General features: G+C 45.0%; 6 protein-coding genes and 1 long non-coding RNA gene across 9 annotated transcripts in view; 3 read left to right on the top strand and 4 right to left on the bottom strand.

The window, feature by feature from the left end:
* Positions 1-3,352: 3,352 nt before the first annotated feature.
* On the bottom strand, positions 3,353-118,626 carry LOC309365361. The gene is made up of 2 exons (XR_014166053.1): positions 118,243-118,626; positions 3,353-3,879 (listed from the first exon to the last, which is right to left on the bottom strand). It is a non-coding gene; the product is annotated as an uncharacterized lncRNA (long non-coding RNA).
* Positions 9,061-12,108, bottom strand: LOC309364922 (vomeronasal type-2 receptor 26-like). Its single transcript, XM_081902936.1, has 3 exons — positions 11,522-12,108; positions 10,952-11,078; positions 9,061-10,064 (listed from the first exon to the last, which is right to left on the bottom strand). Exons 1-3 carry the CDS (start codon positions 11,774-11,776, stop codon positions 9,154-9,156), a joined length of 1,293 nt encoding a protein of 430 aa, XP_081759062.1. The 5' UTR covers positions 11,777-12,108; the 3' UTR covers positions 9,061-9,153.
* On the bottom strand, positions 20,521-30,147 carry LOC309364777 (uncharacterized protein). Its single transcript, XM_081902676.1, has 3 exons — positions 30,077-30,147; positions 26,755-26,928; positions 20,521-22,206 (listed from the first exon to the last, which is right to left on the bottom strand). Exons 2-3 carry the CDS (start codon positions 26,885-26,887, stop codon positions 20,804-20,806), a joined length of 1,536 nt encoding a protein of 511 aa, XP_081758802.1. The 5' UTR covers positions 26,888-26,928; positions 30,077-30,147; the 3' UTR covers positions 20,521-20,803.
* On the top strand, positions 37,291-39,864 carry LOC309361445 (vomeronasal type-2 receptor 26-like; the record flags this gene model as incomplete). Its single annotated transcript, XM_081896442.1, has 3 exons — positions 37,291-37,476; positions 37,888-38,014; positions 38,786-39,864. The coding sequence occupies 3 exons, from the start codon at positions 37,291-37,293 to the stop codon at positions 39,694-39,696; spliced, it is 1,224 nt and encodes a 407-aa protein (XP_081752568.1). The 3' UTR covers positions 39,697-39,864.
* On the top strand, positions 44,980-80,449 carry LOC309364689 (uncharacterized protein). The gene is made up of 3 exons (XM_081902460.1): positions 44,980-45,069; positions 52,211-52,384; positions 78,623-80,449. Exons 2-3 carry the CDS (start codon positions 52,252-52,254, stop codon positions 80,191-80,193), a joined length of 1,704 nt encoding a protein of 567 aa, XP_081758586.1. The 5' UTR covers positions 44,980-45,069; positions 52,211-52,251; the 3' UTR covers positions 80,194-80,449.
* On the top strand, positions 93,711-99,280 carry LOC309361452 (vomeronasal type-2 receptor 26-like; the record flags this gene model as incomplete). Its single annotated transcript, XM_081896456.1, has 4 exons — positions 93,711-93,717; positions 95,302-95,513; positions 96,330-96,456; positions 96,952-99,280. 4 exons carry the CDS (start codon positions 93,711-93,713, stop codon positions 97,860-97,862), a joined length of 1,257 nt encoding a protein of 418 aa, XP_081752582.1. The 3' UTR covers positions 97,863-99,280.
* Positions 118,627-130,858: 12,232 nt separating the features above from the next.
* Positions 130,859-143,238, bottom strand: part of LOC309364457 (uncharacterized protein) — a 19,915-nt gene continuing 7,535 nt past the window's right edge. For 2 of the 3 annotated variants that reach the window (XM_081901775.1, XM_081901777.1), the window contains exons 2-6: positions 140,084-140,543; positions 138,460-138,586; positions 137,367-137,437; positions 136,633-136,759; positions 130,859-134,677 (exon numbers count right to left, since the gene is read on the bottom strand). In XM_081901775.1, coding sequence (XP_081757901.1) covers positions 133,224-134,677; positions 136,633-136,759; positions 137,367-137,437; positions 138,460-138,586; positions 140,084-140,543 — 2,239 coding nt within the window. In that variant the 3' untranslated portion in view covers positions 130,859-133,223. The remainder of the gene's footprint in view (positions 134,678-136,632; positions 136,760-137,366; positions 137,438-138,459; positions 138,587-140,083; positions 140,544-143,238) is intronic. The other variant, XM_081901776.1, reaches the window with a different exon arrangement.

Raw genomic sequence — 143,238 nt, forward strand, 5'->3', positions numbered from 1 at the left:
CGCATGCTCCAGGACTCCTTTTTGGGAAGATGCTGCCTCTCCTGCCCTTCTTAGCTGCTGCGCGAAATCCTCTGCCGTGGTGAGACTTTTAAAGAAGGAAGTGCACTGGGCATTTACATTAAACTAATTAAAGTTTAATGGGACAGGTTCCTCTCTCGACACCGTGCCTTCTCCGCGGGGGAGACGAAGTCACGCAGCCCCAAGCTGCATAGGCTCCTCCGATGACTTGGGTGTGGCCGTGGACCTGCTAGGAAGGACTGGCGCCAGGAGCCAGGAGTGCTGGCGGTCCCGGGCCTGGCGACGGTCCTCCAACTGATCGTCTATCTGCAGGCTCCGCTGTATGAGGGCGTCCAGCGTGGTGGGATGATCCATCGTGGCCAACTGGTCCAGTATCTCATCTGACAGTCCCTCAAGATACTGGTCCCGAAGTGCAGAGTCATTCCAAGACAAGTCTTGTGCCAACAACCGAAATTCTGTGGCGTAGGCGGCGGCTGTGGACTTGTCCTGTCTCAACTGACGAATTGCCCGATTGGCTTGGCTCCCCTTCAGAGGGTTGCCAAACACAGTCTCTAAGTGGTTACAAAACCCCACATAGTCTGTTAGCAAAGGAGAGTCTTGCTGGAGCAGCGGCAATGCCCACTTGGCTGCCTGGTCCTTCAACAAACTAATCAAAAAGTGCACCTTGGTGAGGTTGTCAGGGAAGTTCCTGGCTCGCCCCTGAATATACAACTTGGCCTGAGCAAGGAACATGGGGAAGCTGGCTGGGGCCCCATCAAATTTCTCTGGCAAGGCCACTGGGTACTTGCCAGAAGCCGGGGCGTCAGCCACAGGAGCCGGTAAGGCGTCCAACCGCTGCTGAAGCGCCATAACCGCATTGCTTAGCTGCTGAACGGTGTGAGTCAAGGCCTGGTTCTCCTGGGCCAATGCCACCAGCGTAGCTGCTTGGTTGGCCATGGCTTCTGGCTCTTACAGAACACACCCCAACGAAGAGGGAGTGCGGGTGTGGCGGGAGCAAACTGTGCTGGTCCCGGGGGGAAGGTTACCGTTGGCGTAGTCAAAGTCCGGTCCTGGGTCACTACCCTGGAAACAGTTCACAAGGAGCGGGGCGAGGTCCGAAGCAGGAAGCCGGGCGGGGACAGGAACACTGGAGGGTCAGGTCTGGGTCCGGGCAGGAACAGGTACTCAACAACGACGTTGCTCCCACAACCTGGGACCGGGCTGACTGGCCTTTATCTTCTCTGAGGCCAGGGGCGGTCCCGGCCCCCAGGAGCCCCGCCTCTCCTGGCCTTAAGGTGAGCACTCCTCCTGGGAGAAACCAGTTCCCTTCGCCTCTCTGCCCTAAGCCTCTGCAGTTCAGGAGAGGCTGAAGGGTTACTGGGCCCAGGGGGAGACTCACCTGTAGGCACTGAGTCCTCAACCACCTCTGGAGCCAGAGTGGATTCACCTGGTGCCTGCTCCTGAGGATCCGGCACAGGTGCAGGCTCCTCAGAATCAAGGCCTCCCCCAGTTCAGCCGGCCCTGGAGGCGGGGACTCCTGTGCAGGCTGGGATTCCTCCGGTTCACTCTCTGAATCGGATTCCCAGGCCATCACACCGAGGGATCGGGTGTTTATCCACAGACAACTTTCCGGGTCATGTAGCCAACAGGACGAAACCGCTTCTGGCGCAACGGGACACTGTGATGGAAGCCAGAGCTTGGGACTTGGGACACAATATACAAATGGCAGATTGGAAGAGGTTATGGAAAACAGATTTGAAATTTATGGCACGTTGTTCACTGACATAAAATTATATGAAAATGATGTACTGGTGGTATTTGGCTCCAAATAAAATGAGTTCAAATACCTGCTGGTAATGTAAAGAAAAAGAAGGTACTTTTATCATATGTGGTGGATGTGTAAATTCATCAGCAAATCTCTTTGGAGGTCTACCTTGCGTGGCTCTTTCAGACCTGCGAATTAGTCATAAGTCTTCAACACTCTCTTCTTTCTTAGGAGAAAAGTGGCCTATAGTGAACAGTGGTTCTTCCAATTCTCCATCAAAGCCTTCAGAGGGTCGCATAGAGGCTGTAGCACTCTTGAAATCCTCTGAATCATAAGATTCAGAATCAGAACCTTCATTAGTGGGTGTGGGCCTTTGCTGTTGTTTATCCTCAGTCTCTTCACTGTCATCAGGATAACATTGGAAAATTCCCACATTCTCCCCCCACTTGGCTATAAAGTAACTAAAAAATTATGGGAGATGATATATAATGAATTGGAAAAAATGTTTAAAATAACTTTTGTTTAAAAAACCAGAAGTCTTCTTATTAGGAATTATAGGTACCGACATACCAAAGGACCAGAAAAACTCCTCAGGACCGCACCCCATGACTTCATATAGATTTTAAATAGTGTATAGATCTTAAATAGCAGTGGGGAGAGAACAGTACCTTCCAGCACCCCATAGCACAAATGCCGGGGTGGGGGTGAGGAGCAGTCATTGAGTGCTATTTTCTGGATATGACATTGAAGATATGAACAGAACCACTGTAATATGGTGCCTCTGACACCCATCTCACTAAGTCAGTTCAGGAGGATACCATGATTGACGGCATCAAAAATGGCAACCCAAATGATCACAACATGTCAGGGAATAATCTAAAGACGAGGACTGGGGAATGCATTCTATGGCAGACCTGTTTCCTCTCCGATGGAGAGATGGAGGGGAAAAGTCACCCCACCTTGTCCACAGCGTGATCAGAAGCAAAGAGAGGGACAGGAGTTGCCCAGGTACGAGATAATGACAAGGGAACCCGAAGGGAGGGGGCAGCTAGTTGAGATGTCACTTGAGAGTGTAGGGAACCCCCCTCACCACAGACTCGGAGGTCTGAACATATCAGAGAGCAAAGAAGTCAGAGGGAGGGAGGAACTTCCCATTGGCACCTAAAATGCTACGGAAGTCGGAAGGAGGATTTAGAGCAGCCAACTGCCCCCCTTGCGGAGAGCTGTGTATTTCTGCTTGCAACATTGTGCTGTAATAAAAGGACTATAAATAGATCAACTGCTTGTTAATTCTTATCTGTGATGTTACCAAAGGAAGAAGAGAACTCTCCACACCTGACACATCACCACTCTTCCCCCTTCCCCTTTCCTTTACTTCTCATGAAAACTCAAGGGATTTGTCCAAAGTTCTCCTTTGGGTCCACTAAAATGGATCCCATTTTTGAGAGGAACGTGAGGTGACATCCTGCTTCTGATTCAGTCAATGAATAATTCAACCAAACAATAATGCTCTCCACCTGATTCAAGGCTTCTCCAGACACCCTGCTGATTCACCATTCATCCTGATTTACTTGTTTATGTGTGGCTCTAAATAATAATAATAATAAATTTTATTTATACCCTGCCCTCCCCAGCCAAGGCCGGGCTCAGGGCAGCTAACAAGCAATAATAAAAACAAGTTGAATGAATACAACTTAAAAACAAGATTAAAATACAACATTAAAACATTAAAATGCAGCCTCACCACAGGAGAAAGGAAAAAGAAAGAAGGGGAGGGAATCTAATTGACTCCAAGCCAAAGGCCAGGTGGAACAACTCTGTCTTACGGGCCTTGCGGAAAGAAATCAGATCCTGCAGGGCCCTGGTCTCACCAGGCCGGAGCCAGTGTTGAAAAAGCCCTGGCTCTAGTTGAGGCTAATCTAACTTCCTTAGGGCCCGGGACCTCTAGGGTGTTGCTATTTATGGACTTTAAGGTCCTCCATGGGCCATACCGGGAGAGGCGGTCCTATAGGTACGAGGGTCCTAGGCCATGAAGGTCTTTAAAGGTCAAAACCAGCATCTGAAATCTGACCTTGTACTCCACCGAGAACCAGTGCAGCTGTGGGAAGAGGAATAACCTGTTTGCTCCTTCTTGAAGATGCTGAAGCTGATTTGGAAATGGTATATAGGTGCAATTTACTCTGAACAAAAGGCAAAGTTAATTGTTAACAACGAGGTTACAGAGGAATTTAAGATAGAAAAAGGAACACGGCAAGGTTGCCCAATTTCCCCATTGCTCTTTATTTAGGTCCTGGAGGTTCTGCTAAATATGATCAGAAGGGACCAGTTGGTTAAAGGTATACAAGTCGGAGCCAAACAGTATAAATTGAGAGCATTTGCAGATGACTTAGTATTGACATCACAGGAGCCAGAATCTAGTACTAAAAGAGTTTTGGAACTGATTCAAGATTTTGGTCAGGTTGCAGGATTTAAATTGAACAAACTAAAAACAAAGGTTTTAGAGAAAAACTTAACAGTGACTGAAAAAGAGAGGTTTCAGAATGAGACAGGTTTAACAGTGGTTAAGAAAGTGAAATACCTGGGGCAGGGCAAAAAGCCCAGAATAAAATTTAAAATATTAACAGATGCAAAGGAAAGAGGGGGATTTGCCCTGCCAGACCTTAAACTTTATTATGAATCAGCTGCTTTTTGCTGGCTGAGAGAATGGCTGCTTCTTGAAAACACTGATGTGTTGGATCTAGACGGCTTCAATAATGTATTTGGCTGGCATGCATATCTGTGGTACGATAAGGTAAAAGCACATAAAGCGTTCAAAAATCATATTGTTAGAAAAGCACTGTTTAATGTTTGGATAAGATATAAGGATTTGTTAGAAAAGAAAACCCCAAGATGGTTGTCACCAATGGAAGCGAAGGCACAGAAAAAACTCAATATGGAGGCCAAATGGCCGAAATATTGGGAAATTCTGGAACAAGATGGAGACAGAATAAAACTGCAGAGTTTTGAAAAATTGAAAAACAAAGTGCGAGATTGGCTCCATTATTACCAAATAATGGAGGCATACAATTTGGACAAAAAAGTTGGCTTAAAGGTGGAGAAATCAAAATTGGAAATAGAATTGTTAGATTCAAAAATTAAGAATTTGTCAAGAATGTATAACTTGCTATTGAAATGGAACACACAGGATGAAATGGTGAAATCAGCTATGATTAAATGGTCACAAGATGTTGGACATAACATAATGATGGCTGACTGGGAACAGTTATGGACCACAGGAATGAAATTCACGGCATGTAATGCCTTAAGAGAAAATTTAATGAAAATGATTTATAGGTGGTACATGACACCAGTCAAGCTTGCAAAAATTTACCATTTGCCTGAAAATAAATGTTGGAAATGTAACGAGACTGAAGGTACATTCTTTCACCTTTGGTGGAGATGCCCAAGGATTAAGACATTCTGGGAGATGATTTATAACGAAATGAAAAAGGTATTTAAATATACCTTCCTGAAGAAACCAGAGGCCTTTCTCCTGGGCATGGTCGGCCAATTGGTGCCAAAGAAGGATAGAACTCTTTTTATGTATGCAAAAACAGCAGCAAGAATACATATAGCGAGGTATTGGAAGACACAAGATTTAAACACCCGGGAAGAATGGCAGATGAAGTTGATGGACTATATGGAACTGGCGGAAATGACTGGCAGAATCCGAGACCAGGGAGAAGAGTTGGTGGAAGAAGACTGGAAAAAGTTTAAAGATTATTTACAGAAATATTGTAAAATTAATGAATGTTAGAAAAATGTGGGAATGAAGTTATATGTCTTTAGTAGAAATGTTATAAGGAATTAAGTATAAATAGATTATTAGAGTATTAGAGTATTAAAAGAAAAAATAAGGTTAGAATATGTTTAGATAATTATAGGATAGAAAACAGAGGAAGATGGAAAGGAATTGCTGAAACAATTAACAGAAGTGGAATACAAAAAGGGAGGTGTGAGGAGGTCGCTGAAATAAGTGAATGAAGGATAGGATGATGAAACTGTATGATGTGTTTTAAACTGTTTTTATTTTGTGGTCTTAGTCTAATGTGTTAGTGTTGTGTGGTGTTTTTGTATTGTATTGTATTGTCTATTTTGTTTTGTAGTGTTTAAATTGTTGGAAAAGTAATAAATATTATTTTTTAAAAAAACAAATCTTTTGTGATAATTCAGATGGTTCAGTTAGTGGAGAATGTGTCTGGTTAGGGGGAAGACGGCCTTGGGGATGTGGAGAACCAAGCATGTCAGCGTGATCTCAGGACTGCAATACCTCAAGGACCGCCTCTTCCCATATAAACCTACCTGGACCCTGAGATCATCTTCTGAGGCCCTTCTTCGTGTGCCTCCTCCTCGAGAGGTCCGTAGGGTGGCAACACAAGAATAGGGCCTTCTCTGCAGTGGCTCCCTGTCTGTGGAATGCTCTTGCCAGGGAAGTTCGCCTGGCGCCTTCATTATACACCTTTAGGCACCGGGCAAAAACCTTCCCCTTTAACCAGGCCTTTGGTTGACCTGACTGACATCCTATACCCTTTTAAAATGTGGCTCCTTTCAGGGGGGTTGGGTGTTATTGGGTTGTTGTTTTTATTCTGGTTATATATGTTGTGATCTTTTCTGTGAACTCCCCTGAAACCTCTATGTATACAACGGTAAATATACCCCATAACTTCTTCTTCTTCTTCTTCTTCTTCTTCTTCTTCTTCTTCTTCTTCTTCTTCTTCTTCTTCTTCTTATTATTATTATTAATAATAATAATAATAATAATCTTGTAAAGGGAGTAGGTTTCATGAGTTCACAGTGTTCAGATGTAGGTACTCTATGTAGAGCGTATATATATTTGCATACATCCTAAAATAATATATTGGTCCTGACCCCAACGAAGATGCATTGCTATTTACAATCCAAGCTGACCTTTCCACCCTATGCTGGCCCACGTCAAAACAGGGCAGCTGCTTCTCTGTGTTCTTGCAAACATGTTTTCTCCAGCTCTGCATCTGCTCCTCAAGCCACAGAGAGACTCCAGAAGGTTGCCAGGGCAATGCTTCCCCGCCTCATAAATATTCTTATTTTTCCCGGGGATTTCTCCAGAGATTCATAATTTCTCGCACTGAGTCTGAAAGGTTTGGTGCATAAAATATCCCGTCTTGTCAATTCCCTAAACAGCTGCAGATGGTGAGAGGGATAGAGCAAAAAGCCTACATCACAAATGAAAAGAGCTAAACATTTTTGTGGGCTTCATGCTCTCTATAAGCATGATCTGTTGTATGTCCCCACAGCCATCTATGGGTCCCAGACACACAAGGGGCCTGAACACAAGGACCATAAAGTTCCCGCACCACTTTTATTGCGCGACGCACCCTGATTGCTTCTTGGCGTCTGGAGTATGGATGGCTCCCGCCTCCCGTGATTCTCCAATACATTTTTCGGAAGTTCCAGACAGCTGTAAAAGTTCTAAACAGTTCCATAAAGTTTTTAAAAGTGCTAATACTTATGAGTAGTAATGTTACAGATACAGTGATTCCAACTTTACATTTCGGGGTGACCTTTTTTCACAATTAGTCCCCTTTTCAGTATTTCTAAGCAAAAGTTCATCCCATTATAATACAGGGAGTGGGGTTTGTTTGTTAATTTGTTTTTGAGGTCAAAAAGTTATAACTCTAGTGCATATTCTATTTTTCTTGGTTATATGCAGCAACAAGAACAGCTCCCACTCTTCTTCCTGGCTAGCCCTCCCTTCCCTATTTTGCTCTCCTTTGGCCTAACTGCAGCAAAGGTCATTTTCTTTGCTTTCTGGTCCACCTAAGCAGCAGTTGCCCAGGCTGCCCAGAACTGCCTTGTCTTTCACTCTTTTATCTACCCCGCTCCCCAAGCAACAAGCCTTCACCCTTCCCTTTCCTCTTCTTCCTCCTCCTCCTCTGTTTCATTGTCATTCGCTTTCCCACAACACTCCCACCGCTGGAGAGACCTGTCAGGAATAAGCATGGGTGAATGGGCGAATGGTACCAATGGAAACTGAATTGTAAGAAAGTTACATGGGGAAAAAAATAAGAGAGACATTGCACACTTTTGTAAATCATCAAATTTTTAATAAACAACCACCAAAACATTCCCACCACTGTGGAAATGTCTGCCTGGAGCTCCCACCTCCATAATACACTCCCTTCTTACTACATTCAGTGGAAACATTCGAGGATTCTTCTCAGGAAGTGAAATGAAACATGGGCGGGGGGGAATTTAATTATTTGGGGGGGGGGGTTAGAGATGACAGTTGAGCAGGTATGATTCTGGCCAAATGTGGACCTAGGTCCTTGTGTATATGGTCTGAAGGAGCAAAATGTTAACAACACCTTGCTGAGGCTGAAGAGAATAAGCAGAGGCGTAAATATAGGACAAGTGGCTTATTACACCAGAAGCTTAACATGAGTCAACATGAGTGTGATGCAGCAACTTTTTAATATATTAAATAATAATATTGATGACCCTCCCTCACTGTAAGGTCCCTGCATGGCTCACAACATATTAAAATACAGCATTGATTTTTATACAGTTAGGGGGAAAAGATAACAAATTTTAACTCTAATAAAAATAATGTTGAAATCTTAGTCTGCTTCAACAGAAGTAGTGTCCAGATCAAGGGAAGTAATAGTCCCACTCTATTCTGCCTTGGTCAGACCACACCTGGAATACGGTGTCCAGTTCTGGGCACCATAAATTAAGGAAGAGATTGATGAGTTGGCAGGTATGGGGTGGAGAGTGACCAAGATGACCAAGGGCCAGGGAGGAACGGGGGAGACCACCTCTCCATCCTGACCCTCCCAGGGAGGAGGAAGAGGAAGAAGACAGTATAGATTTACAACAGGGGTTTGAGGGAAGTCACAGCTCAGAGGCAGATGAGGGGGAAAGTTGGGAAATCATGGGAGAACCAGAGCAACATCTGGCTGACACGTCATTAGAAACCATTCTAGACCCACCATCTCCCAGAACCCAGCGAGCCTTAAAAGTAGGAGAGCAAAGAGCTCAAAGACAGAGGGTACTTAGCAGCACCTGCAGAGGAGGTGATGATGAATGAGGAAGTGAGAGAGCCGGGGGCTGGAGATTCACTTGGAAAAATAACAGGAGTGACAGTGGACATCCTTGTTCTGCTCCAAGAATTTTGGAACAAAATTTTGGTAATGTGAATTCCCTGTGATTTATATCTTCCAAAGGATTAACAAATTTTCAGCCAAATTTCATAACTATTTCCATTAAGTTGGTTTGTTCTACATGATCAAACGAGGGTAATGATTTTTTAAATAGAAACATTATTTTTCAAGAACATCACTTCTCTACCTTCCTGAAAAATAATATTTTAAGAATCAAATGCTATCTTTTGTTTTTGCTGTCAGGTGCTCCTTTGTGTTCAGATCAGGTCTCAGCAAAATAATGTAGCATTTGGGAATAAAGATGCAGCCCAGGAGCCCAGCACTGGAGGCCAAGATGGAGAAAACCTGAACGGCTACCATGTATTTCCCTTTGGTGCTCAGGTAGGTGGGCACAAAGGACACCCAAACACTGCAGAAGACCAGCATGCTGAAGGTGATCAGCTTGGCTTCATTGAAGGCCCCAGGCAGCTTCCTGGCTAGGAAAGCCACCGTGAAGCAGATGGCCGCCAAGAAGCCCATGTAGCCCAGGGCACCATAGAACATGGCCACAGACCCTTCGTTGCATTGCAGGATGATCTCCCCAGGCTGGGAGTGCATGTCAGAGTCTGGGAATGGTGGCGAGATCCCCAGCCAGATCATGCAGATGACAACTTGGACACAGGAACAGGAAATGACAATGGAGTTGGCCAGACTCTTCCCCAGCCATCTCCTCACTGTGTTCCCTGGCTTGGTGGCCAGGAAGGCCAGAACCACAGTGATGGTTTTTGCCAAGACAGAAGAAACAGCAACAGAGAAGATGATGCTGAAGGCTGTTTGTCGGAGAAGGCAGGTCCCTTTCCTTGGCCTCCCAATGAACAGGAAGGAGGACAAAAAGGAAAGCAGGAGGGAGACCAGGAGGATGTAGGAGAGGTCCCGGTTGTTGGCTTTGACTATGGGAGTTTCATTGTATTTAATAAAGATTCCTAAATCACAGCTTGTGGCTAAGGACCCCAGTAGGGCAAGGGAAAGTAGGACAACCCCCAGAGATTCTTCGTAGGCTAGGAAGGTGATATGCTTGAACACACATTGATCTCGGTCCTTGTTTGGATGCTGATTTTCTGGGCATTTTTGGCAATGGTCTGCATCTGCGAGAGAGAGAGAGAGAGAAATGTCAACTACTCTGGATTCAGCCAATCCCTGAGCAGTATCTAGCCTCTTGGGAGAGATTCAGTTGTAGACCAAGTCAGTCTGAGACAGCCACAGATCACTGCAGGTATTTAATTAGCTCTACCCCAAAGAAATTTGGAATGGATTCCAGGGCTAGAGATCCCCAGCTTGGCCTCTGGCAGGTTGGGCTGCTTGGAGCCCCTATACCAGGAGGATCAGGGGTCTGTGCAGAAGTCTAATATCTACCCTAGGTCCATAACAATCTCCCTCCTTAAGGACCCTGGGACAGTTAAGTCTAGTCAAAGGCAACTATGGGGTGCAGCATTCATCTTGCTTCAGGCCAAGGGAGCTGGTGTTTGTCCACAGACAGCTTCCTGGGTCATGTGGCCAGCATGACTAAACCGCTTCTGGTGCAAAGGGGCACCATGACGAATGCCAGAGCGCACGGAAACACCCTTTACCTTCCCGCTGCAGTGACACCTATCCATCTACTTGCACTGGTGTGCTTTCAAACTGCTAGGATGGAAGAAGCTGAGACAGAGAAACGGGACCTCAGCCCGTCGCGTGGTTTCAAACTGCTGCCCTTCCGATCAGCAAGACCAAGGTTTGTGGTTTAGACCTCCCTCCTTCACATTTGATCATATTTATATATATATGATGTTGATGATGATGATGATGATACATTTTAGAACAATATCATAAACTATAATCATAAAAAGAGATTGATGATGATGATTTGAACCACCCAGTTCTCTCCCACACATGAAGCATACCAGCCTTATCCTGCCCAGAAATGGTTTGGAGAGATTCCTGACGGAACCCTTCTCTCTTCCCCAAGGCCAGCCTTTCCCTTGGAGTCACCCACCTTCCTGAGCGGAGATGGTCCCTTCTGCACAGGGAAGACATTCATAACAGCAAATAGGCTTCCCTTCCTGAATCACCTTGACGGATCCAGGGCGACAGCTTTCCACACACCTGGAAGTAGGAAGGGTCTAGGCACAAAGACGAAGAGCGTCCATGAGAATTGTTCTTTGAGGCATAGTATGTTGTCATCTGCTGTAGCATCTAGACTATAGCTTGAAACTAAGTATTTCCCACCACTGTCCATTACATGAATGATTCATGATTTAATTCAGAAAAAACAAAGGACCTCCATTAAATAAAGTTCTGTATATGGCCCTTGAGCTATTCACTACTAATAAAATTCATGTAGCAACCAAAAAGCATGGAACCCCCTTTCCCCATTCACACAGTTTAGCAGGAAGCCTGCTTTGGCACCCAGCTGAGCAGAGGAGCTGTAGGAACTATCTGGAACAAGAGCCCAGTGCTGGAGTTGGCAGGCAAGTGAGGGCAGCAGCCCACAGAACAGGGAGCACTTATTAGAGCTCACAGAAAAGAGAGCAAAATGACAGGCATCATTCCCACTCCCCGTCACCTGATTGAGCCACTTGGGCCACACAATGGCCTCCTGGTCGATGGTGCACTTCAGGTCTGGGGATCCCTGTCTGTCGATACTCCCAAACTTCACTCTGAGGACGGATTTATTGGGGAACACCACCCAGTTCACAATGTCCAAGTCGGCTGCCAGCTCCCCGTTCTCATCCAAATACACTCTGTCCATGGAAGAATTGTAGAACTGGGTGCTTCCTAGGAAAGGGTGGAGCTGGAACAGAAGCAAAGATGAGAGCATTTAGAATAAAGGGAAGCAGAGGCCCCTGTTTTGCTAGCCCAGAAATGGAAAGTCAGCGAGGTCCCAGCTAAAGAGGATTGGCAGCTTAAGTGGACAGAATATGCAGAAATTGGAGATTTAACATGCAGAAGAAGAGAGCAAGAAGAAGATACATTGAAAGAAGAGTGGAAAGCATTTATTGAGTACAGGGAAAACAACTGTATGCAGCTGAAAACGGTGGCAGCATTAAGATAAATTCAACCACGTAAATAATGTTTGATGGATGTAAAAGTAGAAAACTGATTTGAATGGTTATAGCAAAATATGCAGGGATGTAAAATGAACCATGGAAAGAGAAGAAGGGAAGTCATTGGATATTTGTAAAATGTTTATTTGGAATTGTTCGATTGAAAATTTAATTAATATTAAATAATAATAATAATAATAATAATAATAATAATAATAATAATGGAAGCATACTGACAATCCACTTCCCCTTTGCTTAGAGCTGGTTGCAAACTCAAATAGTAATGGAGAGATCTTGTCACTTTTGGTTCATACTGTTTTCTCTCTCACACACAAACCCCAATCTTAAATTCAGTTCTCCACATTTCTGAAGCATTTTTAAAATAATAATAATAATAGAAACTCATCAGAATTTTTCAGCATTTCTGTGTCATTTTCGCCTAGTAAGCATGTTTTTTGAAGGATGCTCCCCCCTTGGATTGTTTCAGAAAGAGTGAATTAGGTTCGTTTTTCCATTCAAGGCAAACTGAATGAAATCTCCAATATGGGCTTCAGCAGGGAAAGGCAGGAGCTCGATGGAGGGAGCAGAGAGCCAGAGCAGAGTCAAGCAGGTGTCAAAGGAATAGAGACTAGAGACAGCCTGATCAATGTCATCTCCCCTGCCAAAAATAATTCCAACTTGCGGGGAAAGGAGAATTGGGCACATGATGGGAGCAGTTGCTCGGGGGGCTGTTCAATGAGGCAAGAATAAGAATAGCAAACAGAAATGAAAAATGTATATGTATTAAGGAAGGTTTAAAATGGAAAATGGGTAATGTGTTTTTCTAAAGGGCTCCGGGCTCTTGCTGAGATTAAGATTAACTAACTGGTTTAACATGTGAGTGTTGTAACCTTAGATCATGTGATGAAGGTATTGGATTGCAATATCTCCTTTTTGACGGGAGTTGCCTTTTTGTCTTTGGCTCCAAAACTCGAAAGAGTCAATATGTAAAGGAAGCTGTCCAGAAGGTAAAGCAAACAGCCTGGAGGCTGAAAGGCAGGAGAAAGAGAGAGATGGAGAGAGAGAGAGAGAGAGAGAGAGAGAGAGAGAGAGAGAGAGAGAGAGAGTGAGTTCCTGAACCTGTGCTGGACAGAATGATGTTCTCATTCTGTTATGAAGAGTTTGTGAGTAAAGAGTGAATAATATTTCTATGCGCCTGGACAATAATTCATTTCCAAAAGGAAACGAATGCTTCCCGTTCTTATGCTTCGAATAGTTTCAAACTGCACAATATTCAATATCTGCAACACTACAATTCATTGTCATGCTCAGTTGAGATGTCTATGAAGGGAAAGAAAATACCTGCCATGGCTGTAGCCTTTGAAGTCCCATTCTCTCCGTTCCCCTCTGCTTAGATCTAGATGAATATGCAGCATTTAAGGCACGAGCCACGGCTTGCAGAGTGTTGTAGATCCTGTAGCTGTCTAGAGAGAGGATTCTTTCCAGATCATCTTGGGGAAGCCTCTCCAGCTTCTCTCTCTCTCTGCATCTTGTCCGGCCTTTCACTGAGAATGCATGCTTTGAATAGAAACAATTAAAAGCATCCTCCCAAAACTTCTTAATATCAAAGAAAAAGGGTAGAAAATCACCGTATTTTGCCCCTTTACTTGTCTCAGTGAAGAAGGAAAATATACCATGGATGTGTTGGAAAGATATGTCATTATACATCAGCTCCAGGGCGACATCCCACAAAACTGTTGTGATGAAGATTTTCCCAAAAATGGATTTCATCAATATGTCAAAAAACAGTTGTATAAATTGTAGTCCATTTAAGAAAAAAGACATTTCCCCATAGTAAACAAATACATGCACTTGCCTCCACTTGCGGAATGGAAGACGAGGAATGTATACTCCATTTGTATTCGGTCCTGGGATGCTTTGTGAGATGACAACACAGACACCGCTCTTGATGAGCACGGGTGTCAAGCTCTTCAGGAACCTCTCTCCATTGTTGGTGTCTGGTGCAAGGAGGCCAATCAAGGTCCATCGGAAGTGCTGGAGCAGCTTGACAATCCCTGGGTACAGGGCTTCTTCTTTGGGGACCATCCGGTAGAAAAAAGGGAAATGCCTCTTATCATTCAGAGCATGAGAGACAAAAGCATAAGTGACCTGGGAAGAGAAGGAAGATTTGGATCTTGTTTGATTTCAGATCATAGCCTAAATATTTCTAAGCCCAACATGAGATTGGGAAGGTCTTAGGAAGGAGGAAGGTCTATTGCAAGGACCCTTTGGTGGGAACAGTGATTTCCTTGAAAGTTGTGGCAGCCGTAAAGAAGGCAAATTTGATGCTAGGGATCAACAGGAGGGTAGTTGAAAATAAGACTGCCAATATCATAATGCTATTATACGTCTCTCCATTCCTACCTGTGGGATTTTATAGATGTCCAACACGTTTGAAATCTGGATGGAGTTTTGAGAGTCGGACCCTTCGAGAACAGCCAGTAAGTTAGTCTGTTTCCCACAGCTGTAGTTTGGAAAGTTCAGCTGCCCAATGGACAGCATGTCTAGCAAAGCATCATAGGTCACCCTTCCATCAAAAAAGTTCTCATGGATGCTGTAGCCCAGGGTGATGTTGGGTAACAGCTTTTGATTCTGGTTGATCGCTTGAATGGCATACAAGAAGGAGAGGAGCTGCCAGTACTTTGTGGGTCCTTTCCTGGGGGGAGAAATTATATACATGCCAACACTGTCCAAGTGATATTTCTGTTCTACCTCTAATATTCAGCGCTACCTCTCTTTCAAAAAAAATCCTGCAGAAACAGACCCAAGGCTCATCTGTTCCAGCATTCTCAAGGCGGCCAACCAGATGCACATGCAAAACTGAGAAGCACAAGAACTCTTCCCCTACTTGAGATTCTCAGTTACTGGTACCCAGAGGCATAGTGCCTGTGACAGGGAATGGAGAACATAGCCATTGTGACTGGTAGCCGCTGAAAGCCTAATCACCCCCAAATTTATCTGCCATTGGGATCTTCTTATGTTCTTAAAGGCAGGTACCAGATCATAAGAAAGGCCCCAGAAAGTAACTGGAGATGAGTTGGATCTCATGGAAATGGTAGCAAGTGGAACACCAGGAACTCCATCCCCACAAAAGGTCTTACCAATAAAAGCTGGTGGAAGGACATTGGCTAAAGATATGACGATGAAACAGAGTGTTTGTGGCAGAGATGACCCCACTGATGAGGTGGTCTCCTGGCCTGAAATAATTAGGTGAATCTATCTCATCCCTTTCCAAAGACAAGAGGCATTTTGTCTTCAGTTTCCCACAGTCCCCATAAGGCAGTAGAAGCAGTAGAATGAGGACCATCTTTTTCCTCCCAGGAATGAGCACCTCCCTTACAAAGAATTAGAAGTCTTTTGTTGTGGTCCTTGCAAGATGCAGTAACTTTCTTCTCACTAACAGAGCCCTACAGAGGGGTCACATCTGAAGTGGAGAGAAGTCAAGCCAAGCTCATTCTGGTGCAGTTATCATCTGTCCTAAATCTCAGCCCCCCCAAGTTTTGGGTGGCTCAGGAGGCATATATCTGCCAGACCTTTCTGCCTCAGATCCATAACATCACGTTTAGTGGACTCAAATGTGATCTTTGGAAGCAAAAAACCACACACACTATCATTTTGATAATTATATGGAAAAGAAGTACCACCTCTGCAAGTTCCTAAACACTTTATGCAGCTCCACCTGCAACTGCAGGGCTGAAGAAAAACATGTTTGCGAAAACTCCAAGATCTACCTCCAAACTGTGAGATGCAAATGCCAAAGATTGGTGGAAAATACCAAGATTAAGAGTTAGAAGTTACCTGAACTACCATACGTGACCATACGTCAGCAGATTTTTTTGTAGGTTTCTTGTTTTGTTTTTGTTCTTGTTGTTATTATGTACTTTTTGATCTTATCCTTTATTTTTATGCTGTGAACCACCCTAAGATCATCGGGTGAAGGGTGGTGTACAAATTTAATAAAGAAACAGACAAACCAACACTTGGAATTCCAAAAAAGCATTCAACAAGGTGCCTCCTGGGTAAGCCTAGTAGACATGGAATAAGAGAAGAGGTCCTCTGGTGGGATCAGGAATGGAAGTTGCAGGAAGCCGAAAATTGGTTTAAGTGGATAGTCCTCCAAATGGGGGGGGGGGGTGCCAGATGTTCTTGACCAAAATCTCGCAAGGACAATTTGGCCACATCGTTTTGCACCAACTAGAGATTCTGCACCAGACCCAAGGGCAGCCCCAGAAAGAGTGCATTGCAGTAGTCCAGCTCCATGTTTTCCATTACTCCAGTGGTCAGGCTATTCCTGTTCACAAACAGCCATAGAGGACACATGGGACTCTAGTGACAAAGGTGTATCCAAGGGTACCCCCAAACTATGCACTTGCTCCTTTAGAAGTGGGAATCATCCAAAGAGCCTACAAATTGTGTGCCAAGCTCCTGTGTTCCTGTCACTCCCTAAGTGATGAAAACCAGACAACAGCATAACATTGGGTCCAAATGAGTCACAAATCTGTTGATTACAGATGTGAATGGTTTGGCATTGGCATTGTGTATAGCCACTTATTCCACCCCAGTCCATCTACTGGGGGTGCATCTAAGGGTAATCCACACCTGCCCCCCATGACCTACATCAAGTAGGGGTTACCACCGAGGGGTCCCTGTTGGAGGAGTGCTATGGCCCTAGCCCCCGCCTGGGCATCCGGGCTGAAACAACTCCTCACAGATCCCTTTAACAGCATATCCTTAACCAAGAAGGGGCGGACAGAGGCTGTAACCTCCCCTCCAGCCAAAACTAAGGCTTCCCCAATGCCTGACCTCACAAAGTTGTGGGGATTGCTATGAGGAAGGTGAAAATCAAATGGCCTGGGCCAAGTTGCGAAATGGAAAAAATTCTGCCAGGTGTTAGATTTCTGTTTATGCCACAGTTTTGGGAGTCACAAGACTCTGTTTACATTCCAGACTTTTGGAAGTCTCACGGGAGACGGATGGCAGACCAAGTAACTGGGAAGCTCAGAAAGCAAGAACATTGTAAGCAGGTTAAAACATTAGCAGGATTTTAACCACACTTGTAAATTAATGGAAAGTATGGAGAATTTGGAAAGACAAAATTTGGACAGTCTTGATATGCAGGTGTAAATATTACCACTAGGACCCATAGAAGGGATGGGGGAAAGTCAGGAGATTCAGCGTAATTTCGGCATTTGAATCTTGTATTGCTTTTTGTTGTATGTTTCTTAATGTTTTAAAATAAAATATATATATTTTAAAAACAACAACAACATCAAACTGCTAGGTTGGCAGGAGCTGGGACAGAGCAATGGGAGTTTGCCACTGTTGCACGGATTTGAACCGCCAACCTTCCAACCAGCAAGCCCAAGAAGCTCAGTAGGTCACAGTGCCACCCATGTCCCTAGAGCTATGTGTTATCGGCATACTATTATAGTTAATAATAATAATAATAATAATAATAATAATAATAATAATTATTTGTACCCAGCCCTCAGAGCTGGACCTCAGTGTGGAGGTGGAGACGCTCCTTCAGGTATACTGGGCCGAGCCCATTTAGGGCTTTAAAGGTCAACACCAATACTTTGAATTGTGCTCAGAAACGTACTGGAAGCCAATGTAGGTCTTTCAAGACCGGTGCTATGTGGCCTCGGCAGCCGCTCCCAGTCACCAGTCTAGCTGCCGCATTCTGGATTAGTTGTAGTTTCTGGGTCACCTTTAAAGGTAGCCCCACGTACAGCACAGTGCAGTAGTCCAAACAAGAGATAACCAGAGCATGCACCACTCTGTGGACACAGTCCGCGGGCAGGTAGGGTCTCAGCCTGCATACCAGATGCAGCTGGTAGGCACTGCCCTGGACACAGAATAAACCTGCACCTCCATGGACAGCTGTGAGTCCAAAATGACTCCTGGACTGCGCAGTTACCTCATTCAGGACCAGAGAGTCCTCCACACCAGCCCACCCCCTGTCCCGCAAGAACAGTACGTCTATCTTGTCAGCATTCAACCTCAATCCATTAGCCGCCATCCATCCTCCAACTGCCTGGTGGCCCCTTGCTCCAAAACTCCTCAGGACCACACCCCATGACTTCATATAGATTTTATATAGCGTATAGATCTTAAATAGTGCTGGGGAGAGAATAATACCTTCCAGCACCCCATAGCACAAATGCCGGTGTGGGGGTGAGGAGCAGTCATCAAGCGCTTCTTTCTGGACATGACATTGAAGATATGGACAGAACCACTGTAATATGGTGCCTCTGACACCCATCTCACTAAGTCAGTTCTAAGTCAGGAGGATACCATGATTGACGGCAAAATTTAAAAAAGGGCAACCCAAATGATCTCAACATGTCAGGGAATAGTCTAAGGACGAGGACTGGGGAATGCATTCTATGGCAGACCAGCTTCCCTCCGATGGAGAGATGGAGGGGAAAAGTCACCCCCCACCTTGTCCATGTTAGTTTCTGTTTGTTGCCACTGTGCAGTGCTTGGGAGTCACAAGACTCTGTCTTGCATTCCAGAGATTCCATACTGTTGGAAGTCTCACCGAAGATGGGAGACGGATGTGATGTTTACTGGTTTCCTGTTCCTTTGTTGTTCAGTTGCTCTCTGCTTTCACAGAGAGAGCATGTATATTTCTTTTCTGTCTTCGTAGTTAGAAATAAAACGTTCTTTGCAATGTAGCACATACTATCTCGGCTCCTTCCCTGCGTGCTGGATACTCTGCGTAATGGGGTAATGTGCTTGGAGCCTCATCAAAGGCTCAGATCGTTAATCACAGACTCGACCGGAAGAGTTGCTTGGTCAAATGCAAGTCCGACAGTCCACAGCATGTTCAGAAGCAGAGAGAGAGAGAGAGAGAGACAGGAGCTGAACAGCTGAGGGAGGAGTTGCCCAGGTACGAGATAATGACAAGGGAACCCAAAGGGAGGGGGCAGCTAGTTGAGATGTCACTTGAGAGTGTGGGGAACCCCCCTCACCACAGACTCGGAGGTCTGAACATATCAGAGAGCAAAGAAGTCAGTGGGAGGGAGGAACTTCCCATTGGCACCTAAAATGCTATGGAAGTCGGAAGGAGGATTTAGAGCAGCCAACTGCCCCCCTTGCGGAGAGCTGTGTATTTCTGCTTGCAACATGATGCTGTAATAAAAGGACTTCTTATCTGTGATGTTACCAAAGGGAGAGGAGAACTCTCCACGCCTGACACAACATCACTCTTCCCACTTCCCCTTCCCTTTACTTCTCATGAAAACTCAAGGGATTTGCCCAAAGTTCTCCTCTGAGTCCACTAAAATGGACCCCATCTTTGAGAGGAATGTGAGGTGACATCCTGCTTCTGATTCAGTCAATGAATAATTCAAGCAAACAATAAAGCTCTCCACCTGATTCAAGGCTTCTCCAGAAACCCTGCTGATTCAGCATTCATCCTGATTTACTTGATTATGTGGTGCTCTTTAACAACAACAACAACAACAACAATTAATTTTATTTATACCCTGCCCTCCCCAGCCAGGGCAGCTAACAAGCAATAACAAAAACAAGTTGAATGAATACAACTTAAAAACAAGATTAAAATACAACATTGAAACGTTAAAATGCAGCCTCATCACAGGAGAAAAGAAAAAGAAAGTCAAATTGACTCAAAGCCAAAGGTCAGGCAGAACAACTCTGTCTCACAGGCCCTGCGGAAAGAAGTCAGATCCTGCAGGGCCCTGGTCTCATGAGACAGAGCGTTCCACCAGGCCAGAGCCAGTGTTGAAAAAGCCCTGGCTCTGGTTGAGGCTAATCTAACTTCCTTAGGGCCCGGGACCACTAGGGTGTTGCTATTTATGGACCTTAAGGTCCTCCGTGGGCCATACCGGGAGAGGCGGTCCCATTGGTACGAGGGTCCTAGGCCGTGAAGGGTTCTAAAGGTCAAAACCAGCACCTTAAATCTGACCCTGTACTACACCGGGAGCCAGTGCAGCTGGAAAAGCACTGGGTGAATATGCTCCCATGGCAGAGACCCCGTGAGGAGCCTCACTGAAGCATTTTGCAACTGGTGGAATTTCTGGGACAGCTTCAAGGGTAGCCCCACGTAGAGCAAATTACAGTAGTCAAGCCTGGAGGTGGCCGTTGCATGGATCACTGTGGCCAGGTTGGGGCGGTAAAGGTAAGGGAATCAACTGCTTGAATCCCTCCTGCAAAATATTGACTGTCTGGAGGCACACTCTGATTTCATAGGTTCCAGTTGCCCCCATATGCCAGGACCATGAACTTAGGTGCTTCTCAGTTGAAGGTGCAGCAGCAGCTGATGCTGAAGTCCTGACTGAACATGAGTATGCTGCATTTGAGAATGTTATGATTGTGCAAAGTGGCATTTAAAAATCCAAACCTACAAGGGGGTAAATAATGCAGCTGACTGTAAACACAGCTGAAACGCAATCTCATGAAATGTTCGTGATGGTGAAAGTTGTGGTCGTAATATGTTTAATACAAGAAGGAGAAGATTTAAAGATGTTAATGTTTAATTTAAAGGGTATTAAAATTGGGATTTGGAAAACCATTATAAGGATATGCAATGAAATTCAACTAAGGGGAAACGAGAAAGTCGTTTTACAAAGTAAATAACTGTTATTTTCAATAAGGTTATGATTTATGTTTGTTATGTTTTGTTTGTTTTATATTTTTGTTTGTCGTTGATATTGTAAAAACTAATAAATTTTTGAAAGAAAAAAAAAGTTTCAGGTTAAGAATCGACCTCCAGAACTAATTAAGTTCTTAACCTAAGGTACCACTGTATGAGTTCTTTGATGGCGGGTGAGACCTGCCATCGTTCTGAAGCTCTTCCCACATTCCAAGCACTGGTAGGGTTTCACCCCTGTATGAATTCTTTGATGGGAAGCGAGACTGCTCCTCTGACTGAAGTGCTTTCCACATTCCAAGCACTGGTAGGGTTTCACCCCTGTATGAATTCTTTGATGGGAAGTGAGACTGTCCTTCCAACTGAAGCTCTTCCCACATTCCAAGCACTGATAGGGTTTCTCCCCTGTATGAATTCTTTCATGGAAAGTGAGATCCCCACTCCGACGAAAACTCTTTCCACATTCCAAGCATTGATAGGGTTTCTCCCCTGTATGAATTCTTTCATGGGAAGCGAGATTGCTCCTCTGACTGAAGCGCTTTCCACATTCCAAGCATTGATAGGGTTTCTCCCCTGTATGAATTATTTGATGGTAAGTGAGACTCTGCCGGTAACTGAAGCTCCTTCCACATTCCAAGCACTGGTGGGGTTTCACCCCTGTATGAATTCTTTGATGGGAAGTGAGACTGCTCCTCTGACTGAAGCTCTTTCCACATTCCAAGCACTGGAAGGGTTTCTCTCCTGTATGAATTCTTTGATGGTAAGTGAGACTCTGCCTGTGACTGAAGCTATTTCCACATTCCAAGCACTGGTAGGGTTTCACCCCTGTATGAATTCTTTGATGGGAAGTGAGACGGATCCTCTGACTGAAGTGCTTTCCACAGTCCAAGCAGTGATAGGGTTTCTCCCCTATATGATTTCTTTGATGGGAAGCGAGACTGTCCTTCCGACTGAAGCTCTTCCCACATTCCACGCACTGATAGGGTTTCTCTCCAGTATGAATTCTTTTGTGGGAAGTGAGACGCCCACTCTGACAAAAGCTCTTTCCACATTCCAAGCACTGATAGGGTTTCTCCCCTGTATGAATTATTTGATGGGACATGAGATGGATGCTCTGACTGAAGCTCTTCCCACATTCAAAGCACTGATAGGGTTTCTCTCCTCTATGAATTCTTTGGTGGGAAGTGAGATTGGTGCTGTGACTGAAGCTCTTTCCACATTCCAAGCACTGATAGGGTTTCTCTCCAGTATGAATTCTTTTGTGGGAAGTGAGATCCCCACTCAGACGAAACCTCTTTCCACATTCCAAGCACTGATAGGGTTTCTCTCCTGTATGAATTCTGTGATGAGAAGTGAGATGGGTGTTCCGACTGAAGCTCTTCCCACATTCTGAGCACTGATAGCCTTTCTTCCCACTGTGAGTTCTTTGATGGGAACGGGAACTCTGACTGGAGCTCTCTCCATACTCCCAATTTTGATATGGCTTCTCCACTGTATGGATTTTGTCATGGTCTCCCCCATTCTGCATTTCCAATTTATCACCACCTACAAAAAAGACAGAAACTAATTAGATCCTCAGGAAGAAATGGAGCCCCCAATTATTGAACAATGCTAATGAACATTTGTCAAAGAGGAAGAACAGAAGATGTGAGGTCTTTCTACAGAGGCCTTTGTCGACCAGCATTCACAGACGTATTTTTTAGTACCAGAGGTTCAGAAAGTCTGGCTCTTTTCTAGGACGGATTTTTGTTGCCACAATCATGAAATCCACTCCAATTCTAACATTGGTCAAATTTTAAAGGCAGACTGAAAAGTAGAAAGAAATTTTTAGGATGCATAGAGGAAATTTTACACAGTGGAATAGTAGAATGAGAATAGTGTTATACAGATTTGAAGTGATACAATGTATTTAGGCAGATGTCTTACTGCCAGCCCCTTCATGGATCACTGCCTTGCCATGGCGAAGGGGCTTGAAGAACTCAGAGAAGCTATGAACTATGCCGAGCAGGGCACCCAAGATGAACAGGTCATAGTGGAGAGTTTTGACCAAACGTGATCCACCTGGAGGAGGAACCGGCAAGCCACTCCAGTATCCCTGCCAAGAAAACTCCATGGACAAAGACAACAGGCATATAAAAGATATGACGCTGGAAGATGAGCCCCTCAGGTCCGAAGGCGTCCAACATGCTACTGGGGAAGAGCGGAGGGCAAGTACAAGTAGATCCAGAGCTGATGAAGTGGCTGGGCCAAAGCCGAAAGGACGCTCAGTTGCGGATATGCCTGGAAGCGAAAGGAAAGTCCAATGCTGTAAAGAAAAATATTGCATAGGAACCTGGAATGTAAGAACCATGAACCTGGGTAAGTTGGAGGTGGTCAAAAATGAGATGGCAAGAATAAATATTGACATCCTGGGCATCAGTGAACTAAAATGGACAGGAATGGGTGAATTCAGTTTGGATGACCATCATATCTACTACTGTGGGCAAGAAACCCGTAAAAGAAATGGAGTGGCCCTCATAGTCAACAAAAGAGTGGCGAAAGCTGTACTGGGATGCAATCTCAAAAATGATAGAATGATCTCGATACGAATCCAAGGCAGACCTTTTAACATCACAGTAATCCAAGTTTATGCACCAACTACTTGTGCTGAAGAAACTGAAATTGACCAATTCTATGAAGACTTACAAGACCTTATAGAAGTGACACCAAAGAAGGATGTTCTTCTCATTATAGGGGATTGGAATGCTAAAGTAGGGAGTCAAGAGATAAAAGGAACAACTGGCAAGTTTGGCCTTGGAGATCAAAACGAAGCAGGGCAAAGGCTAATAGAGTTCTGTCAAGAAAACAAGCTGGTCATCACAAACACGCTTTTCCAACAACACAAGAGACGACTCTACACATGGACATCACCAGATGGGCAGCATCGAAATCAGATTGATTATATTCTCTGCAGCCAAAGATGGAGAAGCTCTATACAGTCAGCAAAAACAAGACCTGGAGCTGACTGTGGCTCAGATCATCAGCTTCTTATAGCAAAATTCAAGCTTAAACTGAAGAAAGTAGGAAAAACCACTGGGCCGGTAAGATACAATCTAAGTCAAATCCCTTATGAATACACAGTGGAAGTGAGGAACAGGTTTAAGGATTTAGATTTGGTGGACAGAATGCCTGAAGAACTATGGATGGAGGCTCGTAACATTATACAGGAGGCAGCAACGAAAACCATCCCAATGAAAAGGAAATGCAAGAAAGCAAAGTGGCTGTCCAATGAGGCCTTACAAATAGCGGGGGAGAGAAGGCAAGCAAAACGCGAGGGAGATGGTGAAAGATACAGGAAATTGAATGCAGATTTCCAAAGAATAGCAAGGAGAGACAAGAAGACCTTCTTAAACGAGCAATGCAAAGAAATAGAGGAAAGCAATAGAATGGGAAGAACCAGAGATCTGTTCAAGAAAATTGGAGATATGAAAGGAACATTTCGTACAAAGATTTCCATAATAAAGGACAAAAGTGGAAAGGACCTAACAGAAGCAGAAGACATCAAGAAGAGGTGGCAAGAATACACAGAGGAATTATACCAGAAAGAAATGGATGTCTCGTATACCCCAGGTAGTGTGGTTGCTGACCTTGAGCCAGACATCCTGGAAAGTGAAGTCAAATGGGCCTTAGAAAGCACTGCAAATAACAAGGCCAGTGGAAGTGATGGTATTCCAGCTGAACTATTTAAAATTTTAAAAGATGATGCTGTTAAGGTGCTACACTCAATATGCCAGCAAGTTTGGAAAACTCAGCAGTGGCCAGAAGATTGGAGAAGATCAGTCTACATCCCAATCCCAAAGAAGGGCAGTGCCAAAGAATGCTCCAACTACCGCACAATTGCACTCATTTCACATGCTAGCAAGGTTATGCTTAAAATTCTACAAGGAAGGCTCAAGCAGTATGTGGACCGAGAACTCCCAGAAGTGCAAGCTGGATTTAGAAGAGGCAGAGGAACCAGAGACCAAATTGCAAACATGCGCTGGATTATGGAGAAAGCTTGAGAGTTCCAGAAAGACATCTACTTCTGCTTCATTGACTATGCAAAAGCCTTTGACTGTTTCGACCACGGCAAACTATGGCAAGTTCTTAAAGAAATGGGAGTGCCAGATCACCTCATCTGTCTCCTGAGAAATCTCTATGTGGGACAAGAAGCTACAGTTAGAACTGGATATGGAACAACTGATTGGTTCAAAATTGGGAAAGGAGTATGACAAGGCTGTATTTTGTCTCCCTGCTTATTTAACTTATATGCAGAATTCATCATGCGAAAGGCTGGGCTGGATGAATCCCTAGCCGGAATTAAGATTGCCGGAAGAAATATCAACAACCTCAGATATGCAGATGACACAACCTTGATGGCAGAAAGTGAGGAGGAATTAAAGAACCTTTTAATGAGGGTGAAAGAGGAGAGCGCAAAATATGGTCTGAAGGTGACAGCAGCCACGAAATTAAAAGACGCCTGCTTCTTGGGAGAAGGGCAATGACAGGCCTAGACAGCATCTTGAGAAGTAGAGACATCACCTTGCCAACAAAGGTTCGTATAGTTAAAGCTATGGTTTTCCCAGTAGTGATGTATGGAAGTGAGAGCTGGACCATAAAGAAGGCTGATCGCCGAAGAATTGATGCTTTTGAATTATGGTGCTGGAGGAGACTCTTGAGAGTCCCATGGACTGCAAGAAGATCAAACCTCTCCATACTGAAGGAAATCAACCCTGAGTGCTCACTGGAAGGACAGATTGTGAAGCTGAGGCTCCATTACTTTGGCCACCTCATGAGAAGAGAAGACTCCCTGGAGAAGACCCTGATGTTGGGAAAGATGGAGGGCACAAGGAGAAGGGGACGGCAGAGGACGAGGTGGTTGGATAGTGTTTTCGAGGTTACCAGCATGAGTTTGACCAAACTGCGGGAGGCAGTGGAGGACAGAGGTGCCTGGCGTTCTCTGGTCCATGGGGTCACGAAGAGTCGGACACGACTAAACGACTAAACAACAACAACAACTTACTGCCAGAGAAATTCTTCACAATTTAAAGAAAATTTATGAATTTAGAAGATAACATCACAATTTAATAAGAACCCTTTTTTTTGTCTAAAACATGAAGAAAAGAAAGATTGCCAGAGTCATGTGACAGAATTTTAACTATCATTGAAAAGTTAAAGGTGGCAGAATATTCTATGTCTGAAGAACAGAAAGGGAGCTATATATCTCTTGCGGGGGGGGGGGGGAATTGATGTTTTCATATCCCAATTTAACACTCTGAATTAGCAGAGGAACACATTGAAGTTACTGGTCAGTTCAGACAAACCTGGTCATTGTTTAAAAACAAAATAAAAAAATTCCTTCCAGTAGCACCTTAAAGACCAACTAAGTTAGTTCTTGGTATGAGCTTTCATGTGCATGCACACTTCTTCAGATACACACTTCTTCAGATACACTGCATTTAAAGTGCCACTGGAAGGAATTTTTTTATTTTGTTTTGACTATGGCAGACCAACATGGCTACCTATCTGTAATTGTTTAAAAAGCCATGACTAGACAAAGAACATTCACAGTTGATCTCCTTCTATTCAGGGTTCACGGTGTGGATGTGAGAATCCCAGATGCTCTTGGTCTCCATCCAAACAGTGGAGGTTCAGCACATAGAGGTATGTATGGAATTTCAAAACTGATCTTATGATCCAACGGGGAGCTTTACCGAGAGGGTCCATGATCCCATGATTCTCCTCCTTGACTTCCTTATGCAGAGTTTGTTGCTTCTACTGCTGTGTAAGTTTTTTGACATTGGTAGGGCATTCAGATCACGGCACCGGTATTAGAACTTTTGAGCTGCCAATACATCGTGGTGGCCGGGGAGCTGTGATGTATTCCTAGCTCAAATTGCCTGCAGATAACAAAGGCGCAGGCAGGCAGGCAGGCAGGTGGTGGAGCCCAAAGAGGTCCCACCTTCTCAATCTCCACCCGCCTGCCTGCCTCCCTCCACTCCCAGGCTGAGCAAGCCCCAATACCTCTCTGGCTCCATCCCTCCATGTCCCCATCTCCCCTCCCCTGGAACTCACCAGATCTCTCTGAGAGCCCTAGAGAGGAACGCTCAGAGGTTGTGAGGAGGGATGCAGGAGACAACCTGACCAGGTCAACTGTCCATCTTCCCCCTTCCATCCTCACTAGCTTTGCAGGATCCATCTCTTTCATCCTTCCTGAAGAGTCAAGGAGCCAAAACAAGCTGCAGGGTCCTGGGAGACAGGAAGAAGCAAAGGGAGCCTCAAAGACCCTGCAGGGAAGAAGAAGAAGAGACGAAGAAGAGTTTGGATTTGATATCCCGCTTTATCACTACCCGAAGGAGTCTCAAAGTGGCTAACATTCTCCTTGCCTTCCTCCCCCACAACAAACACTCTGTGAGGTGAGTGGGGCTGAGATACTTCAGAGAAGTGTGACTAGCCCAAGGTCACCCAGCAGCTGCATGTGGAGGAGCGAAGATGCGAACCCGGTTCACCAGATTACGAGTCTACCGCTCTTAACCACTACACCACACTGGCTCTCACTGGATTCTCCTGCCCCTGGAAAAGCACAAATGGGGCAGCCCCTTCCCAACAGAAACCCCATTTATAAACCTTTCCAGTGGTTCCAATTTCCTCTGTTTACTCCTCTCCCCACTTCGTAAGGCCGGCATGGTCTGCTCACTAGTGACCTGAGAATAGATCCCATTGAACTCAGTGGGGCTTATGGATAGAACTTGGTGCAAAAACCAGGCACCATCTTGTCCCCAAGCCTGAAGACTGCAACCCCAGGCATGCTTATCTATGGTATCATAAGGCAAAAGTTCATAAAAGTTTTCATAGTGATAAAAAGAAACTCGATTCTCAAAGTTTGGGGGGAAATATAAAGATTTATTTGAAAAGAAAACAGCATGGTGACTTTCCCCATTAGAAGCAATATTTTTGAAAAAGTACATATGAGGATAAATTGGCCAACATATAAAGAGCTGTTAACAGAAACTGACAACCAATTAAAATTAAAGGACTTTGAAGAAGTAAGAGAAAATGTAATAGACTGGTTACAATATTTACAACTAAAGGAAACTTTTAAAAATCACGAAAAGAAAGGATTTAGTTATCAAGTGTCAAGATTTCAGAGAGGAATAGTAGAAGGTAGTACAAAACTGCTGTCAAAAATGAATGATTTTGGAATAGGACACTAAAGAGGACCAGATAAATTGCATTATGATAAAATTGGCGAAAGATGTGGACCATAATATATTAATGACGGACTGGAAAAGGCTTTGGACGTTAGATTTGCAAGTTAGGCCACCGGGACCACCTAACACCGGTCTTGAAAGACCTACACTGGCTCCCAGTATGTTTCCGAGCACAATTCAAAGTGTTGGTGCTGACCTTTAAAGCCCCAAACGGCCTCGGCCCAGTATACCTGAAGGAGCGTCTCCACCACCATCATTCTGTAATTTAATATTCTGTTGGAAGCCGCCCAGAGTGGATGGGGAAACCCAGCCAGATGGGCGGAGTATAAATAATGAATTATTATTATTATTATTATTATTATTGATTTGAAATTTTCTGCATGTACTTTACTGAAAGAGAACTACATGAAAATGGTGTATAGGTGGTATTTGACACCCTGGTTAAATTAGCAAAAATGTACTTCTCACTCGCTGGATCAACACCTTGTTGTGGTGAGTGGGCTTGCACGTTCCTATATCCCTTGTGAGCGAAGCCATCAGGAATCTTGTACTCCCAGCAGGGTCACCCTAGTACTTTACTAATAATAGTGGAAGTGATGCAGAGAGTGACTCTTCTGAATATTCCTTGTATACCAGTAGTTGAGCTGTTACTCAACGGATTTCATTCATTCTCAACTGGGGCAGATCTAGGGGTAAAGCGTGGAAGAGCGAAAGGGGGCCTGGGGGTCTTAGTCTCCACTCCCCTACGTGCCATTTCAAGCCCTCTCCCCTCATTCAAGTCATAAGCCAGGGCAGTGTTAATCCAATTCAGCCACCAGGCCCTCTTGGTAATTAATGCTGCTGTGACCCCAATGAGGCAGAAATATCAGATCAGAGACTTGTGGGTTGAAAGGGAAATTTATACCACTGACCTTATTTTGCTGAACCCAAAGGCATCTGTAATTTTAGGAGGGGATCTCAATGCCCGATTGGGCCCTAATGATCATGCCCTTTATGCACAGCACAAATGGTCTCCTCCCAACCATGAAGCCAGTGGATTCCTCCTCACCCATTGTTCCAAAGATCAGAAATCAAACTTTGCAGGCATCTGCTTGGCTCAAACAGCATTCAGGCTAAACCTCTATATCTTAAATGGTGCCCTGGAAAGTAACTATCCAGACCTCTGGCTCCAGAAGGAGAGCTATAGGCCAGGGGTCAGCAACCTTTTTCAGCCGTGGGCCGGTCCACCGTCCCTCAGACCATGTGGTGGGCCGGACTATATTTTGAATAAAAAAATAAAAATTCCTATGCCCCACAAATAACCCAGAGATGCATTTTAAATAAAAGGACACAAAGTGGTACCTCGGGTTACATACGCTTCAGGCTACATACGCTTCAGGCTACATACGCTTCAGGTTACAGACTCCGCTAACAAAGAAATAGTACTTCAGGTTAAGAACTTTGCTTCAGGATGAGAACAGAAATTGTGCTCCGGCGCCACAGCAGCAGCGGGAGGCCCCATTATTATTATTAGCTAATGTGGTCCTTCAGATTAAGAACAGTTTCAGGTTAAGAACGGACCTCCGGAACGAATTAAGTACTTAACCCAAGGTACCACTGTATTCTACTCATGGAAAAACCAGGCTGATTCCTGGACCGTCCGCGGGCCGGATTTAGAAGGCGATTGGGCCGCATCCGGCCCCCGGGCCTCAGTTTGCCTAGCCCTGCTCCTGACAATGTACTCCAAACCTGCCTGGTGTTTTTACACAAGCAGAATGTGTGCTTTTATTGAGAATGCATCTCTGGGTTATTTGTGGGGCACAGTTCCCTAGACCAGATATAGTTTCCTATATAGTTTGGTATACAAAGTACGTCCTGGAGGCTGACATCCGTATAAACGCCCAAACTGATTAAAGAACGAAAAAAGCTGAGCTACGTTAGGAAAGCGATCCAATCATAAGAGATCTGGCTCTCATCGCCCTGCTAAAAATGTAGCAGTTTATGCTTGGAGAAAAGACACAGTAGCGATGCTGGCCAAGAGGAAGACCCCCCTTCCTCCTCCTCCTCCTCCTCAGCCCTTGATCGAGACTCCAGGGCTCTCTCTGCAGGCTCACCCCCCATTTGGCGCCCCCCAGGCATGATCTGGCCAGCCCCCCCCCCCCGGCATCCTCCCCCGCAGCCCCTTCTCCCCATTGCACCAGACTCACCCCCAGGCAGCTCTTGCAAGAGAGAGAGGGAGGGAGGCGGAAGCAGCCCCTCCGCTTGCAGGCGGGAATGGCGAGGGAGGGGCTTTGCTCGGGAGGACCTCCCCCCCCCACGCCTCCACTTCCTGTCCTCTCTAGAAAGCCAGCTCTGTGCCTTTTAACCCTTGGCAAGCCGAGCACAAGCGGAGCCCCGCTCTCTCCTCCTCCAAGGCAGGAGCTCAGGAGGAGTTGCTAACCCAGAAATATTACCTCGTGTTAAGAACTTTGCTTCAGGATGAGAACAATAATGGCCTTGGATCCTAAGCCTATGTAGCAAATGCATAGTTTGGGGTTACTCTTGGATACACCTTTGTCACTAGACACCCACGTGTCCTCTAGGGCTCTTTGTGAACAGGAATAGCCTGACCACTGGAGCACTGGAAAACTTGGAGCTGGACTGCTGCAATGCACTCTTTCTGGGGCTGCCCTTGGGTCTGGTGCAGAATCTCTAGTTGGTGCAAAACGATGTGGCCACGTGGGGGATTTTTTGAAATGCTCAGAGGAAATCTGACTGGGTCTTACAAACGCTGTGTTAAGAGTTCTTTTCTTAATAAAAGGGACCTGGGCCAGGGTGTGGCAGATTATATTATTGGCACTTCCTCCCAGAGTCTTGCTGGCCAAGCCTCGTGTGTATTTTATTAAACAGGGCCCAATCCTTTCCTTCGCCTTCAGAACGCAACATTAATTAATGCAGATTTATTACTCCATTACAAGGAGCTCTGGTAAGAGCTAAGCTTTATCAATCCTCCAATGATGATCCAGTTGCCCAAACATGGCGATTTCTCCCTTTCCTGCCCCAACAAGAAATCCCCCACCTTTTCCTCCTTCCAGCCCCCCTCTTCTCAGCTAGTTTCGAAAGTCTCCTGTTTCTGGGCAATTCCACCCCTCATATCTCCCCTTCTCTTATGTCTTCATTGGAGCCTGTTAATTGCATTCCAGTTCACTGTACCTCACTCTGCTACTCCAGGGTTGCCAGGCGTCCCTGGATTTCCAAATCTGTCCCCGGACAAATTCTGTCCACGGAATGTCCCCAGATTTGCAAATCTGTCCCTGGGAAACATGGCAGCGGCAGCCTCAGCAGCCCAGAGCCAGCCTTTTAACACAGTTGGCTCTGGCTGGCTTCAGGAGTTGCTCGCTGCCATGGCGCCCACCATTTTTCCTGCACCACAGCAGCAAGCAGCGAGCAGCTCCTGAAGCCAGTCAGAGCCAACTGCACTACCAGGCTGTCCCCTCCTGGGCAACGGCCGCCCGCCCGTGACTCCTGAGCCTCCCCTGATCTGTCAAAACAAAGAGAGAAGGGGGCAGGAGATCAGGGAAGGCTTGGGAGTCACGGGTGGGTGGCGCACTGTTGCCCAGTTTTTTAAAAAAACCTCTGTGCATTTATGTTTCGCAGGGTGTGAAAGGAGGGCTTTGCACCTTTATACAATATGCATGTGTGCTTGGGCCCAGGGTCTTTTGCCTCACCATCCCCACTATTGACTCCCTGTTGCTACTCAGTTTCATTGAAAAAAATCTGGTAACCATACTTCTCCCTCCTCTCTGAGGAGGAGGCCAGCTCTTCCCTCCGCCTCTGTGCCTGTTTGATCTACCCTTGTCAGAGAGGGAACTTCTCTGACAGAACGTTTTTTGGGAAACCCAGGGTGTGGGTGTGGGTGGGTGTTTATTACATTTGTCCTTCACCCAATGATCTCAGGGAAGTTCGCAGCATACAAATACAGGATAAAACCACAAAACATATAATAATAATAAACCCACGAAACTACATCTGCTGAATCGCCTCTGTCTTTACTTGCAATTTCGGTTCCCTTTTCCACCTCTCAAATTCATCAGAGTTGCCCTATCCTGAGCTGGCATCAGTGGGGGGAAATTTGTTAAAAGAACCAGAAAACCAACAGGATTCTGACAGAGCTCACGTATGATAGTTCAGGGAACTTCTAACTCTTAATCTTGGTACTTTTCACCAGTCTTTGGCATTTGCATCTCACAGTTTGGAGGCAGATCTTGGAGTTTTCATAAACATGTTTTTCTTCAGCCCAGCAGTTGCAGGTGGAGCTGCATAAAGTGTCTAGCAACTTGCAGAGGTGGTACTTCTTCTCCGTATAATTATCAAAATGATAGTGTGTGTGGTTTTTTTGCTTCCAAAGATCACATTTGAGTCCACTAAACGTGATGTTATGGATATGAGGCAGAAAGGTCTGGCAGATATATGCCTCCTGAGCCACCCAAAACTTGGGGGGAATGAGATTTAGGACAGATGATAACTGCACCAGAATGAGGTTGGCTTGACTTCTCTCCACTTCAGATGTGAACCCTCTGCAGGGCTCTGTTAGTAACAAGAAAGTTATTGCATCTTGCAAGGACCACAACAAAAGACATCTAATTCTTTGTAAGGGAGGTGCTCGTTCCTGGGAGGAAAAAGATGGTCCTCATTCTACTGCTTCTACTGCCTTATGGGGACTGTGGGAAACTGAAGACAAAATGCCTCTTGTCTTTGGAAAGGGATGTGATAGATTCACCTAATTATTTCAGGCCAGGAGACCACCTCATCAGTGGGGTCCTCTCTGCCACAAACACTGTGTTTCATCCTCATATCTTTAGCCAATGTCCTTCCACCAGCTTTTATTGGTAAGACCTTTTGTGGGGATGGAAGTTCCTGGTGTTCCACTTGCTACCATTTCCATGAGATCCAACTCATCTCCAGTTACTTTCTGGGGCCTTTCTCATGATCTGGTACCTGCCTTTAAGAACATAAGAAGATCCCAATGGCAGATAAATTGGGGAATGATTAGGCTCTCAGTGGCTACCAGTCACAATGGCTATGTTCTCCATTCACTGTCACAGGCACTATGCCTCTGGGTACCAGTAACTGAGAATCTCAAGTAGGGGAAGTGTTATTCTGCTTCTCAGTTTTGCATGTGCATCTGGTTGGCTGCCTTGAGAATGCTGGAACAGATGAGCCTTTAGGCTGATTCTGCAGGATTCTTCTGAAAAATGATGGTAGGAGAAGGGTGTCTTTTTGCCTTAGGTTTAACATAAAAGGGGGAAATATCTACTTTCTCAAAGTGGAATTATGATAGTACTTTCTGGATCTTTTAATCACTGTCTTAGATCCATAATAATAATAATAATAATAATAATAATAATAATAATTAATAATAATTTATACCGCACCCATCTGGCTGGGTTTTCCCAGCCACTCTGGGTAGCTTCCAACAAAATATTAAAATACAGTGGTCTGTTAATCATTTAAAAGCTTCCCTAAACATGGCCGACTGCTTCTAAAAGTCTGGAAGTTGTTATTCTCTTTTACACCTGGTGGGAAGGTGGGTGCCACTACCGAGAAGGCCCTCTGCCTTGTTCCCTGCAACTTGGCATCTTGAAGTGAGGGAACTGCCAGAAGGCCCTCGGCGCTGGACCTCAGTGTCCGGGCTGAACGATGGGGGTGGAGACGCTCTTTCAGGTATACTGGACCAAGGCCGTTTAGGGCTTTAAACGTCAGCACCAACACTTTGAATTGTGCTTGGAAACGTACTGGGAGCCAATGTAGATCTTTCAAGACCGGTGTTATTTGGTCTCGGCGGCTGCTCCCAGTCATCAGTCTGCTGCATTCTGGATTAGTTGTAGTTTCTGGGTCACCTTCAAAGGTAGTCCCACATAGAGCGCACTGCAGTAATCCAAGCGAGACATAACTAAAGCATGCACCACTGGCGAGACAGTCTGCGGGCAGGTAGGGTCTCAGCCTGCGTACCAGAGGGAGCTGGTAAGCAGTTGCCCTGGACACAGAATTGACCTGCGCCTCCATGGACAGCTGTGAGTCCAAAATGACTCCCAGGCTGTGCATCTGGCCCTCCAGGGACACAGTTACCCCATTCAGGACCAGGGAGTCCTCCACATCTGCCTGCCTCCCGTCCCCCCTAAACAGTACTTCTGTCTTGTCAGGATTCAACTTCAATCTGTTAGCCGCCATCCATCCTCCAACCGCCTCCAGACACTCACACAGGTCCTTCACTGCCTTCACTGGTTCTGATTTGAAAGAGGTAGAGCTGAATATTAGAGGTAGAACAGAAATATCACATGGACAGTGTTGGCATGTATATAATTTCTCCCCGCAGGAAAGGACCCACAAAGTACTGGCAGCTCCTCTCCTTCTTGTATGCCATTCAAGCGATCAACCAGAATCAAAAGCTGTTACCAAACATCACCCTGGGCTACAGCATCCATGAGAACTTTTTTGATGGAAGGGTGACCTATGGTGCTTTGCTAGACATGCTGTCCATTGGGCAGCTGAACTTTCCAAACTACAGCTGTGGTAAACAGACTAACCTACTGGCTGTTCTCGAAGGGTCCGACTCTCAAAACTCCATCCAGATTTCAAACGTGTTGAGCATCTATAAAATCCCACAGGTAGGAATGGAGAGAGGTATAGTAGCATTATGATATTGGCAGTCTTATTTTCAACTACCCTCCTGTTTATCCCTAGCATCAAATTTGCCTTCTTTACGGCTGCCACAACCTTCAAGGAAATCACTGTTCCCACCAAAGGGTCCTTGCACTAGACCTTCCTCCTTCCTAAGACCTTCCCAATCTCATGTTGGGCTTAGAAATATTTAGGCTTTGATCTGAAATCAAACAAGATACAAATCTTCCTTCTCTTCCCAGGTCACTTATGCTTTTGTCTCTCATGTTCTGAATGATAAGAGGCATTTCCCTTTTTTCTACCGGATGGTCCCCAAAGAAGAAGCCCTGTACCCAGGGATTGTCAAGCTGCTCCAGCACTTCCGATGGACCTTGATTGGCCTCCTTGCCCCAGACACTGACAATGGAGAGAGGTTCCTGAAGAGCTTGACACCCGTGCTCATCAAGAGCAGTGTTTGTGTTGTCATCTCACAAAGCATCCCAGGACTGAATACAAATGGAGTATGCATGTCTCGTCTTCCATTCCTCAAGTGGAGGCAAGTGCGTGTATTTGTTTACTACGGGGAAATGACTTATTTCTTAGATGGACTACTCATTATACAACAGATTTTTGACACAGTGATGAAATTCATTGTTGGAAAAATCTTCATCACAACAGTTTTGTGGGATGTCGCCCTGGAGCTGATGTATAATGACATATCTTTCCAACACATCCATGGTATATTTTCCTTCTTCACTGAGACAAGTAAAGGGGCAAAATACGGTGATTTTCTACCCTTTTTCTTTGGTATTAAGAAGTTTTGGGAGGATGCTTTTAATTGTTCTTATTTAAAGCATGCATTCTCAGTGAAAGGCCGAACAAGATGCAGAGAGAGAGAAAAACTGGAGAGGCTTCCCCAAGATGATCTGGAAAGAATCCTCTCTCTAGACAGCTACAGGACCTACAACACTCTGCAAGCCGTGGCTCGTGCCTTAAATGCTGCATATTCATCTAGATCTAAGCAGAGGGGAACTGAGAGAATGGGACTTCAAAGGCTACAGCCATGGCAGGTATTTTCTTTCCCTTCATAGACATCTCAACTGAGCATGACAATGAATTGTAGTGTTGCAGATATTGAATATTGTGCAGTTTGAAACTATTGGAAGCATAAGAACGGGAAGCATTCGTTTCCTTTTGGAAATGAATTATTGTCCAGGCGCATAGAAATATTATTCACTCTTTACTCACAAACTCTTTATAACAGAATGAGAACATCATTCTGTCCAGCACAGGTTCAGGAACTCTCTCTCTCTCTCTCTCTCTCTCTCTCTCTCTCTCTCTCTCTCTCTCTCTCTCCCTCCCTCCCTCCCTCCCTCCCTCCCTCCCTCCCTCCCTCTCTCCATCTCTCTCTTTCTCCTGCCTTTCAGCCTCCAGGCTGTTTGCTTTACCTTCTGGACAGCTTCCTTTACATATTGACTCTTTCGAGTTTTGGAGCCAAAGACAAAAAGGCAACTCCCTTCAAAAAGGAGATATTGCAATCCAATACCTTCGTCACATGATCTAAGGTTACAACACTCACGTTAGCTAGCAGAGAACAACAACCAGTTAGTTAATCTTAATCTCAGCAAGAGCCTGGAGCCCTTCAGAAAAAAAACTACTATGGAAAAAACCCAAAGTTTGCAAAACACATTAGCCATTTTCCATTTTCAACCTTCCTTAATACATATACATTTTTCATTTCTGTTTGCTATTCTTATTCTTGCCTCATTGCACAGCCCCCCGAGCAACTGCTCCCATCATGTGCCCAATTCTCCTTTCCCCGCAAGTTGGAATTATTTTTGGCAGGGGAGATGACATTGACCAGGCTGTCTCTAGTCTCTATTCCTTTGACACCCGCTTGACTCTGCTCTGGCTCTCTGCTCCCTCCACCAAGCTCCTGCCTTTCCCTGCTGAAGCCCATATTAGAGATTTCATTCAGTTTGCCTTGAAAGGAAAAACAAACCTAATTTCTGAAAGAATCCAAGGGGGCATCATCCTTCAAAAAACATGCTTACTAGGAGAAAATCACACAGAAATGCTGAAGAATTGTGATGAGTTTCTATTATTATTTTAAAAATGGTTCAGAAATGTGGAGAACTGAATTTAAGATTGGGGTTTGTGTGTGAGAGAGAAAACAGTATGAACCAAAAGTGACAAGATCCCTCCATGACTATTTCAGTTTGCAACCAGCTCTAAGCAAAGGGGAAGTGGATTGTCAGTATGCTTCTATTATTATTATTATTATTATTATTATTATTATTATTATTATTATTATATAATTTTAATTAAAATTTCAATATAACAATTCCAAATAAACATTTTACAAATATCCAATCCTTGGTCCATTGGTACATCTTATACACCCCTGCATATTTTACTATAACCATTCAAATCAGTTTTTTACTTTTACATCCATCAAACATTATTTACGGGGTTGAATTTGTCTTAATGCTGCCACCGTTTTCAGCTGTATACTGTTATTTTCCATATATTCAATAACTGCTTTCCACTCTTCTTTCAATGTATCTTCTTCTTGCTCTCTTATTCTGCATGTTAAATCTGCACGTTCTCCATATTCTGTCCACTTAAGTTGCCAATCCTCTTTAGCTGGGACCTCGCTGACTTTCCATTTCTGGGCTAGCAAAACAGGGGCCTCTGCTTCCCTTTATTCTAAATGCTCTCATCTTTGCTTCTGTTCCAGCTCCACCCTTTTCTCGGAAGCACCCAGTTCTACAATTCTTCCATGGACAGAGTGTATTTGGATGAGAACGGGGAGCTGGCAGCCGACTTGGACATTGTGAATTGGGTGGTGTTCCCCAATAAATCCGTCCTCAGAGTGAAGTTTGGGAGTATCGACAGACAGGGATCCCCAGACCTGAAGTGCACCATCGACCAGGAGGCCATTGTGTGGCCCAAGTGGCTCAATCAGGTGACGGGGAGTGGGAATCATGCCTGTCATTTTGCTCTCTTTTCTGTGAGCTCTAATAAGTGCTCCCTGTTCTGTGGGCTGCTGCCCTCACTTGCCTGCCAACTCCAGCACTGGGCTGTTGTTCCAGATAGTTCCTACAGCTCCTCTGCTCAGCTGGGTGCCAAAAGAGGCTTCCTGCTAAACTGTGTGTATGGGGAAAGGGGGTTCCATGCTTTTCGGTTGCTACATGAATTTTATGAGTAGTGAATAGCTCAAGGCCCATATACAGAACTTTATTTAATGGAGGTCCTTTGTTTTGTTCTGAATTTAATCATGAATCATTAATGTAATGGACAGTGATGGGAAATGCTTAGTTTCAGCAGATGACAACAAAGAACAATTTTCATGGACGCTCTTCGTCTTTGTGCCTAGACCCTTCCTACTTCCAGGTGTGTGGAAAGCTGTCGCCCTGGATCCGTCAAGGTGATTCAGGAAGGGAAGCCTCTTTGCTGTTATGAATGTCTTCCCTGTGCAGAAGGGACCATCTCCACTCAGGAAGGTGGGTGACTCCAAGGGGAAGGCTGGCCTTGGGGAAGAGAGAAGGGTTCCGTCAGGAATCTCTCAAAACCATTTCTGGGCAGGATAAGGCTGGTATGCTTCATGTGTGGGAGAGAACTGGGTGGTTCAAATTATCATCATCATCAATCTCTTTTTATGATTATAGTTTACGATATTGTTCAAAAATGTATCATCATCAATATATACCAGTGCAAGTAGATGGATAGGTGTCACTGCAGCGGGAAGGTAAAGGGTGTTTCCGTGCGCTCTGGCATTCGTCATGGTGCTCCTTTGCACCAGAAGCGGTTAAGTCATGCTGGCCACACGACCCAGAAAGCTGTCTGTGGACAAACACCAGCTCCCTTGGCCTGAAGCAAGATGAATGCTGCACCCCATAGTTCTCTTTGACTGGACTTAACTGTCCCGGGGTCCTTAAGGAGGGAAATTGTTATGGACCTAGGGTAGATATTAGACTTCTGCACAGACCCCTGATCCTCCTTTTGGCCCTGGTATAGGGGCTCCAAGCAGCCCAACCTGCCAGAGGCCAAGCTGGGGATCTCTAGCCCTGGAATCCATTCCAAATTTCTTTGGGGTAGAGCTAATTAAATACCTGCAGTGATCTGTGGCTGTCTCAGACTGACTTGGTCTACAACTGAATCTCTCCCCAGAGGCTGGATATTGCTCAGGGCTTGGCTGAATCCAGAGTAGTAGACATTACTCTCTCTCTCTCTCTCTCTCTCTCTCTCTCTCTCTCTCTCTCTCTCTCTCTCAGATGCAGACCATTGCCAAAAATGCCCAGAAAATCAGCATCCAAACATGAACCAAGATCAATGTGTGTTCAAGCATATCACCTTCCTAGCCTATGAAGAATCTCTGGGGGTTGTCCTACTTTCCCTTGCCCTACTGGGGTCCTTAGCCACAAGCTTTGTTTTAGGAATCTTTATTAAATACAATGAAACTCCCATAGTCAAAGCCAACAACCGGGACCTCTCCTACATCCTCCTCATCTCCCTCCTGCTTTCCTTTTTGTCCTCCTTCCTCTTCATTGGGAAGCCAAGGAAAGGGACCTGCCTTCTCCGACAAACAGCCTTCAGCATCATCTTCTCTGTTGCTGTTTCTTCTGTGTTGGCAAAAACCATCACTGTGGTTCTGGCCTTCCTGGCCACCAAGCCAGGGAACTCAGTGAGGAGATGGCTGGGGAAGAGTCTGGCCAACTCCATTGTCATTTCCTGTTCCTGTGTCCAAGTTGTCATCTGCATGAGCTGGCTGGGAATCTCGCCACCATTCCCAGACTCTGACATGCACTCCCAGCCTGGGGAGATCATCTTGCAATGCAACGAAGGGTCTGTGGCCATGTTCTATGGTGCCCTTGGCTACATGGGCTTCCTGGCGGCCATCTGCTTCACGGTGGCTTTCCTAGCCAGGAAGCTGCCTGGGGCCTTCAATGAAGCCAAGCTGATCACCTTCAGCATGCTGGTCTTCTGCAGTGTTTGGGTGTCCTTTGTGCCCACCTACCTGAGCACAAAGGGGAAATACATGGTAGCCGTTCAGGTTTTCTCCATCTTGGCCTCCAGTGCTGGGCTCCTGGGCTGCATCTTCATTCCCAAATGCTACATTATTTTGCTGAGACCTGATCTGAACACGAAGGAGCACCTGACAGCAAAAACTAAAAATAGCATCTGATTCTTAAAATATTATTTTTCAAGACGGTAGGGAAGTGAGATTCTTGAAAAATGATGTTTCAGTTTAAAAAACCGTTACCCTCATTTGATCATGTAGAACCAACCAACTTAATGGAAGTAGTTATGAAATTTGTATTTGGTTGAAAATTTCTTAATACTTTGGAAGATATAGATCGGGGAATTCACATTACGAAAATTTTGTAATTAGTTGTGGAATGGAACAAAGATGTCCACTGTCACTCCTGTTATTTTTCTTAATTTTAGAGGAATATCCCTCCAATTATACAATGCCCTTTCTGGCATAGGAGTGAGTATAAATGAAAATAACAAATGTAGGCCTCTATGCAGACTGAACATACCCAATGTTAGGGTGCTATCAACGGTTCCTGGCTGATTGCCCAGGAAATTCTAAAGACAAGGAAAAGTTTCTTACAGTCCTTTGCCCTCCCCTCCCCAAGCTTACAGAGTGAGGCCATAGAACCCAGCCTCCTGGATAATGGTGTTGTCCTGAGTGAATCTCCACCCCCAGTCTCTCCCACTTCCTTACTTGTCATCGTCATCACCTCCTCTGCAGGTGTTTCTATTTTACTCTGTCTTTGAGCTCTTTGCTCTCCTACTTTCAAGACTTGCTGGGTTCTGGGAGAATGTGGGTCTAGAATGCTCTGGCTCTCCGATGATTTCCCAACTTTCCCCCTCATCTGCCTCTGAGCTGTGACTTCCCTCAAACCCCTGTTGTAAATCTATACTGTCTTCTTCCTCTTCCTCCTCCCTGGGAGGGTCAGGATGGAGAGGTGGTCTCCCCCATTCCGCCCTGGCCCTTGGTCATCTTGGTCACTCTCCACCCCATACCTGCAAACTCATCAATCTCTTCCTTAATTTATGGTGCCCAGAACTGGCCACAGTATTCCAGGTGTGGTCTGACCAAGGCAGAATAGAGTGGGACTATTACTTCCCTTGATCCGGACACTATACTTCTGTTGAAGCAGACTAAGATTTCAACATTATTTTTATTAGAGTTAAAATTTGTTATCTTTCCCCCCAATTGTATAATTAAAAAACCACACCTTTCAATGCTGTATTTTAAAATGTTGTGAGCCATGCAGGGAACTTACAGTGAGGATGGGTAATCAATATTATTATTTAATATATAAAAAGGTTGCTGCATCACACTGTTGAGTCATGTTAAGCTTCTGGTTTAATAAGCCAGTTGTCCTATATTTAGGCCTCTGCTTATTCTCTTCAGCCTCAGCAAAGGTGTTGTTAACATTTTGCTCCTTCAGACCATATACACAGGGACCTAGGTCCACATTTGTCCAGAATCTTACCCACTCAACTGTCATCTCTAACCCCCCCCCAAATAATTCAATTCCCCCCCCCCGCCCCGTTTCATTTCACTTCCTCAGAAGAATCCTCGAATGTTTCCACTGAATGTAGTAAGGAGGGAGTGTATTATGGAGGGGGGAGCTCCAGGCAGACATTTCCACAGTGGTGGGAATGTTTTGGTGGTTGTTTATTAAAAATTTGATGATTTACAAAAGTGTGCAATGTCTCCCTCTCGTATTTTCCCCCATGTAACATTTTTACAATTCACTATCATTTTTTGAGACATTAGGAAGAAAAGGGGACAGCGGTGGAGGGGGGGGGAGACGATTGGGGTTGGGGTCGGGCGGCGATGTTTCTATTTTACTTACTATATGTAGGGTTTGGTGTCAACATTGCTTGTGCAGGTTCTTTGCTGTTCACTTGTGTTCCTTTGGTGGTGAGAGAGGTTGGGGTTGGCCTATGGGGTGGTTGTTCATTTGTGGTTGGCTGTGGTGGTCTTTGTTTTCGTGTGTGAGTGGGGTGGGTGGGTGTTGTGGATCAGGTTAGCCATATTGATTTGTATGCTGTTGGTGGGTTTTTGTCATTGTCTTGTTGGGCTGTGTGTGTGATAAAGGGGAGCCATACAGGGGTGAAGGTGTCTTCTTCTATTTCTCCCCATGTCAGTTTCAGTTTATTGGTTAATTTTTCCAGTAGGGTTGTTTCCCATGCTATTTGATACCATTAGCCCATGCTTATTCCTGACAGGTCTCTCCAGCGGTGGGAATGTTGTGGGAAAGGGAATGACAATGAAACAGAGGAGGAGGAGGAGGAAGAGGAGGAAAGGAAAGGTTGAAGGCTTGTTGCTTGGGGAGGGGGGGTAGATAAATCAGTGAAGGACAAGGCAGTTCTGGGCAGCCTGGGCAACTGTTCCTTAGGTGGACCAGAAAGCAAAGAAAATGACCTTTGCTGCAGTTAGGCCAAAGGAGAGCAAAATAGGGAAGGGAGGGCTAGTCAGGAAGAAGAGTGGGAGCTGCCCTTTTTGCTGCATATAACAAAGAAAAATAGAATATGCACTAGAGTTATAACTTTTTGACCTCAAAAACAAACAAACAAACAAACAAACAAGCAAACAAGCAAACAAACAAACAAACCCCACTCCCTGTATTATAATGGGACGAACTTTTGCTTAGAAATACTGAAAAGGGGACTAATTCTTCTCAGTTGTGAAAAAAGGTCACCCCGAAATGTAAAGTTGGAATCATTGCATCTGTAACATTACTACTCATAAGTATTAGCACTTTTTAAAACTTTATGGAACTCTTTAGAACTTTTGCAGCTGCCTGGAACTTCCAAAAAATGTATTGGGGAATCACGGGAGGCGGGAGCCATCCGTACTCCAGACACCAAGAAGCAATCGGGGTGCATCGCGCAATCAAAGTGGTGCGGGAACTTTATGGTCCTTGTGTTCAGGACCCTTGTGTTTCTGGGACCCATAGATGGCTGTGGAGACATGCAACAGACTACGCTTATAGAGAGCATGAAACCCACAAAAATGTTTAGATCCATTGGGCCCTTAACTTTAAAAAAGGGGGGAGTTTCAGGGAGGATGTGGAAGATTGGGGAAAATCAAAACCCATTTCTCCTGAGCAGAACTGATGAGTTGATGACCACTGTAAGCAGATGAAAACATTAGCAGGATTGCAATAAGACTTGTAATGTAGCAATTGCTATGTAGAAAATGGAATGAGGGATGAGATGGTTGTGCACAACCTGCCACCCTTAAAAATATGTTTGTGGTGACATTTAAAACTAGCCTGTTTGGGGTGTCCTAAAAGCACGAGGGAAAGAAGGAAGAGCACAGCCACTTTTCATTTGTGATGTAGGCTTTTTGCTCTATCCCTCTCACCCTCTGCAGCTGTTTAGGGAATTGACAAGACAGGGGATATTTTATGCACCAAACCTTTCAGACTCAGTGTGAGAAATTATGAATCTCTGGAGAAATCCCTGGAGAAATCCCTGGGAAAAATAAGAGGCAGGGAAGCATCGCCCTGGCAACCTTCTGGAGTCTCTCTGTGGCTTGAGGAGCAGATGCAGAGCTGGAGAAAACATGTTTGCAAGAACACAGAGAAGCAGCTGCCCTGTTTTGACGTGGGCCAGCCGAGGGTGGAAAGGTCAGCTTGGATTTTAGATAGCAATGCACCTTCGTTGGGGTCAGGACCAATATATTATTTTAGGAAGTGTGCAAATATATACACGCTCTACATAGAGTACCTACATCTGAACACTGTGAACTCATGAAATCCACTCCCTTTACAAGATTATTATTATTATTAATAATAATAATACTAATAATTATTATTATTTATGGGGTTTATTTACCGTTGTATACATAGAGGTTTCAGGGGCGCTCACAGAAAATATCACAACATATATAACCAGAATAAAAACAACAACCCAATAACACCCACCCCCCGAAATGAGACACATTTTAAAGGGGTATAGGATGTTAGTCAGGTCAACCAAAGGCCTGGTTAAAGGGGAAGGTTTTTGCCTGGTGCCTAAAGGTGTATAATGAAGGCGCCAGGCGAACTTCCCTGGCAAGAGCATTCCACAGACAGGGAGCCACTGCAGAGAAGGCCCCGTTCTTGTGTTGCCGCTCTACGGACCTCTCGAGGAGGAGGCACACGAAGGAGGGCCTCAGAAGATGATCTCAGGGTCCAGGTAGGTTCATATGGGAAGAGGCAGTCCTTGAGGTATTGCAGTGCTGAGATTACACTGACATGCTTGGTTCTCCACATCCCCAAGGCCATCTTCCCCCTTACCAGACACATTCTCCACTAAGTGAACCTTCTGGACAATCTGAATTATCACAGAAGCTTTGTCTCCTTGTGCATTCTCTGAGGTTTACAAAGAACTCCAAGCATTTGCTACCATCCCCACCAAACAGAACTTTATTTCTGCAATACAACACAACTTAAATACAGGCAACTCGCCGTTTGCATGGGGGTTCCGTTCTGGGTCATCTTTCATTGCGCTGCTGGTTTTCGCCAGATCACCCACCACCATAGCTTGGTTCTTGACCTTGCTATGGACCTGTGGCTTGTCGCCTTGGTCGCCCAAGGGGCCTGGTAGGAATTTTTATCCAAATGGCAGATGGGCACCGGCCACTTGGTTTTTCGCCTACCTCGTAGCAAATCGTCATAACTTTTTGGGTAGTGGCAGTTAGGCATTGGAATATGTTTGTGTATTGGAGGGCAGGGTGTGGCCATCGCCTACCTCTCCACTTTATGGGTATTCCGGTAAAGGAATCTGGCGTTCGTGGATCCTGTCCGACGCCCTTGCTGGTGGCTAGGGCCATGGCACGACCCCCGGTGACATCAGGGGGAGTTTACAGTTGTACTGAATAAGCTTAGTAGCCATGGAATAAGAGAAGAGGTCCTCTTGTGGATCAGGAATGGAAGTTGCAGGAAGCAGAAAATAGTATTAAGTGGATAGTTCCTCCAAATGTCGGGCTGTGGTGCCAGATGTTCTTGACCAAAAGCTCGCAAGAACAATCTGGCCACATCATGATGCACCAACAAGATTCTGGACCAGACCCAAGGGCAGCCCCAGAAAGAGTGCATTGCAGCAGTCCAGCTCCAAGTTTTCCAGCTCCAAGTTTTCCAGTGCTCCGGCTATTCCTGTTCACAAACAGCCCTAGAGGACACGTGGCTCTCTACTGACAAAGGTGTATCCAAGAGTACCCCCAAACTATGCATTTGCTACATAGGCTTAGGATCCAAGGCCATTTCTGTTCTCATCCTGAAGCAAAGTTCTTAACACGAGGTAATATTTCTGGGTTAGCAACTCCTCCTGAGCTCCTGCCTTGAAGGAGGAGAGAGCGGGGCTCCGCTTGGGCTCGGCTTGCCAAGGGTTAAAAGGAACAGAGCTGGGTTTCTAGAGAGGACAGAAAGTGGAGGCGTGGGGGGGGCAAGGTCCTCCCGAGCAAAGCCCCTCCCTCGCCATTCCCGCCTGCAAGCGGAGGGGCTGCTTCCGCCTCCCTCCCTCTCTCTCTTGCAAGAGCTGCCTGGGGGTGAGTCTGGTGCAATGGGGAGAAGGGGCTGCGGGGGAGGGTGCCGGGGGGGCTGGTCAGATCATGCCTGGGGGGCGCCAAATGGGGGGGAGACATTCCCCCAAGCCAAGCCAGGGAGGGGGGAGGGGGTCTTGGAGGGGGGAGCCTGCAGAGAGAGCCCTGGAGTCTCCAGAAAGAGCTGAGGAGGAGGAGGAGGAGGAAGGGGGGGTCTTCCTCTTGGCCAGCATCGCTACTGTGTCTTTTCTCCTGGCAGAAACTGCTACATTTTTAGCAGGGCGATGAGAGCCAGATCTCTTATGATTGGATCGCTTTTCTAACGTAGCTCAGCTTTTTTCTTTCTTTAATCAGTTTGGTCGTTTATACGGATGTCAGCCTCCAGGACGTACTTTGTATACCAAACTATATAGGAAACTATATCTGGTCTAGGGAACTATGCCCCACAAATATTTTTTTTTTAATACAATTTTTATTAATTTTTAACAAAAAAGAAAAAACACACAAAACAAAACAACAAACTAAAACATACAAAACATTTAAACATATATCTTATTTTCATACACCTTCTTTCCTCCGACTTCCCCATACCTCCCATTCACTGCATCCTTATTTTAGAGTTCTTTAGTAACCCTTTAATCTGTTTATCTAGTAGTTCTCGTCCGTTAAATTTCCTTAAAGTTATTATTTACTGCTGTAATTCTTTACCTCTTACCCCTTGACATCTTAACACTCCTCAATTTTACAACAATTTTAAAGATATATTTTAAATTTCTTCCAATCTTCTTCCACTGTCTCTTTCCCCTGGTCGCGGATTCTGCCGGTCATCTCTGCCAGTCCCATAAAGTCCGTCACCTTTGTCTGCCATTCTTCCAGAGTCGGTAGTTCTTGCATCTTCCAATACTTTGCCAACAAAATTCTTGCCGCTGTAGTAGCATACATAAAAAAGGTTCTGTCCTTCTTTGGCACCAGTTGGCCGACCATGCCCAAAAGAAAAGCCTCAGGTTTCTTATGAAAAGTCCACTTAAGGACTTTCTTAATTTCATTATACTGTAGATCATTTCCCAATAGGCTTTGATCTTCGGGCAGGTCCACCAAAGGTGATAAAAAGTACCTTCCATTTCATTACATTTCCAACATTTATTATCGGGCAGGTGATAAATTTTTGCAAGCTTGACTGGGGTCATGTACCACCTATAGATCATTTTCATTATGTTTTCTTTTAAGGCATTGCATGCCGTGAATTTAAGACCGGTGGTCCATAACTGTTCCCAATCAGCAAACAAAATGTCATGACCAATGTCTTGTGCCCATTTAATCATAGCTGATTTCACCGTTTCATCCTGTGTATTCCATTTCAACAGCAAGTTATACATTCTTGACAAATTCTTTGTATTGGGATCTAACAGTTCTGTTTCTAATTTCGACCTCTCCTTCTGAAATCCTATCTTCCTGTCTTGTTTGAATGTCTCATTTATCTGATGGTAGTGCAACCAATCTTGCACATTGGACTTTAATTTATCATAGCTCTGGAGTTTAAGTTTCTCACCATCTTGTTCTAGAATTTCACAGTATTTTGGCCATTTAGTATCCATATTAAGTTTTTTCACTGCCTTCGCTTCCATTGGTGACAACCACCTGGGAGTTTTACTTTCCAACAAGTCTTTATATCGATTCCAAACATTGTACAATGCTTTCCTAACAATATGGTTTTTAAAACCTTTGTGCACCTTTACCTTGTCATACCATAGATATGCATGCCAACCGAAGTTATTATCATACCCTTCCAGATCCAAAATGTCTGTATCCTCAAGAAGTAGCCATTGTTTCAACCAGCAGAATGCTGCTGATTCATAATAAAGTCTTAAGTCCGGCAGGGCAAAGCCCCCTCTATCTTTTGCATCAGTTAAAATCTTAAATTTTATTCTGGGCTTTTTGCCCTGCCAGACAAATTTAGATATGTCTTTCTGCCACTTCTTGAAACAGTCCATCTTATCCAAAATCTGTAACATCTGAAACAAAAACAGCATTCTCGGCAATACATTCATCTTGATAACAGCAATTCGGCCTAACAAGGAAAGTCTCAACCTGGACCATATTTCTAGATCTTTCTTTACTTCTGACCAACACTTTTCATAATTGTCTTTAAATAAGTTTATGTTTTTAGATGTTAAATTCACCCCCAGGTATTTCACTTTTTTCGTTATTTCCAAACCTGTTTCATTCTGAAATCTTTCTCTTTCTTCCATTGTTAAGTTTTTTTTCAGCACTTTCGTTTTCTGTTTGTTCAATTTAAATCCTGCTACTTGACCAAATATCTCAATTAATTCTAATACTCTTTTAGTACTAGTATCTGGCTGTTGTAAACACTAGATCATCTGCAAAAGCCCTTAACGTATAGTGTTTAACTCCGACCTGTATTCCTTTAACCAACTGGTCCTTTCTAATCATGTTTAGCAAAACCTCCAGGACTGATATAAAAAGCAATGGGGATATTGGGCATCCTTGTCGTGTACCTTTTTCTATTGATATTTCCTCCGTTACCACATTATTTACAATTAATTTTGCTTTTTGTTTAGAGTATATTGCACCTATACTGTTTTGGAAACCTTGGCCTACCCCCATCCCCTGGAGATTCTTCTTCATAAAGCTCCAACAGATGTTGTCAAAGGCTTTCTCTGCGTATGCCCCACAAATAACCCAGAGATGCATTCTCAATAAAAGCACACATTCTGCTCATGTGAAAACACCAGGCAGGTTTGGAGTACATTGTAAAACTGAGGCCTTCTAAATCCGGCCCGTGGACGGTCCAGTAATCAGCCTGGTTTTTACATGAGTGGAATACAGTGGTACCTTGGGTTAAGTACTTAATTCATTCTGGAGTTCCATTCTTAACCTGAAAATGTTCTTAACCTGAAGGACCTCATTAGCTAATAATAATAATGGGGCCTCCCGCTGCTGCCGTGCCACCGGAGCACAATTTCTGTTCTCATCCTGAAGCAAAGTTCTTAACCTGAGGTACTATTTCTTGGTTAGCGGAGTCTATAACCTGAAGCGTCTGTAACCTGAGGTACCACTGTATTTAAAATGCATCTCTATGTTACTTGTGGGGCATAGGAATTCATTCATTTTTCTTTCTTTCTTCAAAATATATTCCGGCCCACCACATGGTCTGAGAGATGGTGGACCAGCCTACGGCTGAAAAAGGTTGCTGACCCCTGGTCTATAGCTCTCCTTCTGGAGCCGGAGAGGTCGGGATAGTCACTTTCCTTTTTTTTTTTTTAAGTAATATTTATTAAATTTTCCAATAAAAACATACAAGTACAAAACAACTACAATGAAAACAAACACAAACAAAAAACAACAAGTATAATTTCAAAACTTATTTTCTCAACCTTATTTCCCCGACTTCCTCATACCTCACCGTTTTGTATTCTAGTTTCATTATCCCATCAGCAACTCCATTCCCTTATTTCCCAAAGGTTTTTTACTAATTCCATTCCTTTTCTTACTCTAATGTCTCTGAAAACCAATATTTTTAAGTCCTGTCAATCTAACATTCTTTAATCTTGTAATATTTATTAAGATAGTCCTTAAATTTCTTCCAATCTTCTTCCACTGTCTCTTTCTCCTGGTCTCGGATTCTGCCCGTCATCTCTGCAAGTCCCATGTAGTCTGTACAAAAACAAAGTTCTGTCCTTCTTTAACACCACTTGGCTGACCATACCCAGGAGAAAGGCCTCTGGTTTCTTCAGGAAAGTGTATTTAAACATCTTTTTCATTTCATTATATATCATTTCCCAGAAAGCCTTAATCCTTGGGCATGTCCACAAGAGGTGAAAAAATGAGCCTTCATTTTCTTTACACTTCCAACATTTGTTGTCTGACAAGTGGTAAATTTTTGCCAGCTTGACTGGGGTCATGTACCACCTATATATCATTTTCATAATATTTTCTCTCAAGGCGTTACACGCCGTAAATTTCATGCCGGTGGTCCACAACCTTTCCCAGTCAGCAAACATAATGTTATGACCAATATCTTGTGCCCACTTAATCATAACTGATTTAACTGTTTCATCCTGCGTATTCCATTTCAACAGCAAGTTATACATTTTTGATAAATTTTTAGTACTGGATTCTAACAATTCTGTTTCCAATTTCGATTTCTCCACCTGGAAACCAATTTTCTTATCCATCTTATAAACCTCCATTATTTGATAATAGTGGAGCCAATCTCTCACTTTGTCCTTTAATTTCTCAAAACTCTGCAGTTTGAAGTTACTACCCTCCTGGGATAGTCACTTTCCAGGGCACCATTTAAGATGTAGAGGTTTAGCCTGAATGCTGTTTGAGCCAAGCAGATGCCTGCAAAGTTTGATTTCTGATTCTTTGAAGAACGGGTGAGGAGGAATCCACTGGCTTCATGGTTGGGAGGAGACCATTTGTGCTGTGCATAAAGGGCATGATAATAAGGGCCCCATCTGGCATTGAGATCCCCTCCTAAAACTCCAGATGCCTTTGGGTTCAGCAAAATAAGGTCAGTGGTATAAATTTCCCTTTCAACCCACAAGTCTCTGATCTGAGATTTCTGCCTCATTGGGGTCACATCAGTGTTAATTACCAAGAGGGCCTGGTGGCTGAATTGGATTAACACTGCCCTGGCTTATGACTTGAATGAGGGGAGAGGGCTTGAAATGGCACGTAGCGTAGTGGAGACTAAGACCCCCAGGCCCCCATTCGCTCTTCCACGCTTTACCCCTAGATCTGCCCCAGTTGAGAATGAATGAAATCCGTTGAGTAACTGCTCATCCGCTGTCCATTTTCCAGGATCATTATGACGCAATGGTGGGAGAGAAAGTCTTTAAAACAAGGATCTCGGCTGGATGCAGACCACCCGGCCACATTCCAGTCCAGGAGAAAAGCTAGGTCACTTGATTGTCACGCAGTTGCATTGTGGGTAATTTTTGCAGGAGCAAGGGCTTCGCATTGGTTTGAGATGGTTGTAACTGCGTCTCCTTCTGTGACGAGGGAGAAGGTCCTGTACCATCATGTTCCTGCTCCTCTGTTCTAGCGAGGAGACTGGGAGAACCAGTGCAGCGTGGTCAGCAAAATGTGAATTCCAGGCAAGCAGGGCTGTCATCTCTTCAGCAGGGGGAGACTTCCTTTCACTTGTCCGAGGAGAGGAGAGGGGAACTGTTTCTCCTGCGAATCCGGTTCCCTCAGGGCCAGGTGGGACTTCTGAAATGGGAAAGCACATGGGGCTCCATTTCCAGGTTGGGCTTCTTCAAGTGCTTGTCAGAGGTTCCTTTTGCTTGCAGGGCAGATTGTTTGGGGAATCAGCTACTTGGGGTTGTAAAGATTCCTTGTATACTACTGGTATACACGGAATATTCAGAAGAGTCACTCTGCATCGCTTCCACTATTATTAGTAAAGTACCAGGGTGATCCTGCTGGGAGATTCCCAATGGCTTCGCTCACCAGGGTCATAGGAACGTGCAAGCCCAGGTGTTGATCCAGCGAGGGAGAAGTAAATTTTTGCTAATTAAACCGGGGTCAAATACCACCTATACATCATTTTCATGTAGTTCTCCTTCAGTAAAGTACATGCAGAAAATTTCAAATCTATAATAATAATAATAATTTATTAATTATACCCCGCCCATATGGCTGGGTTTCCCCATCCACTCTTTGTGGCTTCCAACAGAATCTTAAAATACAATAATCTATTAAACATTAAAAGTTTCCCTAAAGAGGGCTGCCTTCAGATGTCTTCTAAAAGTCTGGTAGTTGTTCTTCTCTTTGACATCTGGGCGGGTGCCACTAACAAGAAGGCCCTCTGCCTGGTTCCCTGTAACTTGGCTTCTCGCAGGGAGGGAACCGCCAGAAGGCCCTCGACACTGGACCTCAGTGTCTGGGCAGAAGGATGGGGGGTGGAGACGCTCCTTCAGGTATACTGGGCCAAGGCCGTTTAGGGCTTTAAAGGTCAGCACCAACACTTTGAATTGTGCTCGGAAACATACTGGGAGCCAGTGTAGGTCTTTCAAGACCGGTGTTAGGTGGTCCCGGTGGCCTAACTTGCAAATCTAACGTCCAAAGCCTTTTCCAGTCCTTCATTAATATATTATTTCCCACATCCTTTGCCCATTTTATCATAATGCATTTGACCTGGTCCTCTTTAGTTTCCCATTCCAAAAGCAGATCGTTCATTTTTGACAGCAGTTTTGTACTACTTTCTACTATTTCTCTCTGAAATCTTGACACTTGATAACTAAATCCTTTCTTTTTATGATTTTTAAAAGTTTCATTTAGTTGTAAATAGTGTAACCAGTCTATTACATTTTCTCTTACTTCTTCAAAGTCCTTTAATTTTAATTGCTTGTCAGTTTCTGTTAACAGCTCTTTATGTGTTGGCCAATTTATCCTCATATTTACTTTTTTCAAAAATATTGCTTCTAATGGGGAAAGTCACCATGCTGTTTTCTTTTCAAATAAATATTTATATTTCCCTCCAAACTTGTAAGAATCGAGTTTCTTTTTATGACTATGAAAACTTTTATGAACTTTTGCTTTATGTTACCATAGATAAGCATGCCTGGGGTTGCAGTCTTCAGGCTTGGAGACAAGATGGTGCCTGGTTTTTGCACCAAGTTCTATCTATAAGCCCCACTGAGTTCAATGGGATCTATTCTCAGGTCACTAGTGAGCAGACCATGCCGGCCTTACGAAGTGGGCAGAGGAGTAAACAGAGGAAATTGGAACCACTGGAAAGGTTTATAAATGGGGTTTCTGTTGGGAAGGGGCTGCCCCATTTGTGCTTTTCCAGGGGCAGGAGAATCCAGTGAGAGCCAGTGTGGTGTAGTGGTTAAGAGCGGTAGACTCGTAATCTGGTGAACCGGGTTCTCATCTTCGCTCCTCCACATGCAGCTGCTGGGTGACCTTGGGCTAGTCACACTTCTCTGAAGTCTCTCAGCCCCACTCACGTCACAGAGTGTTTGTTGTGGGGGAGGAAGGGAAAGGAGAGTGTTAGCCACTTTGAGACTCTTTCGGGTAGTGATACAGTGGGATATCAAATCCAAACTCTTCTTCTTCTCTTCTCTTCTTCCCTGCAGGGTCTTTGAGGCTCCCTTTGCTTCTTCCTCTCTCCCAGGACCCTGCAGCTTGTTTTGGCTCCTTGACTCCTCAGGAAGGATGAAAGAGATGGATCCTGCAAAGCTAGCGAGGATGGATGGGGGAAGATGGACGGTTGACCTGGTCAGGTTGTCTCCTGCATCCCTCCTCACAACCTCTGAGTGCTCCTCTCTAGGGCTCTCAGAGAGATCTGGTGAGTTCTAGGGGAGGGGAGATGGGGACATGGAGGGATGGAGCCAGAGAGGTATTGGGGCTTGCTCAGCCTGGGGGTGGAGGGAGGCAGGCAGGCAGGCGGGTGGAGATTGAGAAGGTGAGAACCTCTTTTGGCTCCACCACCTGCCTGCCTGCACCTTTGTTATCTGCAGGCAATTTGAGCTAGGAATACATGACAGTTCCCCAGCCACCACGATGTATTGGCAGCTCAAAATGTCTAATACCAGTGCTGTGACCTGAATGCCCTGCTTATATCAAAAAACTTACAGCTCCGTCACACAGCAATAGAAGCAACGACTCTTTAAAGTAACGCGATGCTGCTTTGCAGTTTGAATGCAGATGGGGCCTATGCTGTGTGTCGCCCTTTTCTTTTTGGAGTAACTTTTTATTTGTTTTTAAAAACAAGGAACATGTGAATAATAAATGATACAAACATGTAGACCGGGTCTGCTCATGTCATTTGTATATCTCAAAACTAGCAGAATAAATTTGCAGGAATGTCTATAATATATGGTTCATCATTAATGGTCAGTGTATGAGTTCTGGGTTCATGAATTGGTTTAAACTGGAACACAAAAACGGGAAATAGGAGAGAACAGAGAGCATTCAACATCACGTAGCTGGTTGTCTATTCAGGAGCTCTTGTGGTTGTTGTACTTAGATTAAGATTAAGGAGAGCCAGTGTGGCGCAGTGGTTAAGAGCGGTGGACTCGTAATCTGGGGAACCGGGTTCGCATCTCCGCTCCTCCACATGCAGCTGCTGGGTGACCTTGGGCTAGTCACACTTTTCTGAAGTATCTCAGCCTCACTCACTTCTCATTCTCCTATTCCACTGTGTAAAATTTCCTCTATGCATCCTAAAAATTTCTTTCTACTTTTCAATCTGCCTTTAAAAATTGTTTCTGAGAGGATAATTAAGAGTACACTGGCAAAGTGGTCAAAATGTTAATGTCAGTTTCTGAGGTAAAACGTGTCACTTTACAACTCTGCACCTGTCTTTCTGGGTTATTCGTGGTTTTCTGGATTTTGTGGACCCCAAACCCATTTTCTGTGGTATTTATATGTGTGGAGGTTGTCCCGGGTTGTTTGACCCTTGAAAAACATAGCTTTTTTTTCCTCCTAGAAAAGACTCCACAAGATTCTCTGTTGAGAGTTTAAACAGAACACATTACATTACTTGATATACTAAAACACATTTACATGTGCTTATATCTAATATATCTATATATATTCTTTATTGATTTAGATTATTTCTACATTTATCCCATTCGTTATTCTAGATAATAAGCTACACTCAAAAAACCAAAATAATTCAACATCAAATAATACTGCTACATGAGGTATGAAGAGTGAATTACAAGTGCTTCTATATATAGGGGACTTTACAGACTTTTTCTGAGGCCCATAGCAGCATAAAACAGGCAGCAGGTGCTCTCACGGAAAACCTCTCTCTCACTCGGCAGTTGAGAACAGACCTAACTGGAAAAAACGGCCTTCTGGAGTGACAGTCACCCTTTCCATAGCAACTTGGAGGCAACATTTACATACAAGAATTGTTAGGGAAGTTGAGGTAATTTCTGTCAGGTTTGGGTTTCTGTTTTAGCCACTGCCCAATTTTTAAAGAGAAGACCACTGTTAAGTTGTAGTGGATTTCATGATTGTGTCAACAAAAATCCGTCCTAGAAAAGAGCCAGACTTTCTGAACGTCTAGTTCTCAAAAATACGTCTGTGAATGCTGGTCGACAAAGGCCATGACCTCTGTAGAAAGACCTCACATCTTCTGTTCTTCCTCTTTCACAAATGTTCATTAGGATTGTTCAGTAATTGGGGGCTCCATTTCTTCCTGAGGATCTAATTAGTTTCTGTCTTTGTTGTAGGTGGTGATGAAATGGAAATGCAGAATGGGGGAGACCATGACAAAATCCACACAGTGGAGAAGCCATATCAAAATTGGGAGTATGGAGAGGGCTCCAGTCAGAGTTCCCGTTCCCATCAAAGAACTAAAAGCGGGAAGAAAGGCTATCAGTGCTCAGAATGTGGGAAGAGCTTCAGTCGGAAGGACAATCACACTTCTCATCACAGAATTCATACAGGAGAGAAACCCTATCAGTGCTTGGAATGTGAAAAGAGCTTCAGTCGGAAGGACAAACTCACTTTGCATCAAAGAATTCATACTGGAGAGAAACCCTATCAGTGCTCAGAATGTAGGAAGAGCTTCAGTCGGAAGGACAGTCTCACTTCCCACCAAAGAATTCATACAGGGGAGAAACCCTATCAGTGCTTGGAATGTGGAAAGAGTTTTTGTCTGAGTGGGGATCTCACTTCCCATCAAAGAATTCATACAGGGGAGAAACCTTTTCAGTGCTTGGAATGTGGAAAGAGCTTCAGTCAGAGGCAGGGTCTCACGTCCCATCAAAGAATTCATACAGGGGAGAAACCCTATCAGTGCTTCGAATGTGGAAAGAGCTTCCGTCTCAGCCACAATCTCACTTCCCATCACAGAATACATACAGGGAAGAAACCCTATCACTGCTTGGAATGTGGGAAGAGCTTCAGAAAGAGGGCAGGTCTCATCCGCCATCAAAGAACCCATACAGTGGCACCTCAGGTTAAGAACTTAATTAGTTCTGGAGGTCCATTCTTAACCTGAAACTGTTCTTAACCTGAAGACCACTTTAGCTAGTGGGGCCTCACGCTGCTGCCTCGCAATTTCTGTTCTCACTCTGAAGCAAAGTTCTTAACCCCAGGTACTATTTATGGGTTATCAGAGTCTGTAATCTGAAGCGTCTGTAAACTGAGGCACCACTGTACAGGGCATGAAGCATATTAGAAATGTGGAAACAGCTTCTCTTCCAAGAGGAATCTAGCTTCCCATGAAGAAATTCATGTGATTGAGCAGGTGGTTGCTGAAGAAATTCAGGCATGCCTGGAGGATGGGGACCATTTGGATCCTTTCCAATCGGGAATCAGGCCTCATATTGGGACTGAAACTGCCTTGTTTGTGCTGGTCGATGATCTCCGGCGCTCTAGGGACAAAGGTGAAAGCTGTTTCCTGGTTCTGCTGGAGCTCTCAGTGGCCTTTGATACCATTGACCACGACATCCTTCTGGACCGTCTAGAGGAGCTGGCACCTGAGGGTTATAGATTGGTTCCACTCCTTCCTCCTGGGTCGTGTTCAGAAAGTGGTGGTGGGGGATTAGTGTACAGACTCCTGGGCACTCACTTGTGGGGTGCCTCAGGGTTCCATCCTCTCCCTCATGCTTTTTAAGATCTACATGTGTAGCAACCTGCTTGTGGTTAACACTTAGCTGGAATGAAATATTCAACGCAGCAACAGAGAAATTAAAATAATAATTTATTTGTCAGACAAATAAATGATAGGCACAGTGGTATATGGTTACCAAAGCTCTGCCTCTCTCCAGCCCTGATGGCCAGCACTTATATTTCCTCAGCCCAGCCCCCTTGCTCCTCCTTTGGCTGCCTCTGTCCAATGAGCCTGGTGGAAATTCCTATTGGCTGTTTGCTAGAACCAATGATAAAAGATACACCCATTTCCTATTACCTTTTATGGGAGACAAAGAGCTATATTTCCTTCTATCCATAAATGGCAGACAAGTAGCCATATATCTTACATTTGCCTGACAAGGCACTTTAATTACCAGATCACCTTTTGCCCCTGTTGCCCCTGCATTCCAAAACAAATGGCTCATGGTATTAAATTCTATCTAAACAGAGATCTTGGGTTCACATTCTCTCACACCATCAATGAAATAAGAATCTAACATAAGAATCTAACATTTCTTACTTTCTAAATCCTTTGCATAATTACATTAAGCCAAAAAATCTCATACATAACATGGATAGCTTTTTAATTACATTAAGCCAAAAAATCTCATACATAACATGGATAGCTTTTTAGAAGAAAAGGCCTTTGCAAATTAAAAAAGGAACTCAGTAAAAACAGCTTCAAAAGAAGCCTCTTCAGTTTACACCCCCCCTCCCAGTTTACACTCCCAGCCAGCTGCTTTTCCCATTAACTCTTCCCAAATTTTATTGCCCTTTAACTCTCTCAGTATACCTTAAACCTTAGGAAAATATGGCTAGAGTCTGATGGGAGGCACGTGGTATTATTTTCTGTTAAACAATAAATCTTACTATTTACCAACTCTTAATTAGTGTTTTTGCAGCTTGATTGTATTCTGTAATATGTAGGGTCAGTGTAACATTTGCTCCCAGCCTGTAATTTCCTTTTACAACTTTAAGAAACTTGTCTCCTGCTACTGCTGTAAATCAGGGGGGCCCTTGTTCAGGAGAGCAGGAAGATAAACAATTGCCAAACAACTTAGCCAGCTGGTTTCTGCCTGGTATGAAACATACAAACGTTTGCAAATATATCTTTAAGCTCATTTTAAAATACAGGCCTTGATCAGATGCCTCACATGAAGCTGCTGGGAGAGATCATCAGGGGGTTGGGGCTGGGTGTTCATCAGTATGCAGATGATACCCTGTTCTAACTCTCTTTTAAATCAGAACCAGTGAAAGCGGTGAAGGTCCTGTGTGAGTGTCTGGAGGTGGTTGGAGGATGGATGGCAGGTAACTGATTGACGTTGAATCCAGACAAGACAGAAGTGCTGTTCTTGGGTGACAGGGGGTGGGCTGGTGTTGAGGACTCGCCTGGACTACTGCAACACATTCTATGTGGTGCTACCTTTGAAGGTGACCTGAAAACAACAACTAATCCAGAATGTAGCAGCTAGACTGGTGACTGGGAGTAGCTGCCGAGACCACATAACACCGGTCCTGAAAGACCTACATTGGCTCCCAGTACGTTTCTGGACACAATTCAAAGTGTTGGGGCTCACCTTTAAAGCCCTTAACAGCCTCGGCCCAGTATACCTGAAGGAGTGTCTCCACCTCCATCCTTCTGTCTGCACACCCAGGTTCTACTCCCAGGGTCTTCTGCTGGCTCCCTCCCTGTGGGAATTGAAGATACAGGGCCTTCTCGGTAGTGGCATCTGCCCTGTGGAATGCCCTCCTACCAGATGTCAAAGAAATAAACAACTGTCTGACTTTGAAAAGACATCTCAAGGGAGCCCTGTTTAGGGAAGCTTTTAATATGAGATGAATTATTGTATTTTAATATTTTGCTGGAAACTACCCAGAGTGGTTGGAGAAACCCAGCCAGACAGACGGGATATAAATAAATTATTGTTATTGTTATTGTTTAAGGACTTTCCCACGCAATATGGGAATCCACATCCATCTGAAGTTTGGGAGCGGTTGGACGATCCCCAGATTCTGGGGATCTCCATTTGGGGCTATCTGGTAGAAAAAAGGGGAACTGGGTTTTATTATGAAGAGTCGGAACAGTGTATCCATAACTTGCCCAGGACGTAAAGGGAGAGGTGAGTGCTTTGCTGTGGTTCCAGGACAAATCTCAGACAGTTGACCAACTACAGTCCCCCCCCCCCCACACACACAAAGAACAAGACAAAATGCTGTCCGTGTAGAACGGGAGGAGGTCTTCCAGGAATGCCTCCGGTCTCTCAATATTTTGTGGGACTGCATCACATCCCAGAATATTAGACTAGGGACTCGGCTACATTACTCAAAAAACTGTGTTTTGAATGCATTGTAAACAAGCAACATGGTTTTTAAAAGCAGTGGTGGGGTGTCATGGGACATTTGACACCAGTGTTCAGTGCTCCTGCTTCCAGGTTCCATCCCACCCTCACCTTTGGGAGAATCCAAAAAGGAAAGAAAGGAAAGCCCATGGCAGAGGCACAATTCCATCTTAACACCAAACCAGCCATACCTGTGGGATTTTGTAGATGCTTGACACAGGTGACTTATGTCTAGAAATATCAGGTTCAGCATCTTCAAGAACAGTCAACAGGTTATTCCTCTTCCCACAGTCATAGTTTGGAATGTCTGCATGCCCAGTAGAGAGCAGGTCTAGCAGGGCATCAGAAGTCCTCTTTGCATTAGAATAATGGTCATAGATGACATAGCCGAGGGTGACGTTGGGTAAGAGCCTGAGGTCCTGATTGATTTCACAAATGGCAGCCAGGAAGGACAGGACATTCCAGAATTTCCCACGATAGCCACTGGAATGAAAAAGTGCCCTACATTGAATGAAAACAACATTTCTAATTCTTTCTGCATCTAAACTCTCAGCTGTTTCCAGCACAGAAAATAAAACAGAGTCCACCCTGAGATGCTCAAATACCTTCCATTAGCGACCTGTAGGAGAGAGGAAAGGCCCATCAGCCTCGCTGAAGGTGGACTGACACCATAATGAAACTGTGACCACAACTTTCACCATCATGAACATTTCATGAGATTGCGTTTCAGCTGTGTTTACAGTCAGCTGCATTATTTACCCCCTTGTAGGTTTGGATTTTTAAATGCCACTTTGCACAATCATAACATTCTCAATTGCAGCATACTCATGTTCAGCCAGGACTTAAGGATCAGCTGCTGCTGCACCTTCAACTGAGAAGCACCTAAGTTCATGGTCCTGGCATATGGGGGCAACTGGAACCTATCAAATCAGAGTGTGCCTCCAGACAGTCAATATTTTGCAGGAGGGATTCCAGCGCATGGCAGAACTTTGTTTTCCTGCAGTTAAAGATTTCTGCCCTAGTGCAAGAAGGCCCCTTTTAAAAATGGTTTGCAATTTTGAAAGTTACACAAAAACGCACAGAGAAGTGGAGAATGATTAAATGATTAGGAGGAAGGCATGTGATCCCCTCTTATGCAAATCTGGGTGGATATTCCATTGAATATTGTATAATCTCCCTGCCCACAAATCACAACAAATGTTCCATCTTCCCACCTTCACCTCATCAAGCAGTTGGTCCCTTACCTTTCCCACCCCGACCTGGCCACAGTGATCCATGCGACGGCCACCTCCAGGCTTGACTACTGTAATTCGCTCTACACGGGGCTGCCCTTGAAGCTGTTCCAGAAACTCCAGCGGGTACAGAATGCTGCAGCGAGGCTCCTCACGGGGTCTCTGCCACGGGAGCATATTCACCCAGTGCTTTTCCAGCTGCACTGGCTCCCGGTGGAGTACAGGGTCAGATTTAAGGTGCTGGTTTTGACCTTTAAAGCCCTTCATGGCCTAGGACCCTCGTACCTACTGGACCGCCTCTCCCAGTATAAAATAATAATAATAATAATAATAATAATAATAATAATAATAATGATAATAATAATAATAATAATAATAATAATAATAATAATAATTTATTTATACCCCGCCCATCTGGTGGCTTCCAATCAAATGTTAAAAACAATACAGCATTAAATATTAAAAACTTCCCTAAACAGGGCTGCCTTCAGATGTCTTTTAAAAAGAAGATAGCTGCTCATTTCCTTCACATCTGAAGGGAGGGCGATCCACAGGGCAGGTGCCACTACCGAGAAGGCCCTCTGTCTGGTTTCTGTAATGAGGGAACCGGCAGAAGGCCCTCGGTGCTGGATCTCAGTGTCCAGGCAGAATGATGGGGGTGGAGACGCTCCTTCAGGTATACAGGACCGAGGCCGTTTAGGGCTTTAAAGGTCAGCACCAACACTTTGAATTGTGCTCAGAAATGTACTGGGAGCCAATGCAGATGTCTCAGGACTGGTGTTATGTGGTCCCAGTGGCCACTCTGAATCACCAGTCTAGCTGCCGCATTTTGGATTAATGGGTATGGCACACGGAGGACCTTAAGGTCCATAAATAGCAACACCCTAGAGCTCCCAGGCCCTAAGGAAGTTAGATTAGCCTTTTCAACACTGGCTCCGGCCTGGTGGGATGCTCTGCCTCATGAGACCAGGGACCTGCAGGATCTGATTTGTTTCCACAGCTCCTGTAAGACAGAGTTGTTCTGCCTGGCTTTTGGCTTGGAGTCAATTTGATTCCCTCCCCCTCTTTCTTTTACCTTTCTCCTGCTGTGATGAGGCTGCATTTTAATGTTTTAATGTTTTAATGTTGTATTTTCTTGTTTTTAAGTTGTATTCATTCAACTTGTTTTTATTATTGCTTGTTAGCTGCCCTGAGCCCGGCCTTGGCTGGGGAGAGCAGGGTATAAATAAATTTTATTATTATTATTATTATTATTATTATTATTATTATTATTATTATTATAGAGCACCACATAATCAAGTAAATCAGGATGAATGCTGAATCAGCAGGGTGTCTGGAGAAGACTTGAATCAGGTGGAGAGCATTATTGTTTGTTTGGTTGACTGATTCATTGACTGAATCAGAAGCAGGATGTCACCTCACGTTCCTCTCAAAGATGGGGTCCATTTTAGTGGACCCAAAGGAGAACTTTGGACAAATCCCTTGAGTTTTCATGAGAAGTAAAGGGAAGGGGAAGTGGGAAGAGTGATGTTGTGTCAGGCGTGGAGAGTTCTCCTCTCCTTTGGTAACATCACAGATAAGAAGTCCTTTTATTACAGCATCATGTTGCAAGCAGAAATACACAGCTCTCCGCAAGGGGGGCAGTTGACTGCTCTAAATCCTCCTTCCGACTTCTGTAGCATTTTAGGTGCCAATGGGAAGTTCCTCCCTCCCACTGACTTCTTTGTTCTCTGACATGTTCAGACCTCCGAGTCTGTGGTGAGGGGGGTTCCCCACACTCTCAAGTGACCTCTCAACTAGCTGCCCCCTCCCTTTGGGTTCCCTTGTCATTGTCTCGTACCTGGGCAACTCCTCCCTCAGCTGTTCAGCTCCTGTCTCTCTCTTTGCTTCTGAACACGCTGTGGACTGTCGGACTTGTGTTCGACCGAGCGACTCTTCCGGCAGTGTGATCTACTGAGCTTCTTGGGCTTGCTGATCAGAAGGTTTCCGGTTCGAATCTGTGCGACAGTGGCAAGATCCTATTGCTCTGTCCCAGCTCCTGCCAACCTAGCAGTTTGATGCTATTTGATTTTAAAACATAAATATACATACAACAAAATGCAATACAAGATTCAAATGCCAAAATTACGCTTAATCTCATGCCTTCCCCCCATTCCTTCTATGGGTCCTAGAGGTTATATTTACACCTGCACATCAAAACTGTCCGGATGCCCAGGCGGGGGCTAGGGCCATAGCACTCCTCCAACGGGGACCCCTCAGTGGTAACCCCTACTTGATGAAGGTCATGGGGGGCAGGTATGGATTACCCTTAGATGCACCCCCAGTATATGGACTTGGGTGGAATAAGTGGCTATACGCAATGCCGATGCCAAACCATTCACATCTGTAAACAATAGAGTTGTGGCTCTTTTGGACCCAATGTTATGCTGTTGTCTTGTCTTGTTTTCATCACTTAGGGAGTGACAGGAACACAGAAGCTTGGAACACAATTTGTAGGCTTTTTGGATGATTCCCACTTCTAAAGGAGCAAGTGCATAATTTGGGGGTACTCTTGGATACACCTTTGTCACTAGAGACCCACGTGTCCTCTATGGCTGTTTGTGACCACTGGAGTAATGGAAAACTTGGAGCTGGACTACTGCAATGCACTCTTTCTGGGGCTGCCCTTGGGTCTGGTGCAGAATCTCTAGTTGGTGCAAAACGATGTGGCCAGATTGTCCTTGCGAGATTTTGGTCAAGAACATCTGGCACCCCCCCCCCCATTTGAAGGACTATCCACTTAAACCAATTTTTGGCTTCCTGCAACTTCCATTCCTGATCCACCAGAGGACCTCCTCTCTTATTCCATGACTACTAAGCTTACCCAGGAGGCACCTTGTTGAATGCTTTCTTTGGAACTCCAAGTGTTGTTTGTCTGTTTCTTTATTAAATTTGTACACTGCCCGTCACTCAATGATCTTAAGGTGGTTCACAGCATAAAAATACAGGATAAGACCAAAAAGTATATAATAAAAACAAGAACAAAAAAAAAGAAACCTACAAAAAAATCTGCTGAATTGTTTCTGTCTTTACGTGCAATTTCAGTTCCCTTGTTCACCTCTCAAATTCATCAAGATAACCCTACCCTGTGTTAGCATCACGGGGGGGGGGGGCGGGCAGGCAAGGGATTCTGCCAGAGCTCACGTAGAATAGTTCAGGTAACTTCTAACTCTTATTTTTCACCAATCTTTGGCATTTGCATCTCACAGTTTGGAGGGAGATCTTGGAGTTTTTGCAAACATGTTTTTCTTCAGCCCTGCAGTTGCAGGTGGAGCTGCATAAGGTGTCTAGGAACTTGCAGAGGTGGTACTACTTCTCCATATAATTATCAAAATGATAGTGTGTGTGGTTTTTTTTGCTTCCAAAGATCACCTTTGAGTCCACTAAACGTGATGTTATGGATCTGAGGCAGAAAGGTCTGGCAGATATATGCCTCCTGAGCCACCCAAAACTTGACTTCTCTCCACTTCAGATGTGACCCCTCTGTAGGGCTCCGTTAGTAAGAAGAAAGTTACTGCATCTTGCAAGGACCACAACAAAAGACTTGTAATTCTTTGTAAGGGAGGTGCTCGTTCCTGGGAGGAAAAAGATGGTCCTCATTCTACTGCTTCTACTGCCTTATGGGGACTGTGGGAAACTGAAGACAAAATGCCTCTTGTCTTTGGAAAGGGATGAGATAGATTCACCTAATTATTTCAGGCCAGGAGACCACCTCATCAGTGGGGTCATCTCTGCCACAAACACTGTGTTTCATCCTTATATCTTTAGCCAATGTCCTTCCACCAGCTTTTTTTGGTAAGACCTTTTGTGGGGATGGAGTTCCTGGTGTTCCACTTGCTACCATTTCCGTGAGTTCTAACTCATCTCCAGTTACTTTCTGGGGCCTTTCTCATGATCTTGTACCTGCCTTTAAGAACATAAGAAGATCCCTATGACAGATAAATTTGGGGGTGATTAGGCTCTCAGTGGCTACCAGTAACAATGGCTATGTTCTCCATTCCCTGTCACAGGCACTATGCCTCTGGGTAACAGTAACTGAGAATCTCAAGTAGAGGAAGTGTTATTGTGCTTCTCAGTTTTGCATGTGCATCTGGTTGGCTGCCTTGAGAATGCTGGAACAGATGAGAGAATGCTGGAACAGATTCTGCAGGATTTTTTTTGAAAGAGAGGTAGAGCTGAATGTTAGAGGTAGAACAGAAATATCACTTGGTCAGTGTTGGCATGTATATAATTTCTCCCTCCAGGAAAGGACCCACAAAGTACTGGCATCTCCTCTCCTTCTTGTATGCCATTCAAGCGATCAACCAGAATCAAAAGCTGTTACCCAACATCACCCTGGGCTACAGCATCCATGAGAACTTTTTTGATGGAAGGGTGACCTATGGCGCTTTGCTAGACATGCTGGCCATTGGGCAGCTGAACTTTCCAAACTACAGCTGTGGTAAACAGACTAACTTACTGGCTGTTCTCGAAGGGTCCGACTCTCAAAACTCCATCCGGATTTCAAACGTGTTGGGCATCTATAAAATCCCACAGGTAGGAATGGAGAGAGGTATAATAGCATTATGATATTGGCAGTCTTATTTTCAACTACCCTCCTGTTGATCCCTAGCATCAAATTTGCCTTCTTTACGGCTGCCACAACCTTCAGGGAAATCACTGTTCCCACCAAAGGGTCCTTGCAATAGACCTTCCTCCTTCCTAAGACCTTCCCAATCTCATGTTGGGCTTAGAAATATTTAGGCTTTGATCTGAAATCAAACAAGATACAAATCTTCCTTCTCTTCCCAGGTCACTTATGCTTTTGTCTCTCATGTTCTGAATGATAAGAGGCATTTCCCTTTTTTCTACCGGATGGTCCCCAAAGAAGAAGCCCTGTACCCAGGGATTGTCAAGCTGCTCCAGCACTTCCAATGGACCTTGATTGGCCTCCTTGCACCAGACACCAACAATGGAGAGAGGTTCCTGAAGAGCTTGACACCCGTGCTCATCAAGAGCGGTGTCTGTGTTGTCATCTCACAAAGTATCCCAGGACATAATACAAATGGAGTATACATCCCTCGTCTTCCATTCCGCAAGTGGAGGCAAGTGCATGTATTTGTTTACTATGGGGAAATGGCTTTTTTCTTAAATGGACTACTCATTATACAACTGTTTTTTGACATATTGATGAAATCCATTGCTGGGAAAATCTTCATCACAACAGTTTTGTGGGATGTTGCCCTGGAGCTGATGTATAATGAGATATCTTTCCAACACATCCATGGTATATTTTCCTTCTTCACTGAGACAAGTAAAGGGGCAAAATACGGTGATTTTCTACCCTTTTTCTATGGTATTAAGAAGTTTTGGGAGGATGCTTTTAATTGTTTCTATTCAAAGCATGCATTCTCAGTGAAAGGCCGGACAAGATGCAGAGAGAGAGAGAAACTGGAGAGGCTTCCCCAAGATGATCTGGAAAGAATCCTCTCTCTAGACAGCTACAGGATCTACAACACTCTGCAAGCCGTGGCTCGTGCCTTAAATGCTGCATATTCATCTAGATCTAAGCAGAGGGGAACTGAGAGAATGGGACTTCAAAGGCTACAGCCATGGCAGGTATTTTCTTTCCCTTCATAGACATCTCAACTGAGCATGACAATTGATTGTAGTGTTGCAGATATTGAATATTGTGCAGTTTGAAATGATTAGAAGCATAAGAACTGGAAGCATTCATTTCCTTTGGAAATGAATTATTGTCCAGGCGCATAGAAATATTATTCACTCTTTACTCGCAGAATCTCTCTCTCTCTCTCTCTCTCTCTCTCTCTCTCTCTCTCTCTCTCTCTCTCTCTCTCTCTCCTGCCTTTCTGCCTCCAGGCTTTTTTGCTTTACCTTCAGGAGAGCTTCCTTTACATATTGACTCTATTGAGTTTTGGAGCCAAAGATTAAAAGGCAACTCCCTTCAAAAAGGAGATATTGCAATCCAATACCTTCATCACATGATCTAAGGTTACAACACTCACATGTTAGCTAGCAGAGAACAACAACCAGTTAGTTAATCTTAATCTCAGCAAGAGACCGGAGCCCTTTAGAAAAAAACTACGATGGAAAAAACCCAAAGTTTGCAAAACACATTACCCATTTTCCATTTTAAACCTTCTTTAATACATATACATCTTTCATTTCTCTTTGCTATTCTTATTCTTGCCTCATTGCACAGCCCCCCGAGCAACTGCTCCCAATTCTTGTGCCCAATTCTCCTTTCCCCGCAAGTTGGAATTATTTTTGGCAGGGGAGATGACATTGACCAGGCTGTCTCTAGTCTCTATTCCTTTGACACCCGCTTGACTCTGCTCTGGCTCTCTGCTCCCTCCACCAAGCTCCTGCCTTTCCCTGCTGAAGCCCATATTAGAGATTTCATTCAGTTTGCCTTGAAAGGAAAAACAAACCTAACTCACTCTTTCTGAAATAATCCAAGGGGGCAGCATCCTTCAAAAACATGCTTACTAGGAGAAAATGACACAGAAATGCTGAAGAATTCTGATGAGTTTCTATTATTATTATTTTAAAAATGCTTCAGAAATGTGGAGAACTGAATTTAAGATTGGGGTGTGTGTGAGAGAGAAAACAGTATGAACCAAAAGTGACAAGATCCCTCCATTACTATTTGAGTTTGCAACCAGCCCTAAGCAAAGGGGAAGTGGATTGTCAGTATGCTTCCATCATCATCATCATCATCATCATTATATAATTTTTATTAAATTTTAAATTGAACAATTCCAAATAAACATTTTACAAACTCTAAAATATCCAATGACTTCCCTTCTTCTCTTTCCTTGGTCCATTTTACATCTTATACACTCCTGCATATTTTACTATAACCATTCAAATCAGTTTTCTTCTTTTACATCCATCAAACATTATTTACGGGGTTGAATTTGTCTTAATGCTGCCACCATTTTCAGCTGTATACAGTTATTTTCCATATATTCAATAAATGCTTTCCACTCTTCTTTCAATGTATCTTCTTCTTGCTTTCTTATTCTGCATGTTAAATCTGCACGTTCTCCATATTCTGTCCACTTAAGTTGCCAATCCTCTTTAGCTGGGACCTCGCTGACTTTCCATTTCTGGGCTAGCAAAACAGGGGCCTCTGCTTCCCTTTATTCTAAATGCTCTCATCTTTGCTTCTGTTCCAGCTAAACCCTTTCCTAGGAAACACCCAGTTCTACAATTCTTCCATGGACAGAGTGTATTTGGATGAGAATGGGGAGCTGGCAGCCGACTTGGACATTGTGAACTGGGTGGTGTTCCCCAATAAATCCGTCCTCAGAGTGAAGTTTGGGAGTATCGACAGACAGGGATCCCCAGACCTGAAGTGCTTCATCGACCAGGAGGCCATTGTGTGGCCCAAGTGGCTCAATCAGGTGACGGGGAGTGGGAATATTGCCTGTCATTTTGCTCTCTTTTCTGTGAGCTCTAATAAGTGCTCCCTGTTCTGTGCGCTGCTGCCCTCAGTTGCCTGTCAACTCCAGCACTGGGCTGTTGTTCCAGATAGTTCGTATAGCTCCTCTGCTCAGCTGGCTGCCAAAGGAGGCTTCCTGCTAAACTGTGTGTATGGGGAAAGGGGGGTTCCTTGCTTTTCGGTTGCTACATGAATTTTATCAGTAGTGAATAGTTCATGGCCCATATACAGAACTTTATTCAATGCAGGTCCTTTGTTTTTTTCTGAATTTAATCATGAATAATTCATGTAATGGACAGGGATGGGAAATGCTGAGTTTCAAGCTATAGCCTAGATGCTACAGCAGATGACAACATACTATTTCTCAAAGAACAATTCTCATTGACGCTCTTCGTCTTTGTGCCTAGACCCTTCCTACTTCCAGGTGTGTGGAAAGCTGTCGCCCTGGATCCGTCAAGGTGATTCAGGAAGGGAAGCCTCTTTGCTGTTATGAATGTCTTCCCTGTGCAGAAGGGACCATCTCCACTCAGGAAGGTGGGTGAATCCAAGGGGAAGGCTGGCCTTGGGGAAGAGAGAAGGGTTCCGTCAGGAATCTCTCAAAACCATTTCTGGGCAGGAGAAGGCTGGTATGGTTCATGTGTGGGAGTGAACTGGGTGATTCAAATCATCATCATCATCAATCTGTTTTGATTATTATAGTTTGTGATATTGTTCTAAAATGTATCATCAACATTATATATATATAAATATAGTAAAGGAGGATATAAACATGTCAATCACTAAATGCCTGCCCACCCATATCCCACTCCTCAGTCCTACTACCCAATCTCATTCCCAAAAATACCTTTGATCAAATGTGAAGAGGGAGGTCTAAACCACGGAGCCTCTTGGTCTTGCTGATCGGAAGGTCAGCAGTTCGAAACCACGCGACGAGCTGAGGTCCCGTTTCTCTGTCTCAGCTTTTTCCATCCTAGCAGTTCGAAAGGACACCAGTGCAAATAGAAGGATAGATGTCACTGCAGCGGGAAGTAAAGCTACTTCCGAGCTGGGAAGGAGGTAGGGTTGCGGGCCCACCCCCTCCCACACACGCGGGGGCTGGCTCTTAGCCCCCGCAAGATCGAGGGAATCCCCGGGCGTGTCTACGACCTGGCCCGCCAATCGGCGGGCTGTGGAGGCATGGCCTAACCCATTTAAGGCCGGCGTACCCGGGGACCGCCCTCTTTGCCCCGTTCCAGCTGACCGGTTTTTCCCATCCCACCCACCCTTTAGGCTTAGCTAGCTTTGACCTTGCTATGGACTTCGGTTGGTCGCCGCAAGGGGCCTGGTAGGAATTTTTCCACTTGGCGCACTTCAGCCGTTTGGTTTTTTCGCCTACCTCATAGCAAAACGTCACAATTTCCTCGGTATTGGCGGTTAGGCATTGGCAGGGGTAATTGTTATGCAAATGAGGGGGGGAGGAAGCGCCATCACCTTCCCCCAATGAAAAGGGTAGTCCAGTTGCCCTGTCCGAAACCTAGGGAGGTGAGGGCCTACGGCACGGCCCCGAACGGTGACACCCGTGGGATCCTAGTTGGTGTACTTCAACAGGACTCCCATGGCTGGTGGATAACCCTTCCCGGTCACCATGCCGGTTAGTCAATAGGAGCTAATGCCTAAGGCCAATACCTTCCAATTCCTGTAATCAATAAAGTTGTGGCCTTTTACTCCCATTAACCTTACATAATGTGTTATTAGTCTTCATTTCACATGGGGGGACTTGCCACGCAAATGGTGTTTCCGTGCGCTCTGGCATTTGTCATGGTGTCCTTTTGCACTAGATGCGGTTTAGTCATGCTGGCCACATGACCCAGAAAGCTGTCTGTGGGCAAACACCAGCTCCCTCGGCCTGAAGCGAGATGAACGCTGCACCCCATAGTTGCCTTTGACTAGACTTAACTGTCCCGGGGTCCTTAAGGAGGGAGATTTTTATGGACCTAGGGTAGATATTAGACTTCTGCACAGACCCCTGATCCTCCTTTTGGCCCTGGTATAGGGGCTCCAAGCAGCCCAACCTGCCAGAAGCCAAGCAGGGGATCTCCAGCCCTGGAATCTGTCCCACATTTCTTTGGGGTAGAGCTAATGTTTAGAAAAACCTAATTAAATACCTGTAGTGATCTGTGGCTAAGACTGACTTCTTCTATAAGTGAATCTCTCCCAAGAGGCTAGATACTGCTCAGGGCTTGGCCAAATCCAGCGTATTAGACATTACTTGACATTTCTCTCTCTCTCTCTCTCTCTCTCTCTCTCTCTCTCTCTCTCTCTCTCTCTCGCAGATGCAGACCATTGCCAAAAATGCCCAGAAAATCAGCATCCAAACAAGAACCGAAATCAATGTGTGTTCAAGCATATCACCTTCCTAGCCTATGAAGAATCTCTGGGGGTTGTCCTACTTTCTCTTGCCCTACTGGGGTCCTTAGCCACAAGCTTTGATTTAGGAATCTTTATTAAATACAACGAAACTCCCATAGTCAAAGCCAACAACCGGGACCTCTCCTACATCCTCCTGGTCTCCCTCCTGCTTTCCTTTTTGTCCTCCTTCCTGTTCATTGGGAGGCCAAGGAAAGGGACCTGCCTTCTCCGACAAACAGCCTTCAGCATCATCTTCTCTGTTGCTGTTTCTTCTGTGTTGGCAAAAACCATCACTGTGGTTCTGGCCTTCCTGGCCACCAAGCCAGGGAACTCAGTGAGGAGATGGCTGGGGAAGAGTCTGGCCAACTCCATTGTCATTTCCTGTTCCTGTGTCCAAGTTGTCATCTGCATGATCTGGCTGGGGATCTGGCCACCATTCCCGGACTCTGACATGCACTCCCAGCCTGGGGAGATCATCCTGCAATGCAACGAAGGGTCTGTGGCCATGTTCTATGGTGCCCTTGGCTACATGGGCTTCTTGGCGGCCATCTGCTTCACAGTGGCTTTCCTAGCCAGGAAGCTGCCTGGGGCCTTCAATGAAGCCAAGCTGATCACCTTCAGCATGCTGGTCTTCTGCAGTGTTTGGGTGTCCTTTGTGCCCACCTACCTGAGCACCAAGGGGAAATACATGGTAGCTGTGCAGGTTTTCTCCATCTTGGCCTCCAGTGCTGGGCTCCTGGGCTGCATCTTCATTCCCAAATGCTACATTATTTTGCTGAGACCAGATCTGAACGCAAAGGAGCACCTGACAGCAAAAACTAAAAATAGCATCTGATTCTTAAAATATTATTTTTCAAGAAGGTAGGGAAGTGAGATTCTTGAAAAATGTTTCAGTTTAAAAAATCTTTACCCTCATTTGATCATGTAGAACCAACCAACTTAATGGAAGTAGTTATGAAATTTGGATTTGGCTGAAAAATTGTTAAAACATTGGAAGATATAGATCACAGGGAATTCACATTACCAAAATTTTGTAATTAGTCGTGGAACAGAACAAGGATGTCCACTGTCACTCCTGTTATTTCTCCAAGTGAATCTCCAGCCCCCGGCTCTCTCACTTCCTCATTCATCATCACCTCCTCTGCAGGTGCTGCTAAGTACCCTCTGTCTTTGAGCTCTTTGCTCTCCTACTTTCAAGGCTCGCTGGGTTCTGGGAGATGGTGGGTCTAGAATGGTTTCTAATGATGTGTCAGCCAGATGTTGCTCTGGCTCTCCGATGATTTCCCAACTTTCCCCCTCATCTGCCTCTGAGCCGTGACTTCCCTTAAACCCCTGTTGTAAATCTATACTGTCTTCTTTCTCTTCCTCCTCCCTGGGAGGGTCAGGATGGAGAGGTGGTCTCCCCCATTCCTCCCTGCCCTTGGTCATCTTGGTTACCCTTCACCCCATACCTGCCAACTCATCAATATCTACCTTAATATATGGTGCCCAGAACTGGACACCGTATTCCAGGTGTGGTCTGACCAAGGCAGAATAGAGTGGGACTATTACGTCCCTTGATCTGGACACCATGCTTCTGTTGAAGATTTCACTTTTATAAACTTTATAGAACTGTTTAGAACTTTTACAGCTGTTTGGAACTTCCAAAACTGTATTGGAGAATCACAGGAGGCGGGAGCCATCGGTACTGCAGACACCAGGAAGCAATCAGGGTGCGTCGCGCAATCAAAGTGGTGTGGGAACTTTATGGGCCTTGTGTTCAGGACCCTTGTGCTTCTGGGACCCATAGATGTTTGTGGGGACATGCAACAGATGACGCTTATAGACAGCATGAAACCCACAAAAATGTTTAGCTCCATTGGGCCCATAATTTTAAATAGGGGGAAGTTTCAGGGAGCATGTGGAAGATTGGGGGAAATCAAAACCCATTCCTCCTGATCAGAACTGATGAGTTGATGACCACTGTAAGCAGATGAAAACATTAGCAGGATTGCAATAACACTTGTAATGTAGCAATTGCTATGGAGAAAACGGAGTGATGTAAAACATGGACTATTGAACACTATGCAGTTGAAAACCACTGGAGGGGAAGGTGAGAAGTTCAAAGATTTGGAGAGATCTTTAAATATAGATATGTATGGCTGTATTGTTATAATCTTATACTTGCAAAATCAAATAAAAACTATTAAAAGAAAAGAATTGATGAGTTGGTTGTGTTGAGTGCTCACAGCCCATCCCAAGCAAAACGTTCAGGTTCTTTGGGCCCTTAATCCAAAATGGGGGCTGAAGGGGCCACATAGGTCAAGGGGACAATTCACATAGGGGGGTTCAAGCAACCCACCCTGAAAACAATATTAGGTTCATCCCTCTCTTAAACCAAAGTAGGATTTCAGGGGCCACCTGGAAGGTTGGGGGGCTCTAACACATCCCTTGGGATTGCAGGGGGATGAGATGGTTGTGCACAACCTGTCACCCTGAAAAAATATGTTTGTGGTGGCATTTAAAACTAGCCTGTTTTGGGTGTCCTAAAAGCACGAGGGAAAGAAGTAAGAGCACAGCCACTTTTCATTTGTGATGTAGGCTTTTTGCTCTATTCCTCTCACCGGCTGCAGCTGTTTAGGGAATTGACAAGACAGGGGATATTTTATGCACCAGACTTTTCAGACTCAGGGCGAGAAATTATGAATTTCTGGAGAAATCCCCGGGGAAAATAAGAATATTTATGAGGCGGGGAAGCATCGCCCTGGCAACCTTCTGGAGTCTCTCTGTGGCTTGAGGAGCAGATGCAGAGCTGGAGAAAACATGTTTGCAAGAACACAGAGAAGCAGCCGCCCTGTTTTGACGTGGGCCAGCATAGGGTGGAAAGGTCAGCTTGGATTTTAAATAGCAATGCACCTTTCGTTGGGGTCAGGACCAATATATTCTTTTATATTGCAGTCATCCACACCAAACATAACTTTATTTCTGCAATACAACACAACTTAAGCGCAGTCATACTTTATGTTATGTCCGCTTCATGTTACATTCTTTCAGGTTACGTCCTGCGGCGACCTAGAAGTACCGGAGAGGGTTACTTCTGGGTTTCGCCGCTCGTGCATGCGCAGACACGATGCTGCGGGTTGCGCTCTTTTCATGTTGCGAATGGGCCTCCGGAACGGATCCTGTTTGCAACCAGAGGTACCACTGTACAGGCAACTCTCCATTTGCACGGGGGTTGCGTTCTGGGTCATTGCACAGCAGCAGTCGTGCAAAAGCCCATGTCGTCCCCCCTCTTCTGCGGCCAAAAACGATGTGTGGGTTGCACATGCACGTCAATCTATCGCTCGCACAATGGTTCCCACCTGTATAAGAAAAAATGCTTCCTAACGTAAGCTAATACCTGCTTATCTCCCATACAGCCGTAACAAAAATGCATCTCTAACAGCAACAGCTTGGAAGGAAAAGGGGTGCGGTAATCAATGACGAAGTATTTAAAGTACATCTTTTTAAAAACGGTGTGCAAGTAAATCATCTTTTCTCTTTACACGGATGTCCCTATGATGAGCTCTCTTCCTGAACAATCTTCCACATTTTCTACGCTAACATCCTTCTGAAGGTTTCTTCCTCTCTTGTGGGATTTCTGTTTATCACTGAAGCTTTTTTCCATCCTTCCTGGGCTTAGTTTGTTCAGGGAATCGTAGAGTTGGAAGGGCCAGGAGAGCAATCTAGTCCAAACCCCTGCAATGGGAGAATCTTAACTCATTCATGACAGGTGGCTGTCCAACACTCCAAGGAAGGAGAGTCCACAATCTTCCGAGGTGAGGGAGTCCGTTCCACTGTCAAACAGCTCTTACTGTTGGAAAGTTCTTCCTGACATTTACTCAGAATCTCCTTCCTTGGAACTTGAATCCATTGAACCTGATCCTACCTTCCAGAGCAAGAGAAAACAAGCTTGCTCCATCTCCCACGGGACAGACTTTTAGATATTTAAGGTGCTCTATAACATCTCCTCTCAGTTTCCTCTTTTCCAGGCTAAACATACCCAACGCCTTCAACCGTTCCTGAGACTTGTTTCCAGACCCTTGATCATCTCGGTCGCTCTCCTCTGCGCATACAATCTTCTTCAATTGTGGTGCCCAGAACTGGACACAGTATTCCATGTGTCTGCTGACCGAGGCTAAATAGAGCAGTACTATTCAGCCTTGGTCAGACCACACCTAGAATATTGTGTCCAGTTCTGGGCACCACAATTTAAGAAAGCCTCTCCTCCTTACAGAGGGGAGGAGTTGTGAGCGGGAGCCATTTCCCGTGTCGGCAGGGGGCGTCCCGGCCCCTGCCCAGCTGGCCCGACTGCCACACTACGCTCCCAGGTAGCCAACCAGTCAGGTGGAGGCTTGGGGACGGGGTTTAGCCGCTCAAATGCGGCCTGACATTTACTCAGAAGACTTTGGGAGGAAGTGCCAATAATAATCTGCCACACCTGACCCAGGTCCCTTTTACAGTGGTACCTCGGGTTAAGTACTTAATTCGTTCCGGAGGTGCGTTCTTAACCTGAAACTGTTCTTAACCTGAAGCACCACTTTCGCTAATGGGGCCTCGTGCTGCTGCTGCGCCACCGGAGCACGATTTCTGTTCTTATCCTGAAGCAAAGTTCTTAACCCGAGGTACTATTTCTGGGTTAGTGGAGTCTGTAACCAGAAGCGTCTATAATCTGAAGCGTATGTAACCCAAGGTACCACTGTATTAACAAAAGAACTCTTAACACAGCGTTTGTAAGAACCAATCAGATTTCCTCTGAGCATTTCAAAAAACTATTTCCTACTTGAGCATGCATACGTGGTTAAGCTAAATAAACAGGAACCAAGGAGGAATGCATTTAGGAAACCCAGAGGTCATAAACCCATAGGAAAGAAAGACAGTATGCACCATCTCCTTGTGGACTCTCTTCCTGGCCCTTAAGATCGACCTAAAGATTAACAAAATCTACATCAAAGCTACTTTCTGTCTTTATGTACTGAGGACGCCTGGTGATGCCACTGGTCTGTGTTTTAGCATGCTATACGTGACTGTCAGGCAGTGAGAAAATGGCAGAGGTGCAGAGGCTTGTGGGATTTGATCAGAAATCATGTCAAATGGCTCAAGCCCAGTCAAACCAATGCGTTCATTGCTGACACAATGGCTTGCTACATTTTCCATAATTCCTCATAGCAATCCCACCTGACCACCACAATTAACTGCTGGAGTCATGTTGTGTGGGGGAGAGACACCCTGACACTTTCATCAAGGTGCCTCCTGAGTAAGCTTAGTAGCCATGGAATAAGAGAAGAGGTCCTCTTGTGGATCAGGAATGGAAGTTGCAGGAAGCAGAAAATAGTATTAAGTGGATAGTTCCTTCAAATGGGGGGCTGTGGTGCCAGATGTTCTTGGCCAAAAGCTCGCGAGAACAATCTGGCCACATCATGTTGCACCAACTAGAGATTCTGGACCAGACCCAAGGGCAGCCCCAGAAAGAGTGCATTGCAGCAGTCCAGCTCCAAGTTTTCCAGTGCTCCAGTGGTCAGGCTATTCCTGTTCACAAACAGCCATAGAGGACACGTGGGTCTGTAGTGAGTACCCCCAAACTATGCATTTGCTACATAGGCTTAGGATCCAAGGCCATTATTGTTAAAATGAATTAATTGTAAGTAAAGAACCCTTTTTCTGTACCAGTCGGACTCCTGAGTATTTTATTTTACCTTTTTAGTCATGCTAATGTGTGAATGAGACTGATTTTGAGTGGTGCCATGGCTGGCACAACCAAAGAAGTTGCCCTGTGCCGTAGAACATATGAGTGGGCCTCCCTGCCTCCACCTAGCCGCCAGGTAGGAGAACAAAAGCCAGAGTTGTCTGAGTGGGTGGAGCTGGAAGCAGGATGGAAGTTGGACGCACAAAGACATACATGCTCTGTGCTGGATTCAAAGCAGTGACTAATGCAGTGGAGTATTACTGCGGTGAAGCCCTGCTATCTATGCTCAGGTTGCATACGCAGTGGTACCTCGGGTTAAGAGCTTAATTCGTTCCGGAGGTCCGTTCTTCACCTGAAACCGTTCTTAACCTGAGACACCACGCGACTTCTGCTCTCATCCTGAAGCAAAGTTCTTAACACCAGGTAATATTTCTGGGTTAGCGGCTCCTCCTGGGCTCCTGCCTGCGGTCCTCCGCTTGTGCTCGGCTTGCCAAGGGTTAAAAGGCACAGAGCTGGGTTTCTAGAGAGGACAGGAAGTGGAGGCGTGGGGGGGGGCAAGGTCCTCCCGAGCAAAGCCCCTCCCTCGCCATTCCCGCCTGCAAGCGGAGGGGCTGCTTCCGCCTCCCCCTCTCTCTCTCTCTTGCAAGAGCTGCCTGGGAGTGAGTCTGGTGCAATGGGGAGAAGGGGCTGCGGGGGAGGATGCCGGGGGGGGCTGGCCAGATCATGCCTGGGGGGCGCCAAATGGGGGGGGGAGGGGTGAGCCTGCAGAGAGAGCCCTGGAGTCTCGATCAAGGGCTGAGGAGGAGGAGGAGGAGGAGGAGGAAGGGGGGTCTTCCTCTTGGCCAGCATCGCTACTGTGTCTTTTCTCCAAGCAGAAAGCGCTACATTTTTAGCAGGGCGATGAGAGCCAGATCTCTTATTATTGGATCGCTTTCCTAACGTAGCTCAGCTTTTTTCGTTCTTTAATCAGTTTGGTTCCTTATACTGAGGTCAGCCTCCAGGACGTACTTTGTATACCAAACTATATAGCAAACTATATCTGGTCTAGGGAATATGCCCCACAAATAACCCAGAGATGCATTTTCAATAAAAGCACACATTCTGCTCGTGTAAAAACACCAGGCAGGTTTGGAGTACATTGTCAGGAGCAGGGCTAGGCAAACTGAGGCCCGGGGGCTGCATGCGGCCCAATCGCCTTCTAAATCCGGCCCGCGGACAGTCCAGGAATCAGCCTGGTTTTTCCATGAGTAGAATACAGTGGTACCTTGGGTTAAGTACTTAATTCGTTCCGGAGGTCCGTTCTTAACCTGAAACTGTTCTTAATCTGAAGGACCACATTAGCTAATAATAATAATGGGGCCTCCCGCTGCTGCTGTGGCGCCGGAGCACAATTTCTGTTCTCATCCTGAAGCAAAGTTCTTAACCTGAAGTACTATTTCTTTGTTAGCGGAGTCTGTAACCTGAAGCGTATGTAGCCTGAAGCGTATGTAGCCTGAAGCGTATGTAACCCGAGGTACCACTGTATGTCCTTTTATTTAAAATGCATCTCTTGAGTTATTTGTGGGGCATAGGAATTCATTCATTTTTCTTTCTTTCTTCAAAATATAGTCCGGCCCACCACATGGTCTGAGGGACGGTGGACCGGCCCACGGCTGAAAAAGGTTGCTGACCCCTGGTCTATAACTCTCCTTCTGGAGCCAGAGGTCTGGATAGTCACTTTCAAGGGCACCATTTAAGATGTAGAGGTTTAGCCTGAATGCTGTTTGAGCCAAGCAGATGCCTGCAAAGTTTGATTTCTGATCTTTTGAAGAACGGGTTCACGGTTGGGAGGAGACCATTTGTGGGTCTTTGAGGCTCCCTTTGCTTCTTCCTGTCTCCCAGGACCCTGCAGCTTGTTTTGGCTCCTTGACTCTTCAGGAAGGATGAAAGAGATGGATCCTGCAAAGCTAGTGAGGATGGAAGGGGGAAGATGGACGGTTGACCTGGTCAGGTTGTCTCCTGCATCCCTCCTCACAATCTCTGAGTGCTCCTCTCTAGGGCTCTCAGAGAGATCTGGTGAGTTCTAGGGGAGGGGAGATGGGGACATGGAGGGATGGAGCCAGAGAGGTATTGGGGCTTGCTCAGCCTGGGGGTGGGGGGAGGCAGGCAGGCGGGTGGAGATTGAGAAGGTGAGCACCTTTCTGGGCTCCCCCACCTGCCTGTCTGCCTGCCTGCCTGCCTGCGCCTTTGCCATCTGCAGGGAATTTGAGCCAGGAATACATGACAGCTCCCCGGCCACCACGATGTATTGGCAGCTCAAAAGGTCTAATACCGGTGCCATGATCTGAATGCCCTACCAATGTCAAAAAACTTACCGCTCCATCACACAGCAGTAGAAGCAACGACTCTTTAAAGTAATGTGATGCTGCTTTGCAGTTTTAATGCAGATAGGGCCTATGCTGTGTGTCGCCCCTTTCCTTTCTCTTTGGAATAACTTTTTATTTCCTTTTAAAAACAAGGAACATATGAATAATAAATGACACAAACATGTAGACCAGGTCGTCTCATGTCATTTGTATATCTCAAAACTAGCAGAATAAATTTGCTGGAATGGCTATAACATGTGGTTCATCATTAATGGTCAGTGTATGAGTCCGGGTTCATGAATTGGTTTAAACTGGAAAACAAAAACGAGAAGCAGGAGAGAACAGAGAGCATTCAACATCACATAGCTGGTTGTCTATTCAGGAGCTCTTTGTGGTTGTTCTACTTAGATTAAGATTAAGGAGAGCCAGTGTGGTGCAGTGGTTAAGAGCGGTGGACTCGTAATCTGGTGAACTGGGTTCGCATGTCCGCTCCTCCACATGCAGCTGCTATTAATGTTACTTTCTGAGGTAAAACATGTCATTTTACAACTCTGCACCTGTCCTTCTAGATTATCCGTGGTTTTCTGGATTTTGTGGGACCCAAACCCATTTTCTGTAGTATTTATATGTGTGGAAATTGCCCCGGGTTGTTTGACCCTTGAGAAACATAGCTATTTTCTCATAGAAAAGACTCCACAAGATTCTCTGTTTAGAGTTTAAACAGTACACATTACATTACTTGATATACTAAAAGACGTTTACATTTGCTTATATCTAGTATATCTATATATATTCTTTATTGATTTAGATTATTTCTACATTTATCCCATTCATTATTCAAGACAATAAGCTACACTAAAAAAACCAAAATAATTCAATATCAAATAATACTGCTACATGAGGTATGAAGAGTGAATTACAAGTGCTTCTATATATATAGGACTTTACAGACTTTTTCTGAGGCCCATAGCAGCATAAAACAGGCAGCAGGTGCTCTCACAGAAAACCTCTCTCTCACTTGACAGTTGAGAACAGACCTAACTGAAAAAACGGCCTTCTGGAGTGACAGTCACCCTTTCCATAGCGATTTGGGGGCAACATTCACACACAGAGTTGTTAGGGAAGTTGAGGTAATTTCTGTCTGGTTTGGGTTTCTGTTTTAGCCTCTGCCCGTTTTTTAAAAGAGAAGACCAATGTTAGAGTTGGAGTTGATTTCATGATTGTGGCAACAAAAATCCATCCTAGAAAAAAGCCAGACTTTCTGAACCTCTGGTTCTCAAAAATATGTCTGTGAATGCTGGTCGACAAAGGCCATGACCTCTGTAGAAAGACCTCACACCTTCTGTTCTTCCTCTTTCACAAATGTTCATTAGCATTGTTCCATAATTGGGGGCTCCATTTCTTCCTAAGGATTTAATAAGTTTCTGTCTTTGTTGTAGGTGGTGATGAATTGGAAATGAAGAATGGGGGAGACCATGACAAAATCCATACAGTGGAGAAGCCATATCAAAATTGGGAGTATGGAGAGAGCTCCAGTCAGAGTTCCTGTTCCCATCAAAGAACTCACAGTGGGAAGAAAGGCTATCAGTGCTCAGAATGTGGGAAGAGCTTCAGTCGGAGCACCCATCTCACTTCTCATCACAGAATTCATACAGGAGAGAAACCCTACCAGTGCTTGGAATGTGGAAAGAGGTTTCGTCAGAATGGGGATCTCACTTCCCACAAAAGAATTCATACTGGAGAGAAACGCTATCAGTGCTTGGAATGTGGAAAGAGCTTCAGTCAGAGCAGCAATCTCACTTCCCACCAAAGAATTCATACAAGAGAGAAACCCTATCAGTGCTTGCAATGTGGAAAGAGCTTCAGTCACAGCCACAGTCTCACTTCCCATCAAAGAATTCATACAGCGCAGAAACCGTATCAGTGCTTGCAATGTGGAAAGCGCTTCAGTCACAGTAGCAGTCTCACTTCCCATCACAGAATTCATACAGGGGAGAAACCGTATCAGTGCTTGGAATGTGGAAAGAGCTTCAGTCACAGCAGCAGTCTCACTTCTCATGAAAGAATTCATACAGGAGAGAAACACTATCAGTGCTTCGAATGTGGAAAGAACTTCAGTCATAGCCACAGTCTCGCTTCCCATCAAAGAATTCATACAGGGGTGAAATCCTATCAGTGCTTGGAATGTGGAAAGAACTTCAGTCACAGCCACAGTCTCGCTTCCCATCAAAGAATTCATACAGGGGTGAAACCCTATCAGTGCTTGGAATGTGGAAAGAACTTCAGTCACAGCCACAGTCTCGCTTCCCATCAAAGAATCCATACAGGGGAGAAACCATATCAGTGCTTGGAATGTGGAAAGAGTTTTCGTCTGAGTTGGGATCTCACTTCTCATCACAGAATCCATACAGGTGAGAAACCCTATCAGTGCTTGGAATGTGGAAAGAGGTTTCGTCAGAGCAGCAATCTCACTTCCCACAAAAGAATTCATACTGGAGAGAAACCCTATCAGTGCTTGGAATGTGGAAAGAGCTTCAGTCACAGCCAAAGTCTCACTTCCCATCAAAGAATCCATACAGGGCAGAAACCCTTTCAGTGCTTGGAATGTGGAAAGAGCTTCAGTTACAGCCAAAGTCTCACTTCCCACCAAAGAATTCATACAGGGGAGAAACCCTATCAGTGCTTGGAATGTGGAAAAAGCTTCAGTCAGAGGAGCAGTCTCGCTTCCCACCAAAGAATTCATACAGGGGTGAAACCCCATCAGTGCTTGAAATGTGGAAAGCGCTTCAGTCACAGCAGCAGTCTCACTTCCCATCACAGAATTCATACAGGGGAGAAACCGTATCAGTGCTTGGAATGTGGAAAGAGCTTCAGTCACAGCAGCAGTCTCACTTCCCATGAAAGAATTCATACAGGGGAGAAACCATATCAGTGCTTGGAATGTGGGAAGAGCTTCAGAAAGAGGGCAGGTCTCAACCGCCATCAAAGAACTCATACAGTGGTACCTTAGGTTAATAACTTAATTTGTTCTGGAGGTCCATTCTTAACCTGAAACTGTTCTTAACCTGAAGCACCACTTTAGCTAACGGGGCTGGTGTTGAGAACTTGCTTGGGCTACTGCAACACATTCTATGTGGGGCTCCCTTTGAAGGTGACCTGGAAACTACAACTAATCCAGAAAGCGGCAGCTAGATTGGTGACTGGGACTAGCTGCTGAGACCACATAACACCAGTTCTGAAAGACCTACATTGGCTCCGAGTACGTTTCTGGCGGGGTATAAATCAATTATTCTTATTGTTTTAAGGACTTTCCCATGCAATATGGGAATCCACATCCATCTGAAGTTCAGGAGCAGTTGGACAATCTCCAGATTCTGGGGATCTTCTTTTGTGGCCATCTGGTAGAAAAAAGGGGAACTGATTTTTATCATGAATAGTAGGAACAGTGTATCCATAACTTGCCCAGGATGCAAAGGGAGAGGTGAGTGCTTTGCTGTGGTTCCAGGACAAATCTCAGACAGTTGAACAACTACAGTCCCACACACATACACACAAAGAACAAGACAAAATGCTGACCGTGTAGAACGGGAGGAGGTCTTCCAGGAATGCCTCTAGACTCTCAATATTTTGTGGGACTGAATCACATCCCAGAATATTAGACTAGGAACTCGGCTACATTACTCAAAAAACTGTGTTTTGAATGCATTATAAACAAGCAGCATGGTTTTTAAAAGCAGTGGTGGGGTGGCATAGGGCATCTGACACCAGTGTTGAGTGCTCCTGCTTCCAGGTTCCATCCCACCCTCACCTTTGGAAGAGTCCAAAAAGGAAAGAATGAAAAGCCCATGGAAGAGGCACAACTCCGTCTTAACACCAAACCAGCCATACCTGTAGGATTTTGTAGATGCTTGACACAGGTGACATATGTCTAGAAATATCAGGTTCAGCATCTTCAAGAACAGCCAACAGGTTATTCCTCTTCCCACAGCCATAGTTTGGAATGTCTGCGTGCCCAGTAGAGAGCAGGTCTAGCAGGGCATCAGAAGTCATCCTTGATTAGAATATTGGTCATAGATGTCATAGCCGAGGGTGACGTTGGGTAAGAGCCTGGGGTCCTGATTGATTTCACAAATGGCAGCCAGGAAGGAGAGGACATTCCAGAATTTCCCACGATCACCACTGGGATGAAAAAGTGCCCTCCACTGAATGAAAACAACGTTTCTAATTCTTGCTGTATCTAAACTCTCAGCTGTTTCCAGCACAGAAAATAAAACGAGTCCACCCTGAGATGCTTAAATACCTTCCATTAGCGACCTGTAGGAGAGAGGAAAGGCCCATCAGCCTCACTGAAGGTGGACTGGCACCATAGTGAAACTGACCACAACTTTCACCATCATGAACATTTCATGAGATTGTGTTTCAGCTGTGTTTACAGCCAGCTGCATTATTTACCCCCTTGTAGGTTTGGATTTTTAAATGCCACTTTCCACAATCATAACATTCTCAGTTGCAGCATACTCATTTTCAGTCAGGACTTCAGCATCAGCTTCAACTGATAAGCACCTAAGTTCATGGTCCTGGCCTATGGGGGCAACTGGAACCTACGAAATCAGAGTGTGCCTCCAGTCAATCTTTTGCAGGAAGGATTCAAGCAGTTGGTCCCTTACCTTTCCCACCCCGACCTGGCCACAGTGATCCATGCGACGGCCAACTCCAGGCTTGACTACAGTAATTCGCTCTACGTGGGGCTGCCCTTGAAGCTGTCCCAGAAACTCCAGCGGCTGCAGAATGCTTCAGTGAGGCTCCTCACGGGGTCTCTGCCATGGGAGCATATTCACCCAGTGCTTTTCCAGCTGCACTGGCTCCCGGTGGAGTACAAGGTCAGATTTAAGGTGCTGGTTTTGACCTTTAAAGCCCTTCACAGCCTAGGACCCTCGTACCTACGGGACCGCCTATCCCAGTAGGCCCCACGGAGGACCTTAAGGTCCATAAATAGCAACACCCTAGAGGTCCCGGGCCCTAAGGAAGTTAGATTAGCCTCAACCAGAGCCAGGGCCTTTTCAACTCTATTTTCAGCTCCTGGTGGAATGCTCTGCTTCATGAGACCAGGGCCCTGCAGGATCTGATTTTTTTCCGCAGCGCCTGTAAGACAAAGTTGTTCTGCCTGGCCTTTGGCTTGGAGTCAATTTGATTCCCTCCCCCTCTTTTTCCTTTCTCCTCTGTTAAGGCTGCATTTTAAGGTTTTAATGTTTTAATGTTGTATTTTTATCTTGTTTTTAAGTTGTATTCATTCAACTTGTTTTTATTATTGCTTGTTAGCTGCCCTGAGCTATTATTGCTTGTTAGCTGCCAAAAAAGTTTAAAAACATCTTCATGTATGCGACAACGGCTGCGAGAGTTCTGGTAGCACAAGGATGGAAGACTGAAGAAATCCCAACTAAAGAATTATGGCAAGAAAAATTGATGGATTATGCAGAACTGGCAAAATTGACTCATAAGCTACGGGACGAGGATAACTGTGACTTTAAGGATGAATGGGAACCTTTCACACGTATTTGAAGACGCAACAAAGCGAACTGGACTCTTTGGCAGGTTTTGAATAAACATCCACAATTTTTTTTAAAAAAAATTTACTGATAGGAATTAGCTAAACAGTTGGAGGATCTATACAACTCTGTAACATGCAGAAAATAGCATTATTGGAGAAACCAAAGACTGGAACTGAGGGAAGTCGGGTGGGGTGGGGTGGGGGGATGGGTTTTGTGGGGGGAGGAAAAATGGGGGCGGAATAAGGATATGTTTTTGGAAAATATGTTTTTTATAACTTTGAATAAATTGTTTTTTTTAAAAAAAAAATGATTCCCTACCCCTCTTTCTTTTCCCTTTCTCCTCCTGTGACGAGGCTGAATTTTAAGGTTTTAAGGTTTTAATGTTGTATTTTAATTTTGTTTTTAAGTTGTATTCATTCAACTTGTTTTTATTATTGCTTGTTAGCTGCCCTGAGCCCGGCCTTGGCCGGGGAGGGCAGGGTATAAATAAAATTTATTATTATTATTATTAAAGAGCACCGCATAATCAAGTAAATCAGGATGAATGCTGAATCAGCAGGGTGTCTGGAGAAGCCTTGAATCAGGTGGAGAGCATTTTTTGGGGGGTTGACTGATTCATTGACTGAATCAGAAGCAGGATGTCACCTCGCGTTCCTCTCAAAAATGGGTTCCATTTTAGTGGACTCAAAGGAGAAATTTGGACAAATGCCTTGAGTTTTCATGAGAAGTAAAGGGAAGGGGAAGTGGGAAGAGTGATGTTGTGTCAGGCGTGGAGAGTTCTTCTCTCCCTTTGGTAACATCACAGATAAGAAGTCCTTTTATTACAGCATCAGGTTGCAAGCAGAAATACACAGCTCTCTGCAAGGGGGGCAGTTGGCTGCTCTAAATCCTCCTTCCGACTTCCGTAGCATTTTAGGTGCCAATGGGAAGTTCCTCCCTCCCTCTGACTTCTTTGCTCTCTGATATGTTCAGACCTCCGAGTCTGTGGTGAGGGGGGTTCCCCACACTCTCAAGTGACATCTCAACTAGCTGCCCCCTCCCTTCGGGTTCCCTTGTCATTATCTCGTACCTGGGCAACTCCTCCCTTAGCTGTTCAGCTCCTCTCTCTCTCTCTGCTTCTGAACATGCTGTGGACTGTCAGACTTGCATTCGACCAAGCAACTCTTCCGGTTGAGTCTTTGATGAGGCTCCAAGCACGTTACCCCATTACGCAGAGTATCCACCACGCAGGGAAGGATCCGAGATAGTATGTGCTACATTGCAAAGAGCGTTTTATTTCTAACTACAAAGACAGAAAAGAAATATACATGCGCTCTCTGTGAAAGCAGAGAGCAACTGAACAACAAAGGAACAGGAAACCAGTAAACATTACATCCGTCTCCCATCTTCCGTGAGACTTCCAACAGTATGGAATCTCTGGAATGCAAAACAGAGTCTTGTGACTCCAAGCACTGCACAGTGGCAACAAACAGAAACTAACATGGACAAGTAGAGGTGACTTTTCCCTTCCATCTCTCCATCGGAGAGGAAACTAGTCTGCCATAGAATGCATTCTCCAGTCCTCGTCTTTATTTTCCTTTACTCCCGACAATTTGTATCCAAAAAAGAAAATCTAGCCAGCAGAGTCACAAAAAACAACGTTTCCTTTTATTTCCCAGCTTTGACAGCTAGTTTGACAGCTGTCAAAGTCCGTATCTTTTCAGTAGGCTCCCTCACAGATCATTCCCGAGTCCCGGGGGGGTTGCACTTTAGCTTAAGCCGATTCTTATCCTCCAGCAAAATCAATTGTACTGTCCAATTGCGAAAATATTAATTTTCCTTCCAAAAAGGCAAAGATGTTTCTCCCAACTTTAGTTATCTGGTCCTTGCTTTAGAGTATCTGCAAGGTGGGGGGGCGGACTGTAAGAGTTCAGAACTTAACAGGTTAAGTGTTCTGAGGAGTGCGTCACCTTCTGACGGAAAGATTCGAAGCTGGGAGGAGCTTGTTCCCTATTCTCTCTTCCCTCTGTGTCTTTGAGAGAGACGGACGCAGTTTTGTAATGGCTGCCATGGCTGAAAGAAGCCCAGGACTGTTTTTCTGAGAAATGTCCTAATAAAGAGCTGTTTAATTGGACTCACAAACTGCTTGATCTGTTTGTGTTTGCCCGGAGAACGGAAGCGGCAGTAGCAGCAGTCTTTCACCGCTGTGTTTACTCTGCTAAGGCGTGACTGAAGAGACAGCAGGTTTGCGCAGCTAGAAGGAAGTGTGCTGGACGCTGTAAATGACTGATTGGGATCGTAAACCAATCAGCAAGGTCACGCCTAATCAATTTGCGCATAGGTTATGGAGGCCTAATCACCGCTCGTAAAGCTGTCGCTGGAGGCTGCCGGAATGCTTTGAAGTCAGCGTTGTGAGGCAGAGGAGCTGCCGGAGGCAAGAGGCTGGCTGAAAGACGCAAAAGTTTGCCTGAAGATAGCCAGCAGAGAATGCAAAGAGAGCTTGATATGCTGAGAGCATGCGTACACGCATCGCTGGAACCTCACTTGGAGGGTGTAAAGTCAGCGAGGGCTGCCTGGGATGTGCTGAAAAGTTTGTGTGAAACTTCAGCAGGGGGCCAGGGCCCTGGAGACGCTGGACAAGTAGCCCCTGTTCCTCAAGCAGCCTCAAGGAGCGCTGGTGAGCAGGTCGGAGGGGCGAAGAGTTCCAAAGGCAAGTTTAAAAAACTTTCCACTGGAAGTGCTGGAGCGGAGAGGAGCTTCAGAGGGGGCGTGGCTGGCAGGAGGCGTTTTTCCGGAAGAAGGAGGGCCAGGCTAGCAGGGAGGAGCCCCGGGCAGTGTTTTTCCACTGGAACTGAACGTTTGCGTCGAAACTGCCCCCACCGGAGCAGAGAGCCGGGGCAGGGTGTTACCAAGGTCGCTTCCCATGGGAACCAGGCGGGTTTCCATGGCAACCAGCCTGGCAAGGCAGGCAGGTGTGGATCTGAACAAAGCGGACGGGGTAAACAACAGGAAGAGCCTTATCAACCAACTGCAAGCATGGCTTTGTTTGAGGACAGCTGTGTGAGAGACTCTAAGCTTTGCTTTGTAATAGACTCAGCAGCTAACCGCAACATGGTTCCAGAGACCCCTGCAGTCGAGATGTGGAATTGCAAGGCAGTTCCAGATGGACAGACTATTAAGTTCGCAAATGGACAAAGGGCAAATATAACTAATGTTGCTAATGCCTATATTTCTGTTTTGCAGGAACAGGTGGAGTTTTACGTCGTTCCAGGGGTGCATCACTGTTTGTTATCTGTCCCTTATTTGTTAAAAAAGGGGTTTCAGGTTTGTTTCCAGAATGATATCTGCACAATCTCAAGAGAAGGGAGACGGCTTGTCGAAGTGAAAAAGGGACAGAATGATCTTTTCATTCTTAAAACGTCTCTGGGGGGTGAGGGGAAGGTTGAGAAAGCACAAGCCCTGCGTGCTACAGTTCCCTCTCATGCTTTATGTGCTTGTGCCTGGCACAAAAGGACAATTCATAGTCCTCTAGAGGACTTGCAGACGTTACCTGAGGTTGCCAAAGGGTGTAAGATTAGAAATTGTGGAAGTGCCATTAATTGTGACACTTGCAGACAGGCAAAGGTAAAAGGGTGCAGTTACCCAGAAGTGGAGAGGGTAACCACAAAACCTTTTGAGCTGGTACACATAGATCTGTTCGGTCCTGTGAAGGAACAAAGTTTGGGAGGGGCCAGGTTTTTGCTGACAATGCAAGACAGTTTTTCACAGAACACCTGGACACACGGTCTCAAGTCCAAGGAAGAAGCAGCACAGCTGATCAGAAGCTGGGTTGAGGAGGTGGAACTAAGGTTCTCCACCAGGGTGAAAGCAGTCACCAGTGACAGAAATGCTAAGTTTACTGGTTCTGCTTTGCTGAAGTTCTTTCACAAGAAAGGGATACGTCACACAGTTACTTCTCCCAAACAGAGGGGGGTGGCAGAGCTTAGACGTGAAGCTCTGGTTAAGGCTGCACAGGTGATGCTTACAGATTCTGGGTTACCTCCAAGGTTTTGGCTGGAGGCGGCCAGATGTGTGTGCTTCACCTGGAATCGTGTCTACAATTCACTGGTAGGTGACACACCTTTTTCTTTGTTGCATGGCAGGAAACCCCAGATCCATTTTCTGCGTATGTTTGGTTTATCTGCAGTTGTGCCGGTGCCTAAGGCTTTGCAAGGGCCAGATGGAGCCAAGTTCCAGAAAATGATCTTCTGTGGGTATGAACCAGCGGCATGTGCATGGCGATTTGCTTACCCGTCAGGTGATCAGAGTAAAGTGCTGATCAGTAAACACGCTGAGTTCTGTGAGCAGGATGAAGGGTCAAAGACTCCTGCCAAGCGTGATGTTCTTTCAGAATGTCTCTGATCCAGAGGACAGTTCTGATGAGGAGGAAGGAGAGGCTGACGATCAGCTCGCTGACCAAAGTCAGGAGCTGGATGGGGCATCTCCACAAGTTGTAAAAAGAGAGCCCAAGAGTGAGCCTAGTTCTCCTGTGAGTGTAATGGAGAGGATTCGAAGACGCTTTAAGTCAGAGGGGGAATACCGTGATGCAGAGGACACACCTCCTGATGACGGGGAGTCCGGGGAAACTCCTGAGTTTGTGCCCAGGCGGTCCAGTCGCACAACGAAGGGTGTTCCACCTGAGAGGTATCAGGCCACAGGTGCGTGGGTAAGTTTCGCACAGTGCGAATCTGAGAGTTGTGAGGTTGTTCCACAGTTGCCTGACAGGAACGCCAAGGGAGGGCGCAAGGCATTGGGGAAGGGATTGATCTCACAGGATGTTGCTGAAGATGTTTCACAGGTCTTGTCAGAAAGGGACGTAAGAGGGGGTGTAAGAGTTCAGAACTTAACAGGTTAAGTGTTCCGAGCAGTGCGTCACCATCTGACGGAAAGATTCAAAGCTGGGAGGAGCTTGTTCCCTATTCTCTCTTCCCTCTGTGTCTTTGAGAGAGACGGACGCAGTTTTGTAATGGCTGCCATGGCTGAAAGAAGCCCAGGACTGTTTTTCTGAGAAATGTCCTAATAAAGAGCTGTTTAATTGGACTCACAAACTGCTTGATCTGTTTGTGTTTGCCCGGAGAACGGAAGCGGCAGTAGCGGCAGTCTTTCACCGCTGTGTTTACTCTGCTAAGGCGTGACTGAAGAGACAGCAGGTTTGCGCAGCTAGAAGGAAGTGTGCTGGACGCTGTAAATGACTGATTGGGATCGTAAACCAATCAGCAAGGTCACGCCTAATCAATTTGCGCATACGGACTTCCTTTTTACACCTCCCCCGATCGTACCGAATTTAAAGAAAGAATTTCCCTTTTAAGTCCAATTTCCGTATTACTCACGGGTTGATGCTTTTAGTCCGAATGTTTAAAGGAAAAAGTCAGCGCTCTCCGTCCATGGCATGCGCCTTTGCTCAGCAGGGGAAGCAGAGGACTCTCAGCACCGCGCCGCTCCCCGTCCCCCGTTCCATAGCCTTTAAAAAGGCTCCTTTGCGGGTCGGGGGGCGCTAATGGTGCCCGCCGAGTCACCACGTCCACAGGCATCCACACCTGTGGTTTTTAAGGGTCCCCGCGTCGCCGGCACGGCAGAACCCGATCCCTACTGAGCCGATTCCCTCCGGAGATCGGAGGGAATCCGCCATTAGATGTTGGCGCTAACCCGGAAGTCTCAATTTACAAGTGTGCTTAAAATCCTGCTAATGTTTTAACCTGCTTACAATGGTCTTGCTTTCTGAGCTTCCCAGTTATTTTTGCCATTTCAGCATAGTCCATCAACTTGGTTTGCCATTCTTCTCTGCTCAGGGTTATTTCTTCCTTCCATCTCTGGGCTAGTAGCATCCGTGCGGCTGTCGTCGCATACATAAACAATCTTTTCTGGTCCTTTGGTATGTCGGTACCTATAATTCCTAATAAGAAGGCTTCTAGTTTTTTTAAAACAAAAGTTTTTTAAAAACATTTTTTCCAATTCATTATATATCGTCTTGCATAAATTTTTAGTTACTTTATAGCCAAGTGGGGGGAGAATGTGGGAATTTTCCAATGTTATCCTGAGGACAGTGAAGAGACTGAGGATAAACAACAGCGAAGGCCCACACCCACTAATGAAGGTTCTGAATCTGAATCTGAAACTGAATTGGATCATTCAGAGGATTTCAAGAGTGCTACGGCCTCTATGCGACCCTCTGAAGGCTCTGATCGAGATTTGGAGGAACCACTGTTCACTATAGGCCACTTTTCTCCTAAGAAAGAAGAGGAGAGTGTTGAAGACTAATTCGCAGGTCTGAAACAGCCACGAAAGGTAGACCTCCAAAGAGATTTGCTGATTTCAGCATAGTCCATCAACTTGGTTTGCCATTCTTCTCTGGTCAGGGTTCTTCCTTCCATCTCTGGGCTCGTAGCATCCGTGCAGCTGTTGTCGCATACATAAACAATCTTTTCTGGTCCTTTGGTATCTCAGTAACTGTAATTCCTAATAAGAAGGCTTCTGGTTTTTTAAACAATAGTTATTTTAAACATTTTTTCTAATTCATTATATATCATCTCCCAGAAAATTTTAAGTTACTTTACACATCCACCACATATGAGAAAAGGTACCTTCTTTTTCTTTACATTTCCAGCAGGTATTTGAACTCGTTCTATTTGGAGCCAAATACCACCAGTACATCATTTTCATATAATTTTATGTCAGTGAACAAGGTTCCATAAATTTCAAATCTGTTTTCCATAACCTCTCCCAATCTGCCATTTGTATATTGTGTCCCAAGTCCCAAGCTCTGGCTTCCATCAAGGTGTCCCATCGCACCAGAAGCGGTTTAGTCATGTTGGTCACATGACCTGGAAAGTTGTCTGTGGATAAACACCCGATCCCTCGGCCTGATAGCGAGATGAGCGCCACTCCCCTTAGTCACATTTGACGAGACTGAACCATCCAGGGGTCTTTACACCTTTACATTAACACACAGCTCTCCTTCTCCATAACAGGAGAGTCTGTGAAGGCTTGTGACCAGTGTCTGGTTGCAGCAGTGGACTCAATAAGATCCAATAAACTGTGTTCAAATCCTTCAAAGTCCACTTACCTTTAATGGTCAGGCGGTGTTGCGCCCAACCAAGTCCACGCCCGCAATTTGGTGCCTGCTGGGGAGGGTTGCAGCCTGCCTGCAGATTGACCAATTGTGCCAGGCTTAGGTGCAGGCATTCCAAAGGGGGTGGGCCCTACCAGCCAATAGGCATGGCTTGGCCCCGCTCCCTGGGTGGATAACTTGGGGCCTGCCCAGGCCTCCTCCCCAGTTTGTCATTGGATCTCCCACCCTCCGTCCCCTTTTCATATGTCTTATTTCCATACTAAGACCTTCCTATGAACATTGTCAGCTGCCATATTTGGGGCCTGGTGTCAGAACTCCGCACGACCGAGCTACTCCTCTTCAGACGTTTTTCATCATCTCCTCTGTCCACCACTCCTTGGTTAAGGGTATCCTGTAAAAGGGATCTGTGAGGAGTTGCTTCTGTCCAGATGCCCAGGTGGGGGCTAGGGCCATAGCACTCCTCCAACAGGGGCCCCTTGGTGTTTACCCCTACTTGATGTAGGTCATGGGGGGCAGGTGTGGATTACCCTTAGATGAACCCCCAGCAGATGGCCTGGGGTGGAATAAATGGCTATATGCAATGCCGATGCCAAACCATTCACATCTGTAAACAATAGAGTTGTGGCTTATTTGGACCCAATGTTATGCTCTTGTCTTGTCTGGTTTTTCATCACTTAGAGAGTGACAGGAACACCGGAGCTTGACACACAATTTGTAGGCTTTTTGGATGATTCCCACTTCTAAAGGAGCAAGTGCATAGTTTGGGGGTACTCTTGGATACACCTTTGTCACTAGAGACCCACGTGTCCTCTATGGCTGTTTGTGACCACTGGAGTAATGGAAAACTTGGAGATGGACTACTGCAATGCACTCTTTCTGGGGCTGCCCTTGGGTCTGGTGCAGAATCTCTAGTTGGTGCCAAATGATGTAGCCAGATTGTCCTTGTGAGATTTTGGTCAAGAACATCTGGCACCATACCCCCCATTTGAAGGACTATCCACTTAAACCTATTTTCTGCTTCCTGCAACTTCCATTCCTGATCCACCAGAGGACCTCCTCTCTTATTCCATGACTACTAAGCTTACCCAGGAGGCACCTTGTTGAATGCTTTCTTTGGAACTCCAAGTGTTGTTTGTCTGTTTCTTTATTAAATTTCTACACCGCCCTTCACCCGATGATCTCAGGGTGGTTCACAGCATAAAAATACAGGATAAGACCAAAAAGTATATAATAAAAACAAGAACAAAAACAAAACAAGAAACCTACAAAAAAATCTGCTGAATCACCTCTGTCTTTATGTGAAATTTCAGTTCCCTTGTTCACCTCTCAAATTCATCAGAATAGCCCTATCCTGTGTTAGCATCACGGGGGGCAGGGCTGGCGGGCGAGGGATTCTGCCAGAGCTCATGTAGAATAGTTCAGGTAACTTCTAACTCTTAATCTTGGTATTTTTCACCAATCTTTGGCATTTGCATCTCACAGTTTGGAGGCAGATCTTGGAGTTTTCGCAAACATGTTTTTCTTCAGCCCAGCAGTTGCAAGTGGAGCTGCATAAAGTGTCTAGGAACTTGCAGAGGTGGTCCTACTTCTCCATATAATTACCAAAATGATAGTGTGTGCTGTTTTTTTTGCTTCCAAAGAGGCAGGTGTTATGGATATATCTGGCAGATATATGCTTCCTGAGCCACCCAAAACTTGGGGGGGGGGGGGCTGAGATTTAAGACAGAGGATAACTGCACCAGAATGAGCTTGGCTTGACTTCTCTCCACTTCAGATGTGACCCCTCTGCAGGGCTCCATTAGTGAGAAGAAAGTTACTGCATCTTGCAAGGACCACAACAAAAGACTTCTAATTCTTTGTAAGGGAGATGCTCATTCCTGGGAGGAAAAAGATGGTCCTCATTCTGCTGCTTCTACTGCCTTATGGGGACTGTGGGAAACTGAAGACAAAATGCCGCTTGTCTTTGGAAAGGGATGAGATAGATTCACCTCATTATTTCAGGCCAGGAGACCACCTCATCAGTGGGGTCCTCTCTGCCACAAACACTATGTTTCATCCTCATATCTTTAGCCAATGTCCTTCCACCAGCTTTTATTGGTAAGACCTTTTGTGGGGATGGAGTTCCTGGTGTTCCACTTGCTACCATTTCCATGAGATCCAACTCATCTCCAGTTACTTTCAGGGGCCTTTCTCATGATCTGGTACCTGCCTTTAAGAACATAAGGAGATCCCAATGGCAGATAAACTTGGGGGGTGATTAGGCTCTCAGCAGCTACCAGTCACAATGGCTATGTTCTCCATTCCCTGTCACAGGCACTATGCCTCTGGGTACCAGTAACTGAGAATCTCAAGTAGGGGAAGAGTTCCTGTGCTTCTCAGTTTTCCATGTGCATCTGGTTGGCCGCCTTGAGAATGCTGGAACAGATGAGCCTTGGGGCTGTTTCTGCAGGATTTTTTTTTGAAAGAGAGGTAGAGCTGAATATTAGAGGTAGAACAGAAATATCACTTGGTCAGTACTGGCATGTATACAATTTCTCCCCCCAGGAAAGGACCCACAAAGTACTGGCAGCTCCTCTCCTTCTTGTATGCCATTCAAGCGATCAACCAGAATCAAAAGCTGTTACCCAACATCACCCTGGGCTACAGCATCCATGAGAACTTTTTTGATGGAAGGGTGACCTATGATGCTTTGCTAGACATGCTGTCCATTGGGCAGCTGAACTTTCCAAACTACAGCTGTGGGAAACGGACTAACTTACTGGCTGTTCTCGAAGGGTCCGACTCTCAAAACTCCATCCAGATTTCAAACGTGTTGGGCATCTATAAAATCCCACAGGTAGGAATGGAGAGAGGTATAATAGCATTATGATATTGGCAGTCTTATTTTCAACTACCCTCCTGTTGATCCCTAGCATCAAATTTCCCTTCTTTACGGCTGCCACAACCTTCAAGGAAATCACTGTTCCCACCAAAGGGTCCTTGCACTAGACCTTCCTCCTTCCTAAGACCTTCCCAATCTCATGTTGGGCTTAGAAATATTTAGGCTTTGATTTGAAATCAAACCAGATACAAATCTTCCTTCTCTTCCCAGGTCACTTATGCTTTTGTCTCTCATGTTCTGAATGATAAGAGGCATTTCCCTTTTTTCTACCGGATGGTCCCCAAAGAAGAAGCCCTGTACCCAGGGATTGTCAAGCTGCTCCAGCACTTCCGATGGACGTTGATTGGCCTCCTTGCACCAGACACCAACAATGGAGAGAGGTTCCTGAAGAGCTTGACACCCGTGCTCATCAAGAGCGGTGTCTGTGTTGTCATCTCACAAAGCATCCCAGGGCTGCATACAAATGCAGTATACATGCCTCGTCTTCCATTCCACAAGTGGAGGCAAGTGCATGTATTTGTTTACTACGGGGAAATGACTTTTTTCGTAAATGGACTACTCATTATACAACAGTTTTTTGACATATTGATGAAATTCATTGATGGGAAAATCTTCATCACAACAGTTTTGTGGGATGTCGCCCTGGAGCTGATGTATAATGAGATATCTTTCCAACACATCCATGGTATATTTTCCTTCTTCACTGAGAAAAGTAAAGGGGCAAAATATGGTGATTTTCTACCCTTTTTCTTTGGTATTAAGAAGTTTTGGGAGGGTGCTTTTAATTGTTTCTATTCAAAGCATGCATTCTCAGTGAAAGGCCGGACAAGATGCAGAGAGAGAGAGAAGCTGGAGAGGCTTCCCCAAGATGATTTGGAAAGAATCCTCTCTCTAGACAGCTACAGGATCTACAACACTCTGCAAGCCGTGGCTCGTGCCTTAAATGCTGCATATTCATCTAGATCTAAGCAGAGGGGAACGGAGAGAATGGGACTTCAAAGGCTACAGCCATGGCAGGTATTTTCTTTCCCTTCATAGACATCTCAACTGAGCATGACAATCGACTGTAGTGTTGCAGATATTGAATATTGTGCAGTTGGAAACGATTGGAAGCATAAGAACTGGAAGCATTCATTTCCTTTTGGAAATGAATTATTGTCCAGGCGCATAGAAATATTATTCACTCTTTACTCGCAGAACTCTTTATAACAGAATGAGAACATCATTCTGTCCAGCACAGGCTCGGGATCTCTCTCTCTCTTTTACCTTCAGGAGAGCTTCCTTTACATATTGACTCTATTGAGTTTTGGAGCCAAAGACCAAAAGGCAACTCCCTTCAAAAAGGAGATATTGCAATCCAATACCTTCATCACATGATCTAAGGTTACAACACTCACATGTTAGCTAGCAGAGAACAGCAACCAGTTAGTTAATTTTAATCTCAGCAAGAGCCCGGAGCCCTTTAGAAAAAAACTACTATGGAAAAAACCCAAAGTTTGCAAAACATGTTACCCATTTTCCATTTTAAACCTTCCTTAATACATATACATTTTTCATTTCTGTTTGCTATTCTTATTCTTGCCTCATTACACAGCCCCCCGAGCAACTGCTCCCATCATGTGCCCAATTCTCCTTTCCCCACAAGTTGGAATTATTTTTGGCAGGGGAGATGACATTGATCAGGCTGTCTCTAGTCTCTATTCCTTTGACACCCGCTTGACTCTGCTCTGGCTCTCTGCTCCCTCCACCAAGCTCCTGCCTTTCCCTGCTGAAGCCCATCTTAGAGATTTCATTCAGTTTGCCTTGAAAGGAAAAACGAACCTAATTCACTCTTTCTAAAAAGTGAATCCAAGGGGGGAGCATCCTTCAAAAAACATGCTTACTAGGAGAAAATGACATAGAAATGCTGAAGAATTCTGATGAGTTTCTATTATTATTATTTTAAAAATACTTCAGAAATGTGCAGAACTGAATTTAAGATTGGGGTTTGTGTGTGAGAGAGAAAAGAGTATGAACCAAAAGTGACAAGATCTCTCCATTACTATTTGAGTCTGCAACCAGCTCTAAGCAAAGGGGAAGTGGAATGTCAGTATGCTTCCATCATCATCATCATCATCATCATCTTCATTATTATATAATTTTTATTAAATTTTAAATTGAACAATTCCAAATAAACATTTTACAAACTCTAAAATATCCAATGACTTCCCTTCTTCTCTTTCCTTGGTTCATTTTACATCTTATACACCCCTGCATATTTTGCTATAACCATTCAAATCAGTTTTCTACTTTTACATCCATCAAACATTATTTATGTGGTTGAGTTTGTCGTAATGCTGCCACCATTTTCAGCTGTATACTGCTTTTTCCGTATATTCAATAAATGCTTTCCACTCTTCTTTCAATGTATCTTCTTCTTGCTCTCTTCTTCTGTATGTTAAATCTCCAATTTCTGCATATTCTGTCCTCGTAAGCTGCCAATCCTCTTTAGCTGGGACCTCGCTGACTTTCCATTTCTGGGATAGCAAAACAGGGGCCTATGCTTCCCTTTATTCTAAATGCTCTCATCTTTGCTTCTGTTCCAGCTAAACCCATTCCTAGGAAACACCCAGTTCTACAATTCTTCCATGGACAGAGTGTATTTGGATGAGAACGGGGAGCTGGCAGCCGACTTGGACATTGTGAATTGGGTGGTGTTCCCCAATAAATCCGTCCTCAGAGTGAAGTTTGGGAGTATCGACAGACAGGGATCCCCAGACCTGAAGTGCACCATCGACCAGGAGGCCATTGTGTGGCCCAAGTGGCTCAATCAGGTGACGGGGAGTGGGAATCATGCCTGTCATTTTGCTCTCTTTTCTGTGAGCTCTAATAAGTGCTCCCTGTTCTGTGGGCTGCTGCCCTCAGTTGCCTGCCAACTCCAGCACTGGGCTCTTGTTCCAGATAGTTCCTACAGCTCTTCTGCTCAGCTGGGTGCCAAAGCAGGCTTTCTGCTAAACTGTGTGAATGGGGAAAGGGGGTTCCTTGCTTTTTGGTTGGTACATGAATTTTATTAGTAGTGAATAGCTCATGGCCCATATACAGAACTTTATTTAATGGAGGTCCTTTGTTTTGTTCTGAATTTAATCATGAATCATTCATGTAATGGACAGTGATGGGAAAGGCTTAGTTTCAAGCTATAGTCTAGATGCTACAGCAGATGACAACATAAAGGTAAAGGTACCCCTGCCCGTACGCGCCAGTCTTGACAGACTCTGGGGTTGTGCGCCCATCTCACTTAAGAGGCCAGGGGCCAGCGCTGTCCGGAGACACTTCCGGGTCACATGGCCAGTGTGACATCGCTGCTCTGGCGAGCCAGAGCTGCACACGGAAACGCTGTTTACCTTCCCGCTGGTAAGCGGTCCCTATTTATCTACTTGCACCCGGAGGTGCTTTCGAACTGCTAGGTTGGCAGGCGCTGGGACCGAGCAGCGGGAGCGCACCCCGCAGCAGGGATTCGAACCGCCGACCTTTCGATCGGCAAGTCCTTGGTGCTGAGGCTTTAACCCACAGCGCCACCTGTGTCCCATAGATGACAACATACTATGCCTCAAAGAACAATTCTCATGGATGCTCTTCGTCTTTGTGCCTAGACCCTTCCTACTTCCAGGTGTGTGGAAAGCTGTCGCCCTGGATCCGTCAAGGTGATTCAGGAAGGGAAGCCTCTTTGCTGTTATGAATGTCTTCCCTGTGCAGAAGGGACCATCTCCACTCAGGAAGGTGGGTGACTCCAAGGGAAAGGCTGGCCTTGGGGAAGAGAGAAGGGTTCAGTCAGGAATCTCTCAAAACCAATTCTCCCTCGGCCTGACGCAAGATGAACACTGCACCCCATAGTTGCCTTTGACTAGACTTAACTGTCCCGGGGTCCTTTCGGAGGGAGATTGTTATGGACCTAGGGTGCAAAGACCCCTGATCCTCCTTTTGGCCCTGGTATAGGGGGCTCCAAGCAGCCCAACCTGCCAGAAGCCAAGCAGGGGATCTCCAGCCCTGGAATCTGTCCCACATTTCTTCGGGGTAGAGCTAATGTTTAGAAAAACCTAATTAATTACCTGTTGTGATCTGTGGCTAAGACTGACTTCTTCTATAAGTGAATCTCTCCCAAGAGGCTAGATACTGCTCAGGGCTTGGCCAAATCCAGCGTATTAGACATTACTTGACATTTCTCTCTCTCTCTCTCTCTCTCTCTCTCTCTCTCTCTCTCTCTCTCTCTCGCAGATGCAGACCATTGCCAAAAATGCCCAGAAAATCAGCATCCAAACAAGAACCGAGATCAATGTGTGTTCAAGCATATCACCTTCCTAGCCTATGAAGAATCTCTGGGGGTTGTCCTACTTTCCCTTGCCCTACTGGGGTCCTTAGCCACAAGCTTTGATTTAGGAATCTTTATTAAATACAACGAAACTCCCATAGTCAAAGCCAACAACCGGGACCTCTCCTACATCCTCCTGGTCTCCCTCCTGCTTTCCTTTTTGTCCTCCTTCCTGTTCATTGGGAGGCCAAGGAAAGGGACCTGCCTTCTCCGACAAATGGCCTTCAGCATCATCTTCTCTGTTGCTGTTTCTTCTGTGTTGGCAAAAACCATCACTGTGGTTCTGGCCTTCCTGGCCACCAAGCCAGGGAACTCAGTGAGGAGATGGCTGGGGAAGAGTCTGGCCAACTCCATTGTCATTTCCTGTTCCTGTGTCCAAGTTGTCATCTGCATGATCTGGCTGGGGATCTCGCCACCATTCCCAGACTCTGACATGCACTCCCAGCCTGGGGAGATCATCCTGCAATGCAACGAAGGGTCTGTGGCCATGTTCTATGGTGCCCTTGGCTACATGGGCTTCTTGGCGGCCATCTGCTTCACGGTGGCTTTCCTAGCCAGGAAGCTGCCTGGGGCCTTCAATGAAGCCAAGCTGATCACCTTCAGCATGCTGGTCTTCTGCAGTGTTTGGGTGTCCTTTGTCCCCACCTACCTGAGCACCAAGGGGAAATACATGGTAGCCGTTCAGGTTTTCTCCATCTTGGCCTCCAGTGCTGGGCTCCTGGGCTGCATCTTCATTCCCAAATGCTACATTATTTTGTTGAGACCTGATCTGAACACAAAGGAGCACCTGACAACAAAAACAAAAGATAGCATCTGATTCTTAAAATATTATTTTTCAGGAAGGTAGAGAAGTGAGATTCTTGAAAAATGATGTTTCAATTTAAAAAATCATTACCCTCATTTGATCATGTAGAACAAACCAACTTAATGGAAGTAGTTATGAAATTTGGCTGAAAATTTGTTAATACTTTGGAAGATATAGATCACATAAACCACAGGGAATTCATATTACCAAACTTTTGTAATTATTCTTGTAACGGAACAAGGATGTCCACTGTCACTCCTGTTATTTTTCCAAGTGAATCTCCAGCCCCCGGTTCTCTCACTTCCTCATTCATCATCACCTCCTCTGCAGGTGCTGCTAAGTACCCTCTGTCTTTGAGCTCTTTGCTCTCCTACTTTTAAGGCTCACTGGGTTCTGGAAGATGGTGGGTCTAGAATGGTTTCTAATGACGTGTCAGCCAGATGTCGCTCTGGCTCTCCCATGATTCCCCAACTTTCCCCCTCATCTGCCTCTGAGCTGTGACTTCCCTCAAACCCCTGTTGTAAATCTATACTGTCTTCTTCCTCTTCCTCCTGCCTGGGAGGGTCAGGATGGAGAGGTGGTGTCCCCCATTCCTGCCTGGCCCTTGGTCATCTTGGTCAGCCTCCACCCCATGCCTGACAACTCATCAATATCTTCCTTAATTTATGGTGCCCAGAACTGGACACCGTATTCCAGGTGTGGTCTGACCAAGGCAGAATAGAGTGGGACTATTACGTCCCTTGATCTGGACACTATACTTCTGTTGAAGCAGACTAAGATTTCACTTTTATAAACTTTATAGAACTGTTTAGAACTTTTACAACTGCCTGGAACTTCCAAAACTGTACTGGAGAATCACGGGAGGCAGGAGCCATCCGTCCTCCAGACACCAAGAAGCAATCAGGGTGCGTAGCGCAATCAAAGTGGTGCGGGAACTTTATGGTCCTTGTGTTCAGGACTCTTGTGTGTCTGGGACCCATAGATGGCTGTGGGGACATGCAACAGACCACGCTTATAGAGAGTTTGCATGAAACCCACAAAAATGGTTACCTCCATTGGGCCCTTAAGTTTAGAAAAGGGGGGAGTTTCATGGAGCATCGGGGGAAATCAAAACCCATTCCTCCTGATCAGAACTGATGAGTTGATGACCACTGTAAGCAGATGAAAACATTAGCAGGATTGCAATAACACTTGTAATGTAGCAATTGCCATGGAGAAAATGGAGTGATGTAAAATATGGACTATTGAACAGTATGCAGTTGAAAACCACTGGAGGGGAAGGTGAGAAGTCCAAAGATTTGGAGAGATCTTTAAATATAGATATGTATGGTTGTATTGTTATAATCTTATACTTGTAAAATCAAATAAAAACTATTAAAAGAAAAGAATTGATGAGTTGGTTGTGTTGAGTGCTCACAGCCCATCCCAAGCAAAACATTCAGGTTCATTGGGCCCTTAAATTAGAATGGGGGCTGAAGAGGCCACATAGGTCATGGGGACTTGAAACCCATTCCTTGTGACCAAGAACAACAGGAAATTCACACAGGGGGTTCAAGCAACCCACCCTGAAAACAATATTTAGGTTCATCCCTCTCTTAAACCAAAATAGGATTTCAGGGGCCACCTGGAAGGTTGGGGCGCTCTAACACAACCCTTGGGATTGCAGGGGGATGAGATGGTTGTGCACAACCTGCCACCCTCAAAAATATGTTTGTGGTGACATTTAAAACTAGCCCGTTTGGGGTGTCTAAAAGCACGAGGGAAAGAAGTAAGAGCACAGCCACTTTTCATTTGTGATGTAGGCTTTTTGCTCTACCCCTCTCACCGTCTGCAGCTGTTTAGGGAATTGACAAGACAAGGGATATTTTATGCACCAGACTTTTCAGACTCAGTGCGAGAAATTATGAATCTCTGGAGAAATCCCCGGGAAAAATAAGAATATTTATAAGTCGGGGAAGCATCGCCCTGGCTACCTTCTGGAGTCTCTCTGTGGCTTGAGGAGCAGATGCAGAGCTGGAGAAAACATGTTTGCAAGAACACAGAGAAGCAGCTGCCCTGTTTTGACATGGGCCAGCATACGGTGGAAAGGTCAGCTTGGATTTTACATAGCAATGCACCTTCGTTGGGGTCAGGACCAATATATTATTTCAGGAAGTATGCAAATATATACACACTCTACATAGAGTACCTACATCTGGACACTGTGAACTCATGAAACCCACTCCCTTTACAAGAAGATTAATAATAATAATAATAATAATAATAATAATAATAATAATAATAATAATTATTTATGGGGTTTATTTACCGTTGTATACATAGAGGTTTCAGGGGAGTTCACAGAAACGATCACAACATATATAACCAGAATAAAATCAACAACCCAATAACACCCACCCTCCGAAAGGAGCCACATTTTAAAAGGGTATAGGATGTCAATCAGGTCAACCAAAGGCCTGGTTAAAGAGGAAGGTTTTTGCCCGGTGCCTAAAGGGGTATAATGAAGGTGCCAGTGTTAGGGGACATTCGGCACAGAAACGTGTGTATACCTTTAAGATGTTTCTGGGATTAATTGGCTGCAGCTGGCTATTGCTATTAAAAGGGAAAAGCTCAGTTTTGTAGCCTGCCTGCAGGAATAACACCCACCAGAGTTTGAGTTTATTGTTTTGTAATAAAGTCTTCGTTTTAGTTTTGGTTTTTACACCTATGTCTCCTGGAGTCGCTCTGTCCTCTGTCACCAGCTGGAAATCCCCCTCTAACAGGTTATGGGCCCAGTCCCCAGTCCTGAGTGGGCAGAGACAGAGCATGAAAAGAACCCAGAGTCTGGAAGCAACTCAGCGTTTCTCAAGCAGCTGGCTGTGTGAACGCGTCGGCAGGGAGAGTCTGTTTGAGACCAGGAGCCGAACATTCCTTCAAGCCACGTGTGAGTAAGGACTGAGTGAAAAGCTGAAAGGTGGGTGGTGCCATGGGTGGACTTGGAGCTGGAGCTCAAGGGGGAGCTTCCTATTTTCCAGTAGAGAAACTGGGAGAGTCCAATTATATGTCATGGAGTTTACAGATGCAGGCGTTTTTAAAGAAAGAACAATGTTGGACTGTTATTGTTAACCCTCCTGTAAAAGAGGAGGATGAAGAAGTAGATGAAGCAGACCAAAGGCTGGAGGACAAAGCCTATGCCAATTTAATTTTGAGTTTAGAGAAGTCTCAGTTATCTCATGTGCGAGACCTTGAAACAGCAAGTGAGATTTGGCAAGCACTGAGAGTGATACACATTAGAGACACTGCTGGCAGCAAAATTAATGAGAGCTCTGTACCGAGCCAGACTAAGTGAGGGTGAATGTGTTTCAACACACCTTCAAAGAATGCGTGATTTATTTTCACAGTTAAATGAACTTGGAGAACATTTTTCTGAACAGAGAAAGGTTTATATTGTGCTGTCTTCACTTCCTGAGTCATGGGACAATTTAGTGATGACTCTGGAGGCAATTCCAGAAAGCCAATTAACAATGCATTTCTTAACTGGCCGTTTGCTTGATGAGGAAGAAAGACGCCATGAGAGGAAGGCCACAACCCCTCACCGTAATTCCAGAAATGGGATGCAGTCCAGTAAAAGATATGCAACTGATGAGGAGTGGCAACCTAAAGAGGTTGAAGACCACAGTGCGGAAGCAGCTTTCACAGTCAGAAGATGCTATCATTGTGGGTCAACTAAGCATTTAGTACGTCAGTGCACTGTGTCTGTGGGAGAAAACACAAGAAAAGGGCGGCTTGCATTTGCTGGGAAGCGAGGAGACAGGAAGAGTCGAGTCCAGTATGTTTCTGCAGCAATTCGAGGCACCAGTCACGACGTTGGACATGACTGGATTTTAAACTCAGCAATGACAAACATTTTTGTTAAGTCTGCACAAACCCTTGTAGAAAAGCAGCCTAATAAATCTGTAAATGTAGTACTAGCTGATGGAACAGTGCATGAGTCAGCTGGAAAGGGTAGTGTGAATATCAACTGTTTAAGCACCAAGTTTACCAATGTTTTATGTGTACCAAGTTTAGAAAATAATTTGCTTTCAGTTACAAGTCTTCTTAAGCAGGGATTTAAAGTAACCTTTTCTGGTTCAGGCTGGAAAATAGAGAAAGCTGGAAAAGTGGTTATAGCGTCACTACAAAAAGGTTTGTTTGTTTTGAAAGACCAGCTAGTAAGTGAGTCTGGGGCATGTGTTAAAGCCTGTAAGAGAGCCTTGCATGATGAGTGCCAGCATCTGTGGCATCATCATTTGGGGCATGCCAATTTCCGCAGTATTGCAAAAATGCCAGAATTAAGTAAGGGAATTAAAATGAAAAAATGCTCAGTTTTTCTAGACTGCAATACCTCCAAGGAGTCTAAAAGTAAGCGAGGGTCTTATCCTGAAAGTACTAGAATTGGCAAGAGGCCATTTGCTTTAGTACATTCAGACCTTTGTGGGCCATTTGCAGAGTCTGAAGGAGGAGCAAAGTTTTTTTTGTTGTTCTTGTGGATGATTATAGCCGGTATACTTGGGTATACTTGTTAAAATACAAAAGTGAAACTGGTCAACTGAATAAGAATTGGTTCAACTATATAGAAAGGCAGTTTCCCTGCACAGTTACCCAGTTGCAGAGTGATCATGGAGACGAGTTCATGTCTGAAGCCCTCCAGGTCTGGTTGAAAAAGCGTGGTATTAGTCACCGTAAATCGTGTCCGTTTTCGCCTGAAGAAAATTCAGTTGCAGAACGCAAGATAAGGTATTTGCAAACAATGCTAGATTCTATGGTATGTGATTCTGGCTTATCCAGGAAGTTTTGGGGGGAAGGAATTCTGTGTGCTAACTACGTACAGAACAGATTGCTTCATTCTACCATAAATAATACCCCTCATTTTTTGCTTTATGGAAAAAAACCCTTTTTGGACCATGTTAAAACTTTTGATTGCTGGGCTTGGGTTCACACCCCAAAAGGACAGAGAAGGAAAGAAGAACCCAAGGCAAAGAAACTTAGGTTTGTTGGCTATCAAAGTTGGTCAAAGGGGTATCGTTTTGCACTAGGGCGTGGCAGAGTTGTGATATCAAGACATGCAGAGTTTTTTGAGCAAGATGGTTGGGCCCGTTTACATGGAAATTCAGAAGTTGTTTTATCTTCTGTTGATACAGATAAATTTGTGAAATCTGAGGTAGAAAAGCCACAAATTAAAGAAAATTCTGAAAGAGACAGTGGTGAGAACTCAGGGGATGAGGGTCCCAGTACACAATCTCCTAAAGCTGAACCAATTTCTCCTGAGCAAGATGAATCAGAAGGGGAAGATTGTTCAGAGGGGGAGAGTGTTCAAGTTAGAAGATCACAAAGAAGCAATAAGGGGGTACCTCCAGAAAGGTTTACTATACAAGAAGTTAAAACTGTTGATGTGAAGAAAGAACCTTGTGATTATGAAATAGTAAGGTGGAAAAATGCAATGCAAGCAGAAATGAAATCTTTAGCAGAACACAATGTGTTTACCATAGAGCCATTGCCAGAAGGAAAAAAGGCAGTGGGCTGTAGATGGGTGTATAAAATAAAACATTTGGCAGATGGTAGTGTTAAGTACAAAGCTAGGCTGGTAGCACAAGGCTTTACTCAAAGAAAAGGTGAAAGCTTTGATGAAACCTTTTCTCCTACTGCAAGGAGCGAAAGTGTACGCTTATTGCTAGCTCTTGCAGCACAATGTGGGTTTAAGGTAAATCATTTTGATATTGAAACAGCTTATCTTAATGCAAATCTGCAAGAAGAATTTTTTATGAATCAAGCGCCAGGTTTTGAGGCAGGCGAACAGAATTCTGTACATAGGCTGAACAAAGCAATTTATGGGCTCAAACAGTCAGCCAGAAATTGGAACGAGTGTCTTGATAATGCTTTAAAAAATCTTGGCTTTAAAAGAAGCTTAGCTGATAACTGCTTGTACACTAAAGGAAAGGGTGATAAACAAGAATTATGTCTGTCTTATGTTGATGATTTGCTTTACTCTATAAAAAGTGACAAGCAAGTGGAAAAATTTGCAGAACAACTAAGAAAGGAATTTAAAGTAAGATATTTGGGTCCAGTAAAAAATTATCTCGGTCTTGAAATTCAAAGAACAAACGATGGAAGTTTTTTGTTGAGTAAAAAAGACAAAATAATGGAGTTACTTGAAAGAAACAATATGCAAAACTGCAAGGGAGTAAAAACCCCAATGGAAATAGGTTTTTTCAAGGATAAAGGAGAATGCACAGAACCTGTAAATCCTGAAATGTACCATTCAATAGTTGGAAGTTTACTATACATTTCCTTGCGGAGCAGACCAGATTTGAGTTATGCAGTTGGAATACTGAGCAGACTAGTAAGCTGTCCCAAGAAAATGCATGGAAAGGTTTAAAATGTATTTTCCGGTATTTAAAGCAAACACTTGATTATTGTTTGAGACTACCATCTTCAGGGTCTACAAAATTGCAGTGTTACGTTGACAGTGATTGGGCCAACCTTCCTGATAGAAAATCAATTTCTGGAATGGTATTTCAATTTGGGGATTCCTTGATAGGTTGGAAGTCCAAAAAGCAAGGTATCGTGGCCACATCTTCAACAGAGGCTGAATACTGTGCTTTATCAGAGTTGTGTAATGAAATAAAATTTAATGTTCAGATCCTCAAGGATTTAGATATACAATGTGATTATCCCGTTCAAATGTGGGAAGACAATCAAGCTGTAATAAGTTTGGCTGGGTTTGAGCAGTTTAGAAACAAATCAAAACCCTACCTTCCCTTCTCTCTGCACCTCCCAGCTTTTGCTTGTGCTAAAGCTGAAGGTGTGTCTCCACCCTCATCATTCAGCCCAGACACTGAGATCCAGCGCTGAGGGCCTTCTGGCAGTTCCCTCACTGCGAGAAGCCAAGTTACAGGGAACCAGGCAGAGGGCCTTCTCGGTAGTGGCACCCGCCCTGTGGAACGCCCTCCCTTCAGATGTCAAAGAGAACAAGAACTACCAGACTTTTAAAAGACATCTGAAGGCAGCCCTGTTTAGGGAAGCTTTTAATGTTTAATAGGTTATTGTATTTTAATACTCTGTTGGAAGCCTCCGAGAGTATTCCAACTATTACGATTCAGCCCTGTTTAGGAAAGTTTTTAATGTCTGGTGTTTTTATTAATTAATTATTATTATTGTTATTATTATCACTATCAATTCTGTGTGGTTTGGCGCAAACATGTTTCTCTCCACTTGTGCCACCTGTAGTTGGAGCCACAGAGTCCAGGTTGTCGCAGAGGTGCTGGCAGTGATTCTCTCCCCCCCCTGTAATTATCAAAATCACTGTGATTTATTCTCTCGCTCTCTGCAACACTCCATGGTTGTTTCCCTGCCTTCGAGTCCAACAGCAACGAAAAGCAGAATCAAGTCACATCTTGAACAGAGCCCCAGGGAAATTGGTGCAAAGTTGGTGCATAAAGGGGTCGTTTGCCACTGAGAGCCTGGGTGGAGGTTTAGGGTAGTTGCAGGGCAGCAGACTCTGTTGGAGCGAGAAGAGAGCTGCAGCTCAGAGGTAGAGCATCTGCTTTGCATGCAGAAGGTCGCAGGTTCAACCCCTGGCATTTCCAGGTACCTCTGGGGAGAGACCCTCTGCCTGAAAGCCCGTAGAGCTGACTGCCAGTCAGAATAGGCAGTAGTGATGTAAATGAACAGATTTGGTATAAGGCATTTATGCAGGTTCCTGATCCTACCATCATACACTTGGCCTCTGAATTTCTAACTGAGCTCCTGGCTGAGTGAAGACCCTGCAGTTGAGGGCAGTCTCAGGGGAGGTAGCAGGCAGAGCCAACATGATCATCCGCATTCTGCTGCTCCTGCTAATGCCCCACGACGTCTATGGGGCAGCTAAGGCGAAATGCCCCTTGAATCTGATCCCAGATGAAAACGAAGCTGTGAATTACTACATGCCAGGAGACCACCTCATTGGCGGAGTCCTGTCTCCAAAAAGGGGTTTCTTTGAACCATTCCTGTTTTCCAAACCTCCATTGTCTAAGACTATAGCGTAAGTCCCAGAATGAATGTTTTGAATAAATTCTTTTATGCAACTGACAGATGGAAAAGTATTTTCCCCCCTTTTCTTTTCTTCCTTTCCCCTCCTTTTTAAGCTTTTAGGAAGAACTTCCTGACAGTAAGAGCTGTTCGACAGTGGAATTTGCTGCCAAGGAGTGTGGTGGAGTCTCCTTCTTTGGAGGTCTTTAAGCAGAGGCTTGACAACCATATGTCAGGAGTGCTCTGATTGTGTTTCCTGCTTGGCAGGGGGTTGGACTCGATGGCCCTTGTGGTCTCTTCCAACTCTATGATTCTATGATTCTAAGCTTTCCCTTCAACTTCAGTGTCCTCTGCTCTGGGCCATTGTTGGGGTCCAAGGGTCACACACACACACACACACATTAGGGGGCTGAGGGATTGATAGAAGGACCCTGTGTGAGAGGCAAGGAAGATCTCCCAGGATGAGAGACTGGGAGAAGAAGGAAAGCTCCCAGCTGAGAACTGGGAGGGGCCACCACTTTCTGTTAATGACAAGGGTTAAGAGCTACCTTTGAGAGAGGACTTTGTGAGATCTCTTTCTTTCTCTGTTTTTGTTTTAATTTAGATTTGTTTCTGTATGCTTGCTGAACCATAGAGCCAGTGTGGTGTAGTGGTTAAGAGCAGTAGTCTCCTAATCTGGTGAACCAGGTTCGTGTCTCCGCTCCTCCACATGCAGCTGCTGGGTGACCTTGGGCTAGTCGCACTTCTCTGAAGTCTCTCAGCCCCACTCACCTCACAGAGTGTTTGTTGTGGGGGAGGAAGGGAAAGGAGAATGTTAGCCACTTTGAGACTCCATCGGGTGGTGATAAGGTGGGATATCAAATCCAAACTCTTCTCCTCTTCTTCTGAACACCATTTGCCACTTTAATGCTCATTTGTCCAGTTTGGGTGAATCATTTGCAGGGTGTCTGTTACGAGGTACTGGCATGTCTTCTCCTTCCTGATCGCCATTCGTGAGGTCAACCAGAACCCCAAGCTCTTACCCAACGTGACCCTGGGATACAGCTTCTATGAGAACCTTTTCAATGAAAGAATCACTTCCGATGCCATGATAGACATCCCTGCGGGTGGCGAAAGAAGCAACATCCCAAACTACCAGTGTGGGAAACGGAAAAACCTGCTGGCTGTTCTTGAAGGGGCCAATTCGGACATCTCCAGACAGATTTCAACCATGCTGAGCGTGTACAAAATCCCACAGGTATCTACTCTCTGAGTAAATCAAGAACGAGCCTTTTCTTGAAGCCCATTCTCGAGATTCCACCACAATTGAGGGTGCCCCCCAAAACAAGAGCTTGGGGGTGGATGAAATCTCCCTTTATAGAGATAAAATAGAAAAGATGCAAACTTGAAACTTGAGATGTATATTTTCAGGATGATTGTAATTTTTGTAATTTTTAAAACTGCATTTTAAATCATTGTAGTCTGGGAAGTGAAGGGTGAAGGGCAGGTGAATCACCATAAACATAATACAATAAAACCATCTGTGTACACACACGGACCATAATGCTGTTGTTGTCACCCATCTGTCTTGAGAGACAGTGGACTGTTATCATGATGACACTTGTCTTTTCCTCTTTCCTCATTAGCTCAGCTATGGCTTTGCTCTTGATGACAAAACCCAGTTCCCTTTTGTCTACCGGATGTTCCAAAACGAAGAAGCCCAGTGCCTGGGGATTGTCAAACTGCTCCTGCATTTCGGGTGGATGTGGGTCGGCCTCTTTACCCCAGACAATGACAATGGAGAAAGGTTCAGGAGGGCTTTGACATATCAGCTCATCGGGAACAACATCTGCATTGCCTTCTCCAAAAGGCCGTATGAAACATGGTTCCAGAGTGACTCTCCAGACATGTGGAGACGAGTCAATGTATTTGTTTGCTATGCAGACTCTGGCTTTGCTTTTGGTCCTGTTGTCACGGTGCAACAAATCCTGGAAGAGAAGCTGACAGCAGCTGCGGGGAAAGTCTGGATCACCACAGCTGTGCAGGACATCAACATGATCTTGTATTATGATTTTGCCTTGTTCCGGCACATTCTCGGCTCGTTCTCATTCACGAAGACAAGCAAGCAGGTGAAGCAAGACTTCTACGAACCATATTCCTCCTTTCTCAAGTCACTTTGGAAGAGTGCATTTGACTGCTCCAAGCACGAGTTGTCTGTGAAAGGCTGGACAAGATGCACAGTGCATGAGGAAATGGATCTCCTGCCACAACGTGAGCGTGAAAGGATCCTGTCCCAGGACAGCTACAGGAACTACGACATTGTCCAGGTCCTGGCCCATGCTTTGAATGCTGTTTATTCACAGAGATCCAAGCACAAGGTCACAGGGGAAGGTGCTAGGTTGGAACTTCAAAGGCTGCATCCATGGCAGGTAGGGATGGAAATGTCCATTTCAGTTTCTTCCCTCTACCACAACCCTGAATTCATTCCTCCAGATTTCTGAGCAATTTCTGAGTTATTTTTGTTTGTTTGCTTTTTTAAAACCCTCACGAAAATTCTTCTGCACTTGAGTGCAAATGTATGCATGCATCTTTGACCCATGTACACATCTTTGCAAGCAATTTCTCCTTAAAAAAAAAGAATGCAGCATAAATCCTCTTTTAAAGACATCCAAGCTGTTGGACATCACTGTGGGAGATAGTTCCACAGGTTAACTATGCACTGCATGAATAAGTACTTTGTTTTATCTATCCTCAGTCTTTAGCGAAGGATGCGTAAGAAGCCTTATAAATGCAATAAATAAATATATAACAACTCCAGTCATCCCCAGAAAGAGGTGATTCATGCATTGGGAGTGGGGTGGAGTGTTAACCCCGGAACCCCGGTAAGGTGAACTCCAGTTGTAGGAATATGACATATGTCCTCTTTTTTCAGGACATGTCCTCTTTTTCATGGGTAGAGTCATCATAGAGATCCATAGTTAAAAGCAGATGTCATCAAATGTGTCCTCTTTTTTTGCCCTTCGAAATATGGCAGCCCTGGAGCTCACAGGGAACAGGGATGAGGTATTGTGTTCAACCAAAGTTGAACTGTTCCTGAAGCTCTCTTTGCAAATGCCATCCTGGCAGTCAAGACGACCCCACAATTAATTGGTAGTTGTTGCAGCAGTGAGCTCCTTTATGCATATATTTGCTTGCTTTGATAATAAGCTAATTGGCTTGCTTTGATGTGATCCTTACCTGTGGGGTGCTGGGCTCTGAGCCCAGAAAGGGGAACTATCAGCAAGATGTGGGTATTTGCCACCTGTGCCCTCATCTGGTCAGGTGAAGTCATGGGATGTCCTGGTGAAAGTGACCAGCTGCGGGGAAAGTCTGGATCACCAGACTTTGCCACTTTGTAGATACTCAATGTTTGCTTGGGCGCGGACAAGCCATTTCCTTGCGGTTATGTACATGATAAGTCTATAAAGGTTGAGAGACCCGACTGGCAAGTCTACACCTTTCTTTTAATAAAGCACTAGAACTGATCGCTCTGGCATTTTTGACATCCTTCCTTCTTATCACTGCACCCAACCACTCCCAGGCGCCCTCCTTTGGGCATGATCTTCGGGAGAGATATCCAACACTGTTTCTGAATGTTTTCCAAATGCTGGCGTTTCCTCTATCATTCTAGTTTATCGCTTTCTTAAGAGAAGCCCACCTTGCTAATACTACTTCTGTCGATGGGAAGGAGGAGCCGGCAGCCGACTTCGACATCATAAATTGGGTGCGGTTTCCCAACAAGTCTCACGGGAGAGTGAAAATTGGGAGCGTCAGAGGACAGCATTCCCAACAATTCACCATCAACCCAGGCGCTGTGGAGTGGCCCTTTCCATTTAACAAGGTAGAGGAAACGGCTTGTTTCTATTTCGTCCATTTGCTGTCTCTAACACGGACTCACGTCCATTAAGTTAAAGCCCTTTCCGCACAGCCAAGTATACAGAGCCTGTGGTCGGACCGCTATGAAAGTGGCAGTTAGACCGTGAAAGGGCCCTGAGCAAGAGGCAAGGAACTGGAGAGTCCGCAGTGTGAGCGACTGGGAGAGGAAAGCAAATCTCCCAGGTGACATCTGGGAGGGCCAGTCCTTTTCTGTGGGGGTGGTAGGATTGAGAACTAGTTTTTGTCAGTACGCCTTTCAACCGATGTCACCGACTGGGCTCAATAACTGGTTCTGCCCCGACTGGGCTAGACGACTTGAGCACTTTCAGAAGACCTTCCAATCCTGGAAAACAGGTCCCAGTGCAGTGGACCCACAACTGTGCATTGTGAGCACAAGACTCATGCAGAGTATAAATGACGCAGAAGCTAGCTGTGAAGCATGTTGTTGTTGTTGTTTAGTCATTTAGTCGTGTCCGACTCTTCGTGACCCCCTGGACCAGAGCACGCCAGGTACTCCTGTCTTCCACTGCCTCCTGCAGTTTGGTCAAACTCATGCTGGTAGCTTCGAGAACACTGTCCAGCCATCTCTTCCTCTGTCGTCCTCTTCTCCTTGTGCCCTCCATCTTTCCCAACATCAGGGTCTTTTCCAGGGAGTCTTCTCTTCTCATGAGACAGATCCTCAGCTTCAGGATCTGTCCTTCCAGTGAGCACTCTGGGCTGATTTCCCTAAGAATGAATAGGTTTGATCTTCTTGCAGTCCATGGGACTCTCAAGAGTCTCCTCCAGCACCATAATTCAAAAGCATAAATTCTTCAGCGATCAGCCTTCTTTATGGTCCAGCTCTCACTTCCATACATCACTACTGGGAAAACCATAGCTCCCTTGCCGTGGCGAAGGGACTTTCAGAGAAGCTATGAACTATGCCGAGCAGGGCACCCAAGATGGACAGGCCATGGTGGAGAGTTTTGACCAAACATGATCCACCTGGAGGAGGAACCGGCAAGCCACTCCCGTATCCCTGCCAAGAAAACTCCACGGACAAAGACAACAGGCTGTGAAGCATAACTCCTTTTATTTCTAATAGCTACTGCAAACTAATGAACTACTGGCTTGCATGAGTGTTACATCTCCCACTCAGCCATCTGGTCACTACATAGATAAGACTCTCTCCACACACAGAGCCGGGCGGTCAGTCAGGAGCAGAAGAGGAGAAGAGCAGTTTTCACCCCTTCCTTTCTCAAAACATCAGATCAGGAGATTCTAGCAATGGGAGGAGTGAAAATATCAACAGTTTTGTACATGCACTTTTTACACCGTTTCTGCACTTTGCATACGATGCCGCTGGTCCCCCCCCCTTAATTTTCAGAGGGCTGTTGTTATTAGGAAGCCATTATGCAATACAGTGGTACCTCGGGTTAAGTACTTAATTCATTCCGGAGGTCCGTACTTAACCTGAAACTGTTCTTAACCTAAAGCACCACTTTAGCTAATGGGGCCTCCTGCTGCTGCCACGCGGCTGGAGCACAATTTCTGTTCTCATCCTGAAGCAAAGTTCTTAACCTGAAGCACTATTTCTGGGTTAGCGGAGTCTTTAACCTGAAGCGTATGTAACCTGAAGCGTATGTAACCCGAGGTACCACTGTATAGTTGCCCCTGAGACAATAATATGGCCCATCTGTCTCAGTACTCTGTTCTCCCAGTGGCCAGTCACATTGTGGGAAGTCTGTAGGCAGGACCTGAGCATAACAGCGCTCTGCCCCCCTGCAATTCCCAACAACTGCCGTGAGTCAGAGGCACATTGCCTCAGACAGTGGAGGCAGAACATAGCATTGTACTCCGTCCAAGTTGATGACCATCAAGTTCCAAAGTTTAACTATGCATAGAAAAGCCAATTATGGGTTTCACAGCCGTGCGATTATAATGTATATTCTACAAAAAATTGTTTTTTCCTCTTGATGCTTCCTTCCTTTCAGACTGTACCCCGTTCCAGGTGCGCCAATAGCTGTCGCCCCGGATACTCCAAAGAGATCCAGGAAGGGCAGCCGGTTTGCTGCTACTCTTGTGCTCCTTGTGCAGAAGGGACCATCTCCGCTCAGGAAGGTGAGCGACTCTGAAGGAAAGATGTTCTTGGGTTTGGGCACTTTCAATTCCCACCGTCAATTCCATGAAGCTCTGGTGGGGCACCTAATTAGGCTCACCAGTTTCCCCCGTTGGAACGACCTTTCTGGTGAAGTCATGCTACATACAAAGCTTTGTATTTTTCTTTATAAAATTTATTAAAAATAAAAAAGATAAAAAAGATAATGTTTGTTTATAGAAAGTGGCTTTGTTGGGTGTTATATTAGATTGAACAAAGTGAATATTGTTATTTATAGCAAACAGATGAAGAATCGGACGTTCTTTATTTTCTGGATCTTTTTTTCCATCTTTCTCTTTTAACCTCACTCTTTTTTCTTTCTCTATCCCCTCCCCTTTGTGTGTGTGTGTGTGTGTGTGTGTCTATATTGCATCTAGGTAAAAGTCTTGGTTTGGTTTAACAAAAGGGGAAAGATATTAAGTTTTGCCTTATTCTTTATAAACCTTCATAAAATTTATTTTTAAAAATAAAAATCATGCCCACTTGCAAAGGTTTATGGGCCAGGTCAAAAGGGTCTTCTGAAGACCTGGAGATCAGCTGATGAGGAAGAGCTGCACGTGCCTCTGAGCAGCTGAATAGTGAGACTTCCAATCCTCGCAGAGGACACTTTGCATGCCTTTTGTGAAAAGCTCAGCAAGGCACTTTCAAGCCCCAAATATCACTTGATTGTCAAGGGTTCAAAGCGCAGCATCAGCCAATGTCACTAAGTCACAATGTGATTGTCACAATGTGATTGTCAAGTTGGTCGCCCCTCCCATTTGTAAAAACTGGCCCATGAGGAGTAAAGGTGGCTTCCGGCATATATAAAAACATTAAACCTTAAAACGCTTCCCTATACAGGACTGCCTTCAGATGTTTCCTAAATGTTATATAATTACTCATCCCCTTGACATCTGATGGGAGGGCATTCCATACGGTGGGTGCCACTACCAAGAAGGCCCACTGTCTGGTTCACCACAACATCATCTGGTTTGCCTACAGAAGGCTCCACGTTCAGTCTCTGCCATCTCCACTTAGGGATGTGCAATACCCTTGTCTGATATCCTGGAAAGCCACAGTCGAGCAAGAATGGACAATACAGGGAGGACTGTATTGCCTAGCAACGGTGATGATGTCACAATGGGCAATGGCAACCCTCCTCCATGCTGCTGGTTCTGTTCTAAGCATTGGTGCTGGTGGTAGAAAAATCACATTTTTATTTTTCAGATGCAGACCATTGCAAGAAATGCCCAGAAAATCAGCACCCAAACAAGGACCGAAGTCAATGTGTGCCCAAGATTATCACCTTCCTGGCCTATGAAGAATCCTTGGGGATCCTCCTGACTTCCTTTGCTCTCTTATTGTCCTTGACCACAGGGATTGTGTTAGGAATCTTCATCAAATACCTTGACACTCCCCTAGTCAAAGCCAACAATAGGGACCTCTCCTACATCCTCCTGGTCTCCCTCCTGCTTTCCTTTTTGTCCTCCTTCCTGTTCATTGGGAGGCCAAGAAAAGCGACCTGCATTCTCCGACAAACAATCTTCAGCATCATCTTCTCAGTTGCTATCTCTTCTGTCTTGGCAAAAACCATCACTGTGGTTCTGGCCTTCCTGGCCACCAAGCCAGGGAACTCAGTGAGGAGATGGCTGGGGAAGAGTCTGGCCAACTCCATCATCATTTCCAGTTCCTGTGTCCAAGTTGTCATCTCCAGTCTCTGGCTGGGAGTGTCTCCCCCTTTCCCAGAATCCGGGGTGCACTCCCAGCCTGGAGAGATCATCCTGCAATGTAATGAAGGATCTGCTGCCATGTTCTATGGTGCCCTGGGCTACATGGGCTTCTTGGCGGCCATCTGCTTCACGGTGGCTTTCCTAGCCAGGAAGCTGCCTGGGGCCTTCAATGAAGCCAAGCTGATCACCTTCAGCATGCTGGTCTTCTGCAGTGTTTGGGTGTCCTTTGTGCCCACCTACCTGAGCACCAAGGGGAAGTACATGGTAGCCGTGCAGGTCTTCTCTATCTTGGCCTCCAGTGCTGGTCTCCTGGGCTGCATCTTCCTTCCCAAGTGCTACATTATTGTACTGAAGCCTCATCTGAACACAAAGGAGCATCTCACAATGAAGACAAAAGCTTCTATCTGATCTTTCCACTAGTGTTAGGGAAATAAGGTCCATAAGCAACTTGCAGCAAAAGTGAGGATAGCCATTTAAGAAAACCATGCTCGATGTTATGTGTAATCAGATTCCTCTAAGCTGCTACAGCCTTGGGAGAGGCTGGTCATCATACTCTGTCTATAGAAGTCCACTGTAGCATTGATGCATTTGAACCCACAGCCACATAACACCCATCCCACATTTTTAAGAACTCAATATTTTAGTGTGGCAGCAGCAGCTACATTTCAGAACTTCTGGCCAACTGATATCAAGCTGTTCCCTTCATTGTATGGTTTTTGGCTCCTACTAAAACCATTTTTCTTTAGAGGCTACCCAGATGTACAGAAAGTTGATGGAAGTTTTAATCTGTTTTTAATCTGCTGTTATATTAACTTCTTGAAAGTCTTAAATAATGGATATTACTTTTTCTTGTTGATAATTTTCTTGTTTCGTCTTTTTTTGCAAATAGCTTTGAGGAGTTTTTTTTAAAAAAAACAACCATGTGGTGTATGTGTTTTATGAAATAAATAAATAATAAATTAAATTTACATCCTGCTCTTCATCTGAAAGGTTTAGATAGACAGACACCTCACACCTTTCCGGGACTGGCCAGCTGTCTTATTACAAAAGAATTTCAGAAATAGACTGGAAAGAGAAGTTGCTGAATTGCAACTTGTTGTTGTTGTTGTTGTTTAGTCGTGTCCGACTCTTCGTGACCCCATGGACCAGAGCACGCCAGGCACTCCTGCCTCCCGCAGTTTGGTCAAACTCATGCTGGTAGCTTCAAGAACACTATCCAACCATCTTGTCTTCTGTCGTCCCCTTCTCCTTGTGCCCTCCATCTTTCCCAACATCAGGGTCTTTTCCAGGGAGTCTTCTCTTCTCATGAGGTGGCCAAAGTATTGGAGCCTCAGCTTCAACTTATTACCAAACTTAAAACCATGGAGAGACCTGGTCTGAATAGAGACATTGGATTCTTATCTCATTATACACGGTATAGCTATTTTTTGCCATCTCACCCCTTGCTTTTTCCTGTAAGTCCAATTGCAGTCGTCAACAGTCGTCAACGGGTTTTACCATACCTATCAGCCGATCACCCATTCCCACCACCCTTCTGAGTAATACCCCTCCCCACCTTCTCACTATATAGAAGGGTCTGGTGACTTCTGTTTCAGTGTATCTGAAGAAGTGTGGATGCACAAGAAAGCTCATACCAATAAAAGACTTAGTTGGTCTCTAAGGTGCTACTGGAAGGAATGTTTTAAATTTTGTTTCGACTAAAGGATATTGTTGAAATTAAAAAGGGGCAGCCCAAATTATCATGACATCACTCTGCCCCCTCCCACTTCCTCTACTTCTCATGAAAACTCAAAGGATTTGTCCAAAGTTCTCCTCTGAGTCCACAAAAAATGGACCCCATTTCTGAGAGGAATGTGAGGAGACAACCTGCTTCTGAACCAGGAAGGACTGGTGCATATATAACTCATAATGTTTTGAAGTAACAAAGTCATGCTCTGGTGGGCCATACACCTCGATCCAGGATTGTATGATGGTGTTTCTACAAAGAAAGTTTGCCCCTTTTCCTCTCGCTGCTCCTGGCTCTGGTGAGTTCTCACAAACATGTTTTTCTCCAACTCTGCCCCAAGAGCCACACAAGAGATCCCATGAAGTGCAGGTGTGATCTTGCTTCCCCTTATAATTCTCCAAACCACAGTGATTTATTTCTCCTCACACAAGGGATGAGTCCAATGGCATAAGCACCAGAATCTAGGGCAACATGAGGCAATTTCTTGCATGAGCCTGAAAAAGCTGGTGCATAAAGACCTTCTCTTGTGCCACTGAGAACCTGAGCTGGGATATAGGACAGGATCTAAGTGTGTTGCTCTTGGGTGGCTGCATGGAAACTCTGACAGAGCACTGTTTGCGATCACTTCCTTCAGCTCTCAAGCCCTGACTGGACTCTACAAATGCTTGCAACGTCACTGCAGTTTGAGTCTATGGTTTTCTGGAGCTGAAGTTAAGAGGAGCAGCTATAAGGGAGATGATTGTGGCAAGCAGACTCAGAATAAGACATCTATTTGCTTTCCTCTTGCTGGGCTGTATAACTTTTGGGATGTTGAAGGGGAAATGTTTATTGAATTTCATAAGGGATCAAAATAAGCCACCAAGCTACTACAAACCAGGAGACCACCTCATCAGTGGGCTCACATCTGTAATACCTGTCCGATTTCTACCATTCAACTTCTCCGAGCCTCCCTACACGAGACTTAACTTGTGAGTAATTACATGGTATAAAGAGCTTAATGCTTCTAGTGTTTTTATCTTATATTTTTATGAAGAAGAAGAAGAGTTTGGATTTGATACCCTTTCACTCCCCTTCAGGAGTCTCAAAGCGGCTAACATTCTCCTTTCCCTTCCTCCCCCACAACAAACACTCTGTGAGGTGAGTGGGGCTGAGAGACTTCAGAGAAGTGTGACTAGCCCAAGGTCACCCAGCAGCTGCAGGTGGAGGAGCGGGGGATTGAACCTGGTTCACCAGATAACGAGACTACCACTCTTAACCACTACACCATACTGGCTCTCAACTAGTGAACCGCCTTGAGTTCACTGAACCGCCTTGAGATCTACAGACGAAGGGCGGTATACAAATTCAATCAATCAATCAGTCAGTCAATCAATCAATCAATCAATCAATCAATCAATCAATCATGCTCTCTGACTGACTGAAGGCTTCTCCAGAAACCCTGCTGATTCAGCATTCGTCCTGATTTACTTGATTACGTGGTGGTCTTTACTGAGCATTTGTTGTGATTTGTGGGCAGGGAGATCCTACAACAGTGAATATTCATTGAGCATCTAATAATAATAATAATAATAATAATAATAATAATAATAATCATCTTTATTGTCATTGCCCCCTCTCAGGGACAACGAAATTATTTGGCTGCTCCATCCACCCAGATAGGGCACTCCACTCAAAATCAGAACAACTATAAAAACACTAATTAAAACAATATAATATAATACAGCAAGGAAAATTAGATGACTTTCAAAGTCCAGGTTTCCCATTCAGGGCCGAGATCGCTCTAGAGAAGAAGCTGTTCTTGAGACGGCTCGTTCTTGTCTTCATCGTCCTGTATCTCCGTCCCGACGGCAGGAGCTCAAAGAGACAGTGACCAGGATGCGATGGATCTTTTACTATGTCCAGTGCCTTCCTATGGCACCTTGTGGCATAAATCTGCTCTAAGGTGGAGAGTGGGCAGCCAACAATGCTCTCTGCTGCCTTAACAACTCTGCACAACGCCATCCTGTCCTGGGTAGTACAGCTTCCGTACCATCTATTTGCATATGAGGGGATCACATGCCTTCCTCCTAATCATTTGATCATTCTACACTTTTCTATGCATTTCTGGGTAACTTTCAAAACTGCAAAAGCATTTTTTAAAGTTGCAATTCTCGCACTATGGCAGAAACCTTTAATTGCAGGAAAACAAAGTTCTGCCATGCGCTGGAATCCCTCCTGCAAAATATTGACTGTCTGGAGGCACACTCTGATTTCATAGGTTCCAGTTGCCCCCATAGGCCAGGACCATGAACTTAGGTGCTTCTCAGTTGAAGGTGCAGCAGCAGCTGATGCTGAAGTCCTGACTGAAAATGAGTATGCTGCAACTGAGAATGTTATGATTTTGCAAAGTGGCATTTAAAAATCCAAACCTACAAGGGGGTAAATAATGCAGCTGGCTGTAAACACAGCTGAAACGCAATCTCATGAAATGTTCATGATGGTGAAAGTTGTGGCCACAGTTTCACTATGGTGTCAGTCCACCTTCAGTGAGGCTGATGGGCCTTTCCTCTCTCCTACAGGTCACTAATGGAAGGTATTTAAGCATCTCAGGGGGGGCTCATTTTATTTTCTGTGCTGGAAACAGCTGAGAGTTTAGATACAGCAAGAATTAGAAACGTTTTCATTCAATGTAGGGCACTTTTTTGTTCTAGCTCTAAACATGGGAAATTCTGGAATATCCTGTCCTTCCTGGCTGCCATTCGTGAAATCAATCAGGACCCCAGGATCTTACCCAATGTTACCCTTGGCTATGTCATCTATGACCATTATTTTGATGCAAGGATGACTTCTGATGCCCTGCTAGACATGCTCTCTACTGGGCACGCAGACATTCCAAACTATTACTGTGGGAAGACAAATAACCTGTTGGCTGTTCTTGAAGATGCAGAAGCTGATATTTCTAGATATGTGTCAACTGTGTCAAGCATCTACAAAATCCCACAGGTATGGCTGGTTTGGTGTTAAGACGGAGTTGTGCCTCTGCCATGGGCTTTCCTTTCTTTCCTTTTTGGACTCTCCCAAAGGTGAGGGTGGGATGGAACCTGGAAGCAGGAGCACTCAACACTGGTGTCAGATGCTTGCTGCTTTTAACCCTTTGCCACCCCACCATGGCTTTTTAAAACCATGTTGCGTTTTTATAATGCATTCAAAACACAGTTTTTTGAGTAACGTAGCTGAGTCCCTAGTCTAATGCTCTGGGATGTGATTCAGCCTTACAAAATATTGAGAGTCTGGAAGCATTCCTGGAAGACCTACTCCCATTCAACAGGGTTAGCATTTTTTCTTGTTCTCTCTCTCTCTCTCTCTCTCTCTCTCTCTCTCTCTCTCTCTCTCTGTGTGTGTGTGTGTGTGTGTGTGTGACTGTAGTTGGTCAACTGTCTGAGATTTGTCCTGGAACCAGAGCACATCACTCACCTCTTCCTTTCATTTCCTAGGTGAGTTATGGATACACTGTTCCTGCTCTTCATGATAAAACCCAGTCCCCCTTTTTCTACCAGATGGCCCCCAAAGTTGACCCCCAGAATCTGGGGATTGTCCAACTGCTCCTACACTTCAGATGGACATGGATTGGTCTCTTTGCTCTAGAGAATGACAGTGGAGAAAGGTTCCTGAACATTATGACTGTTCAGATGATCAAGAGTAGTATTTGTGTTGCCTTCTCAGAAAGCATCCCAAGGCAGACCACCGCCATGTTTGCCATCCCTGCCGCTTCACTTTTCATGTGGGCACAAGTCAACGTATACGTCTATTATGGGGAGATCCGCTCCTTTCTTCCTCCACTAGATATTATACAACAGATAGTTGTACAGTTGATGAAGCCCATTGTGGGGAAAGTCTGGATCACAACAGCTGTATGGGACATTGCCTTGTCTTTGGCTCACAGCAGTGTGAATTTCCGGCACATCCAAGGTTTTTTTTCCTTCTTAGGCAGGAACCAAAGAAAGGCAAAATGGGGCAAGTATGAAGCCCTTGTTTCTGCTCTCAGAAAAGTTGTGGAGGTAGCCTTTCCCTGTGTCTACTTAAAACCAGCGTTGTCTGTAAGAGGGCGTACGAGGTGCAAGGAAAAGGAGAATCTGGAGACCCTGGACCAGGATGCATTGAAAGAAAGCTTGTCTTTTGAAAGCTACAACATTTACAACGCTATCCAAGTTGTGGCTCATGCCTTAAATACTGCTTATTCATCTGGATCCAGGTGGAGAAGGGTGACGGGTGGAGAGAGGCTAGAACTTCAAAGGTCAAAGGCCTGGCAGGTACTAGCTTTTCTTTTTACACTTGTAGCTCTGTCCATCACCATCCCGTCAGGAGTAGGGGTTGCTTTCTCCTCGATTCACACAGGAAGGGAAGATGAGCTTGCATGATGGCTTTATATTTCAAATGTGCCATATGTAGACCTTTTTCTTCTATTAGAATTAGGCCCCTCTTACCCAGCGCTCTTCTTCTGGCAAAAAAGTTCCAGTACTGAGTACCCTTGAGTACCCCCCCCAAAAAAGCACAGTTCGTACCCTTAATCTAGGGACTCAACTACATCAGTAAAGAAAAAATGTTTTACCAGGTGGCGGTGTTCCATCTTTCACCAACATGAGGTTTACAACGTGTTTTCCTGAAATGATTTTTTGGTTTGTCTCGATCCAGCCTACATGCGTGTCTGTGTAAGAATGCGTAACCACACCAGTGCAAATGATGTGCTGACTGCAGCTGCGTGCACACTGTAGATTCAAAGCACATTGCTTCCTCCAGAGAACTGAGGGAACTATGTATAGTTTACCCCTCACAGGGCTACAATTCATGCCGGGGCCAATAAATCAGACCTCAAAAGAAGCAGGGCTGAGATACCCAACTTATTTTCCTATTTTCTTAATGGTGGCATTTGCTTCCCATCATTCTAGCTCCATCCTTTCTTGAGGAACCTCCAGGTTTACAATGCTTCCAGAGATGGCATGTATTTCGATGAGGACGGCAACCCAGCAGCGGACTTTGATCTTATGAGCTGGGTGAAGCTTCCCAATAACTCTGTTCTTGGACAGAAAGTTGGGGCTGTGGAGAGGCAGGCATCCTTAGGCAGGAAAGTCTCCATCAAAACTGCATGGCCTGGAGTATTTAACAAGGTGGGGAATGACCATTTGCTGTCCGTCCCCCCCCCCCTGTACTTTCATATTTGTTTATGTCTAATAAAATTAATATTTGGGTTGTGGGTTTGTAGGTAAAGTGATGACATGCTGCTCTGAAAAGACGCAGAAGAGAAAATACTGAGGGAAGGAGGTCAAGTGTTTGTAAATTTGTGTGAAATGTAATCTGATTTTGTCTTTTTGTTTTCTTTGTCTTTTCTTTCTTTTCTTTTTCTGAATTTTTCTTTTTCCTCTTTTACTTTGCTTATGTCTTTTAAAGTGTATGTCGTTGTTTTTTATTTTTGTCTAATGTATTTTGTAAAAGCTCAATAAACAGATTTATTTTTTTAAAAAAATACTTAGAGAAAATGTTCAAAGACCCAAGCGATGCTTGAAAAGTACTGAGGGTCTTAGTGGAATTACTCTTCTGCTGGTTATAACAACTGTGCTGCACTAGACGGTGTATGATTTTTAATTCTATTTTATTGCTTCTTTAATTTCTTACCTATCGTATTTTACTGTATGACAAGTTTATCACAAACGGATTTAAAAATCAATATGAATATTCAATGTAAAAGGTGCTGTATCTCCCACCTTTTTTTAAAAAATGATATTTATTAGAAGTTTCAAAAATTACAGAAAAAAAGAAAAGAAGAAAACAACAAAAAAATTAACAAAACATACATAACAATACATAAAAAAGGGGGGGAAGCATAAAAACCAATACAACAGTAACAATAAAAACACACATCCAATATTCCATATCTTTATCTTTCATTTACTTGTTTCATCGACCTCCTCACACCTCCCTTTTTGTATTCTAGTTTAGCTATTTGTTTCAGCAAATTCTTTCCATCTTTCTCAATTTTTATTGGGTAATTTGTCTTAACAGTCTAACCTATTAATTAGCTCAGCAAATACTTTCCATCATTCACTATATTCTGTCATTCAATTTACCTTAATTTATTTTAATCTTATCTTACCATAAAATACCTTAAAGCTTAAAACTTAATATTTATTTGTATATAATTCCTTATATCATTTCTACTAAAGCCAGTATTTTCATTCCAACATTTTTCCTAATGCTCATTAATTTTACACTAATTCCCAAAATAATTTTTTTAAAAATTTTCTTCCAATCTTCCTCCAACGTCTCTTCTTCCTGGTCTCGGGTTATGTCATCAACCTGGTAATCTTATGTCCGAGGCTCTTAAGTCTTTTCCATGTCCCTTCTGCAGATCTTCTTCTTGTTTGTACCTGCACTTTACCTTGTCTTTTGTTGATCTCTTTCTTAATTTCTTTCCTTTCTCATTGAGGAGTAGGTCTTGGGGATACTCCAACTCAAAAATATCTCCGTCTCTCCTCAGCAGATCAGCCCATTCCCCACAGTCCCATTCCCCACAGTCAGCAGTGTAGTCCAGAGAATATTTAAAAGCATGTTTCAAAGTCCCTCCAAAATTAAGGGCCCCCACAACTCCAATACCCCCCTGGCCCACTCCAAATTCAGTCTTCAAAGACAGTGGCTTATGCTCCTGCAGGGCCTCGGGCCTCTCCATTTGTGTTACTTGAGGTTCAACAGCAACCTCCTCCATTATCTTCTGCGTTTGCACTTGCCCTGTCAAAACAGGTTCCTGGGTTGGCTCCTGAATGGTTTCTGTATAAATATTCGCTGTTTGTCCAAAATATTTGACTGCGACAGTCATCAAATCCATCTTCTCATGCATCTGCTCCAACAAAGCGCTTGTCTTGCAAAAAGCAAGCACCAAAACTTCCTCCAAGCACATTTTCATTCAAGGTCAGAGTCTGGTCCCACGATCCTAATCTCCACAGCTGTGAAATCCCCAGATCGACTCCAGCAACAATTTGACAAGCTCCCTCTAGAGGAGACAATTTCTATTTGTATCCATCTTTTGAAAGCAGGTCCAACAAAAGAGAATTACTTTCATTTTTTGTTTCTTTTAAATGCAAAAGGCAACATTGGAATCAATTTATTTCTCTTCTTTAACTATCGGTCAAAAGACGTTCCATTCACAGTCAATGAACTTCCCCAAAAATCTCTGTCTCTGACACCCCGTTCCCAGGTTTGAGATGGTGGAAATTTATCTTTCTTTACTCTCTCTCCTGCAGGCTTGAACAATCAAAATTCCCCCTTTACTCCTGCTTCCAAGAGGGGTTTTGATGGTTAAAACTGGAGGAATTTAAAACCTTTATATACAACTTTCCAGACTTTTTGCTTCAGGCTATTTACAAAAGCGGAAGGCGGACTTCCTGTTTAGAACCTTCCCGCTTGAGTGCCAAATTAAAATGTTTCTTAGTCCAATTTTCCGTTCTACTCACGGGTACTTGTTTAGAGTCCAATTGTCCACAGGACAAAGTCAGCGCTCTCCGGCAACGGCTGTGCGGCTTCACTCCGTAAAAATAGCAGTCGATTCAAAACACCGCGCCGCTCACCCCATGTCACTTCGGATCCCCAAAAAAGGGGTTTCCTTGCGAGTAGGGGGGGCACTCCTGGTGTCAGCCGAATCCCACGTTCCCAGGCTTCCTCCGCCTGGGATTTTTGAAGGGTCTCCGCCTTCGCCGCGGCGGCAAGACCCAATTTTAGCGGAGCGGGTTCCTCTTGATCAGAGGAATTCCGCCATTGCCGATGGCGCTAACCCGGAAGTCCATCTGTATCTCCCACCTTTCGCCACCGATCCAAAGAAACATCGAACCCCAGAAGGAACATTTTGTATGCCTTGGAAGTTTCTGAACATTTCACAAGGGTAGCACCACACAGAGCATGTTATAGTAGCCATTCTCCATAGCTCTCCATCAAAAGAACTACTTCTGGAAACGTAAATGTCCCCCTGGGTCTGTTCCAACCATATGAGTCATTTGCATGACTCCTAACATGTTTTGCTTGCTTGTCCTTGTCTATGCGATTTAGACACTTCCTCAGGCAAGGTGCACTGAAAGCTGTCGCCAGGGATATTCCATGGAGGTTCGGGAAGGAGAGCCAATTTGCTGCTATAATTGTGTTGCCTGCGCAGAAGGGACCATCTCCTCTCAAGAAGGTAAGCCTCTCTAGAGGTAACGCTTAGTGGGGAATAAAGTTTCATTCATTCATTGAGTCTCTAAGAGGCTGTAGCTCGGTGGTGGGGCAATTGCTTTGCAAAATATCCCGAGTGCACTTCCTACAAATCCTGGGATCTTCCATAATGAATTGGGATTCCTCAGCCAACAGGCAAGATTTCCTTGATGGATGTGGTGACATGATGGAAACAGTTCACCTAAGTCAGAGTACGCAGCACTAGGCCAATGAGGCCAATGGTCTGAGCCAATGAGGAAATGGTATTTTGCTACACTAAAATAGGACAAATTTATATGCTAAAAACCATTGGTCACCACAAAGGTATAATCAAGCTGCGGTAGAATGATTTGGCTTGGAGAAGAAAGTATATTGTCTTTCCAGTGGATGTTTAAATCTCCAAATGTCAATTAAATTGAAACTTTCCACCAAATTAAAAAAAGTAGTCGGTAGTTTTATATGCTAAAAACCACAAAGGTGCAATCAAGTTCACAAACGATTTTTAATATACATGGTTCCCAGCATATTATATACATCATCTTGCCTACCCTGTTCTTTACAGATGCAGAACACTGCAGCAAATGTCCAGAAGACCTGTATCCAAACAAGGATCAGTTTCAATGTATTCCCAAATTGATCACCTTTCTGGCCTTTGAAGACTCTTTGGGAATAGTCCTGGCGTCAATTGCTCTATTCTTGTCCTTAACCACTGGTTTTGTGTTAAAAGTCTTTATTAAATACAAACACACTCCCATCGTCAAAGCCAACAACCGGGATCTCTCCTACATCCTCCTGGTCTCCCTCCTGCTCTCCTTCTTGTCCTCCTTCCTGTTCCTTGGGCAGCCAAGAGAAGTCACCTGCCTTCTCCAGCAAATAGCCTTCTGTGTGATCTTCACAGTTGCAGTTTCTTCTGTGTTGGCCAAAACCATCACTGTGGTTCTGGCCTTCCTGGCCACCAAGCCAGGGAACAAGGTGAGGAGATGGCTGGGGAAGAGTTTGGCCAACTCCATTGTCATTTCCTGTTCCAGTGTCCAAGTGATCATCTGTACCATCTGGTTGGGATTCTCACCCCCATTTCCAGACTCCGACATGCACTCCCACATGGGAGAAATTGTTCTGCAATGTAACCAAGGGTCTGTGGCCATGTTTTATGGTTCCCTCAGCTACATGGGCTTCCTGGCTGCCATCTGCTTCACGGTGGCTTTCCTAGCCAGGGAGCTGCCTGGGGCCTTCAATGAAGCCAAGCTGATCACCTTCAGCATGCTGGTCTTCTGCAGTGTTTGGGTGTCCTTTGTACCCACCTACCTGAGCACCAAGGGGAAATACATGGTAGCCGTGCAGGTCTTCTCTATGTTGGCCTCCAGTGCTGGGCTCCTGGGCTGCATCTTTCTTCCCAAGTGCTACATTATTGTACTCAGGCCTGATCTGAACACAAAGGAGCACTTGACAACAAATGCTTAGGATAGCATCTGAATCTTGAAACATTCCATTTTTACAACAGATATGCACCACAACAGCTTTGAAACCCATATACATATCATGAGCATATAGCTTCTTAGATGTAAACATTTCTTCCATTTACATAAATAATGAATGATGAAAGTTCAGAATTATTGTATAAGTGGCCACATACAGTGAGTCGTGTAGTCTAAGTAGAGATTGCTATTGACAACAGTCCCAAGGGAGTCAGACAGTCCAATAACCAAACACAGGTTCAGGTCCAATGAACTGAGAAAGGTTCAAAGTCAAATGGACATTCGAAACCTTTGATAACGATCCAGGATTGGAGTTCTAGGGTCAATTCCAAAACGACAGTCAAGTGGAGCTCCTGAAAGAACCACACCGTTGTCCATCAACAGTGACAGTTGAGCAGACACTGAGTCTCTGCCTTGCTTCCCTCCCAGTCTTAGTTGACGGTGTCAGTATTTTCATCCCTTTGCAAGGATCATCAGATCATGTTTGTTTTACTTTCTGTCTGTGAGAAAGGAGGGGGCGGAAACTACTCTTCCAGACTTCCCTCTCCAGTACTACGTGCTTTTCCTTTGATCTGCCTTGAGACAGCATGGCAGCATGAGAGCTGTTTCTCTCGTACATGTCTGTTGTGTTCTTTTATTTGTTTAATCAGCAGAAATAAATTAGGTATGCTACAAAAGCTCCACAGCTTTGCTTCCATTACTCTGCTGCATTTGAGGTGCTCACATGAGCAAATGTGAGTCCACAGCACCAGGACCTATTCTTTGGGACTTCTGTGTTGCTGTTCCTGCGTTCCTGTGATTGGAAGGTCAGAGAAGGTGCTCCCATCACCCAGCCCATGCAGGCGCTGAAGATGTGGGCTGAACATGGGTGTACGGAAAGACGGACCTGAGCTTGCCCTAGCTGTGTCTCTCCTCTTAAGAAAACATGTGATTGTCACCTGTCCTGAACTCACAGAGAAGGGGGCACCTCCGGTTCTGGTGATGTGTCCACTTCCCCTGGCTCCTGTGAGCTGTTGGCTGCCCCTTCAATGTCCTCTGAGGTCCAATTAATACCTCCCAAGTCGCCAACCTCCCCTTCCTCTTCTTTGGCTTGCTTCTGTGAGTACCAGTTGCAGCTATTCCCCTCACTGGGACCTCCTTTCCCTTCTTTGATATCCTGCCAGTTCATGACACTAATGAACCCTACTGATCTTTAGGCAGCTAGTGCCTCTCTGAGGTCAGTGTGACTGCTTTTGCAAATAATGTGCAATTGAGGTATGATTGAACACCCACAGGTATTTTTTCAAAGGGCCAGTCAAACAACGTCTTCTAGTCCAACTGTTGTCAGCCAAACATCTCCCTCTGCTTCTTCAAATCAAATCAAATCAAATCAAATACATTTATTGGCATCATAGCATACAATGTTTCAGGTCACTGGAATAATTAAAAGGACAAGGGTGAAACTGTGAAGGGTTATAAGGTCACGCCATAATTGTGTGCACTTAGATATTCTGCTACACCCTGCCTAATTCCCGAAAGGATGGTTTGTTGGGAACCCTTTCGGGTAAAATTGTGGTAAAAAAAGAAGCTACTGGAGCAGTGATATCTTTGTCCCGATCTGCCAGGAGAAACTTCATTTGAATTCTTCTCGGAATTGTGCGCCGAAGGTCCAACATTTTGCTCAGCATCAGTTGGCGACGTCTGCTGTGTAAAGAGCAATCTAAAAGAATGTGGTTCATTGAATCAGGTACTTCTTGGTTGCAGGCACACAAACGGGCTTGATATGGAATATGTGAGGATCTGCCTTTAGTCACTGCAGAAGGGAAAGCATTTAATCTCACGAGCATAAAGGTTCTCCGATGGGAAGGGAGTAGTAGATCCTTCAGATATTTGGCACAGGTTCCATAGGATGTTTTAATACCTAAGGCCTCCGGAAAGCAGGATCTCAGGGGCTGAGGTAACAAGTGCTGTCTTTCGTGGCCGTAAAGCCACTGCTTGATTAACTGTAAGTTTCGTCACATGCTTCAAGGCTCTCAACAGTAATGCCCAAACTGTGAATTTTATCTTGAATTGCTCTATACCAGGCAAAGGCAAACTCGGCCCTCCAGATGTTTTGGGACTACAACTCCAATGATCCCTAGCTAACAGGACTGGTGGTCAGGGATGATGGGAACTGTAGTCCCAAAACCTCTTCCCTTGGAGTCTTCTTCCCTTGGAGTTTTACCCCAGCTGGTTCCTCCCACCATTCCTCTGCATCAAAACCAGTCCATGACACTTAATTTGCAGGATAAAGCACATAGACAAGAGTCACAGTCAAGGTTTCCTTTTTGGGCAGTGGCAAGAACCTCCAGCGCATGAGCCACCTTAGGTAAAATGTAAAGGTAAAGGACCCCTAGATGGTTAAGTCCAGTCAAAGGCGACTATGGGGTTGTGGCACTCATCTCGCTTTCAGGCTGAGGGAGCTGGCATTTGTCCACAGACAGCTTTCCAGGTCATGTGGCCAGCAGGACTAAACCGCTTTGGGGGCAGCGGAACACCGTGACGGAAACCAGAGCGCACAGAAGCACCGTTTACCTTGCTGCCGCAGCGGTACCTATTTACCTACTTGCACATTGACGTGCTTTTGAACTGCTAGGTGGGCAGGAACTGAGACAGAGCAACAGGAGCTCACCCCGTTGCGGGGATTCGAACCGCCAGTCTCCTGATTGGCAAGCCCAAGAGGCTCCGTGGTTTAGACCACAGCACCACCCGTGTCCTTGTAGCCACCTTAGGGCTGCCAGGAACTCCCCATTTGACCCACAGGGCTGCTGTTTTGGTCAATCCATACACACCTGCTCTATACTTGACACGCTTTTATGGTTTGGATGCCATCTCAGAGCAGTCCAAACTCACTGCCAAAGGTTTGCTTCTATACCACAACCCTCACCATGCATGTAGATTCCCCTCCCCCATATTTGTTGACCTCTCGAGATGAAAAGGCAGGGAAACCTGTTCTCTGGCAGTGACAAAACAGAGCCAATGGGATGGAGCAGAGGGGGGAGAGCCAATCCGGGAGATGGAGCCTAAGGCCCACCCTCCACACTTTGAAGGTTTCAGAGGGACTATCCAGAGGGAAGAAAGGAGTACAGCTGGTGGAAAGGAAAAGGGGTAAGCGACTGCAAAAGGAAACATGGTACATGGAAGGTTGTGCCCCAATCTTGCCCTCTGGAAGTGTGTGTTTTGAAGCACCCTCCTCTCACGGCATGTCGCGGTCCGGTTCATGGGCAATCGAAGTCCCGGCAGGGGACGTCAGGACCGGGGGCAAGATGGTGGGGTGGGAGCAGGAATGGGAGTCCAGAAGCCAGGAGTCAGGAAGCCAAGAGTCTGAGGGTCAGAGAACCAGGAGTCTCAAAGTCAAGGGTCCGAGGATCAAGAAGCAGGGAGTCAAGGAGCCAAACACAGCAAGGCAGGAAACGTTTTTATGGTTGCTGCGGCAAAGAGCCGAAGGGAAATGCTGACCTTATATCCCTTTCCAGCTCTTGCCACCAGGTGCTGTGAGTTACCAATTGGCCTCGCCTGTGTGGCCGCGGTTTGCCTCTTCAGAACTTAGGAAGGCCCCAGTTCTGGTCACAGGGCCTGGCTCCTGCACGCACACCTGACACGGCAGGTATCAGGTGAGGTAAAGGCCAACAGGGGCTCTGCCTGGGACCCATGTTCCCTCAGCCTTACTGTACACACAGGATTATCTGCACCTGTGTCTCTTTATGCAATTTCTATCAGAATGCTTCAAAGCCTCCCAGTATGGCGTTTATTAGGCTTGGACATGGAGTAACTTAAGCTGGTTTATTAAGTGGATTCTTTATATATAACTCAAAGGTGAGTTTGGGCAATTTCCACGGGCTCACCTATTTATTTGAGTTACCTGCCCCTCTCAATAAGGTCCTAAGGCAAATTCCAATGGCATAAGTAAAGGTAAAGGGACCCCTGACCATTAGGTCCAGTCATGACAGACTCTGGGGTTGCGGCGCTCATCTCGCTTTATTGGCTGAGGGAGCCTGGCGTACAGTCATGTGGCCAGCAGGACTAAGCTGCTTCTGGCGAACCAGAGCAGCGCACGGAAACGCCGTTTACCTTCCCGCCAGAGCGGTACCTATTTATCTACTTGCACTTTGACGTGCTTTCGAACCGCTAGGTTGGCAGGAGCAGGGACCGAGCAATGGGAGCTCACCCTGTTGCGGGGATTCGAACCGTCAATCTTCTGATCAGCAAGTCCTAGGCTCTGTGGTTTAACCCACAGCGCCACCCGCGTCCCTCATTGGCATAACCGCATGAAATTGTAAAAACCATTAAAACAGCTTACACAATTACAAAACAAAACATGCCAAACAGAGCAGAAAAAGTGAAACAGAACAGAAGAGGCTGGATGCCCATGAACATATTCAGACAACACAGTTTACACCTGAATGGTGGGAATTCCAGAATTTAGGGACTGGCAGAGAGCTTTCTGTTTTCCCAAAGTCTAAAGGTAAAGGTAAAGGGACCCCTGACCATTAGGTCCAGTCGTGGATGACTCTGGGGTTGCGGCGCTCATCTTGCTTTACAGGCCAAGGGAGCTGGTGTACAGCTTCCGGGTCATGTGGCCAGCAGGACTAAGCCACTTCTGGCGAACCAGAGCAGCGCACAGAAACGCCGTTTACCTTCCCATCGGAAGGTAACTACTTGCACTTTATCTACTTGCACTTTGACGTGCTTTCGAACTGCTATTTGGCAAATCTCCAGTGTCACTCTTAAGTAACTCTTAGCCTTCTCCCTTCGTGTAACTACTTGTTGGAACTGGTTCCATGGGGTGGAAGCGATGCCCCGCGCCCGTTCTGCTACAGCCAGCACAAACAGGAGGACTTATCTGCCCTGTTCCTCCCCAGCCAGGGCTAAGACCGCTCAGCCCAGTCGTTCGGTCTTCTGCCTTCCCACCAAAGGAAATATCACCAGCACCCATATAGCACAATATATACATTTCATCATAAAGACGATCTCCCTAAGCTGGTTTGTCCCAAGGAAGGATATGGTGGATTTCCAGGGACAAGAATGGCATGGGGGCTGCCTGTTGCAAAGATCCCCAAGACAAAAACACCTTGCAGCACTTGAGGAACTTCAGTAATAGTTGCAAGGTAGATATAAGAAATAGATATATTAAGAAAAAGTTTAATTATGATAAAAGTGTGTATGGCAATAAGCAATATGAAATCGAAATATGGAATAGACGGGAGGTTGGATCTTTAGAGTTGACCAATTTATGTTTCATTGTTTGTTGAGAAAATTATGTTTCTATGGTTATTCCTGTGTGTAATTTGGTATTCGTGTTTTTCCTTTTTTCTTGCTGCATCAAAAAAAGAAAAGTGAAAAAAAAACCGGAAAGAGTTGGGCATGTTTAGCCTGGAAAAGAGGAGACTGAGAGGAGATAGGGTAGTCATCATAAAATATCTCCAGGGCCGTCACATAGCAGAGGGAACATGCTTATCTCCTGCTCTGGAGGGGAGGACTTGAACCCATGGCTTCAAGGAGATTCCAACCAAACATCAGGAAGAACTTTCTGACAGTAAGAGCTGTTCAACAGTGAAACGGACTCCCTTGGGAAGTTGTGGACTTGCTTCCCTTGGAGGTTTTTAAGCAGAGGCTGGATGGCCATCTGCCATGGGTGCTTTAGCTGAGATTCCTGCATTGCAGGGGGTTAGACTAGATGACCCCAGGGGGACCCCTTCCAACTCTAAGATTCTGTGATGTCCTCCAGCTACTAGCCATTCTTTTGCACCAGGTTCCACTTGGTGGACCTGGGGGTTCAAGCGTGAAACAAAGAAGATCCTGCAAGCCTGAAGTCTGCTCAATTCTGACGTTTTGTTTATTTGACTGCTTCCCTACCCTTCACCACAAGTTCCTAGGGGCAAGATACAACAATATTAACGTACAAAATTATATATAAAAAACAAGCAAAACTTTTCATACAATTATAAAAAAAGTAAAGCAATAGAGCAGTTCTAAGCAGAAGCAGAGCTGCATAGATTAAACAAAACTGAAAAGGGAGGGGAGCCCAACAAACATACTTTTAACTCATCAGACGCAACTGTGAAGAAGGAATTCCACAATTTAGGGCAAACTTGGGTCCCCCAGACGTTGGACTACAACTACCACTATTTACGGGACCGCCTCTCCTGGTCTGCCCTGCAGATGAGCTTAAGGTCCATGAATAACCATAGTTTAGAGGTCCAGGGCCCTAAGGAAGTCAGATTATCCTCCACCAGGGCCAGGGCCTTCTCAGTGATGGCTCCGACTTGGTGGAATGCTCTGTCCCAGGAGACCAGGGCCCTGCAGGATTTAACCTCCTTCCGCAGGGCCTATAAGACAGAGCTATTCCGCCTGGCTTTCAACTTGAACTTAGCCTGATCTTTTATTCCACTTCCTTCCCTCCCCCTCCCCTTTTTATGAAGATTACCTGCTCTGGGATCCCACAGCTAATTCTCCCCTGGTCTCCTCGCTGGCCCGTATGGGACTAATTTAGCCAGCTAGCCCTGATGATCATCTAATGTTTATTGGATGGATTTTCCCCCTAAATTGATTTTTGAATTCTGAATTTATTGTTATTCACGTTTTATACTGTATTTTATGCTGTTTTTTGTTGCACCAATTAAGTGTTTTAAATTTGTTGTTAGCTGCCCTGAGCCCGGTTTTCTGAACCGGGAAAGGCGGGGTATAAATAAAAAAATATTTTTTCATTTATCCCTGAAAACAGGTCCTGTAGTCTAACAACATCTGGTGAGAAAGGTTGCTTTAGGAGCTACCCCAGAGAAAAAACTCCTCTGAGCCTTCTCCATAACTAAAGTCTTCAAACTGAGCTATTTCTTAACATGGCCGTTGCACTGATGACACTTTACGTCCCTTCCAACTCTTCAATTCTATGACTCTATGAACCAGTTGCCCACCGTAAGCCAGCGCTACTCTAAAATAGCAAGGCTTCTTTCGCCAACCGCTCTGGTGGGATGGGTCCTGCTTGCACCTGAGCAACAAGCGGGGGTCTGCCGAGTGGCACATCTGCACTTACTGTTTCCAGATGTGAATATTTACAGTTACTTATTTAAGGCGGAGGTGGGGGACATTTTTCCAGCCCAAGAGCCACATTTCCTTCTGGGCAAACTTTCAGAGGTGAGAGACCAGTGATGGAAGAAGAAGAAGAGGAGGAGTTTGGATTTGATATTCCGCTTTATCACTACCCGAAGGAGTCTCAAAGCGGCTAACGATCTCCTTTCCCTTCCTCCCCCACAACAAACACTCTGTGAGGTGAGTGGGGCTGAGAGACCTCAGAGAAGTGTGACTAGCCCAAGGTCACCCAGCAGCTGCATGTGGAGGAGCGGGGAAGCGAACCTGGTTCACCAGATTACGAGTCTACTGCTCTTAACCACTACACCACACTGGCCATGTGGCCAGAGGTGAAAGTGGGAAGATCAGGAAACGAACATTTTAGCTTTTGTACAGTAGGCTAGTTTCTGCACAAGCCCTGCTCTGCCTTCCATCCAAGCCAAGAGGCAGAATTATCAGAATTCAAAACACACCCAAGTGTGGCAAAAACACTCAAGGAAGAGTGTGAAACAGGAGCATGGGCTGCTGGGAGTTTCCCGCAGGTCAGACAGAGTGCTTTCAGCTCTTGTACCAGAGGTTCCCACTCCTAATTTAAGGGATCTTGGGGCAGGCTACATCAAATATAAAATCAAACTAATAACAAAATAATAATAATAATAAACATTAAAACTGTATAAAATCAATCTCCATAACCTCCTTCCTACAAAAATAAAGAGCCTGGAGCTCAGCGCCTGAAACTTCTACCTTCTCAGAAAAGAAATGCCACAATGTCATGAAGTTATCAGATTAAAATGGCACAGGACAGTATAGGAACCATCTTTGCAAATGCAGATGTCCAGAGGGATCTTTCTCCGTGGTAGAGGGGACTCAGGTGATCACTTGGAAGAATTAGGAAAGTTTATTCTGCCCAGGTGGCCAGAGGAGCCTTTAATCAGAAGATGTCATGGATGATGTTGGCTCCTGTAGATGCTTGCTCACCATAGTCATCCTCTCATTAGCAATGTTGGGGAGCCAACATACAATTTGTTGGATCGTGAATATTTATACGGTTTCTCTGTATTTCCTCTCAAGGATCGCAGATTTGATTAGACAGATAAGCGCTTAAGTCATTTAGATTCCATATCCGATGTATGGATCCTCTATTTTGAAGGCCTGTTCCGTAACTGAAATTCTTTCCATATTACAGGCATCGGCAGAATTGACAGCAACCACCCCTTTATGAATTCTTTCGTGTACGTTAAGGTTTGACCTCTGGCTGCAGCTTTTCCCGCACACCGAGCACGTATATGGTTTCTCCCCCGTGTGGATTCTTCGGTGTACATTAAGGCTCGAGCTCTGGCTGAATCGCTTTCCACATTCCGAACATTTATATGGTTTCTCTCCTGTGTGGGTTCTTTGATGGCTTGTAAGGTGTAGTCTCCGGATGAAAGTCTTCCCACACTCTGAACATATATATGGCCTCACCCCTGTGTGGATTTTCTGATGTTCAGTAAGGCTAGAGTTGTGACTGAAACTCTTCCCACACTCTGAGCACGTGTACGGCTTCTCTCCGGTGTGCACACTTTGATGACGTATGCAGCTTATGTGGTTACGGAAGCTCCTTCCACATTCGGAGCACTTATATGGCTTCATCCCCATGTGGATCTTCTGATGCGAAGTAAAAGAGGTCCTCCAGCTGAAGCTCTTCCCGCACTCCAAACACTCATACGGCTTCTCCCCTGTATGGATTCTCTGATGTAACTTAAGGTTCATGCTGTGGTTGAAGCTCTTTCCACACTCGGAGCATTTGTAGGGTTTCTCGCCTGTATGGATGGTGAGGAGATGCCGTGTGAGGCTTTTGCAGTGAGTGAAGCACTTTCCACACTCGGAGCATTTGTGTGGCTTCTCCCCTGTGTGGATTATCTGATGTGAGCTAAGGTGTATCCGCTGCCTGAAGCTCTTTCCGCACTCCAAACATTTGTACGTTTTTTCCTCGGTGTGGATTCTCTGATGTGACCGAAGGTGTGCACTGCTAACAAAACTCTTCCCACACTTTGAGCAGTCATATGGTCTATCCCCCGTATGGAGTTTCTGATGTGAAGTAAGATACGCCCTCAGGCGGAAGCTCTTTCCACACTCGGAGCAGGTATACGGTTTCACCCCAGTGTGGATCGTCAAGTGCCGTGTAAAACTCGTGCTGTGCTGGAAACTCTGTCCACAGTCCCAGCACTGATATGGCTTCTCTGCTATGTGGACTGTTAGATGTTCACTAACATGTGCACTACAGCTGAAGCTCTTCTCACAGACCGGGCATTTATACGCTTTCTCCTCGATGTGGATTCTCATGTGAGTATTAAGGCCTGATTCACAACTAAAGCTTTCCTCGCACACACTGCACTGAATACTTTTCTTCTCTTGGTCTTCGGCTGGAATTTCACACAAGTCGCTACACTGAGAAGCAAAGGAGTTGTCCTTCTCTTCTGGTTCCATTTCCCTTCTCTGAGCTTTCCCGTCTATACAGCCAGCTCCTTCCAAGAACGTGGTGTGCGCTTCTCCCTCAATCTCACTCACCCATTCAGCACCTGCTATAACAAAGAGAGGAAAGTAGACATAAAGCAGAGTTGCCAATAATAATAATAATAATAATAATAATAATAATAATAATAATAATAATATTTGTACCCTGCCCACCTGACTAGGTTGCCCCAGCCACTTTGAGCGGCTTCCAACATATATAGAAACAAAACAAAACATTGGATGGCCTCGGTCCAGTATTATCTAAAGGAGCGTCTCCACCCCCATCGTTCTACCCGGACACTGAGGTTCAGCTCCGAGGGCCTTCTGGCGGTTCCCTCCCTGCGAGAAGCCAAGTAACAGGGAACCAGCCAGAGGGCCTTCTCGGTAGTGGCACCCGCCCCATGGAATGCCCTCCCACCAGATGTCAAAGAGAACGACAACTACCAGACTTTTAGAAGACATCTGAAGGCAGCCCGGTTTAGGGAAGCTTTTAATGTTTGATGCATTACTGCATTTTAATAAATGAGTGGCTGGGTGGGGTATAAATAATAAGTTGTTGTTGTTATTGTTGTTGTTGTTGTATAAATAATAAGTTGTTGTTGTTGTTGTTACACATTGAAAAGCTTCCCTGGACAGGGCTGCCTTCAGATGTCTTCTAAAGGTTATATCATCTCTTTGACATCTGATGGAAGGGCATTCCACAGGGCCACTACTGAGAAGGCCCTCTGCCTGGTTCCCTGTACCTGGTTCCTTCCCTGAAGGAACAAGATGGTCCAGATACATTTCAGTCTGGTTTCAGGCCCAGTGTTGGCTCCGACACAGCCTTGGTTGCCTGAGCTACAACCTTTCTTGGGACTAAAAGAGGGCTTGAACCCTGTTGGCTTTCCTTGACCCACCAATGACTTTTGAAACCATTGACTGCGGTGTTCTCCTGGAATGGCTCAAGAGGGTGCCAGATGGAGGTCCTGTTTCATAATGGTTTCACTCCTACCTGCAGGGTTGCTACCAGGAAATAGCACTAGGAGACTGTTGCTACGCTCCATGGTTTGGGGGCTGCAGGGCCCCACAGTGACTCATTCTGTCTCCTATGCTGTTTAACACCTATATAAAACTATTGGGAGTGGTGATCCAGCAATTTGGAGCATGATGCCGCTACACAGCTCAGTCTTCCAATTCCTTTGGAATTGGGAGAGGCTGTGAAGATGTTGGACAGGTATCTGTGTGGGAAGAATTTACTTCTCAACCACTTGGTTCATCTCCCAGGCAAGGGGAAACAACGGAAACAAAACATGAAGCCAAGGAATAAAAGAGAGTCCAGTATCCAGTTAGGGACCCAAGTAATAATAATAATAATAATAATAATAATAATAATAAATTATTTATACCCTGCCCATCTGGCTGGGCTTCCCCAGCCACTTTGGGTGGCTTCCAACAAAATATTAAAATACAGTGATGCACCAAACATTAAAAGCTTCCCTAAAGAGGGCTGCCTTAAGATGTCTTCTAAAAGTCTGGTAGTTGTTGTTCTCTTTGACCTCTGGTGGGAGGGCGTTCCACAGGGCGGGCGCCACTACCGAGAAGGCCCTCTGCCTGGTTCCCTGTACTTGGCTTCTTGCAGTGAGGGAACCACCAGAAGGCCCTCGGCGCTGGATCTCAGCGTCCGGGCTGAACGATGGGGGTGGAGATGCTCCTTCAGGTATACAGGACTGAGGCTGTTTAGGGCTTTCAAGGTCACCACCAACACTTTGAATTGTGCTCGGAATTGTGCTGGAGGTTTGCAGAACCTCCAGGTAAGCCAAAATCTTCTCTGAGCAGAATTCGAAGGCATGTTACATAGGCGCACAAAGAGCCATAAAACATCAAAACATTCAACATTCTCAAGACTTAAAAAGGTACGTCTGGAGGAATCTCTGACTCCCTCAGAGGGAAACCCAGAAAAGAAGAGGATATCATTCAATAAAAGGACCTCAATCAAAATTTCAACCTTCAGCATCCGCCACACAAGGCAGAGAGGGATCCTTACCGACAGACTCCAGGTTCCCCCAGTTCTCCTCCATGACTTCCCCGTGCAAAGCTCTCTGGGCCGGATCCAGCAGATTCCACTCCTCCTCTGTGAAGTAGACGCCCACCTCGTCAAAGCTCATCGGAGCCTAGAATAAGGAAGAGAAGACAGCTTGTCCGTCTAGGTAATCCAAAAAGGAGGACCCAACAAGAAAGAGAAGGCAACACGTCTGGCGGTTCTCTTGCAAGAGTGAAGAGCATTCAAAGCCCACCTAGCTAACAATATTGGTTAGAACAGTGGCCAAACAGATGCCCAATGTAAAAAGCAGAGAAGCAAGGAGGACCCGAGAGCAACAGGAGCAGCAACACTCTTCCCTGCCGGTAACTGGGATTATTCAGAGGCATCTGAATTGCTCAGACCATGAAGGCAGAGCAAAGATATTGTGGCTGGAGGCCAAGGAAAGCCTTCTCTCTCCATGAGTTTGTCTAATCTCCTTTTAAAGTTGGCAGCCATCACGGCAACTCGTTGGAGTGAATCCCGTAATTCAAGCATAGGCAAACTCGGCCCTCCAGATGTTTTGGGACTACAACTCCCATCATCCCTAACTAACAGGACCAGTAGTCAGGGATTATGGGAACTGTAGTCCCAAAACATCTGGAGGGCTAAGTTTGCCTATGCCTGCTGTAACTATATGCTGTGTGGCTAAGCACTTTCTTTCACCACTTTGGGAATTCCCAGCATTGAGCTTTTATTACCTTATTTGACTGGACAGCAGCTCCTTCCCCTCCACCAACCGCGGGAGAAATTGCCAGGGTTGGGCCACTTCCTGGGAGGGAGAAAAGGAGATGTGGAGATGCTTAATCTTGTTATCTTCTTGCCAATTAATTGTTATTGAATTTCACATTTAAAAAAACAAATTCCACAAGGCAGGCGCCACTACCAAGAAGGCCCGCTGGTAGAATGATAGGGGGTGGAGACGCTCCTTCAGATATACTGGATTGAGGCCGTTTAGGGCTTTAAAGGTCAACACCAACACTTTGAATTGTGCTCGAAAACAACTCTCAATTATTATTGAGAGTGGGATAAAACTTTTTCTATAGCCACTTAATGCTGTGCATGATTCCATAAACGTCTGTTGCATCACCTCTCACTCGCCTTTCCTGTAAACGCTGCTACCTTTCCTTCCAGGGGACTTGATCCACCCCCTTGACCTACCTCATGGGGATAAAATGGGGAGAATTATCTACACCACCTCAAGCTCCTTGGGCGAAAGGTGAGATAGAAATGCGATAATCAATAAGCAGTATGTCAGGTGTGAAGAGTCCTCCCCTCCCTTCAGCAACTTCACAGGCAATAATTAACGAGCAGTTTATATTTTATGGCCTTTTTTATTCAGTCATCTGGTTGCAAGCAAAAATCCACATCCCTCCACAAGGAGAGCAGTTGGCTACTCTAAATCCTCTCCCTTCTGTCCCCAGAAACACCCTCCTCTCTGCATCCTTTGTTCTCTAATACGGACGGAACCTCCTCGTTCTTGGGGAGGGAGGGCCCCCCACACTCTCTAATGATGTCTCTGCTGGCTGCTCCCTCCCTTTTGTTTCTCTTGCCATTATCTCGTAACTAGGCAACTCCTGCCTAAGCTGTTCAGTGTCTGTATCTCTCTCTGCTCCTGAAATCACTAGAAACAGGAGGAGCAAATCTTCCCCCTCCTCTTCAAAGAGGATCTGATCTGCCTGAGAATGCATTCCCCAATCCTCTGATTCAGACCATTCCCTGACAACAGTAGAATGAAAGCAACCGAGGCGGAAGAGGAGGCCAAGTTGAGCTGGGCCCCGTCATGGTCCTTACCCAGCAAGGTGGCACCTCCACTGCCCTCCTGCACGATCCACCTGTAAGGTGGCCTCAGTGTGGTGGCCGAAGGGACTGCCTCTCCCTCTGCCAAGTTGGTAGCTGGGTCTGCCACCATTTCTTCCACCTGAAAGGGAATTTTAAGGATTCCAGACGAGGGACAGAGACAGGGATTAGGAAATGGTTTATGTGAAGGCCATCACTGTCTGGCCTGTGAATTAACCCACAGTACTAAGACAGCCTCTCCTCTCATTTTAAAAATAGTATACTGCCCTATTCCCGCAGGTCTCAGGGCGGTTCACAACATAATAACACAAAATACATAATAAAAACAAGAATAACCCAATAATCTCCCCAACACATTTTTTAACGGGCATTGGATGCCAATCAGCCAAAGGCCTCGTTAAAGAGGAATGTTTTTGCCTGGTGCCTAAAAGTGCATCATGATTTATTGGTGATACAGGTAAAACTCAAAAATTTAGAATATTGTGGAAAAGTTCATTTGTTTCAGTAATTCAGTTTACAGCTGATGAAAACCCCAAATTAACAATCTCAGAAATTTAGAATATTAAATGAAATCAGCAAAACAAGGATTGCAAATAGAGTAATATTGGACCTCTGAGAAGTAGAAGCATGCATATGTACTCAGTACTTGGTTTGGGCCCCTTTTGCATCAATTACTGAACCAGACTGAGAGACCATTGAAAGGCTCAGGAACTCAATGCAGGTGTTATGGATTGAATAGCTACTGCACCTTTCCACAATATTCTAATCTTCTGAGATTGTTAATTTGGGGTTTTCATCAGCTGTATGCTATAATCATCAAAATTATAACAAATAAAGGCTTGACGTATCTCGCTTTGCATGTCGTGAGTATCTCACATATTAGTTTCATCTTTTAAGTTGAATTACTGAAATAAATTACCTTTTCCTCGATATTCTAATTTTTTGAGTTTCACCTGTATATCGCCAGCTAAACACCATGATATAACACGGATATATCACAATGTCTGAAATAAGATATGTAGACACGTCAGCTGGCTTCAATTTCCCCCCACATCATGGTTTTTGCATAGCACACACACATCGTGAATGTCGTGATGTATTGCCAGGTCAAAAAACCAGTTTTGGATGATATATCTCATGTTGCATATTTAGCAGATTAACTGCACTGCAGAAAGCGTGCTGGGGAGACTACACATTCAGGAAACAATGAAGAAACGCAAAAATATATTTTGCTTGGCTTTAATTACAAAAACTCCTCTTACATTAAATATTTAAGTATGACCCATCCATTGACCCATTCACCAGGGTACTGAGAGAGGTACACGCTGCTCTTAATATACTATACCCAATTGCTGACACAGCTTAATTCACACAACTTAACAGCACCTGCTATACTGCTCCACAGCTGTAAAACTAGGTCATGATGTTTACTCTGTCCTTTAAAGAGATACACATCTTGTGAAACAATAATGAACCTTAATATTAAGAAACCATTCAACAGCCCAGCCCTATGAAGAGCTGGAAAGGACTCCCTGCCTGAAATCACTGCCTGCCAGTGTCGACAATACTAGGCTAGACACATCAGTGAAGACAATACTAGGATGAAACACACTCTTACCTGTTTCCGCTTCTTCCCCTCTGCCTGGCTCAGGAGGAAGCCTTCTGCCAAGGCCACCGCCTGGGAGCTGGTCTCTGCTCCGCACTCCCTGATCCAGTTCTCCATCTCCGGGGGGAGGATAGTCAGGAACTGCTCCAGGATCACCAGGTCCAGCATCTGGGCCTTGGTGAGCCTTTCCGGCTTCAGCCACTGGCGGCAAAGGTCGTGGAGCTGGCTGCAGACCTCTCGGGGTCCCCCGGCCTCTTGGTAGCCAAACTCCCTAAAGCGCTGACACACAGCGCCTGAGCTGGTGTTGTCATTGCCCGGAATCTTCTGCATGGTTCTTTCCCAGAATCCTCCACGGTTCCTGATCTTGTGGCCACTTTGTGTTTCAGGACGTCCCTTTAATCTGTGCTCTACATCCGGTTCCAAAAAGGCCAAAGGCAAATAGCTGGGATGTGCAGTATTGAAAGCCAAGGAGCTGTAAAAGGTGGGAGTGGGATTAGAGAGAGGTAAAGCAGTGGTTCCCAAACCTTTTCGGGTTCCCACCCTCCCGGTTCCAATTACGAAGTCTCAACCTCGCCATCCAGCGCCAATGGCCTTCTCAGTGGTGGCACCCGCCCTGTGGAACGACCTCCCATCAGATGTCAAAGAGATAAACAACTACAGTCATACCTCGGGTTACAGCCACTTCCAGTTGCGTTTTTTTTGGGTTATGGACCACCTAAACCAGGAAGTACTGGAACGGGTTACTTCCGAGTTTCGGCGGTTGTACATGCGCAGAAGCGCTAAATCGCCGCTTTGCGCATGCACAGAAGTGCCGAATCGGAACCCGCGCGTGCGCAGACACGGGTTGCGAACGGACTGTACCTGACATTTAGAAGACATCTGAATGCATGTAGGGAAGTTTTTAATGTGTGACATTTTATTTTAGTTTTAAACTTTGTTGGAAGCCACCCAGAGTGCCTGGGGAAACCCAGCCAGATGGGCGGGGTACAAATAATAAATTACTGTTATTATTATCATCATCATCATCTGTCATGGATGCATTATCTGAGATTTCTGCCTTGCAGGGGGCTGAACTATATTTTTTAAATAATCTTTTTATTGTTTTTCATTGATATAAACATACAACATAAAACAGTACAAAATCCAATATCAAGATTACTCTGAATCTCCTGACTCCGCCCCCCCCCAATCCCTTCCATGGGTCCTTTTAATTCTATTTTCAGCTGCATATCAGTACTTCTCCAATTTTTCATCTCCCTAAGTTATCTATTACATTACAAGTGTATTTAAAACCCTGCTAATGTTTTGACCTGTTTACAGTGATTTTGTATATACATTATAAACATTTCCCATTCTTAAAAAAAATAATTTATTGCCTTCTTGATTCCTAACCCAACAAAACTGCTTTTCAAAGGCTGCTAGTCATATTATTATTATTATTATTATTATTATTATTATTATTATTATTATTTATACCCCGCCCTCCCCGGCCAGAGCCACGCTCAGGGTGGCTAACACCAGTAAAATTACAATAAAAACATAATAGGAAAAAACCACACCAATTTAAAATACAGGTTAAAATGCAATTTAAAATGCAGCCTCATTTTAAAAGTAGCCCACAGATCAAAACCATAAGGGGAGGGAAACGTAAGGGTCAGACTGGGTCCAAACCAAAGGCCAAGCGGAACAGCTCTGTCTTGCAGGCCCTGCGGAAAGATGTCAAGTCCCACAGGGCCCTGGTCTCTTGTGACAGAGCGTTGCACCAAGTAGGGGCCAGCACTGAAAAGGCCCTGGCCCTAATTGAGACCAGTCTAACCACCTTGTGACTTGGGAACTCCAAGGTGTTGTCATTTGTGGACCTTAAGGTCCTCCGCGGGGCGTACCAGGAGAGGCAGTCCCGTAGGTACATGGGTCCTAGGCTGCATACCTTATACCTCCAGTGCCCCCTTTCCTCTTAGTGCCCCCCAGGTGGCACTATTGCCCACCAGGGGGAAAGTACCACCTACCTTGGGAACCACTGGTGTAAAAGGTTGGGGGTTTCAGACTAACTTGCTCTGTTGCCTTTTGCTTACCTGTTGTTCTTAAGGATGGCGTTTACATCGGCACAGAGAGTTAATGCATTTATTTAATAAAATCAACATGTATTCTGATTTTAAGAAAACCACCCTACCCCACAGGCATAAAAATAGCTGAGAACTGTCAGGTACCATCTTGATTCAGTACAGCTCAAGGCTATTTTGCTTTTCTTTACAAAAAAAAGGGGGCAGTTGTTTTAATTTAGACCTTGGAACTCTTTGTAATCATTTACTAAGCGTCCCTCCCCCCTTGGTATATTATATTATTGACTCAGAAAATTGCATAGCTGAATCTTTTGTTTCTTTATTTGCCATGGTGACAACTGACATTTAAAAAAACAAACCAACAACTAATTTTTCTTTCATTTCTTTTTTCTGCAACTGGTTTGTTGTCAATAAAAATAAATAAAAACATATATGAGGGGAACCCCTCTATGTGGTTTTCAGAATTATAAAATAAAGCGGGGGGGGGATTTGATTTAAATCAAATCAATTTAAATCACGATTTAAATCTCTACTCAGCAAGACTTGATTTAAATCATCTTTTTACAGAAAGACTCATTCTTGCTGGTATAATCTTAATATTTACAACCAGATGAAGATTTCATTTTTGGAATAATAAATTTTCAGAGTAGTTTTTACAGTTATATCAAAAATTACTGATTTGGTAATACATAGACGGATAATTAAGAAATTATTGTGAGGTTTAATAAGTTAACTGTTTATATTTGGACAATGTTTCTGCTGTACTTTATTGGAAGGAGAAAAAGAATCATTTCCTTAACAACCATTTAAACAATTTATTAAACTGAAACAATAACATTATAGCATATGTATCCATGTTTGTTAACTGATGTGGTTAAGCAATTTTTTTAAAAAAACAACAACCTTAGACTGAGTTTTAGCACACATGAAAAACTTAAACAAATCCTTATTTCCTGATGAACAGCCTTTGGAATATAATGTAACTTAAATAGAAAACGATCTTTAGAAAGATTTTCCCCCCAAAAGCATTTTATTTTTGAAATCCAATTTAAAATTTTTAAAAATCTTGGTTCCCCCCCCCTTAAATAAAGCACTAAAATTATGAAT

The sequence above is a fragment of the Podarcis melisellensis genome (assembly GCF_964234715.1).
Source record: "Podarcis melisellensis genome assembly, chromosome: 2".
NCBI classification, from domain to species: domain Eukaryota; kingdom Metazoa; phylum Chordata; class Lepidosauria; order Squamata; family Lacertidae; genus Podarcis; species Podarcis melisellensis.

Excerpts from the sequence above, each read along its gene's own strand:
- LOC309364777 (XM_081902676.1), bottom strand. The coding sequence starts at position 26,887 with ATGAAAGAGATGGATCCTGCAAAGCTAGTGAGGATGGAAGGGGGAAGA. Across the intron at positions 22,207-26,754 it reads AGGGCTCTCAGAGAGATCTG|GTGGTGATAAATTGGAAATG; the intron begins GTGAGTTCCAGG and ends TCTTTTTTGTAG.
- LOC309364922 (XM_081902936.1), bottom strand. The coding sequence starts at position 11,776 with ATGCTCTCATCTTTGCTTCTGTTCCAGCTCCACCCTTTCCTAGGAAGC. Across the intron at positions 11,079-11,521 it reads GGCCCAAGTGGCTCAATCAG|ACCCTTCCTACTTCCAGGTG; the intron begins GTGACGGGGAGT and ends CTTTGTGCCTAG. Across the intron at positions 10,065-10,951 it reads GACCATCTCCGCTCAGGAAG|ATGCAGACCATTGCCAAAAA; the intron begins GTGGGTGACTCC and ends TCTCTCTCGCAG.
- LOC309364689 (XM_081902460.1), top strand. The coding sequence starts at position 52,252 with ATGAAAGAGATGGATCCTGCAAAGCTAGCGAGGATGGATGGGGGAAGA. Across the intron at positions 52,385-78,622 it reads AGGGCTCTCAGAGAGATCTG|GTGGTGATGAATTGGAAATG; the intron begins GTGAGTTCTAGG and ends TCTTTGTTGTAG.